Source organism: Eurytemora carolleeae, unplaced genomic scaffold (assembly GCF_000591075.1).
Source record: "Eurytemora carolleeae unplaced genomic scaffold, Eaff_2.0 scaffold643, whole genome shotgun sequence".
In the NCBI taxonomy this organism is placed as follows: domain Eukaryota; kingdom Metazoa; phylum Arthropoda; class Copepoda; order Calanoida; family Temoridae; genus Eurytemora; species Eurytemora carolleeae.
Window position 1 is genome coordinate 1 of NW_019396547.1, and position 102,855 is coordinate 102,855.

At 32.9% G+C, this 102,855-nt stretch overlaps 2 protein-coding genes and 1 long non-coding RNA gene across 3 annotated transcripts; all 3 read right to left on the bottom strand.

Annotated features, from left to right (window-relative positions):
- Positions 1–5,793: 5,793 nt before the first annotated feature.
- Positions 5,794–65,481, bottom strand: LOC111705289 (long-chain fatty acid transport protein 4). The gene is made up of 26 exons (XM_023477783.1): positions 65,317–65,481; positions 60,227–60,260; positions 55,646–55,707; positions 52,343–52,399; positions 51,340–51,404; positions 50,781–50,830; positions 46,267–46,346; positions 44,949–45,036; positions 43,486–43,559; positions 42,927–43,056; positions 41,494–41,580; positions 41,292–41,331; positions 40,220–40,326; positions 18,135–18,189; positions 17,040–17,119; positions 16,802–16,855; positions 14,141–14,220; positions 14,019–14,073; positions 13,438–13,521; positions 12,064–12,135; positions 11,473–11,539; positions 11,025–11,101; positions 10,136–10,236; positions 8,703–8,796; positions 8,065–8,097; positions 5,794–7,170 (listed from the first exon to the last, which is right to left on the bottom strand). Exons 1-26 carry the CDS (start codon positions 65,366–65,368, stop codon positions 7,140–7,142), a joined length of 1,809 nt encoding a protein of 602 aa, XP_023333551.1. The 5' UTR covers positions 65,369–65,481; the 3' UTR covers positions 5,794–7,139.
- LOC111705288 (uncharacterized) lies at positions 19,098–21,860 on the bottom strand. Its single transcript, XR_002765977.1, has 2 exons — positions 21,311–21,860; positions 19,098–19,886 (listed from the first exon to the last, which is right to left on the bottom strand). It is a non-coding gene; the product is annotated as an uncharacterized LOC111705288 (long non-coding RNA).
- Positions 65,482–74,724: 9,243 nt separating the features above from the next.
- LOC111705290 (uncharacterized) lies at positions 74,725–91,789 on the bottom strand. Its single transcript, XM_023477784.1, has 15 exons — positions 91,595–91,789; positions 90,483–90,627; positions 89,202–89,240; positions 87,412–87,465; positions 86,783–86,865; positions 85,880–85,955; positions 85,449–85,552; positions 84,715–84,828; positions 83,432–83,470; positions 80,987–81,087; positions 80,676–80,691; positions 79,199–79,265; positions 78,318–78,406; positions 77,683–78,111; positions 74,725–75,661 (listed from the first exon to the last, which is right to left on the bottom strand). The coding sequence occupies exons 1-15, from the start codon at positions 91,636–91,638 to the stop codon at positions 75,613–75,615; spliced, it is 1,449 nt and encodes a 482-aa protein (XP_023333552.1). The 5' UTR covers positions 91,639–91,789; the 3' UTR covers positions 74,725–75,612.
- Between the last annotated feature and the right edge of the window lie 11,066 nt (positions 91,790–102,855).

Here is a 102,855-nt window from a genome sequence, read left to right on the forward strand (position 1 = left end):
TATATAGAGAGCAGTCCCTAGCCTTAAGTGAGAGAATATTGGATGATAGTTTACATATTTATATTTTGTCTATAACGCGTTAGTTTTACGAGCGAATTCTACCACTGAACCAAACTTAAATCTGAACCAAATTACGCAAATTTAATAGGAATATAATCGGGTTAGAAGAAGACGATCTTTTAGATTTATTTTCCTTTAATAAGTAAGCATATACGACAATGTTTCAATTTTCACAAACGCTGATGATCTAGATCCGGAATACGGATTTATATTTAATAGAAATAATCCAGGAATCAGATTGAAATGGGAGGTAATGTTACATCGTCTATACGCAACATCCCCCCTACTGAACTTCCGACCTAATGCATTAACGGACCTACACCAGCTGTTTATTTTTGTATTATTTGAGGGTTAGGTTAAGACAATTTCTGGGCAGAGTGCTGCGGCTAGGACAGGCTAGGGGGCCGAGCGCCGCGGCTAGGACAGGCTAGGGGGCCAATTTGTTCATCAGAAAAGAGATGCCATATATCTTGGATAAAGGGTTTTATTAGATAATCAAATAAAAAAAAATGTTAAACAAATTAATTTTTGAGTCCGAAGGACAGAGGGAGGAGGAGGTGATTGCAGTTGCATAATTCATTGACGATTAGTTAAACATACTTACATACTCAGTAACGTCCGTTGTAATCCCCTTCCAGTAATAGAAGGTAGAAATTTTGGTCCGAGTACTTTTTAAGCCAGAATGTCCTCCTACCATCGAATTTGAATGATAAAGCCAAAGAACCGCTTTTGCCTCGCTCAGGGTGAAAATAACTTTCCGTTTTAAAGATTTGTCTTTAAAATGGAGGACATCATCTAAAAATAAATACAAACTGAAGTAATCAAATAGTTAAAGTTAATTTAAGCATTTATCAATTTGGAATATAAAGTAATTCTGTAAATTCTCAAATTTTATTCTGGGGTAATTATTTTGACAAATACACCCCCCCCCCCTTCGCACGAAGTTTGAATAAAAAAAAAATTGGAAATAACAAAAAGCAACTGTTCATCCAACAAATTTTTATTTTGCCATTTCTGCACTAAAAAATATCAAAATTCTTTGTTTAAAGTGAAGTGGGATAGATTTTTCAAGAAATGATGTACCCCTTGTTTCATTTTAAATCTTAATCAATAACCTGCGTCTACATAAAACCTCTTCGCCTGCTTTCTTAACGTTCTCTTCTCAACTTCTGAGAACTCTTTAGGATAGGTTTTCTTCATTATGTATTTCTGAACTCCTCCAGCTTCAGTTTTTCTTTTTCAAATCGAAGGATTCTCTCCTCATTCAAAGACCAAGAGCTGAAATAATTAAAGTATGATTTTTGATTTGATTAAAAGTTGGAATTGGGGTTTCCAGCAAAATATAAAAATTGTATCACTGAATTTTTCACATTTCTTCACGTAACGAATCACTAAGATATTTTGCAAAAAAACAACAAAAAATTTGCTCAAAATTGTTTCCTTTCGCAAAATTCGTTTTTGCGAAAAGATGCAAAATTTCGCAAAAAATTTGCAGTTCACAAAATTTGTCATTTTGAGCGAAAAATGAACAAGGGAAAGACAGTCACGAAAGATTGCCAAGAAACAAGGGGAGGGGTCTAATTAGCGTTCACTTTACAGAGGGGTTTATATTTAATTACCTGTTTATCATAGAGGATGTGGACTGACAATCGTCTCCATCTTCTCCATGGTCACCACAGTCTTCAACATTTTCTCCACCTCCCCCTTCCACCTTTCTCAGCATTTCCCCTTACTCATTCAAAAACCGAAGACTAAAATAATTTTAGTATGATTTCTGATTTTATTGAAAGATAGCATGCAACATTAGCCCTACAATATTCATTTTTTTATTATTACTCTACACCCATAGACAACATATATAAGTGTCAACCCTATTTTGACTGACGTCTGGTTTACCCAAAATAGACTGGAGGGGGGGGGGGCAGGTCCCCCACCCTCTATTTCCTTATTGTGATACAAATCTTGAGCCCTTGAGCCAGCAAATTAAAATATGCAAAACATGCAAAAACAGCATTTTCCTTTCCTCATTCAAAAAACCTAAGACTGAAATAATTTAAGTTTGATTTTTGATTTTACTGAAAGATAGCTTGCAACATTGATCTTATTTAATTACCTGCTTTTCTGAGAGGTTGAATCCAGGCAATCGTCTCTAGCTCCACCATCTCCTCCATAGTCTTCAACATTTTCTCCACCTCCCCCTTCCTCCTTTCTCAGCATTTCCCCTTTCAAGTCCACAATACCAAGAGTTAAAATATCTTTCCATTTTTTACTCCCCTTGACAATTCCACAAATACTTCTGCCCTTTCGATTCTTTCCAACTTCTGCTTTTCTTCCTCCACCCCAAGGAACAGGCCAACCTCCGGGTTCAGAATTCATCATGTTATCGATTTTTGTGTTCTAAATATGTAATATATGATAAATGAGAAATGGGGACAAAGGCCCCCTAGCCTGTCCTAGCCGCAGCGCTCGGCCCAGAAAGTGTCTTAACTAACCTAACCCGTGGCCGCAGCGCTCGGCCCCCTAGCCCATCCTAGCCGCAGCGCTCGGCCCAGAAATTGTCTTAACCTAACCTAACCCTAAATAACAAAAAAATAAATAATAATAAATTTAAATCGTTCACTAGGACAGACCCTTGTTTTTGTAATCGTTACAATTTTTTGTTTGGTAGGCCATAAAATTTAAAAATTAGAAGCACACACATTGTGTACATTACTTAGGCATGTTTTTTGCAGACTAAAATTTTAAATGTGTTTGTTCACTAATGCCGTTGATAGTTTTATATTCTAGATCGTCTTTGTTTTACACACGGGCCAATTATAAGGCAGATCCCGGCATTTTAGTTCAAATTTTCAACACTAGGTTTCTCTTTAACCAGATTAGTTTCTAAAGAAATTTTGTAAACAATTTTTCAATTTTACATTTATTTAAAATTTTCGGAAAAATTCCTATTTTCAAATAGGAAACTTTTAAGATTGAAAATTAATTGTCAGTAAATGTTAAAAAAAGATATCTTGTGAAAATACATGAATTATAAGTTTGATCAAAATTTTCTTCACTTTCAATGTTGATATTCTGTCGTCGCACCTCAGTCAGTCTATCTATGTGAGAGGTTTAAGCCTACATTAACCTGAACACGATTTTCTCTGATTTATATGTTGGAATGGATGGAGGTTGTGTTACGCGAGCCATGCTGCGTGTATGAAGTCTATGTGGTGCCCCTGTGAATTCCTGAGTTCTACCTGCGGATCTGTACAGAACAGTATACAGTATTGTGAAAAACTAGTTTTAGAAGCTGTTTACAGACTGACTACGCAGGCGCAAGTTTTCTCGCGTGGAAGCGGGCAGTTTCTATCTTAGTATATATTTATTTGTCTTACAAGTTCGTCTATTATTGACCGTGCTAAGAATTCTAGGATCACTGCAGTAAATATTCCTTATATATATGTATGCATATCGTTTGTTTATGTTATGGTTGATATTTATAAATGTGTTGTTGGTTCCTTGCCACAGTTTTTTAATGCCTGAGTTGATTTTTTTTTTTTTTTGTTTTGTTTTTTCCTTCAAAGCTTTTTCTGTGGGTTTATTAAACTTATTTAGATTGAAGTCTCAGAGAAATAAACGTTCGGAACCTTATTATTATCCTTTGTTATGGAGAGCGTTGAGAAGAGGAAGGCTTACAATCCTATCTTGAGAAATACCGCACGGTATATATATTAGGTCTTTAGGGAAATCGCTAAGTAGCGAAACAGGTTGACAGTAGTGTGGTAGAGCAACTACGCCAATATTTTTTAGCTTATTAAGCGCAGGGGTGGTCTACAGTTTATATATTTCAGTATATATAATTAAAGCTTTACAATTACATTACTTATCATGACTGGTCCTTGCAATATAACTCCCCTTGTTGCAGGAGGGTGGGGGGGATATGAAAATAGCAAAGTAAGATAAAAATTGGGCCTCCTTCCCCAACTGAGGTCTGAGCGTGGGGGGGGGGGTAAATTTTTTGATTTTGTTTACCCCCCCCTAGAAAAATATCATGATGTATATCAAATAATTGGTTTTAATTGGGTTTGATTTGCATTTTCCACTCATTTCTGGCATTTACAAACTCCATCAAAGAAAGGCTTCATTTCATACCTTTCAGCTTTCACCTTGTTTAATTTTAATATCCAAGTCATTGTAGTCAATTCATGTTACATTAACTACATAGATCTGTAAAAACTGAATTTATTTTAAGTAAGATATAAAATAATAGTTTTACTCTAAGAGGAAAAAGATGTTACTTTTTTTAATCTTTAGAAAAGCTACTCTGCAAAACTTTGAAAAAATATTGTCTTCGTTTATATTCTTATTTCTAATTTCTAAAATTTTCTTATCGTCAATGTAGTATGTTAAGATCTTAAATAAATCGAATAGAAATGACATTATTTAGAAGTAAAAATGTTATATTTTTCATTGCCCATACCCTTTTTTTCTATTAAAAAAAACATCTAATTGTAATAACATTGACTAAATTTAGAATATGTTGACTTAATATCCGAAATATCTGAAGTATGTGCACATTTTCGTGCAAATTGAAAAGATATTCAATTTTAAAATCAAGTTTTTATATCTGGGGGAGTAATTACCCCCAGGATTCTAGGGGGGGGGGTAAATAACCCCAATAACCCCCCTTATTCACGTTACTGGTATTCAAGTACGTCTTATTTACCCTCTTAGTTCGATCCTCATCAATTAACATAGTCGCATTCAAATTGTAGTTTGTAAAAATATGAAAATAAAAATAACAAATTCGTTTAAAATTTTAGAGCCATTGACTCGTAAGATAACACTTATTTAAATCGATCGAAATATCTGTTGAAAACTTGAAATCTCTTGTTGAATTTAAAAATGATGATGGAGCATACAACTTTGTCTTCAGTAGATCAAAATGTTTTGGTCCTGGAGGCAGGGGCGGATACTGTTGTATTCCGGATTGTTTGGTATATGAGTGAACAGTCCCTTGAATCCAACAGGAAGCCAGATGAGTCAGTACATCCCGGACCTGGAGTTTTGGTCCTGGAGGCAGGGGCGGATACAGGATTTAAGTGAGGGGGGGGGCAAGATTTTTTATGAACCAAAAAAAAATGAATAATTAGGAACCAAAAATCGTGCCGCAGGCGAAAATTTTTTTGACTTAAAAGACTCAAAAAGAGTCAAAATTAATGACTAAAGAATAAAAAAACCAGATTTTTAAATTTTAGGAACAAAATTAAAGAATTAGAACAGCAATTTAGGACAATTAAAAGCTTTTTCAGGAATTAGGAAAAAAATTAAAGGATTCGTACAGGGATTTAAGAACAATAAAAAGATTGTTCAGGAATTAGGAACAAAAATATAGGATTAGAACAAGGATTTAAGGTGGTTCGGACACAGTATTAGGAACAGGAACAATTATAGGAACATTAGCGATTTAAGAACAGAAAGAAATTACTAGTTATACTTAAATGCATGAAAATTAGGAACAATATTACAATTTTGATAAATGAGTATTGATTAAGGAACATTACTAGATGAACAATATTATAACTTAAGTCTACTTTCTTACAAATTTCTAATTCTAAATTTATCGTTAACAATAACATTTATCAAATTGGGAACATTTTTTGCCTCGAAATCTCAGGGGGGCGAATGTCCCCCCGCCCCCCCTGTATCCGCCCCTGCCTGGAGGTCTCTGAACTTCCAAATCTACTAAACTAAACCACAATGTTAATTTTATTTAAAACATGAGAAATATAGATTATAACAATCGTTTAACTGTATTGTATAACATGCAGTTATTAAATTATAACTTACCCCTTTTATACCCACACTGGTTGGGTAATTGTCATATAAGGCAATAGTAAAGGGACAATCAACAAAATTTCAATTTAATTAAAAAAATATGCTCGATTTACAACCGTATACTCGTTACATCTTTTTCCGGCAAAAAGCTTATTTTTTTTTCTTAGCTTCAAAACCTGACTTAACTTAAACTTACTTAATTTTTATCGCCTTTCGAATCAGAATACCTTATAAAGCACTGCAGGCATTTGCAGGGTGGCGTGTTCGATTTACACCGGTGTTTTTTAAAGCTTTACTTCAGCAGTAATGATTGAAAAATCCCCCGTTTCTGTCTCAAAATTAATCATTTTTACTTACAAGTATCTTCACAGGTAATTATAAGGATTTGTTAATCAAAGCCAAGGAAGAAAACTGACTAAATCTATCCAATAAAACAAACATGATCTTTCTCATTCATAGAACTCGGAAGGTATAAAGATAGATATGTAAACAAGGCCTGCAAGGCAACTCTTAAAATGGAGATTATACCTTGGAATTACGTTAACAGTCCCTTTCATCGACAATTTTAGGTATTTTCCCATTAACATTAACAATATACTGACATTGTATTTCATAATTCCACTGTATAGGCGTAAATTAATTCCCACCTAATTTAATATTTTTAGAGAAAATTACCAGTTAACTAATTTACGAGTGTAAGTTTAATGACTGCAAAGTTGTCCCATAGGAGCATGGATGGATTGTAATATAACGATTAAAATCACAGTTAATCATATACAATGATATACATACAGTGGTAACCAAAACACAGTAATATAGTTGTGTGTTCGATAAATTAACTAAAAACATGACGCTGAGGAACTCGTAACTTGTATTTATAAACATTTTTTAAACAAAAGAAAGAAAGACGACTATAATCAATCACCAATTTTTTGGATACCACTGTAAGAATGAATTAATAAATAATGTGTGTTACGTACAAAAATAATAATAATGTGTGTCCACGACCCGCGAGCACAGCGAGACCGAAAAACTATGAAATAGGAAAACGACATTTTTTGTAATCTTTTGTTTCATAATCAATTAGTTTTGCCAGTAGCTTGAAAAAGTCCATTATTAAGTGACATGGGACTGTGTCAGTGTGTGCACTGTAAAATTGGTGAATGTCATGCGTTTTTTAATTATTCCACAGTTGTATGGGTCTCACGTTGTATAAAGTGCGCACTGCGCATTGTGCACCGTGCTTTTCTCATCAATGTTTACATCTTTAGTTCTCCAAGCTCTAATGATCTGAAACAAAAAGAAAATTATTTGCAAATTAGTGTTTCAAAAAATCTTTATTTCTGTTCCTTTCAATTGATTATTTAAGATACAAGTGCTCCGAGCCCGCGATTTAAAAACTTCGGGACGTCCCGTAATTCCTTAGACCCGACTTTAAGACCCAATCCTCGACTCAACTCTGACGACAGCTTGTGTTACGTGATTGACAGCTGCAAGATCTTCGGCTCGACTTGAGTCGAGTTAGGCCCAATAAAAATAAAACCGACCTTTATTGGTTTTAATGGAGAATAAGGCTCAATGGTGAGTAGTGTTCTCATAAAAACCCGGAATGCACCAATTCCTACCATGGAAATTCGCCAAATAGAATAATAAACCGGTTTTTAAAACTCAACTCTGTGGAAAATAAGATGCAGCTTGAATCAGAAAGCTGAAGTCGTAAAAAAGGCCCAACGTCAGATATGACTCGTAACATATTTCCCCGAATTTTTTTATCGCGGGCTCAGAAGACATGGGTAACTTAAAAACCGTTTAAAGAGACTGGAGGCATGATTTGCCAGTGCCAATAGGAGAATCTATAATCTATATACTTTGCTTGTCTGTCTGTCTAGTATCCAATGAACGACCAAACGGCTGAACCGATCGGGCCCAAATTTTGTGAGGGACCTCTCAAGGCCCCAAGTGAAGGTTTATGAATGATCAAAATGTCAAAACTTGGCCTCCAACAACATATGGTTGTCATTAAAATTCTAAATTTTTGTAATAAAATCCGCGAACTTATTTGTTTGTTTTTGTTTTACAATTTAAAAATATACAAAGAGAAAATGTTCACAATTCAAATAGAAATGTAAAAAATAAACAATTTTAGATACTAATGATATTTTGTTTCCCATTCGCATACTTTACCTGTACACTTCTGAAGTTAGCTCCACGTAATTTCTACAACAATTTCAACTCATGGTTAATTTAAAGTAAAGAGAGATCTTGAATATCGTCTTTGATCATAGATCTTAGTCGAGATCAAAATAAAATTGTTCATATTTCGGGTAATTTTGAAAGCACGAAAAAGACAGACCACATTTTGGAATTGCAAGGCTAGGGCAATTTTGTGATTATTAATTTAAGAATTCTAATTCTAAAATTGGTTTATAAATGAGATTAAAGACGACCTTAAAGTCATCTCCTAACTGTCATTCGTGGGACACCCTGTAGTTTAATTTGATTTCGAGTGCTGCAAAAATTGGTATAATTTAGTTGATAATGAATTTTATTCTAAACAAATCGTTTTTCTTTTTCTATAAAGTAAAGCTCTTCGATCATGTACATGTATATATTTGTATGGATATTCATACAAATATAAGTTGTAGCAGACAAAACGGCTGGATCGAATTGGCTGATTTTTTTGGGAACTCATAGGTAACATAGACAAAAGAAAATTTCAATAGGACAACTTTTTCTCCTTTCTTTTAATTTCACGGGCAACGTCGGGCACTTCAGCTGATAAATATTTCCAAACTCTGGTTCTCATGAGTTAAAATTTGTTCCTTGTGGAAGCCTGGAATATATAAAGAGGATCCTTGATAGTTCCTGGGTTTAATCCTTCTCTCTGTAGATCACGCTTCTTCAGCTTAAAGGTTGCTAAACAGACAGATTTAATAAATAGTAGTTAAACCTAGTATTGTTAGTTCAACTGCCTCTCAAGTGCACTTTTTAGACACCTCAACGTTGCTGGACACTAACAGACAGATTTAATAAATAGTAGTTAACCCAAGTATTACTGGTTCAACTACCTCTAGTCAGCTAAAACGTTGCTAAACAGCCAGCTTTAAGGAATAGTGTAAGTTGAACTAAGTATTACTGGTTCAACTACCTCTCTAGTGCACTCTAGAGAGGAAGTTAAACGTTGCTTCACAGACAGCACAGATTTAATGAATAGTACAGTTACACCCTAAATAAGCCATACATCGAAAGAATTCATCAAATGTCGTATTCGTCGTATTCTTCACTTTCTGATAATGGAATATTGCAGATATTTAGTTTTTTCATTAAATGATTATAGAGCTCTTTAAACTGTTCCCGCATATTCATGGCTATTTATTTATTTTCGCAAATACTTAAATTTACGTAAAATAGTATAAAACCCATTGAAAATTTGCCAAGACGACATTTGATAAATTAATTCGATGCTTGGCTCATTTAGGGTTTAACTGCAAGTTGAACCTAATATTGCTTTTCACACTACCTATCTAGTATTAAAAAAGATTAAAAAGAAAAGAAAAAACGAAGACGACAATCATTTCTTTTTTATTTTCCTTTCAGAAAATAATATACTTGATTTCTTATGTTTCAAAATCGTCTTTGTAAAGACGACATTTATATTAGTTTTAAATCCGAAATGTTAATCATTGAGCACGTTCTAAGATAAAACAGAGGTCCATATAATTCCATCCAATAGAATGTCAAATGTTAAACAATTGATATAAAAGGTAGAAATTAACTTTGTTTTATATTTCAAACAACAAGAAAAATTCCCCACTGCCGAATGTATACTGCAAGAGTGTTCATAATTTATCCCTTATATTGATAAATAGTATTTACGTCTTTTAACACCCTAATGTAGTACACATTGTACACGTAAACAAAAACTTGCTGTGGCGCACTCTACAGGATCAAATATGTAAGAAAAACTAGGATTCAATCCATAACAGAAATAGTTGGAATTTTTATTTTATTATAAATGCACCAGTTCAAAAAGAAAAACCCGCCAAAAATTGAAATAATTTAAAATAGCCGACTTTCAGTGCAGTTAAAGCTAAAATTATTTACAGAAAATGGGCGCGCAGCGGCGCCCTAAAAACCTTTTTAGTAAAAAAAAACAATTAGGACGTATTTTAGTTAACATTTTCGGTAATAATTATTTTGACACTTAGTTAAACAACTTCTAAAAGATTTAAAAAGAGAATTTAAAAATGCTAACCTGTAACATCTAATTTATCAACTAGTCGGATAAAGAGGGGTCGAGCATAGCTAGGAAGACGACCTTCAAGTTCGTCATACAGCGTTTTTAAATCAACGAGCCTAGATTGAAAATAATCCTAAAAACTATTAATAAATTACTCTATGTTCAAAAGTTAAAATGGGAGGAAAAACGCTAATTTTTAACAGGGTGTCCCAATTTTATATATAATTTTCTAAGAAAACTGTATTTTGCAGAATATTTGGTCTGCTACAAGTTTAAATTTGTTTGATTCTTTTTGATTGCATACGGTTGAACTAAGTAAAATGAGAAAATTACAAAAATTATTTAAAATTAATTAATAAAATTCTAATGTTTCTTTAGAAAGAAATCTAAATGATATATTTTATGATAAACATTAAAAAATCAAAGCTTGCTATTAATATAAAGTCAATGATGATTAAATCTTCATGGAGTAAATATTTGATTTGATTTGATGATTTGAAAAAGTATGGATATATTTTAGAATAGTTCAGATATTTGATAAATAATGTACTATTTATAACACTATTACTTTGGCTATTGAGATGCAGTGAATGATAAAGTACACAATCGTTTTATAATTTCAATCTTTATTTCATTTAAAATTATAAAAACAAATATTCTAGAAATATGCTAAATTTTTTTTGAGAAAATACGGTAACCAATCAATTTTTACATTGTAGCACGATCATTATATTATTGCACGGTGCTAATTTATCTTTATAGCCAGATATGTACTTTATAGTATGATGATTATTTTATAGCACGGTGCTATGATATACAGCTAATTTAATTTTATAGCTGGATGATTACTTAATAGCACAATGAAATGAGTATGAATGATTAAGTAAATAGTTTCCTAAAATACCTTTCTGGATCCGGGATTGCCAGCATTCCTGCTCTTCCTTCACATCCGGGCACCTCTACACCGTACACTACACACTCCTAAATTAGAACTTTCAAGGGACTGTTTACGTAACCTCAAGTGACCCTCCATTAAAGGATAAGATCCTAGATTCTAAACGCTACTCTTTGAATTTTTTTCTGAGGATCAATCACAGCGGACTAGGGTTAATTTTAATTTGAACCGGAACGAACCGCTCCTATCCTATGTCGGCCCGGGTTTACAGTGCGGCCTGAATTTTTAACAGTACCTGGCCTATCACTGACATATTTTACCAACCCCACTAGCTTTGTTTAGAGTAATCATAGGGGGGTGGGGGTGGAGAACTTCCCCCCCCCATCCAAAAACAGAACTGCCGGGACAAGGTTAATATAATCATTATTATTATCAAAATAATTTTTACGTTTTCTACCTGTAATCCGATTACACTGCTACATATCCCCTCCACCTCAGCTGTAGATACATTTTCTCCTTTCCACCTAATCATTGATCAATTTATAAACTTATTATTCTTTCAATCCAATCATTGATCAATTTATAAACTTATTTATTCTTTCCACCTAATCATTGATTACTTTAAAAACTTACTATTCTTTCCACCTAATCATTGATCATTTAAAAACTTATTATTCTTTCCAACTAATCATTGATCAATTTATAAACTTATTTATTCTTTCCAACTTATTATTCTTTCTAACTGATCAATTGATATAATACACTAAATTATTCATCCTTTCCTCCTTATCATTTCATTTATTTAAATATTCATTCTTTCCAATTGATTAATTCATCTAATCAATCATCTTTTCAATCTGACCAATTCAATCAATTCATGAAATATTGAAATACCCCGCCCCGCACGCTCACAGACCCATTTTATTAAATAAATGAATTTTTAAGCTGCTGGTATAATTATTTGCTTTATAACATTATCTAATGCATATATAGCTGCTGAGAGGTCGTCTTCCTTTCACGGGTCTTTCTGAATGTATACAATTTCCACCTGAAAGTGTCTCCTGATCTGTCCTTGAAATAGAGCCACCCTAGCTCATCCATCTCCAGTATGTCTCCAGACCTAGATAATGTATAAATATATCTCCAATATATCTCCTGACCTAGATATTGTATAAATATATCTCCAGTATATCTCCAGACCTAGATAATGTATAAATATATCTCCAATATATCTCCTGACCTAGATATTGTATAAATATATCTCCAGTATATCTCCTGACCTAGATATTGTGTAAATATATCTCCAGTATATCTCCTGACCTAGCTATTGTATAAATATATCTCCAGTATATCTCCTGACCTAGATATTGTGTAAATATATCTCCAGTATATCTCCTGACCTAGATATTGTATAAATATATCTCCAGTATATCTCCTGACCTAGATATTGTTTAAATATATCTCCAGTATATCTAATGACCTAGACATCATATAAATATGTCTGCAGTATCATTTATCTCAATATCAAATAAAAAAATTATTAAATAACATTTTTGTTTGGAAAAAAAACTTTAGAAAAAAATATGACATCAATACGTTCTAGGAATTCTAGTTATATAACTGAATAGTCAAAGTACAGAGGTGGAGGGGGTGAGGGAGGCTGTGGAAGAAAGGGGGAGGAGGGGGGTTTTCTCTCATCTGGATATTTACTCAAACTCCAAAAGTATGTTCTCCTACTCCGGGAGTATGTACACTTACTCCAGGAGTATGTAACTCCTGAAGTATGTACCCCTACTCCAGGAGTATGTACCCCTACTCCAGAAGTATGTACCCCTACTCCAGGAAAATGTACTCTTACTTCATTAGTATGTACTCCTACTCCAGGAGTATGTACTCTTAGTCAGAAGTAAGTACTCTTACTCTCGGAGTATGTTCCCCTACCACAGGAGTATGTACTCCTATTCCAAGAGAATTTACTCCTACTCCAGGAGTAAGAACTCCTACTCCAGGGGTATGTACCCCTACTTCAGGAGTATATACCCCCTACTGCTGGAGTATGTGCTCCTAATTCAGGATGTGCCTTTACTCCATGAGAATGAGCTTCTACTCAAGAAAAAGGTGCTTCTACTCCAGGAGTATGTGCTCTTACTCCATCAGTATGCACTCTTACTCAGGAGCATGCACTCTTACTCAGGAGCATGTACTCTTAATCAGGAGTATGTGCTCTTACTCAGGAGCATGTACTCTTAATCAGGAGTATGTGCTCTTACTCAGGAGCATGTACTCTTACTAGTCCTGGAGTAAGTACCCCTACTCCAGGAGCATGTACTCCTACTCCAGGAGCATGTACTCCTACTCCAGAAACGTACTTTCACTCCATGAGCATATACTCCTACTCCAAGAATATTTCTTGAAATCTTACCTAAAGCACGAATCTCCTTTTTTCCAAACGTCTCGAAGAATTTTTTTCCCAGTCTCCGCCTTATCTGCGTACCCATGAAAATCCCTTAGAAATAAATATCTTTGAAAAACTTGCTTTAATTAAACAAAACAATACCATCAGAGCTGGGAACATTATAATGGTGGATATCGAGATTAATGCTTGATCCTCTCTATTTCTTAATCTCGCGACTAACCTAATCTTGTACTTGTATCCTGGAAAGTGTATAAAATTCAACCAATCAGAGTCGCGTATCATAAGCCGGGAAAGTTGAAATTTTGCCCGCCATTTAATAAGAGGTCTCTCATTTAATTAAGAGACGGGAGGATATTTCCAATTTTGAAAAACCTGTTTATAATTTTTTTGTACTATATCCAAAAAAGAGTGGATTAAGAAATTAAAAGCATCCACATTGGATATTCCGATTGTGCAATCTGGATGAAAGGTATCCCGTTCAATAGTTCCCAGCTCAGTTAAATTAACAATTGGTCCTCTTAAAAAAGGAAACAATATTGAATATTTATTATGGAACTGTACTGTACTGTCGTCGAATTGTACTATACCTGACAGGATGTCCTTTATCTATCCTTCCAACCAGTTCTCCTGTACATACGATATATTCAAACGAAAATTTAGTGTTTCATGTTATTATGTATTAATAGTATGTATGTAATCGTAGAATTGCTGGCAAGAAGAATATGATTGGCATTCATTAGCATGAGTATTGATGAGTAAAGATGAGTATATTTAAGAGGTATATTAAACCTAAACATAGAATAGAATTCAGTCACTAGAGATATATATTTCATTTAGAGTTATTATGTTAAACCTTAACAAGTTTTATAATGAGGGATAATAAACCCTAATAACAATAAGATAAGAGAGATAATAAATCTTAATAAACCTAAAACAGGGGGATATTAAATCTAGAATTTGGGCAATATTAACCCTAAAATACAGGAGAAGAAAGTTCCAACCCGTGATTTGACCCAGACCTAACACTGGGTGTCAGGTTTGAGCTAGGGTTTCCAGCGAACAAAAAGTTTCGGGAAAAAATGCGAAAATTTTCGTTCGTATTTCGAAAACTTTTTCGCGAAATTTTGCATTTTTCGAAAAATAAATTAAGCTAAAAATGCGAAAACGATGCGAAATTTCGCTGAATATGTGTCTTGTATTCTTAAAATTTTGTCTTTTATCATGAATTTTTGCAAAAAAATTTCATTTTTTTTAATTTCAGTATTTTTTTGCGAAATTTTCGCACCATTTTTTCGCAAAATTTTCACAATTCTTATTTCGCGAAAATTTCATATTTTTTGCGAATCAGAGTGCAGCGAAATTTTGCGAAAAAAGGGAGAATTTCCGTTTTCGCTGAAAACCCTAATGTACAAAGTGATCTTATTTGAATTGTTAATATTGTTTAAAATGAAGTCGAGGATTAAGAAACCGTCTTCATACCTTAATTTAGAATAGGTAAGGCTATATTTAGATACATTGCTGTAGCATATGCAAAGTTTGTGTCTGATATTTTAAAATACCATGTAAAATGTAAAATGGAAAATTCTAATTTTAATATTTCATTGTTCTCTATACAATTAAATTAAACAGAAAAATGAGGGAACATTTTTGATAAAAATGAAGAAAACTTGAAACCTCTTTATTCTCCTCAAGTATAATGTAGATACAAAGGTTAGAATAAAAAAGTATTTTTAGTAATTCTTGCTATTCTGTAAATCTGCAAAAGTGCGTTTTGTTCTGAATTGTTGAATATTTTCAAATTATGGATTGTTAGGAAAGTTGGTTTAAGTTCCAAAACACGTCCAAGATTCGAATTGTAAAAATGTAAAACCTTAAATTGTTTCGAAAATTATATGGGGTTTTGTTTAAAATGCACGCTCCCTCATAGTTTCAATTTTAGAAAATAAATAAATTGTGTTTTTTAAAGTTATCGTAGTGCTTAATAATACGTTAAAAATAGTTTTTTTTATTTGCACTCGGCACATGAAGAAGAGTTACTAAAAGGTTCTTCATAATATGTGTGCCCAAACCTGACAGTCAGTGTCAGGTTTGAACATAATCACGGTTCGGAACTTTATTCCCCTGAAATAAGGGGGATAATTAAATCTAAAATTTGGACAATATTAACCCTAAAATAAGTGGAAAAATTTATTCAAAAATCCCACTTAAGTTTAACTTGATCCAATTTTTCATGTTCTGGAAAAATTTTAGAATCTTTTAAAGATTTTTTGAATTTTCATAATTTTTTTTAAATCTTAATTTTTTATTAATATGTTTGGAGCACTCTAGTTTATAATCAAAGTGTTTTCTTGATAAGGATTAAGTTAAGTATACGTTTCATAAAAAATGAGAAACCTTAGTTTTAATTAATGTTGTTTACGTACAGAACTAAGAAATGGAAACCTTTTAAGAGTATAAACCTTTTAATGAAAGGAATGAGTGTAACCTGTTCCAAACGAGAAAAAAGTCATATTTAAGAAATTGAGCCCCAATACATTCTTTTTGGTAAATCATTTGGAGGTGGTTGGAAATATTTACAATATTTTCAAAACTATTCATGACTCCTAATTCGAAGTTTTCTTTGTATTTCTCATTAAAAAGTTTCCACGTCACAATTAATTAATTTTGTAGTGTTTTTCAGTTTGCTGCACCGTTTCTCAGTCGTATTGTCTCACCCAACGCAGGTAAAAAGCAATTGAGTTGTCACCACAAACTCTGTTTTTCTAGTCCCTATATCTTTCCAACCCAATGGCGTAGACCTTAGATGTTTCAAACTATGCATTAAGTATTAAAGGTTCACACCATCTGGTTGCAAAGATGATTAGAAAATTTGAAATTGTGGCAAAGAATTAGCGCTCAGCAGTCCACATATTCCGAACTAAATCTAAGAAACGGTTTTTTCAAAAAATCTAAAAGAAATTCAAAACATCAATATTTCCCCAAAAAGCTTACAAATCGATTAATGCGATGGTTACTGTGAGAACTCAGTAATAATATCTCTTCTTTTGTCTAATCTTGTTTATTCTACAATTTATGTGTTCAATCTAGGGTTTCCAGCGAACGAAAACTTTTGCGAAGAATTGTGAAATTTCGAGAAAAATTTTTTCAGTTCGCAATATTTCACACTTTTCGCGATAAGGAATTCAGCAAAAGGAAACAAAATCGACAAAATATGCGACAATTTCTTAATTTAGCATTAATCTATTTTGTAAAAAAGCGACATTTTCGGCTTAAAAAAATGTTCGCGAAAAATGCGATATTTTCGTGAAACAATTTTCCCATTTGGCTGGAAACACTAATTCAATATTGTTGATGGAGGAAATGAACTGACCTTGCTTTAAACTTATCCCAGATTTCAGGGCGTAATCCGTTCCCAACAATCATTCTGAAATTTAAAAAAAAATAGATTTTTCATTTATTTTAATATTTGTTGGTTGGTTTGTTAAACATTTATATTGTTCTGATCTGAACAAATTCTTCAGCATAGATCTTTGACAAAAAATGGAAAAGTTTCCCTTCAGAATCAATGTTCAAAAGTAACATGTAAATGAAATATTTAAAATACTTACCTAATTTTGTGCTTTTTATCAAATGGTGATTCTGGAGTAGAATATAGATATCTTGCTACTTCACCAATATACTGAGCAATCTATACACAATATATCTTCATTTGTTTAGTAAACTTAGATGCTGAGCCATCTATACACAATATATCTTCATTTGTTTAGTATACTTAGATGCTGAGCAATCTATACACAATATACCCTCATTAGTTTAGTATACTTAGATACTGAGCAATCTACGCACAATAAATCCTCGTTAGTTTAGTATACTTAGATACTGAGCAATCTATACACAATATACCCTCGTTAGTTTAGTATACTTAGATACTGAGCAATCTATACACAATATACCCTGGTTAGTTTAGTATACATAGATACTAAGCAATCTATGCACAATATATCCTTCTTAGTTTAGTATTCTTAGATACTGAAAAATTTAAACACAATATACCCTCGTAAGTTTAGTATACTTAGATACTGAGCAATCTATACACAATATACCCTCGTTAGTAGAGTATGCATAGATACTGAGCAAACCATACACAATATATTCTCATTAGTTTAGTATACTTAGATACTAAGCAATCCATGACAATATATCCTCGTTAGTTTAGTATACTTAGATACTGAGCCATCTATACACAATATACCCTGGCTAGTTTAGTATAATTAGATACTGAGCCATCTATGCACAATATACCCTGGTTAGTTTAGTATACTTAGATACTGAGCCATCTATGCACAATATATCCTCGTTATTTAGTATACTTAGATACTAAGCAATCAATACACAATATACCATGGTTAGTTTAGTATACTTAGATACTGAGCAATCTATACACAATATATCTTCGTTAGTTTAGTATACTTAGATACTAAGCAATGTATGCACAATATACCCTGGTTAGTTTAGTATACTTAGATACTGAGCAATCTATACACAATATACCCTGGTTAGTTTAGTATACTTAGATACTGAGCAATCTATACACAATATATCTTCGTTAGTTTAGTATACTTAGATACTAAGCAATGTATACACAATATATACTGAAAAATTCAACGAAAATACATAATTCTAAAGAAAATTGAGACTCTTACTGTTGCATTGTTTCTACAACAATCGGACCAAAAGTTGCGAGCAGAGAACTTCTTTCTAAATTAAAAGAAAACATAATTAGAAACATTAGAAAAAAGGTAAACATTGAAACATTAGAAAAAAGATAAACATAGAAACATTAGAAAAAAGATAAACAAAGAAACATTAGAAAAAGTTTCGAGAGCCTTTATCTAAATATATATATAGAGTTGTAATCTCTGTTTGTCTGTCTGTTTGTTTGTCCGATCATAACTCAGGAACCCCTGGACCGATTTGCCTCAAAATTTTGAACTCGGGAGACCCGCAGGAATGTTCTTAGCTTGGTTTTCAGATTCTAAGTTGAGTGGGTCGACTTTAATAGCGAAAATCTAGTTTCCTGTTAAAATAGTTTAAGTGGGGGTAAACTGCGGGAGTAACTTTTAAAAACCTGTGGCAGGGCTGGGTTCCCAAACTAGTTTATCTATAATTTTGGTTCGGGCTTACATTTGACATTAATAACAATTAAATAATTTTTTTAAATAACACGCTTATAAATTTTTTTTTTATATATAAGATTTTTAAGATTTTTTTTTTCTGAGTTTAAACATTGAAGGGTTAAATATCAGTGAAGTTGGGGAAGAGGGACCAGGGGAAGGAGGGGAAGAGAACGTAAGCTCACGAACTTGTGCTAATTACACGGCACAAGTTTACTTTACTTGATCCCAAGTATTGTTAAACAAACAAGGTTGATAAGAAAATTTAATAAGTTATTAAATAAGCTTATTTCACTGTAATCATACTTTGAATTTAAGGTTTAGTGATTCTTGGAAAAAAATATGTAGTTTTTTAAACTTCTTTCCTTCAGTTTTTAATGATTTTTATTTCTTAAAAGTTTGTCGCTTAAAGGTTAGATATTCATAAGTAATTGCAGTTAATGATGATTGATTAATTGTTAATTTTAAAATAAGATTCGATTACTATATTACCAGTTTTTTTAACCCAGCATACCCAGACATATCATTTTTTGAACATTGTGAATATATACTACATGTAGAACTTGTGGATCATGAGGAGCTATCTAACGTCACAGTTATGCTCCCTCGTCTAGATTTAAACGAGCCCAAGCAGTTACACCTCAAGATTAATCTGTAGTCTAACCCTCCTCTTCACTGTCTCCTGGAAAAGATTGATCTCGTTGAAATCCCCACTTCAGACGAAGTAAAGTGGGAATATTGTTTGCTCAATGCAGGAAAAAATTCATCTATTCTAGATTCATCCTCTGCTGTTAAATCACATTTAGATGAGCTGTTAGGGTTAGTTGAAGTTCCGATCTCTGGTAGGGTTGAGTCCTTCTATACGTACCCTATGAACAGGGTAGGCAACCCAGGGATAGATGCGGTACCTGACAATCTCTGCTCCAACAACATTGAGAAATCTTAAGAGGAGATTATAGGAGGGGAAATTCTGAACATCAGCGAGTTTCACTTTTCAATGATGAAAAACTCTAGTTTGTGTTGTGTTTGAAATCCTTGCCCTTCTAAATAATTATAACAGATAAGAAAAACAATCATGGTTATTACTAATGCTTGGAATTGTTTTGTGCAAATAAAATCTAACTGTAATGTTTCAATTGAAAAAAAACAATTATGCCAAGGACTGACTAGGATAGTCACCTTGAAGTGCAGCTTAGGTAGTTGCAGAGCACTCTCTCGGGAAAACAGAGTGTCACTACCATATGTGGGCCTCCCCAGGAGGATTAGATGTTCCAAAAATACCTACAGCAGATGTCAAAGCATGGCCAAAGTATCATAAGCATCACATGTGAAGACATACCATAAAGCTCTAGTAGGGCACTTTCCATCAATGAAGCATTAATGGGTGTAAAAAACAATTAAGCCAGATTTGTCAAATCCATTTTAAACAGACTTTCCAAATCAGTTAAGGAACCTTTTGACATTTTAATAAAGGAAAATGTCACTTTTACTTATTTAATTCTGTAAGCCAGAAACGTATGGACTTAAGTTGTATCATTGAGTGCGTATACCTAAAATTTTATTTTATTAATCGTCTTTGTATTTTTGTGTTTGAAGGATATTACATTTGTCAATTAGATCCACCAAGCTTGATTGCCTTTTTATTTATCATTGATAAAAGTAAATTGCATTTATTTTCCAGATTAAACTAGCTTCGTGATCGCATTATTTTACATAGAATTGAGTACATAAACCCCAAAAGTCAAAAAACTAAAAAACTAAAAAAAATAATTAATAAACCTGTTTAACCCTATTCCTGCTGGGGGGGGGGGGCAATTTGACCCCCCCTGTAGTTTTTTTTACATAACTCAAAAAGTATTTGTCAGAGGCTGTTGAAATTTTCTGACTTTTCCTACATACCCAAAGCCCTTTCTTTAGGCCTAAAACCGGGCTTTAATACTAACTGCCTGAGTCGTCAGGCACACTGCCTGAATGACTGCTTTTTTCTGTATAAACTAAATCTTTGTTTTGACCCACTTACACTTGTCTGATTTTGATAAAATTTAGCTTTTTGGAAAGCCTTTAACATAAGGAAACAAATTGCACAAGTTTTACAAGAAAAAATTGCAAATTTTTTGCAAACAACCTGTCGAAGGAAATTTGCACATTTTTAGTTTTTCTTGATGAAAAATCAGGTTTTATGAAAATTTGGAAAATTTTTTTTCATATTTGAAATGGCATGGCCAAGGGCTTTTCAAAAATGTATAATTTTTTATTTTTTGGACAAGTTTGTTTTTACAAACATTTATACTATAAAACTGGATTTTCCGATAAAAAATTTAATTTTTGTAAATTTGCAAATTTTTTTTGCAGATTCTAAATGTAGACTGTAGAGCACAAGAGCTTTCCAATGATGTATCATTTGTCATATTTGGACATCAAACATGGGATTTAGAGGGGGGGTCAAATTTGCCTGCCCCCCAGCGTATCCTGGTTTTCAAGTACCCCAGCAGAGATTGGGTTAATGTAAAATGTGCTCTTTAAAGAAGGGGCACTGGACCCTTCTTCAATACATGGGTCCAGTGCCCCTTTGACACTGGATCCATGCTGGGTCTTGCTTTTTAAATTCTTTTTTTAAAAAAACTCAATGTATATATGCAGACGAATTGGCCTATCCCATTCTGCCTGCGCAACAGGTATTAAAACTGTTATGTTAAAAAAATTACCATGATTGTTAATTTTCCGTCCTAGAGTCCTTTACATCTCTCCTCATTTTGCATTTTTCTTGAAAAAAAAACCTATTTGTTTATGTAGCTCTTTCAAAGTTGAGTTGTTTTCTCAGTTTCCTAATCGTGAACACAAACTGTTCTATTTTTTCCCAGGGACTTCTGCTGGTAGGTAGTGTTTGTTTTTACCTAAAACTGAGTTTTTGACAACATTTTTTAAGAAAATATGTCTTTTGCTTAATTTATTATACTCGGCTAGTCCTGTAAATCTTTTCTTTTCTGTTCCTTGATTCTCTGCCTTCTGTTTTGATTTTATGTCTTGAATAAATGTGGTAGGAAAACTCTGCTTTGCTAATAAATTTTGGTTTAGTAATTCTTCTTTACTAGACGTGTGTCCAGTTCAAAAATAGCACGACCCTGCCATCTTTTTATATTTATTACTTACATTTGAATTAAATGGAATAACATCGTATTTTGAATTTGGTTTTCTTAGTGTGAATGGGTTGTTCCCTCCAGGAAAAATTGAATATTTATGTTTAAAATTTCTACTTTANCCCCACGATCCTGTCAATTTAGTACTAGGTGTAGGGTATATTACATGGATACTAATTTTGACTTATTTTAATTCACAAATTGTCTCCAAATTATTTAATCATGTCTCATATTCAATTTTCATTAGAGATTATTCTACTCCCTTCACTTGAGGGGAGGAAAAATCTTTCTTGTTCTGCTTGCTGGACCCAAATCACAAACCCCTATCCAGTTAATTATTTCATGCGAGTAGTATATATTTAATGGATGCTATTTTGCTTTTTCACAATCTTTAAATACTTTACTTTTGAACTAATTCTGGACCCCCCCCCCATCTCCTGTAATACTTTCGCTGGGGTTTAGTATGCAACAAAATGGATCATGTTTTCCACAGATCCCCCCCCCACTGGCTACCCTCATTCCCAGTCAATTTAGTGCATGGGGGTAGTATGGAATACATGGATACTAATTTGCCTATTCACAATCTTAGTTAACTTAATTTGCTTTTGGATATTAAATTCTTTAATTAATGGGAAAATGTCTAATTATAAAACTGCAATATAAAAGAATTTCTTTTTGTGCAGTATGGTGCTTGATGAAACAGACAGCAATCCTGAGGTAACAGTCCAGGTTCCTCTGGTAGATGTGGCATCTCAAATATCTCTTACTGTATCGGAGTCCTTTCACTTTAACTTGCAGGATTGGTTTCCAACAGAAAACCTTGAGAATCGAATCATAGAGCTGGCCAAGACTGTTGAGCACACAAGGCACAAGCATTGACGAACCTACGCTAATAACAGAATTTCTTCTATTATTAACAGGAAAACTAGAAAGTAGCAATGAACTGGATTTTCCAAAAGGTTGAAGATTTTCTAAACTTATTTCATTCAACACTTTCTTCTTCCTAGCTGATGAAATATAAGACTGAGGATCCTTATTTTCTTGAGCAAAACCATTTCCAGGATTCAGGGTTGGTTCCATCAAAGACCTGGTTATTGTTTCATATTTATTTGCTTGAAACTCTTGGTTTATAGTGCTTGTAAAATTACAATAATTCTGTGTGCTAGTATTCTGGATTAATGACTCTGAGTCTTTCGGTATTTTTACTAGGTTTTTAATGAATTTTAAAGGAAAACCTTTTTCTTTTAGAATTGATGTAATTATTTGATTTTGTCGACTTAGTTCTTCTTCAGATGTTGTATGTGTCCTGTTTGTTTTGAAATGACACAATCCTGCCATTTTCTTGTATTTTGGGTTTACAGTGGAGTTAAAAGGAATGACATCATATTTAGAGTTATATTTTCTTAATACTGTTGTTACTGGTTTTGTAGTTGCTGGATTGTAGAAAATTTTAATGTTTAGAAGCTTCCCATATATAATCTTAGTTTTGACGTTGAATCGTATTGCTTCTGGGTAACCTATTGTTATGATTTTTACTATTTTTAACATTGTTTCTGTATTTCCTGTAACGTGTAATGATACATCATCACGAAATCTCAAATATCTGTTCACATTCTTATGCAGTTTGTGATCTTGTAGTTTATTAAATATCGTTAACTCAAAAATTCTGAGGATTATTTTGCTACCTCTCGCAGCAAAGTTGTCCCCCACTGAGAAGCCTTTTAATGTTTTATTAATTTCGTTTGGTTCTTTAAAATATGAATGGTTCATTGACAACGACATTAAGTTTACGATAAAATCTATTGATTCATTTGATAGTTTAGCTAATTTGCAGCTATCTTTTAAACATTTTTCTAATAACTCTTTAATGCAATTTGAATCAGTGTTGCCAACTCCAAAAGTACGGTCTAGGCCAGAAATAGATTAGAATTAGGCCCAAGATAAAAGAATTCGGCCATTTTACTAGTTAGGGGGGCGAAGCCCCCCAAAAATTTTTTTTGGGCCTAAAAGCAAAATTTTTGGCCTAATTCTTAAATTTTTAACCTAAATAGTTGATTTATTGCTTCTTTTGTACCCTCAGCATTAGTATCTGAAAAAAAATTAGACAATAGATATATATATGTACAATTAAACAATTATACATATTTGTACATGTTAGTTGTTACAGATCACAGGTATATTAATTTTCCTTCTAACAAAGAAGACCAAAATGCACCCCCTCTTAAAGAAAGAGAAAGAAAAAAGTATGAAAAAACAACAGTGTAAAGAAAAAAATGAACCATTGCTCTTTACATAGAACAAAACTCAGTAGAAGTAGGGAGAAGTTCAACGACCTGGTTGAACTCCTGATCTTCTGGGTCAGGGAGCAGGGCCTGTGACCAGATTTAATGAAAAGGGAGCATGACATGTAGTTCAACCTCATAGACAAAGTTGAACCACTTCACTTCAGTTCAAGCTGACAAGAAGTGGTTCAACCTAGTCTACAGGGTTCAACTATGCCTTGATTTTTATTAAATCTGGTCCCTGGTTTTTAGTAGATTTGTACATTTGTACATTTAACAGCTCAAGCATTTCTTTGTTAACATTCATTGTTACACAGCACTTCCAGCATACAGATAGCTCCTCACTCTAAGGATGGATTCAAGCATTTCAGTTTTAAGAAGGTTTCTCTGTTTGTTCTTAACCACACTCACAATGCTGAAAATGTGCTCAACTGCTGCAGTTGAATGAGCTAGAGTAAAACGCCCAAGAACGAATAGTGCCAGGTTCTGGAATGGTTTGAGAGGTTCCAGATCATCAGGATCTGAATTGTCATCATCTTCTTTGTCTCCAACAAAAGGATGTGTGTATTCCAAAACTTTACTCCAAAAGGATACAGAATCCTTTGGTAAACCACCCTCAAGTTCTTTAATAGGACCTGTGTTTTTCCAGTCCACCTGCTTAAACTGACGGAACTCTTCTTCAAGGTCATCAAGGTTCTCCAGAGGGATACAACCCATAAATGGCATGTCGGCAAAGTTTTTCAAGAAGATGGATGAAGGTCGGAAAAAGTTTAAATGCTTAAAAACTTCCAGGTTGGCAGGTAGTCTCTTCTCCACCTCCTCCACTAATCTTAGCAAGAATGCCCAAGCTCTGTTCTTTGCATCCTTTATCTTAGCTTGAATCTCCTCACTCCCTCTACTGTATTTACTACACTCAATGGTAAATAATGCACCTAGATCCACCTGCTCCGATCTCTTTTTCTGAGTATTTGGACCAGAAGTAAATACACATTCTTTTATACTTTTAGCATAAGATGTAAGAGCATTGTATGCACTTTCAGCTTCTCCGGATCCCTGGGTCTGATAAACAAGATTATTCAATAATTGAGCATGAATGTATAATTATTAAAATTTGGATGGAGATTTTTCGATTAATAATTTGTGTTTACCTGGAATAGTTTGTTAATCTTCTCAAATTGCTTGACAATCGGGAGGAGGAACATGAGAAGACAGTACTTAGAACGATCCAGAAATATTTCACATAGCTTGGCAACTTTGAATCTCTGCTCCTGAGGAACTTGATTTTTAATCGACTGGAAGTATGCACAGAGAGTATCCCAGTTAGCATGGATAGTTTCAATAACTCTTCCCCTTGCCAACCTTCTAGTTTCCACGTACCGGTTAAAAGGTGTACCGTCCCCTGTACAACCCAGAGCTTGCTGAATTTCTAAGAATTCTTCCCTTCTCAAGGTAGATCTGGCAAAGTGGGCAGGCACCTCATGGAGTAGGAAAGCTATACTATCAGGCATGTGAGCCTCAAATGAGTGTTTGACTACTAATGCAAGTGAATGGCAAATGCATTTGATCTGGACACATTTGTTGTTTTTAGATCGGAATCTACTCCACACTGAGTTGTTTACACGAGCTACATTACTAAAATCAATTTGAATTTAAAAAATAGAAAATAAACGTTGTATTAATATGTTTAAAAAATATAATATAGACAAGGGCGTATACAGAAATAAATGTAGGGGGGGGCAAGATTTGCGCGAAGCGCAAAATTTTTTTTTGCCCCCCCCCTGGAGCTCCTAGGGGGGGGCAAAATTCGAACTGTAAATTCATAACACTTGGCTTCTTGGATATCAGGCATAAGTATAAGATACTTAAAAGGCACACATACAGTCCAAATAATTACCTTCTAAGATTCAAGTGTACAGTGTACACNAATTTCTACAATTCAACAAAAAAAATTCAGGAAAAATTTACCCCTGTATTTTAAATCTGTAAAATTTTAAAATTTAAAATTCAAGTAGCAATACAATTCGAGATGATTTAGTAATCATTTCTAAATTAAAATAACGTTGCTTTCCTTAGTTCGATGCAGCTTAATCTTCTCCATTATCCCACCCCTAGCACTGTTGCTAATAATTTCTGTTAGATGATCAACAGTTCTGTGAAAATGTTATTTGATCATTTAATATTTCAATTTATAATATTTCAAATGTATGAATAAATAACTAATGTAATTGATAAAAAAAACTTTAATGGACTAAATTTAAATGAAATGTAAAAAATATTAGAAAACAATCTTGTAGATTTAACTTAACTTTAGGATCAAACAATTTCCTTATGCTTGTATGACAGATAGCCATTGTGGCTAGTTTAATTTCCAAACTTTTCAGCTCATCAGGCACAGTTTGGGCTACAGAAAACGGAATTTTACTTTGATTCTTATTTAGTGCTCTGATGAGGAACCTAAAACAAACTCAAATTAAGGTGAAAATCTCACAATGTAGATTGAAGTAATACTTTCAAATGGTCATTTTATAGAGCGCTTTTTTGCCCCCCCCCCCCCTGATAAAATGGCGGCTTGAAAATTGACAGTTAACAACTGAAATGGTTACTAGAAAAGGGCCTGAAGCGCCATAAATGCCCATTATATAAAAAATACTTACATATGACCTAGTCCTAGGCTGTGTGTCCTTATAACGTCTAATTTGGCATGCATTTCAGATTTGCAATGAAGACATTTTGCCCGATTTTTCGACACACCCTGTCTGATCCAAGGAAACTTAATTTCCCATCCCTTGTTATAATTTCTCTGTCCTCTAGGTTTAGCCATTATTGCTTGATTCATTACAACAATCTGAAATAAAAATTTATATTTAACACTAACACTAACATATAGAAAATATAAAAGAATTGAACGGAAGATAAAAACGAGATAATATTGGAAAGTTAAACAATAATTCTACAATCTACTTTTTCAATTCAAAATATCTGCCGGCCACCCATATGGTGCCGTCAGCGTACAAGTGTATGATGCTGGTTTCTAATTCTATCTATTAATAATATACTGTCTTCACTGTGTACACTGTAACACTGTACACACTACACTCGACTCGAAGTCGACTACTATCCAATAATATGAATAATCCTAAATCCACAGAAACCTGCCCTTGACTTGGGCGTCTTTACAGATTAAGATCAACAATTTCCATTTCGGCCCAAAATTAGGCCCACAATTTCCTTAGGCCCACAGCAATTTCATTCGGGCTGTTTTCTCGTTTTGGGCCTAAGGATTCGGGCGGTTGGCAACACTGATTTGAATATAAATCCCCGAAATCACCTTCTAGTTCTATTGATTCTCCCCAGTTACCTGTGTGTGTTTTCCTAATTCTCTCTATGGCCTCATCAATTCCTGTTACTGAGGGTGATAAGACGTCCATGCAGTCTTTAAAACTCGTTTTCTATAAAATATAGTGACTGTATATCTTGTCTAATGCTTTTTGCACCATTTTGAGGGGATCACGCATTGAGCTTTTAATGCCACTGCGATTTAGGTTTTCCACGTTTTCTTTTGCTAAAACTTTTAATTTCAGTATTTTAGGCATTAATCCTAACATGCCAATTTTGGATTTTTGTTCTGTCCAATCTGTGCTCGATACTATATTTGCTAATTCATCCAGGATGTTTTCAGAGGCTAGTTGCAGATATTCCATTATGTGTCTCAAGTACCAGTCCTCAGTTAATTAAGTTTTACCAAAATGTTGTTTCTCATTTATTTTATCATATTGTGCTAGAAGATCAGATTTATCCATACAAACATAACCCACATTTTTGTCTGCTGCTACCAATATTTGGTCAGAATTTGGTTTAAACACTTCTTCAATTTGATGTTGTGTCTCAAAATTATCGTAGTTTTTGTTTCTTAACTGCCTTTTAAATAGGACTCTTTCTTTTTAATAACTTTTTAACTGAACCTGACAAAAATATTTTTGGTCTGAATATATTGAGATTCTTTCCACACAAGCTGATTTACAATCTTGGCGACCTCTTGCTCAAATAATTCTAATTCGTGTTTCACATTGACTTTACAATATGGGGTAAATTTTTTACCCAACTTAATGTATTCAGCCAATAATTTTTTCATAGTACCACTTGAAAGATTGAAGAAACTTTCACCTTTTAAGTCTTTAATGATACTTTCCATTTCTTTTGAAGCCAGCTTGCCCATTATACATTTAATACTGTCCCTTATATGATATTCAATTTTCTTTGCAATCCTGTCAATATTTTGATTACAGTTGTTCTTTAGTGACAGACTTGGGATAGTCTTTATAAGTTTCAAAGTTTGCCATTTAATATTCAAGTTACTCAATTCATTTCTGACCTTTGTTTTAAAAGTTTTCCAATTTGTGTGAAAATCAGATCCAGAAGATATGGTATAAGTTCTATTTCCAACCAATAATTCTTTAACATAAAGTTTTATAGAATTACAAACCAAAACCAGTTTTTGTCCCAGATTTCTTACCACCATCCCGGTGTTGTTGTTTATATGCTGGAATGTTGACATTATGGCCCATAAAATGGTGATTATTGGGTTCATGGTTCTGAAAGAATAAACTGTGAAAAATTGAAACTAAAAATTACTTTTTATTTATTGAAATAATTTAATTTAACAAATAAGAATCTTTGGAATGATTAATCAAATTCAAATTTGAATTTTGGAATGATTACTTAATTTTAAAATGAGCATTGGTTTACCTTTGTTTAAATTTTGACGAATGTAAAGAAACAACATGAATTTAGACTGTCTTGGTCTATATACTCCAGACCTATATAAACATTTTACATACATTAGATTTTAAACCATAATTTAACAAAATAAACTATTTTAAAAAACAATTTTTGAAAACAATACATTCAAACCAGTTACAAAACCAATTTCCATTTAAATTTTTGTTTTCCTTTTTCTAGATTTTTTTGTATTTAAGTTTTTTTGGTATTTTCTGTTTTATTTTTATTTTTAAAAAACCCATAACCGTACTAATATTAATTAGCAACTATATTATCGAGACAAAGACAAACGAAGATAAACTCCCAATTATAATTGACTAGGTATAAACTAGACATAGTTTTCTTAGAGTTTACATAATCCGAACTGAGCTTTCCTTATCTCTTTTCCCATCTTCACTATCACTCTTGTTTGGTAGTTTATTAGTTTTGTCACTGTTCTAGTTCTTTGAGCTCACAGTTTCCGTTGAGCTGGATGAACTGTCTTATTACGCCGAAATCTGTTATCTTTCGCTGTGATGAATCTGAGAGTTTCTTCTTTGCTGACGAATGTTCTTTCATTTTCTTTGCTTGGCTTCCTTTCCTACTAGCAGGTTTGAATCGGTCTGCGAATCTCTCTCTTTCTTCGGAGATTGAGTCTTTGGACTCCAGATATTTTCTCAATTTTTTTGCTACGTCAAATTTATTGCACTTCCCTTGCAAATAGATTGCCCAGTCAGAGTTAGATTTGAATTTAGAAGTGTACTTCTCTCTTACGTGATAATCTCCCCAAGAAAACGTAGTATTCTTCTGTCATAATTCTTTTTTCAATTGACTTCACTTCCAAAAAATGGATGGGTTTCGTGCTCCATGAACACCAGACCCATGCAAGGGTGCCGATCAACCCTTTCATCATTCTATCTCATTTAAAAATATTAAAACAGAATTTAAAAAGTAAAAAAATAAAAATCAGTCAAACTTAAACAGTTGTTAATTTTATTGCCCTAAAGATTGTGAAAATGATTGTTCAAAAAGTTTAATAAGGTAAACTTTTTTCTGATGGTGAGATGAATTGTTCCAATTTTTTCCTCAGAAACTTTACTGGAAAATAACATTTCTGAGAGTCTTTTTTTGAGTGTTTTAATACACTTTAATGAAGACATATTGCTTCCAGATTTTGTAGAAAAATTATATTCCTTTGTTGTACTTTGTTCCCTGATAGTATTGAAATTTGTAATCCAGCTTTCTTTTCAATTTTTTAAAATCTCATAATTGGACTTTGGTTTTCTGAGAACAGATATTTATCCATTTTAATATAAATATCTCTGCGTCATCTGTTACTTTTTCATAACCTTATTTCGAGTATATTTTGGATGAATTTTCTCCTTATTTTATGTGCAATTCTGTTCATTTCCATTATTTTTTATGGTGACCTAGTTTGGTTTTGTTTTATCCTGAAACTAAAATTTAATGTTCATAAATTTATACTTGGAGTAAGCTTTTAAACGAATTGAAATAATTAATTTTGAATTTAAATGTTCATACTGAAATATAAAAATTTATAGCATTAAAATTGAAAATCTAAAAATTAAAATCAATAATTGTAAACAAACTAAAATAAAACTAAAGAATTTAAAAAACCCAGAACCATTACATTTGTTCTTCAAGAGTTAATCCTTGTTCTGTTTTGTTTTTAAAATCTTCTTGATTGGTTCCTTGTATAGTTCCTTCTGTTTTGTTTCTTAATATTATATTTAATTTAATAAATTATTGAATTTATTTCTGATCACTTTTTCTTTTTCTCCTTTTCACTTTTTTGTTTATTTTTATGAAAGTTAATTTTTTGTTTGGATTTAGGAGTAGTTTACTTTATTTTGCGCATCAAAACATATTTTTATTTTTTGGTATTGAATTGACTGCTATTCTTGTTTTCAGTACATTTGACCTTCAGATTTCTTCCTTTTCCCCCCTTGATTTTCTATCCATCTCTGGTTCAATTCAGTTTGATTTGAAATTTTGTTCTTTTTCCATTATTTATAAAGTTTGTTTAATCTGTTAATCTGATTACATTTCTTTATTTGAAGTTATTTTTTGTTAAATTTCTCCATAAGATTCCTTTTCCTATTGTTTTCTCCTTTACTGAAAAATTTACATGACAAGATAGTTATTTGGTAAAAATTCACGAGTTACATTATTTTTTCTTTGTATCTTAAAGAAGACATAATTTAAGGTTAAAAAATTCCACGTTGGTGAATTGTGCAATTTGAAAAATACCACACAAGTGTAAAAGATTAAAATATATTTTAGTTTTTTGTTCCTAAATTCAGCGTCCCATGATTTCAGAGAGATATTGCAACTATTGCACTTTGTCATTGAATAATTGACAAAGGATTAATCAAGAAATAACAATGAGCAATAAAGGAGTTTACTAAGAAATTACAGACTATATAATTTTCTCTGTTTTCGCAAGCTAATAGGTAATGATGTTGTAAAATAACAAGAAACGTTCAATGAACTGGTAGTTGGCAGAAGAATGTGGGATATAGCAAAGTTAGATTGTCACATTTTCTCCATTGATAAGCTTTTATATTCAGTTTTTAATTAAACCAAATTCAATGTCCCATTTGTACTCGTTTACTGTGTTTGGCAATAAACACTTCCTTTTCATAACTTTGACACTGATATCAAGTGTATATCCTTCTCTCCTGGCATCCTTGATTTCCATATCAAAAGGAGTACACTCTCCACTCATAGACCTAGAGAACTCTTTTCCTTTATTGGAGAACTTGAGATTGTAGCTGAATGTTTCCTTCCCCTCCTCTCCACTATAATGCTTTATATAGAACACCAGTTTATCTTTCAAAACATAAGCACAGTGTAAAAACCAATTCTCAGAGGATTCAAGCTTGTATACAAATGGTTGAAAGGATATTATCCAGGTTTTCAAAGTAAATTGTTCAGTTTGCGTATTATCCAATTTTATATCTATAATTTCAAAATATAGCTGAGGACAATTTTTGAAGTGATCAGGAATTTTACGTGCTTGAATCTTCTTTCCACAACCTGGACAGTTCTGGGCATTAGTCAAGAGATCAGAGAGGAAAAAAGGCAGTCTATCAGCAATCAAGGATGAACATGGGAATCTTCTTACTAACAAGGAATTAGTAGAAAGAATAGTCCTTGAGCAACTAGCTCTCATCTTCTCAGGGAAGATATCGTCTGTATTCACACATAGGAATGAGCAGTTAATTAAAGAGGCTCAGGCCAAGTCTAATAATTCATGGCAAGACTGGATAACTCCAGAAAATGATGAGACTATGTATGAGCCAGAGATATGTGTGCCAGTGAATGAATCTCTTGGACTAGAACATCTTGACAACCTCCAAAATAACCATGCCCCAGGAGTAGACAACATCACAACCTCCATGCTCAAACGCGCAGGAGCAGAGGCCCTCACATGCTTGACTTCATTGGTTAACAATAATCTTCATGAAAATCAGGCTGCAGAGGTCCTCAACACAGGTAAAATGACTTTAATTGATAAAAAGCTGGTTACTTTTAACAGGTGTTTTCCTGAGACTAGTAGGGACGGTCAGCTTAATCCTGAACCTAGTCACCAAGATAATTCATTCTTTCATGGACAAAATTTGTGAGACAGAAGGGCTCTACGGGTCAACTCAGTTTGGTTTCAGGAAATGAAGGTCAACCTTGGATTTATTCTTCTGGCTGCAATAAGGCGTGCAAAGAAGCGAAACCATACTGTATCCCTAGCTTTTTGCGACATCATGACATATGATTCAGTAAATCGTGAACCACTCTACCTAAAACTTGACTCCCTGAGGTTTGGAGGGAAGGTAAAGCAGATTAAACAGTCAATGTATTTCAATGATAATGTTAGAGCCAGATTATGCGGAGGATTGTCAAATCCACTATGGTTAACAAGAGGAGTAAAGGGAGGGTGTGTTTTGTCTCCGTTGTTATTTTCTCTCTATGTTTCAGGTCTAGGTAAAGTTTTACACTCTATGAAAGAGGGTGTTCAATTTAATGGCATGACTATTTCTGCACTCTTTTTTGCTGATGATCTTGTTCTTATCTCAAGGACCAAAAGAAGAGGAATGAATAGACTCCTTAGAGCTGTACAAAAATTTTATACTGAAATGGACATGAAGCTTGCAGTGGAGAAAACTGTGATTCTCTCTTATGGTACAAACCAGAATAGTTGGAGGGTCAGTGACTCAAACCTTGATTTATAGGCTACAATGGTGGCAAAATATCATGGTGTTGATATTAGTGTCCAAGGACAAAATCTAATCAAACCCAGTGTCAAAAATGATTGGGTCCGCCCATGGACTAAATGAATGAAGTCCTTACAAACAGTTAGGCATCTCCAACCTAACCCAGGTCTCTAGAGCAAATCTGAAAAGACGGGTTCTGTCTAACCAGATTGTGAAGCTCCATCTCTGAAATGGTTATCAGAACCAAGTAAGTGGTTCAAGCCAAATACTAAAATAAATGACTCCAAAGAGTGTGGAGCCCTAAACCACATCATAGCAGGAGACGCCAGACTAGAGAACAGACCTCCTGACCACCTGGGTCACTTGTACAAGCAGTGCCCTTTGTGCTCTACCCAGGGTGTCCTTACTAAACTTGATGAACAGCATGTACTGTAACTACTGTTAAGACTGCCCAAGTACAAGTTTTGCCAGGTTCTCCACAGGCGTACAATCATTCCAGGATGCCATATCACCTATGATGTCAAAGGAGCGTGTAATGAAGGAGTACCTGGGAGGTGACGGATCCAGTGTAAATGTCATGACAGAGAGAGGAAGTTGGATTATTTCCATACTTAAGGACTGGAGACGGGTAACAGAACAACTCTAACAGGTGAAAAAAAAAACAGTTTTCCATGATGGTTAAAAGGCAGATGCTAATGGGTGTATTAAGTGATGGGCTGTTGCAGGGTACGCATTGTGACTCTGATCACGCTATACCTCCAGGTTGTACCCCTACAAGGAAATGAAGACCATGCTGGATCAGTACTATTCTCACCTGTAGGGTCAGATACTTCTGTAAGCGGTCTGGGTTGCTCAACATGAGGCTTCTTGCAGATCTCATTCTCAAACTGATTCTCATAAAAGTTTCGATCTGATGGTGCAAGTGAAAATATTCACAAGTTTTGGAAATTTTTTTTTTTGCGAAGCAAACAATTTTTAAAAAACAAACCATTTTTTGGACGCATCTTAGAAAGAATTGTAAAACCTCAAGTTTTAATTCTAACTATGTTTCTCTGTATAATTAATAATTGATGATAAAGATATAATTGGCCTTGAATCTGGGAACTATCTAGCCTGTATACCCATCATCAATTATCGAGATTAAAGGTTAAACAACCCTGGGTAACAGATCGTAGAAACATCTAAAACTTCTAGAACCAGCTAGAAGAAAAGATGCACGCAAAGAATACGTGAGTCAGAGAACTTTTTTCTCAAGAAAGTTCTAGAATAAATTATCAAGCAGCGCCAAAAAACAAGCACAACAGCTTCGAGAATGTTCTAGAACAATCTATCATGGTTTACTATAAAAAGCCAGGACAGACTTTGACTCGGGTTAGTTAGTTGGATTTGAATCCTAGATCTTTGCTCTCAGATCTGTATTTATTGTAAAATGACCCAGTGATTTTGACGTGTTTCTTTGAAGAAACAAATTGGAAAATCTAGGTAATAAATCATTTTATTTGTAAATATTTGTTTTGTCCATATCCGTAATTCGCATTTATCTATTCACCCTAAACTGATTCATAGAGGTTGAAATCCAATAGTATTAAGTAAAGATAGATATATGTATATTTTGTAAAATCAGATTGTTTATACTTTTATTCTAATATTGTTATATATTAAGTTCTATATTCGTAATTATATTTTCGTTTTAACTAATCATTTATATGATTAATATTGTCAACATTTTTCCCTTGGACTGAAATACATAGCTAAATGAAAACCTCAGTGTTAATAATATATATATAAGTAGTTAAGAAGGATTGGAATACTCTTAAAACGGAGAGGAACAATCTCTGAGTAGGATTAAAGTTAACATTGAAAAGTTCAAACCTGACGGATTAAACATTTGAATAGTATATATGAGAGAACAAAAAGAGAAATCTGGAAATTTAGTTCATAACAAAGAAATATTAAAACTTATTCAGAAATACTTTGTCCATTTAATGTGGGGCTTATTGATTAAACTATTAAACAGAAATTCGAATATCTTAAGGCCTAAAAACTGTTAGAGGTTTAACCTTTGAATCCTGCATTGTTTGTTTTTGGGCGAGCCAAAGCTACTGGAATCTTCTTTGTAAAAACTTTTATTCAAAACTCATCAGAAACTATATGATTAATTGTCTTCCTTCGTTTATTTATCTTAAACTTTAAAAAATAGTCACATTGCGATTTATATCAGCAATTTTATAAAAGGTTGCTTATCATAAGAATAGGTATCACTTTTACAGAATTGGTTAGCGCCATGAGATCATAGACACTAGGCAGATATTAGTAACGTAAAAAAAATGAAAACTGCTTTATTTGTGCCATTAGACATTTTACTATTATTGTTTTGAATGTCTAAACAGTTGTCCAGAATTGAGGCAATTGCTGCAACTACTGTTTTCTTTAGACAATTTTAAACTTGTATACCATATTTGGTGATCTTTTACTGCATTTCATGTTCTGTGAAGAACACTGTATCATTAATATAGTACAGATTTCTTAGGCCATATTGCTTAGTAGACATTCATTTAATTACTATTTTTGGGTAAAAAATTAACTTATTTATACATTTATGTCAGCAGTATTCATCCTTGCAATGTGAGAATTAATAGCTATCACTTCAAGTTTAGTACACTGAAGTATGCAAACACTGTTTATTATTCACCACAGTGTATAATGTACACCACAGGGTACAATGTAAACCTCAGTGTAAAATGTAAATTACAGTGCATAATGTACACCACAGTGTATAATGTACACCACATTGTATAATGGACACCACGCGGTACCATGTATAACACAGTATATAATGTACACCACAGTGTAAAATATACACCACAGTGAATTATGTATACCAAAGTGTATAATGTACACCACAGTGTATAATGTACACCACATTGTAAAATGTAAACCACACGGTACAATGTATAACAGTGTAGAATGTACACCACATTGTATAATGTACACAACATGGTACAAAGTATAACTGAGTGTATAATGTATGCCACAGTGTATAATGTACACCATCGTGTTAAAAGTATACCACAGTGTATGATGTATACAATAGTGTATAATGTATACCACAGTGTATAATATACACCACAGGGTACAATGTATACCACAGTGTATAGTGTACACCACAGTGTATAATATACACCACAGGGTACAATGTATATCGCAAGGTACAATGAATACCACAATGTATAGTGTACACCACAATGTATAGTGTACACCTCAGTGTATAATATACACCACAGTGTATAATGAATATACTATAATGTTGTCTTTACAAAGCAATTAAAATCAAATTAGAGTTTTCTTGTTATCATGCTGCATATGAATTAAGTTTAAATTTAATTTTCTCAGCATTTGAGACTGAAATGTTAGTAAAGTTCAGTTTATTGAAAACAACTACCAAAATTCAAATTGATTTTTTTTGTTGAACAGAATTGCGCAATAAATAATTGCATTTATTGCGTGCCATAAGGTTTAAATTGAATATTATCAAAAAATTAAAACACAAACAAAAGAAAGTTTGACGGAATTGTGCGCTATAGCGAACAATTGCGCGCAATTTCTTTGCGTTTATTGCGCGCAAGTAAAGTCCACTTGCATTGGAAATCCTAGTTGTAAGCATTATGAGTTATACATTGTGTCAGACACAAATAAATACTTTTTAGAGTATGAGTATGAGTATGAGAATGAGATCTGTAAGAAGCCCCATTTTGAGCAACCCAGACCACCAACAGTGGTATCTGACCCTGCAGGTGAGAATAGTACTGATCCAGCCCGGCCTCCATTCCATGGAGGGGTACAACCTGGAGGTATAGCGTGAGTCACAAGGCGTACCCTGCCACAGCCCATCAATTGATACACCCATTGTTACCTGCATTAGTTTAACCATCATGGAGAACTGTATTATCACCTGTTAAAGTAGATATGTTATCCGTTTCCATTCCTTGAGTATGGAAATAATTCAAACTCCTCGTTCTGTCATGACATTTACATCGGATCTGTCGCCCCAAGGAATTCCTTCATTATCCGCTCCTTTGATATCAAAGGTGATCTTGCGTCTCGAAATGATTGCGCGCCTGTGGTGAACCTGGCGAAGCTTGTGCTTGGGCAGTCCAATAGTACATGCTGGTCATCAAGTTTAGCAAAGACTTCCAGGGTATGACACCAAGGGCACTGCTTGCACGACTGACCCACATGATTAGGACGCCTGTTCCCTAGCCCAGCATCTCCTGCTTTGAACTGGTTTAAGGCAGCACACGCTTTGGAGTCATTTAATTGAGGATTAGGCTTGAACCAATTACTTGGTTCTGATAACCATTTCAGTGATGTGTGTGACTGCTTAGTCAACTGGAGCTTGATAATTTGGTTAGACATAATCCGTTTTTTTCAGGAAAGCCTTAGAGATCTGGGTTGGATCTGGGATATCCAGCTCAATTAGTAAGGACTTAATACATTTAGTCCATTGGTCGGTCACATCTGACAGTGTAGCCTGTGCTACTGTCTTTAGAAGGATGTCATTTTCCTTTGTTATGAGACGGCGTGCAAACAGTAGAGCTCTTTCGTCCAGACGCATCTGGATGGATTTCAGCCCCCCCTCCAACCATCCCATAACCTGTGATGAGGATTGGGGAAGCTTTAGGATGAAGGAAGCTACTGAGTGTTGGATTTTCTCCAATTCCCTAACTGTAGACTTGGAAATGACCATGGCTTCTGTTCCATACAGGAACTGGGGAATTGCACAACACTCCCACAGTTTATATGCAGTGAGGGACCTATCCAGGCCCCAACGGGTGCATCCCATGATAGTATGATCGTAAGCATGGGCAGACCCAATCATATTGGACTCTAGGTTTAATTAGATTCCGTCCTTGGACACTAATATCAACACCAAGGTATTTTGCTACCAGAGCAGCCTCTAGGTCTGGGCCTGAGTCACTGACCCTCCAACTATTCTGGTTTGTACCATAAGAGAGAATCACAGTTTTCTCCACTGCAAGCTTCATGTCCATTTCAGTATAAAATTTTTGTACAGCTCTAAGGAGTCTATTCATTCCTCTTCTTTTGGTCCTTGAGATAAGAACAAGATCATCAGCAAAAAAGAGTGCAGAAATAGTCATGCCATTAAATTGAACACCCTCTTTCATAGAGTGTAAAACTTTACCTAGACCTGAAACATAGAGAGAAAATAACAACGGAGACAAAACACACCCTTGCTTAACACCTCTTGTGAACCATAGAGGATTTGACAAACCTCCGCATAATCTGACTCTCACATTGTCATTGTAATACATTGACTGTATAATCTGCTTTACCTTTCCCTCAAACCCCAGGGAATCAAGTTTTAGGTAAAGAAGTTCACGATTTACAGAGTCGTACGCTTTAGCTATGTCACAAAAAGCTAGGGAAACAGTGTGGTTTCGCTTTTTTGCACGCCTGATTCCAGCCAGGAGAATGAAAACACAGTCTGAGGTTGACCTTCCCTTCCTGAACCCAAATTGAGTAGTCCCGTAAAATCCTTCCGTTTCACAAATTTTGTCCATGCGGGAATGAATTATTTTGGTGACTAGGTTCAAAATCACGCTGGACACCGTTAACGGTCATTTTCGTGAGACTAGTAAGGAAGGTTTCTTTTTATCAATTAAGGTCATTTTTCCTGTGTTAAGGACCTCTGGAAGCTGACCTTCATGAAAAATATTGTTAATCGAAATACACAATATCTTGCAATGTTTAAAATGAGCTTTTATAGCTTTAAATAAGATTACTTTTGTATAATTAGCTCGGTAACGAACAATGATTTTTGAGAAGGAACAAAATTGTTCATGGAAAAGGGTGGATCATTCAAATAATAAACGCACAATTTAAAATTGCTGAATATGAAAAAAATAGCGTTTTTTTCTGAGGACATATGATTTTACATTTTGAATTTTTTTTTGCATTCTTGTACTTAGATATAACCGTTATACATATGAAAAAAACCTGAATGAAATGATGTATGACATCAAGGGCCACCCTACACCCTACCTACATGTACTCCTTATTAGGGTGGCTAATTAACTATTTAGATGCTTGTTATTCATGGTTTTGATTATTGACAATCTTTTGAGCGCACTTTTGATCATTAATAGATCTCTTATGTTCACTGAGCTGGGAACTTTAGAATGGGATACCTTTAATCCCGACTGCTTAATCAAAACATCCAATTTGGACACTTTTAATTTCTTGCTTAATCCAATCTTTTTTTAATAAAACAGAGAAAAATCAAAAACCGGTTTTTCCAAACCAGACTGAGTCCCTCCCGTTTCTGTATGGCGCGCAGAATTTCAAATTTTCCGGCTTCTTATACGGGACTCTGATTGGTTGAATTTTATATACTTTTCAAGTTACAAGTACAAGATTAGGTTAGTCTCGAGATTAAGAAACAGAGAGGATAAAGCATTGGTCTCGATATCCACCACTATAAAGTTCCCAGCTCTGTTCATACCAATAATATATATAAAAACATATATTATTTCTATTAATTCAAAATTCAAATCTTGTGTTGAATACTTATTTTTAATATTTTTTCTTTTGAAGATATATCCAATTTATCAATTTTAAGAATCAATATTTACCCGGAGGTAGGTAATTGATAAAACCATATAATTGATATATTTTCCTGGTTCAAACTAAATATGCTGCAGATACTAATTTTAACAATTGACAATACCCCATTTAATATATAAATGCATAGAATATTTCTTCCATTATCTAAAATGTAGTTTTACTTTAAAGCTTTAATTCTAAATAAGGAAAGTTTAAAGTAAGACTAGTTTTATGATCATTATCTAAGGTGCTGCGATTCTAATTACAAGTGACCCTCCATTTAGAAAAAGTGGCATGCAAAATTCACAAGGCACCCATTTCAATGAGGTTGAAAAGAATCTAATTCGGACAATTTCCTTCATTGTTTCTGCAACAGGATTCCACAAGTCACTAAGATAGAGGAACCACAATGAAAGATAATCAATTTTAATAGAGAACCCCATAGATATCTAATTCATACGCGATCAGAAAAATCTTTTAAGTGTTCCGTTGTGAATTGTACTGATTGAACAAGAAACTCTGTATATTAATGGTCACATAAAATTACAGCTTCAGTTGCGATAAAACTGGAAATTTCTAACCTAGAAATGGTAGAAACCCCTTCAAGAATTGCATTTCCTGTCACCATAGCTCCAGCAGATGTATGGTACATAGGCAGAGGGGAGTATATGACGTCATCCTCGTACACCTGCAAAATGTACTGTCAGGTCGTTTTCAGTAGTTGTGTACAGTCACGTCGAGCTCAGTCATAGTGTACAGTCACGTCGACCTCAGTAATAGTGTACAGTCACGTCGAGCTCAGTAATAGTGTATAGTCACGTCGAGCTCAGTAATAGTGTACAGTCACGTCAAGCACAGTAATAGTGTACAGTCACGTCGAGCTCAGTAATAGTGTACAATCACTTCGAGCTCAGTAATAGTATACAGTCACGTCGAGCTCAGTAATAGTGTACAGTCAACTCGAGCTCAGTAATAGTGTACAGTCAACTCGAGCTCAGTAATAGTGTACAGTCACAATGTGGTACATATACTGTACACTGTACAGTCACGTCATGGCATGTATACTGTACATATATTAAGAACATTGCATTGAGAAACCCTACACCGGTGTGATGCCCGGAGAGAACTCGTACCTGCAGCGAACTCTGGTTATGTTACGCGGCAAAGCGCAAGATTCTTTAAACATAAACAAACACTGGAATGGAAGGGATTTGTTTCAGTTCTAATATCGGGATTTTCGACCCCTCCCCCTGCCCTATTATGCTTGCACACGCAATTTCAACTTTTAAATTTTAATAAATTAATATTTATTTTTTATTATTTCAGGGTTAGACTACAAGGTTTCCGAAAAAAGTGTGTTTAGGCTTTTTAGTCTACTAAAATTCATTTTTTTGTAGTAAAAAGTTCTTCTAGAGGTTAAAACCCATAGATGAAGGGGGGGGGGGTCGTAAATGAAACATTTCTCTAGTTCTAGGACAGACCCTATGCGTTAAAACGACGGATCAATTACGGAAAATTTGCCGTAAATTCAAATAAATCGAATTTTTCTTGTTTGTTTACATTTCCAGAAACTTGCGCTTTGCCGCGTGCATAACCAGAGTCCGCTGCAGGTACGAGTTCTCTGCAGGCATGACACCGGGCCCCCTCTCTTACCTTTGCCATGCAGAACAAAGCGTATACTGTAAACATGTATCTAAACGCAAAATATTGAATAAATGTATTTATAAGAATATTATTGCGTTCAACACAATAATTTTTTGACCTACAGATTTTACATGAATTAAGTTTACGAAAAATAAACAGCATTTTTAGTTCAATTTAACATTATTTCTTTATCAATAATTGTTTACGCTTCCTTGAGCTTTTTATAATTGCAGCTTTAGGTAGGCCTGTTGTTCCACTCGTGTAGATATAAAAGAGATCATCATTGTACCCTGTATGTCTAAATTTAAAAAAAATTAGATTAAAAAATATAATAATTATAAAATCTTAATGTGAAAAGCTGAGTGTTGAAAAAGTATAATTATCTTAAATATAATACCATTTTTAGAGCATAATTTTTAATTTTTTTATTTTTTAACCTTTTTTCTTCAGAATCACAGTTTTTTTTTTGTTTAAATTAAATAGTACAAACTAATTCCTTCAACAGAAATGAATTCTCAAAAACGCTGAATCATTGGATTATATAATACACTTCACAATTATTAAATAAAATTGGATTTCATAAAGAATAGAAATAATAATTCTCCTTCAGGATTTACACAAAAGAAAATATTTCTGAGAATATTTTTATTGAAATGTTGGAAATTTCTCGATAAATCATCCGAACATTAAACAGATTAATTACAGTATGCTGACGAAAGGAGATATTTGAAACAAATAATGAACTACACTTAACAGAAGTGAAATTTTTTCAAGTTTTAAGAAAATCCGTTTAATTATATTTATCATAAGCTCTACATACGTTTTTTAAATACAATATTTATTTCTAACTTGAAAAGAAGGAGTAGATAATCATATGAACATATGAATGAGATAATTAGGGGTAAATTCGGCTAGAAACCCTTACTTTGGTAGGGTATTTCTCTCCTTCCCCCCCCCCCCCTTCCTGTATAGCCCTTGATAACAACGGGTGTCCAAAAAAAATCTGAAAAACGCTCTGTAAACGTAATTTCAAGTGACCGTTAATGAAAATGTCAGATTTACAAGGGTACCCTTAAACATTAATCTGCTCAAAACATGGAAGTTTAAAGTCGGCACTCTGACTTTGAAAAGTGTTTATTTCTGATAATTTTCCATTAAATTTTGTTAAGCAAGAAATGTCCATGTGACGATAGAAAACCGATACATCTATATATAAATTTAGCTTGTCTGTCTGGGTGTTTGTTTGTTTATATCCAATAAACGTCAAAACGGCTGAACCGATCAGGCTCAAATTTTGTGTGGGATCTCACGTGGACTCAGGGAAAGTTAATGAATGTACAAAATTTCAAATATTTTTCTCCATAAAAATTCGATTTTCATTAAATTTTTGAACATTTTGAAAATCCAGGAATTTTTTTGTTAAAAATCCGCAAACTTTTTTGTTTTGTTTTACGATGTACACAAAAAGAGCATGTTCACAATTTAAAAAAAAAGATGGGCGTGAATCGCCCTAAAAGTCATACATGAACAACCAAAGCTTTTCAGGGCGTTGTTGTACAAATTGCTATCTTAACATAGAGGGTCACTTAAAATTACGCTTACTGTCCATTTGGCCGTTAAAGAAAATTAATTTAAAGATCTTACTTGAGATCAATCTGAGTATTGAGTTGGTCCTTGAGTAGGCTACGGAGATCTAAACCTCGATCATCAGCTCGTTCATCAACACAAAACAGCTCAGTATCATCAGATAGTTCACCAGATATATCAGAGATCGCTGAACAATCAAATAGTTATTTTAAAAAAAAATTAAATCCAGTTGAATTTTTCGGTTTTTTGTTTCCACATCATCCTTCTTCTCAAATAGTTAATTAAAAACTAAGTTTCCACATCATGATATGCAGCTGCTTTATCCGCGCGCCATTATTAATACGCCTTATACTTCACAGCTGATTTTTCCGCATTAAAGTTAAGCTGATTTTCCCGCATTAATGATCAGCAGATTTTTCCGCCAAAAAACAAAAGCACCCGTAGATTGTCACAATATACTGCCGCTTTTCTTGCAATACAATTTCGCGCTATAAATAAATGCGTAGCCCACTATCAATTGAGTGTCGAATCAGGACAAGGCCACAAAAAATTGTGTTCAAAACTTCAACAACATTAAACATTTTCGTGGTTATTAAGATCAATCAAGAAAGTTTACCTTGCTCTAATTCTGCGGAGTATATCACAGCTTTGCTTTTAACAATTGTAATTGTGTGAAGTAAACCCTCCTTCCTAGAAATAAATATTTTAAATAAAAATACAAAAACTGCAGCAAACTGAAGTTTTCTAATCCCTATATCTTTGCAACCTGATAACCTCGACAACATATGTATAATTTCCTATTAAACTACAACCAAAAACGTGCTTTATAGCATTTTTTAAAAGACATTCTTAAAATGGTTGTGCTTGATAATCTCAACATAATCTAATTTTACTATTTGAATATCTTTGGACATCATCAGGTTGTAAAGATATAAATTAAATATTTTTTACGCTGCATGTTCTAAAGGGGTAAAGTCTCAATTTTATATCCCCACTATCCAACCACCCATAGCAACCCTTCCCCGCAAAAATGTTAAATCCTTTATCATTAAATATTAATAATGTTTTTCATTTGCAAATAATCCCACAGAGATAAACTTTACTCAAAGTATTTTATCCTTTTTTATTTATAGAGCAAATATTTTTTTTGTATTTTTTTTAGATAATATATTGTTTATATGAATGAAGGATGGTAAAATATTGAGATTATAGAAAATAAAAGTACTTTACATTAAAATAAACATTTCAAGAGAGAGAGTACAGAGGATAATACAACTATACAAAGTACAATACAGAGATAACAGAGTACAATAAGAAGTACAGAGTATAATGCATAGAGTACAGAGTACAATACAGAGAGTACAGAGAACAATACAGAGAGCACTCAGTACATGGCACAATACAAAGGTTACAAATTAGAAAATAGAGAGTTCATATTACAATATAGAAAGTACAGAGTACCAGTGAGTATAAAGTACAATTTAGAAAACATAGAGTACAATAGAGTATTCAATATAAAGTAATTTGCACAAAGAGAGTAAAAAGTACAATTTACAGTGTACAGTACATAATAATTCTTGAACTTTTAATGAATAGTTAGAAAAGAGTTCAGATTTTAGTACTCCAGGTTTGAACTTAATTACCTGATATTTGAACTATAGTAGCTGAGAGTTGAACTATGGTACCTGAGGTTTGAACTATAGTACCTGAAATTTGAACTGCAGTGCCTGAGGTTTAAACTATATTACCTGAGGTTTGAACTATAGTAACAACTGATATATGAACTATAGTGCCCGAGATTTAAAATGCCTGAGATTTGAACTATGATACCTGAGATTTGAACTACAGTACCTGAGATTTGAACAATAGTACCTGAGGCTTGAACTTTAGTGCCTGAGGTTTGAACTATAGTACCTGAGGTTTGAACTATAATACCTGATGTTTGAACTACAGTACCTGAGATTTGAACTATAGTACCTGAGGTTTGAACTATAGTACCTGAGATTTGAACTATAGTACCTGGGGTTTGAACTATAGTACCTGTTTGAACTATAGTACCTGGGGTTTGAACTATAGTACCTAAGGTTTGAGTTGATGAGAGCGGGAACAACACCTAGCATAGACAACCCTAACCAGTAACAGCAGTACTCTATCCTGTTCTCCATAACTAAATAAATTAGGATTCATGGAGAACATTAAGACAAGTTTAAAAGAATAAACTCTACAGTTAGTCAAGAAACAATATATCCTATTCTCATAGGTTTGCGATTCTAATAGTTTTGCGGAATTTTCTGTTAACTTTGATAGATTTCTAAAATTCTAACACTGGACATTTTTACAGGCAAATTTTTCTCTGTTAACTGGCTATAAACCATCCTAGGGGTCATGTGGGTTGCCATAATAATATGGGCCAATTGGGTTTAGCCGTTTTGACGTTTATAAAGCGAGCTTGGATTTGATCACCTTCAAGTAAAAAGCAACTTTAAACCCAACCTATTTAAGATACAATTCCGTTCTATGTCGGAAATGTATAGGATCCGTTTTCAGGGATATGAATATTTGTTAAAATCCATTTCTCCCATGTTTGGAATGTTTATTGAAGAGAAAGCGGGAAACAATTTTAAATTTATGAAAAATTTCAATTTTTCATCCCCCTTCCCCCCCCCCAAAAAAAAAATAAAATAATAAAAATCTTAGTACGTACATAGATGGGATCTAAATGAATCTAAACGAAAAATTTATGATCATCTTCAAAAATTATATAAAATTATAAATTTTAATAAAATCACCCTGTACACTTAACAGCCTACTTTTTTTAAATAAAGGGCAATTAAATTTTTTGAAATTTTGATGCAATTTCTAGAAAACCGTATCTTAAAAAACTGAAAAGAGTTTCATGTGATTTTTTTAATATTTGATGCTAAGGATTGTAAATTCTAAAAGTGTAAAAATATCCTGAAAACCTGAAGCTTCTTAAAATTCTATTTAAAGATATTTTATTCAGTTTTTACAATCTAATCTTTATATTCCTCTTAAATAAAGGTTATCTTTATCCTCCAGGGCTGTTTAGAAAAATTCATCTTTATTCATATTTTTTAATATTTAGAAAATATATGTGCATGAGAAATAATGATAAAAATATTTGGAGAAGATTGACCCATTTTTTTGGTTATGAGAGTGAGTGAATGACGAGAAGAACTTGATTCTTTCATTCAAAATAAAAAAATAGTTTTTTTTCAAGAATTTACTTCAGCTTGGAAAAATAACAAACANATTTTATAAAGATTTTCCTGAAATAGCACTTTTTTTCTGAAAGCTTATTCGTCGAAAACAAAGACAAAGAAATTGAAAAAATCTCCCCTCGTAACATTTCCCCCTTCTCCTAGTATCAACTTACCTAGAGCTACCACGTCTCCCTTCTTGTATCCTCTTTGTTGAAAGCATCTTGCAACCTGACAGGATTTCTCTTGTGCTTCCCTGATCCAAAACAATAATTCTTCATTTTTAAAATCTCAAAAATCTACAATTTAAATAACTCACAAAAATTAGCTGCCAGACTAGAATATCCCTAAATGATTATTCTTAGTTTAATCTTAAAAAAGGTTTCTACTTCGTCGATTCTAACTTTGAACGTCAAAAGTTAAAAGTGAGGGACTAGACCCCCAGACAAAGGACGTAAACTCGAGACTTCAACGCGGGCTCATGGATCTTAAGATGGGCAGGAAAATATAACTTTAATAATATACCAAAAGTATTACGACCAAAAATATAACCAACTAAAACATAACTAACCAGAAATATAACTAACAAATATATAACCATTTTTTAAACATAAAATATAACCATTTCTTAACCAAAATATAACCATTTTTTTAACCAAAAATATAAACATTATAAATAATTTGACCAAAACTATAAACATTTTTATCAAAAATATAACTGATATTAACCAAAAATATAATCATTTTTATCAAAAATATAACCCTTTTTAGCCAAAAATATAACCATTGCTTAACTTAAAAACATTTTTTAACCAAGAATATAACAATTTTTATCTAAAAATATAAACTTTTTATAGCCATAAATATAACCATTTTTCATCCAAAAATACAGTTATGCTTAAACCAAAAATATATCCATTTTTAACAAAAAATACATTTTTTATCCCAAAAAAAACATTTCTCAACTAAAAGTATCATTTTTTTTGACAAAAATATTAAATTTTTTGACTAGAAATTTAACCATTGAGCGCTTTTCTGATGATGAGAATCAATTATCATTAATGCGTAAATGGGATTCGTCTGAATTTTATCAAATAAAAAACATAAAGTGCTCTATCAATAAACAGAAAATGTTCTAGTTAATATAAGAAACTTCGCAAATTACGAAGAATCAGTGTCAAGTATCCATCTCCAGGAGCAGGATATACACATTCCTTTACTATCAGCAAGGGGGGGGGGACACTTTAGTGGACAAGAGTGGTTGAAAAATGGTTATATTTTTAATGAAAATGGTTATATTTTCACTGAAAATGGTTATATTTTCACTGAAAATGGTTATATTTTTGGTCAAAAAGTTATATTTTTGGTCAACAAGTTAAATTTTTAGTCAAAAAGTTAGAATTTTGGCTAAAAATAATTATATTTTTGATAGAACAAAGTTATTATATTTTTGACTAAAAAAGTTACATTTTTGGATTAATTTTTTTTTCTTTTGGTCAAAATAGTGGTATTTTTGGTGAAATAAATGGTTATATTTTTAATCAAAAATGGTCATACTTCTAGCCAAAAAAATTATATTTTTGGTCGAAAATGGTATTATTTTTGGTTGGTTATATTATTGATCTGTTATATTTTTGTCAGTTATATTATTGTCAGCTATATTATTGTCAGTTATATTATTGTCAGTTATATTATTGTCAGTTATATTTTTGGTCTGTTATATTGTTAGCGTTATATTTTCCCCGCCCATCGATCTTAAAAGTTTAACCTTCTCGGAGTGTAAGAAATAAAAACTAGCTTTTAATTTAGATTTTTTATTCCTTATATTTTTGCAACCAGTGGGGTATTTATTTACTTGATATTTAAAACTTCAACTATTTGATCTTGCAAAATTTTTAGTTCTGAGCTTAGCTCTGAATATTATGAAAAATTGTCCAATGCCCATGAAAAAAAATTGCTTTTGTAAGCCCCTTGGGTACTCAAGGGTTCCCTCAAAAAATGTCAGCCCATTCGGTTCAGCTTTTTGGCCTCCAGCTATAGCGAACATACAAACAAATATACATATATATATATATATATATATATATGAGCGAAGAGCTTTATTATATAGAAACGGGTGTAATATCCCAGGTTTATTATGCAGAAACTAGGGACGAGAGTGAAATTTTCAGTTGTAAAGAGGCAATATCATTTTAAAAGGACTGTACGTAATTTCAAAGTTAAATAGTACAGTCTGATAATAACAACAAAAACAACGATTTTGAAGTGTTAAATTCTGACATGTAAGATTGACTCAATGTGTCATTTTTTCATTTGAATTTGTGCGTTTAATTGAATATGTGTCTCAGACTCTTAATAGCTTAATAGCTTAATAACTTAATAGCTCAGCACTTGAATATTAGTATTATGTAAAGGAATTGAGTCTTTGCTACAAACTCTGATTTTCTAATTCCTATAGATTTGCAACTCAAAGTCGTAGACCTTTGATATTTCAAACTATTAATATAGTTATATATATAATCTAACTTTGAAATATAAAAGGTGTGCACCATAAGTTGCAAAGATATGGAGATTAGAAAAATTCGGATTTGTGGCCAAGACTCAATTCCTTTATAGACAAATGAGACACAAGGCAATATTTTTGTGTCTAGTCAGGTTCAAAAGTTCCTAATTGGTCTAGAATCTCAGATATGATGTGTTAAAAAATCTAATCAACAATAATTGAGATGTTGTTTCTAATGGAAACCTACAAACTAGACGAAGGTCAAATATATGCGATACTTTGTGACCTCGTAGCTCTTCTGGCTTTGATTTTTCGCACAAGTGTGAAAAAGCAAACTTATCAGAGCTGAAAACTTAAGAATGAGATATCCTTAATCCCGATTACTTAATCTGAGTATCCAATGGAAACACTTTTGATTTTCTTCTTAAAGGGACTGTAAAGGAAAAATGAAAGGGGGTATAGGCTGAAAGCTAATCACTTTAGCTCTCGATCGCGACCCATGAAAGTTATATCTGATGTGCCTACCTCGAGTTACTGATTTACAACTTTGTCAAATTTATACGAAAATTAATATATATACAATTTTGTATAAAAGTAGTGGGTTTAAAAAGATCAAATTCAGCAAATATGCAACCAATCTGAAAACGATGATATCCAGAGAAAGCTAATTGTAACTTAGGTTTACTCCAATTCTAATTTTATATTTGTTATTTCTATTTTTTATAGATTTAATTCATAATATTTTTTATACGTCCGTCTTGCTAGACCATAAATTCCACCAATGGCAGTGCAGTGGTCACGTGATACAGGCGGAGACATGTGACCAGTATACTGCTCTGCCATTGGTGACAGTTCTAGTCACGTGATTTAAGTTTAAGATTTTCTCAATTTTACATATATGAACTTTCGTATAGTTTTAACACAGTTTTATATCAATTTCTCGAGACAGGAACATCAGATAAAACTTTCATGGGTCGCTATCAAGAGCTAAAGTGATTAGCTTTCAGCCTATACCCCCTTTCATTTTTCCTTTACAGTCCCTTTAAACCGTTCTTTCTTGGATAAAGTAGAGAAAAATCAAAAACCAGTTTAAAAAAAAAGAGAGTTCCTCCCATTTCTGTATATTAATATTAAATGGCGCGCAAACTTCCAAATTTATCGGCTTCATATATGCGACTCTGATTGGTTGAATTTTATACACTTTTCAGGATACAAGTACAAGATTAGGTTAGTCTTGATATTAAGAAAAAGAGAGGATCAAGCATTAATCTCGATATCCACCATTCTAAAGTTTTCAGCTCTGGTTGCAAAACAAAATTGTACAACAGTATTGTTCTTCTTAATTAGTTCTTCAATAGTTCTGCAGATTTACTGTTATATAAAGAGACAATATAATTTTTAGCACGATTGAACTAATTTTGAATGACCTTTGCATTTAAAGAGTGGAATGTCAGATGAACAACAGTAAAAACGTTGTTAGAAATTATAAATTTTGACAATAATAATTGTGTCTTACTGAGTCACTGTCTCATTTTCGAATTGAATTTGTGTTAAATAATCTACTTGAAAAGATGTGTCTCAGTGTCTAATCATCTCAGCACTTGATTATTTAGTTATGCTACTTGAGACAGAAGACCAGGGGTGTATATTTTCCATAACCTTTTTTTTTGGCTGAACGAGGGAAAAATAAAAATAATTGAATGTTTGGGTAACAAGTATCAATAAAGGAAAAAAAACTTGTCTTTTGTTGTCCAATTTCTTTACCCCCCCCCCCTTAAACATCAAAAATCTGAAAAATATTCACCCTTGCACAGGTTCACAAATTTTTAATTTAACTTTAAACTTTTATATCGTTTACCCCGGTTTAAAGGGACAAGCGACTTAGTTTTTAGCGACTCCATTTATAAAAGCTGAATGATCGATTCACAATGGTATCCTTTAAACCCTAATCTGAGCAGAAAGGTTAAAGCTTTTTTGGTTTTCTTTTTGAAATTGGTAATTTTTAACTGTGGCTTATCTACTTGCTTATCTACGGATATATATGCAACAGAGAAGAAGAAATTATCAGAATTCAACTCTTTTAAAAAAACCATTTTAAATATTTTTCAGAAGAATTTAAATGGGTAAAATTGTCATTAAGTTGACAACGTCCCTCAAAAGTTTAAAATTATTTCTAAATCATTGTCCCTAAAGGTCAAATGTGTGTCTCCATTCTCACCACAGAAAGTCAGCAATTTCTAAAAATAAAGAATACTAGCTGAAGGGCCCGGCGTTGCCCGTGGAACATTTTTTTGAAATAGGCAACGTATATATATATATAACTATCTCTGATAGTGGTGTACTGTATATATTCTAACTAGGACTGTGCAAGTTCCAACTTTTTCTAGCCGTTTCGTTAACGGTTACTTAAACAACGTTTTTTAAAGTTGCCGTTAGTTAAGGATCTCAATTTTATTAATGGTGTTTTTATTCAATTAACGTTCAGAAATATAAATTAAGGGTGGGGGCTGAAGACGACATTTAAAAACATCAAAATGCATGAAAGTTTCATGCAATATTAGAAGAATAAAGAACAAAAGTTGCCATTTTCATAAACACACACCCTTTTCATTTTCGTTTTCATCCTTAATTTTTTTAACGATTTAAAAATGACCGGTTTTTGCCGTTCGGTAACAGATTCTTTTGTTAATTTTCAAAAACCTCCGTTTCGTTAACGGCAATTTGCCCAGCTCTAATTCTAACAAACCTTATCTGGAAGTCTAGCAGCAGTAATCAGAAATTTCTGTGTTACACTCATATTCTTGTACTTTGCTGAAAATAGATTCATTCTTTAAAACAACAAAGGAATTGAGTCTATGCAACAAAAAACTCAAATTTTTTCTGTCTTTGATGGTGTAAACCTTTGCTATTTCAAACTTAGATTATTTGATCTATCAAAATCCATAGTTTGAAACATGTAAGATCTGTGGCATTGGGTTCCAAAGATAAAGGAATTAGAAAATCAGAGTTTGTGGCAAAAACTCGATTCAATTTACATTTACTTTATTCGTAACTTCCCCCCCCCCTCCCTCCAACAACTAATAACATTTTTAATAAGCAAAATAATTTTTTGAAGAGTAAATTGGAATTCCATTTTTATGACAATCCAATATCGTGTTTGAATCATACCAATTTCTTTTCAATGCATTTTTTTATAAATGTTCCCAACAGGGGCGGATACAGGGGGGGGGCGGGGGACATTCGCCCTCTCTGACAGATTCAGGGAGGGGCGTAGCCCTCCCCCTGAATTTGGATTTTTTTGTTCCCATTTTCAGAATAGCTTCTCAATAGCATGCTTCAGGGAAAGAAACCCTAGTGCAAAACAGAAAAAATATCTGTCTTAATAAACTATAATGTGTGAAAAGTTAAAAATCTAGTTTTTTAGTCATTAATTTTGACTCTTTTTGTTCCTAAAAAATCTTGCCCCCCCCCCCCCTCTCACTTAAATCCTGTATCCGCCCCTGGTTCCTAAGGGACTGTTGGTGCATATTTTAACGACCCAACAGAACCCTTTAAACCTTTATCAGAGTAACAAAAAATTTCCATACATTTCTCGGCAGCATATATCTGCAGTACACTGCATGTGAAAAATATCTTTATTTTTTGTTCAGAGAAAAATATCAGGGTACCATGGTGAATCTGGCATGTACCATTGTAACAAGGATGGTGAGTTTGAACAAAGCCTAAATTTTAATTTTCTGATTATTTACCTGACAATGTTTTATAAAGAACACCGATAAATCTCCAGATTGTCAACAAATCTCGATCTAAAATATCAAATATAAAAACATTAAATCAATAAAATAGATTTAATCAAATTTATTAAAGGAATAGGTTGTCTTTGCCACAAACTCAAATTGTCAAATCCCTATATCTTTGCAACTTGATCATGTAAATCTAAATATTTCAAACTTAGATTACTTGATCTAACAGAACTCATAGTTCGAATTATCAAAGGGATTTTGGAAAAAAATAAATTCCTCCAAGCAAATTAAAAAAAAACGCATAATTTTAACTCCTTTTTGAATGAGCTGTTGAGATGAACAAAACAAATATGCAACTAAAAATATTTCCTTTCTCATAAACGGACATAATATATAAACTAGAGGTGTTACGAGGCCACAAAGTCGTGCCAGTAGTGTCGAATAAAGGAATTAAGCCTTTGCCACAAACTAGTGTTTTTTTTATATCCTGTATCTTTGAAACACATCTCGTAGACCTTATAATTCAAAAAATAAATTCTTTTAGAAAATATAATCTCAGTTTGAAATATCAAAGGTTTACAGCATTAGATTAAAAAAATATTGAGATTAGAAAACTTAAGTTTGTGGCAAATAATCAATTTCTTTGACCATTATCTTGATTCTATAGATCGGAGTGAGATATCCTTCTGCTATTATAGAAAATTAGAAATTTGATTCATTCGCAAAATCATAAAATAGTTTCTGAAAGGAGAGACTGTAGATTAGGAAGACGATTGACTCAAGTTATGATTTGAGATAGTTCAAAGACCATTAAAACACAATAATTTAGCAATGTACACGAGAGAGGGAACCCCCGGACGCCATAAGCCTCCGCTATGTAGACACGAGCCTCCCAAAATTGCCAGGCAGACCGAGCCTCCGCCATGCAGTATGAGCCTCCGTTTTACAGTAAACGAGCCTCGTCTATACAACACAGCTTCCTTATAACTCTAGATTTTAACATGGAATATAGAATTATTTCATTTTTTTAAAGCATAGTGGCACAAGAATTTTATTACAGATTAATGTTGTTTTTTGATTGTCATGATTTGTGACTTATATTGACTCATAAAGTGGTTTATAAGATTCATGTTTTACAATAAAACATTTCTTACGCAGTTAGGAAACTATTTGGAAATTTATTTCTGGGAAATTTTTTTATATTCTGATTATTTGTCAATATGAAGTATCTTGTTCTGATATAAATTACAAAAAAATGTATAGACAAAATCAAAACTTTAAAAATATCAAATAAAATCAAAACTTTTTCTCTAAATGTTTTCTCTAAATGTTTTCTCTAAATGTTTTCTCTAAATGTTTTCCTTTTTGCGTCAGAAATGTTTCAAGTTTTATAAACCACTGTACTAGTCATGAGTAGTCGCTATTTATAAACCACTGTACTAGTCATGAGTAGTCGCTATTTATAAACCACTGTACTAGTCATGAGTAGTCGCTATTTACTAGTCATGAGTAGTCGCTATTTATAAACCACTGTACTAGTCATGAGTAGTCGCTATTTATAATAATTGATTAATACTTCTGATACTTGATAAACTTTTTATGCCACTATTTTGTAAAAAGTACAAAAAAGTAAACTATATAAACTATTCTGTATAGCGGAGGCTCTTACTGCATGGTGGAGGCTCATGGCGTCCAGGGGTTCCCTTCCTCTGTACACTGACCCATTTCAGCTTATCAGTTGATTTTTAAGTTCCTAGAGAAACTATTTGAAACTATTTGTTTCACGACAACATACAATTCACATAAAATGGGTTAAATGTCGTCTTCCTTTTTCACAGTTATAAGGGACATTACCAACATCTAACAATAAAAGTTCTTATTAGACGATTATGTATAATTAAACCTTGCCAATGACTAAGTGTTCAAAATTTAGAATTTGATTCCCAATTTTTGCTGAAGGCCAAAATATCAAAAAATTATCCTTTGTAAAAACTACATAAAAAGAAATTTCCATTTTAACTTAAAGTTTAAATCTCTTAAATCCCTAAGTAAATTAATAATAAAAATCTAATCTTACAAAATTATTCACTTTTAAACTTAATGAAAAAATATTTAAAAAAACTAGACAATTGATTTGAAAGAATGATTATATTTTTTCAATATTTTTTTTATGTTTACTTTTGAGATAAACTGGAAATTTCCATTTTAACTTAAAGTTTAAATCTCTTAAATCCCTAAGTAAATTAATAATGAAAATCTAATCTTACAAAATTATTTACTTTTAAACTTAATGAAAAGATATAAAAAAAATCTAGAGAATTGAAAGAATGATTAGATTCTTTCAATATTTTAATGTATAAAGTATGAAAGTATGAAGCGTGGACGAATGAATGTGCTGCCAGATTATAGCACCTAGCAGATCATTACAAAGCCCATACAACACCAAAATTTCGAGAATCGATCACAACAACCCGATCATGTCCTGGGGACAAAAACATCCCTTTAAAAAAATAAGAATTGTCAATAGATGGACATTTCATAGATAGGACATTTCAAAGAAAAAGAAATTCACAGATAGGACATTTCATAGATAGAAAGACCATTTCATAGATAGGACTTTCCATCGACAGGAAATTTTATAGACAGAGTAGATTTTTCTTAGACAGGCATTTTCATGGACAGAGAAGAATTTACAGAGATATGTAATTTCAAAGAAGACATAAAAGCATTTTTTTTCTTAAAATGTGTAAAATGTAAAAAATGTGTCACAATTTTGGAAAATGTGATCAGTTTGAAGCTAACAAGAAATCAATAAATTACGCTGTCAGTTTAAAGCAAAAAAAAATGAATAATATGTGATGTGATAATCAGAGAGATCGTGGAGGGGTGTGATTTATTAGATAAGATTATTTAAAAAAAATTCTCTGTCTATGAATTGCCCTGTCTATAAAATATTCTGTATATGAAATGTTATGTCTATAAAATGTCTTCTATGAAATGTCCTACTTATGAAATATCCTACCTATGAAATGTCCTATCTACATAATGTCTTTCTATGAAATGACCCAACACCCCCTACAACTTTGCAATCTGAAGGTTTAAAACCCAGGACTGTGAAGATTACAAGAGGATGACAAAAATATTTCTCAATTTTTAAGTCTTCCATCAGTATTTTTCAAAACATTTTAATATTCGAAACAAAATTCAGTCGTAATATTGACTTAATTGTTTTCCAAGATCCAAGAATAAGAAAATAATATTAATTTCCAAAATGATGAACACTCCCTTGAGAACCCCTAATAAGCCTACCTAGAGTTTGTGTCGCCAGGTAGATCCATTCATGACCGGCAGCTAGGATCCAGGCCGGTAAACTGGGGACCAACATCTTCAAACTTTTCTTTAAAATCAAGCTTTTCTTTAAAATCATACTTTTCTTTAAAATCATACTTTTCTTTAAAATCAAACTTTTCTATATAGTCAAACTTTTCTTTAAAATAAAACTTTTCTTTAAAATCAAACTTTTCTTTAAATCGTACTTTTCTTTAAATCGTACTTTTCTTTAAAATCGTACTTTTCTTTAAAATCGTACTTTTCTTTAAAATCCTACTTTTCTTTAAAATCCTACGTTTCTTTGAAATCCTACTTTTCTTAAAAATCAAATTTTTCCTTAAAATCATATTTTTCCTTAAAATCATACTTTTCTTTAAAGTCATACTTTTCTTTCAAATAATATTTTTCCTTAAAATCATAATATTCTTTAAAATCATACTTTTCTTCAAAATTATATTTTTTATAAAATCATACTTTTCTTTAAACTCATACTTTTCTTTAAAATCAAACTTCTCTAAATAATCAAAATTATAAGATTATAAACACTACTATCAAAAACCACTATTTTTATTATTATTATAATGTCGAAATTTCTTATTATTCTGATGAGACAAAATTAATTTAAAAAAATGTTCTTCTTCATTTGAGAAATATAAGGTTTCTTGATTAAAAATAATCTTATGTAACACATTTAATTTTCTTCATAATTAAGTTTAAAATCAACTTTTCTTAAATACAAAATATTTAAGCAAACTTTTCATAGAATTTTAGATTAGTTTGTAACTAAATCTTTTTCACATTAATCATAAAATTCAAAACAAAATCTTCTTTTAAAAATTCATATATTTAGTTAAGAAATTAACCTCCCCACAAATCGAATTTACATAGCATTTTTATTTATTCAGTGCATTTAAACTTGGCCAACTTAAAAATTCACTTAAATGTTTTGTAACCCTGATTTGGAATAGTTAAAAACTTCTAACCGCTTATGTCAGTCTAGCTTCAGTTTTGAATGAGAATCATAATGAATATCGTGCACATATTTTCATTTACAAAAATAAAAAGTGTCAATAGTTTAGAAGCTTAAATGGATTGCCATCGTAATTTTGATTTTGTTTTTGAAAATTGTTTTGTTTTCTCTGCAAAAGTGGCTTCCGCAATTATTGCTCTAGGAATAAGGAAAATTTTTCAGGATTAAACAAATATCAAGCCAGAAAAAATATGTTATTTTCCAGATTTCAATCGAAAATTAAGACCCAAAAGGTATCATTGTGAACCAGACATGCCCCACTTTAAGTGGAGGTTGTGATTTAAACTTAATACAACAATGAATTTAAGCCTCGTCTCAAATCCCCAAAAACAGGTTTCAATTAACGCAGGCTTAAATCTTGAAAATTGGAATACAATCTAAAGTGGAACCAACCATATATGAGCCGCGGCTTAAATTTAAGCCGTGGCTCAAATTCTTTAAATTCGGCCTCAGTATCTTTAAATCTATCTATCTATCCACAGGCTCTGATAAGTAAGTTAGGGAAAATAAATATTAATTTTTTGATAAACATTCATAGCTAATCAAAACTTATCAATATAGTTTTTCTTACAAATATTAATAATACAAAAATAGATGAAAGTTTATCTTATAGATCTAATTATTTATCATTACTTTTCAACTATCAGCAAAATAATGTTAATTTACAGTTTTTAAATTATTATGTAGCTTTAATTCTAGATTTTCTATTCGTTAAAACCTTGCTCGGTTTGAACGGACATTGTCCAGTGTACAAGATGTTTGTACAGTTCGGTAAAACAGAAAATCCGGTTCTTGTTCCAAACCAAGTTTTCAGTTTCAAAACTCATTAAGTTTTAAAACCGATTTTCCAGTTCGTTTAAAAAACAAACAGATTTTCCAGTTCGTTTAAAAAAAACAGATTTTCCAGTTCGTTTCAAACCCGGTTTTCCAGATGGTTTCAAACAAGGTTTCTGTTAGTTACTAAACTAGTTTTCCAGATTGTTTCAAATACAGTTTTCCAGTTAAAACAAACACCGGGTTTTCCAGTTCGTTTCAAACCCGGTTGGCGGTTTGTCAGGTACATGTACTTTATTGGTAACAAGACTGGTTCATGTACTGTTCGTTAAAAAACCGGTTTGTTCATAACAACGCCGCGGTGTTAACAAAAATTGTACAAGTATTCCAGTGTACAGTATAAACCTGTCCTAATATTCCAGTGCACAGTTTACACCTGTCCTAGTATTCCAGTATACAGTTTACACCTGTCCTAGTATTCCAGTGTACAGTTTACACCTGTCCTAGTATTCCAGTGTACAGTTTAAACCTGTCCTAGTATTCCAGTATACAGTTTACACCTGCCCTAGTATTCCAGTGTACAGTTAACACCTGTCCTAGTATTCCATTGTACGGTTTACATCTGTCCTAGTATTCCAGTATACAGTTTAAACCTGTCCTAGTATTCCAGTGTACAGTTTAAACGTGTCCTAGTATTCCAGTGTACAGTTTACACCTGTCCAAGTATTCCAGTGTACAGTTTAAACCTGTCCTAGTATTCCAGTGTACAGTTTACACCTGTCCTAGTATTCCAGTGTACAGTTTAAACGTGTTTAAGTATTCAAGTGTAAAGTTTAAACCTGTTCAAGTATTCCAGTGTGCAGTCAACACCTGTCCTAGTATTCCAGTGTACAGTCAACACCTTCCTAATATTCCAGTGTACAGTTTAAACCTGTTTAGGTATTCCAGTGTACAGTTTAAACCTGTTTAAGCCTGCAGTTTTAACTGGATTAAAGGAAAGTATTGTATAATCGATCCGGGAATACTTTGCAGTTAAACATAGTGTCCTCCTCCCCCTTACCTCTGTCACCCCCCCCCCATTTTATCAATTTTGATCTACCTTTCCCCTTTTCCTTTCATCTCCCCCATGTCAATTATTTCCATTTGCTGTAAGTTATGTTGTTAATTCTTTTCAATGTGTTTGGACATTATTGTCTTCTTGTCGTCTTGTCCTCTTGTCCTCTTGTCTTCTTGTCCTCTTGTCGTCTTGTCCTCTTGTCGTCTTGTCTTCTTGTCGTCTTGTCCTCTTGTCGTCTTGTCCTCTTGTCGTCTTGTCGTCTTGTCGTCTTGTCCTCTTGTCGTCTTGTCTTCAATATAATTTACTAATGTAGCTGCAATTTTAATCCCATTTCAGTCTGAAGTTTTAAAAGAGTTTATCTTAAATCCAACCCTCAGAGCCCCTTTTCCCATCACATTCAATTTAAACAAGGATTCCGACAGATTTCAGTCAAATAGTTCAAAATAATTTTCAAGTATTGAAATTAAACAACTTTATGGAATCATATTGAATTAAACAGATATTAAGATTACAAATAATGAAGTACACGCCCAATGTGTATACTGTGTATACTGTAGATACCGTAAAGCTTATGATTTTCACCTTTCTATCATCTACCCTTCGTAACGTTTGCCTTCGTTCTATCCGCCCCCTCTTCCTTTATACACACCTTTACTTTATTCTCCCCCTTCCTTCACCCACCCCTCCTTTGCTACCCTACCTCCTTCATCCGCCCCTCGTTCTTTATTTACCCCCTTTTCCTTTCTCCGCCCCTCTTTCTTTATCCATCCCCTCTTCCTTTATCCGCCTCCTCTTCTTTCATACTCTCCTCTTCCTTTATCCGCCCTCTTCCTTTATCCGCCCCTTCGTCTTTCATACTTCCCCTTCCTTTAACCGCCCCTCTTCCTTTAACCGACCCTCTTCCTTTATCCTCCCCCTTCTCTTTTATACACTCCTCTTCCTTTCTCCGCCCCTCTTCCTTTATCCGCCCTCTCTTCCTTTATCCGCCCTCTCTTCCTTTATCCGCCCTCTCTTCCTTTATCCGCTCTCTTCCTTCATCCGCCCTCTTCCTTTATCCGCCCCCTCCTCTTTTATACACTCCTCTTCCTTTCTCCGCCCCTCTTCCTTTATCCGCCCTCTCTTCCTTTATCCGCCCTCTGTTCGCCCTCTGTTCCTTTATTCGCCTTCTTCCTTTATCCACCCTCTTCCTTTCTCAGCCCCTCTTCCTTTATCCACCCTCTTCCTTTATCCGCCCTCTCTTCTTTTATCCGCCCCCTGTTCCTGTATATTTTAAGCACTCGCAAATGTAGTTCAATGATAAGGATCTGACTTGCGCAAATTTTATTTTTGGCAAATCCTTTGATGAAAGCAGATTTTCTCAAGTCGTGAATTCAAGTAAATTTTAAAAACCTTTCATTACTTTACTTTCTACATCTGTAATATATTCATAGAAATAAAAAATACCTATTGTTTAAAGTAAATGACAGCAAAACTATGGTTCATTTTGTTTTATAAATTTTTGCAAATAGTTTTTTATTTTTTTGCAAGGATAGATTTATAAAAATTAAATGCAAATTACGTCAGTGCTGCATTAAAACTATTATAATTTTAAAATTAAACCTTTTTTAAAATTTTCTCCAAATGATATTTTTTCTTTTAATTTTCATGCTTGACAATGAAAATTTAAAATTTAAATAAAGACTATTGAAGATATTTTAACCTGACAGCTAAGGCCACCCATACTGAGAAATTAACTGAAAAAAAATAAATTATTAAGCAACAAACACAATGAAAATTAAGTAAAATGACAACCCGCGTTGTGAAGTTCAACAAAAATTCGCCATTTTTATCTCAAAATGAACACAATAAATGTTACACAATACAGGTTACACATAAAAAATTACACAATGTATGTTACACAATCAATGTTCCAAAATGAATGTTACACAATGAGTGTTACACAACACACAATGAATGTTCCACAAAGAATGTTACACAATGAGTGTTACACAATGAATGTTCCACAATGAATATTCCACAATGAATGATACAAAATGAATATTACACAATGAATATTTCACAATGAACATTACACAAGGAATATTACACAATGAATGTTATACAATGAAAGTTGCACAATGAATGTTACATAATGAATGTTACACAATGAACACAATGAATGTTACACAATGAATGTTACTCAATAAACACAATGAATGTTACACAATGAAAGTGAAACATACTCATAGAAAGTAAGAAATGGATGTTTCACAATGAAAGTTACACAACTAACAAAATGAATGTCACACAATGAATGTTACACAATGAATGTCACACAATGAATGTCACACAATGAATGTTACACAATGAATGTTACACAATGAAAGTGAAACATTCACAAAGAAGGTAAGAAAAGGATGTTTCACAATGAAAGTTACACAATTAACACAATGAATATTAAACAATGAATATTACACAATGAATATTGCACAATGAATGTTACACAATAAATGTTGCACAATGAATGTTACACAGTGAAAGTTACATAATTAAAACAATGAATGTTATACAATGAAAGTTACACAATTAAAACAATGAATGTTACCCAATGAAAGTTAAACATTCACAAAGAAAGTAAGAAATGGATGCTATGCATGTAGCAAATAATGAGACCCATTGTAAAATTACGTACAATGTTTATATAGTAGTTCCGCAAATCCTATATTCGATTAACCCATTCCATGTACGTATATTTTTATATATATGTATAACTCCGTCATAACAATATTGTGATTGTTAACTACGTCATCTATAACAGCGCATAATTACGCTGTTATTAACCCAATTCTAAGCTGAACTAAAGAAATAAACCTCAGTTTATAGAGTAACTCCGTACTCATTACTGCAAGAGAGTAATCTGAAATCCTGCTTAATAAAACCGGTGGAATCTTCCCCATTATTTGGGATCGATATATTTAGCTTATTGATAGCTAGGCTTGTGTCCTTGTGTGGCATTTAGAGTGGATCATCCCCCTCATTTGGGATCGATATATAGCTTATTAAAAAGCTAGGCTTGTGTCCCTGATTGACATTTAGAGCACTGAATTGATAGCTTATTGGATAGCTACGCTTGTGTCCCTGTGTAGCATTCAGAGCCAGATGGGTTGTGTCCTGGTTGACTTTGATAGCGGACGGGTTGGGCCTGGATAGATACGTTTCGAGAATATTGTTATGGAGTAGGAGTTTACTACAGACATACAGTATATATTAAACAAAAAATGTTATAAAAAATAAGGAATAAATTGGGGGAAAATATTTATATAACACAAATAAAATTTTGTAATGAAATTATAAAATAAAAGGTTAATGAGATTCAAGCTTTTAACTTTGTGAAACCATAAAAAATGAAATACTTAACACTGAAAAAATATATTCTTTCCCTTTTTGCGAACTTGATTTATATTCAATTGGTTTAAATACTGTAAGAGAATAACAAAACTTTATAAATTCTAGTTTCTATATTCAAAAATAAAACTGCTCAATTATCCTTCTTTTTTATTTATTGACTATTGTGTGATTCTTTATTTGGTTGGAGTAAATTGAAGTTCAAAGTTCTGGTCTCAAATAAACAAGTTGAAAACATAGATGATATTTTATTAATCTTGAACCTGACACAAAATAATTGCGTGGCATGAGCTCTGATTGGCTGAGGGGTTCAAAAAGAAGGGGAGAAATTTCACCATGGAGTAATTATATGTCGTTCAGTGGGGGAAAAGCGGAAGTTTTATAATTAGAAAAGAAGGGGACGTATCTCACCCCTCAGTAATTATGAACAATTAAATTCATTCAGGAATTTGCTAGAACATGGATAGTGAATACATACAATACTATCCAAAATGATTTTTTCGGGAAAACCCTTTTGATAATTTATGAGGAGGTAAACTTTAAAAAAAATAGACCCAGGGTTAATTAATAAAAAATTAAGTTAAAAAGTAAAATGAAAGGAAAAGAAAAGAAAAGAAATGAAAGGAAAGGAAAGGAAAAGAAAAGAAATGAGAGAAAGGGAAAATGAAAGAAAAGAAATGAAAGAAAGGGAAAGTAAAAATAAGAAATGAAAGGAAAGGAAAGAAAAAGAAAAGAAATGAAAGGAAGGGAAAGAAAAAGAAAAGAAAAGAAATGAAAGGAAGGAAAAGAAAAGAAATGATAGAAAGGGAAAATAAAAGAAAAGAAATGAAAGGAAGGGAAAGTGAAAGAAAACAAAAGAAAGGAACGGAAAGTAAAAGAAAAGAAATGAAAGGAAGGGAAGATAAATGAAAATAAATGAAAGGAAGGGAAGGGAAAGAACAAGAAAAGAAATGAAAGGAAGGGAAAGTAAAAGAAAAGAAATGAAAGAAAGGAAAAGGAAAAGAAATGAAAGGAAGGGAAAGGAAAATAAATGAAAGGAAGGGAAAGTGAAAGAAAAGAAATGAAAGGAAGGGAAAGGAAAATAAATGAAAGGAAGGGAAAGAAAAAGAATAAAAGGAAGGGAAAGGAAAGGAAAAGAAATGAAAGGAAGGGAAAGTAAAAGAAAAGAAATAAAAGGAAGGGAAAGGAAAAAAAATGAAAGGAATGGAAAGTAAAAGAAAAGAAATGAAAGGAAGGGAAAGGAAAGGAAAAGAAATGAAAGGAAGGGAAAGGAAAAGAAATGAAAGGAAGGGAAAGTAAAAGAAAAGAAATGAAAGGAAGGGAAAGTAAAAGAAAAGAAATGAAAGGAAGGGAAAGGAAAAGAACAGATAGTAGAGCGAAAAAAAGTTCAGAAAAGGGAAGGAGAGAAAGGAAACGAAAGATAACTGATACTGAAGGAAGAATCGAAAGTAAAGAAGGACACATAAATGATGGAAAGGGAAAAGAGAAGAGAGGAAAGTTTAAGAAGAAGATTTAGAGGAAAAACTGGTATCAGAAGAGAGTATAAGAAAGAAAAAATTTGGTAAAAATTAAAGGATATCTTTAAAACTTTATCTCTATCAAAGATTTAAAGGGCACAGTAGTGAAAAAGGTAAATTTTTAAAAAGAGGACAAACGGTCCCTTTAAAATATTCAAATTTTTGGATCTAAAACCTGAAAATCGAACCAGCTTTATTAAACCTTGATGCAACACCTATCAATGAAAGACAGGTTCAATGTTACGAGTCATCGAGGAATAATTACGTTGGTTCAGGGCGCGTCACAAAAAATGTTTTTCGTTTTTTAACAAAAATTCTAAACTTTCCCTTTAAACCAAACAAATAAAACAAAAATAGGGATAAAGTATACAGTTTACACCCATACAACCTAACTGTCTGATGAAGAAAGAATAATAAATAAATGCATGTTTTTCTCTTTAAAAATTGATTAGTTTTCATTGTTGTTTTCCTTCTAGGATTTCATTGAAAACTCATAACATATTCCAACTTTTTTAATCCTAGGACCAGAGCTAAGCAAACCCGGGTTATTTAACAAAATTCGTCTTTAAAAGTAGTATTTTTCATTGTGTTCATCCTGTCTCTCGAATTTTGATGAGTTGCTATGTGTCATGCGTCCACAACCTTTGATTTCTCGTCAATTCTTATCAAAACTATTAAATATAGTTTAGATAGTTTAGCAAACAATAAATTCAAGATAGTAAACTTTGTCTGTTCAATGTGCATGCTAGTCTGAGCTGTACATTTGAGCATATCTTGATAAATTACGCTGTACAATGTCTATAAACCTTAATGCGTTTATCATGAAAGGCAAAACTTGAAATACGATTAGGCTAGCTACGTATTGTAATCAGCTTAACTACCATGATATATATATGTGCGAATCCTGTAAATACGTATATTAACTAAACATATATTTGTAAATATGTAGTAAATGACTACTCCAGTTTCTGGTAACGTAATGTAATGAGTATTGACTATCAATCTCAACACACAGATACAATCTCGTAAGTCGTAATTATCGATGCCAGGGGCGTGCGAGAGACGTACGCCCCTGATCTATGGCAAATCAAAAGGGGAGGATCCTCAACCTGTTTATCAAAACAGGGAACCACACAAATCCGTGCAGATCTATCAAGGCCACTAGTTCCGATTTCTTAAAATAAAATCTACGCAAACGTATATAGACCCCTAACAGGAAACTCGAGAGTTTCGTTCAACGATATTCTCTTAAATTTTGTACTCAGGCATTGCAGTACAGTTAGATTTAAATGTATGCAAAAAACCCCATAATATTTGTTTACATATTTAGTGCATCAGAAACTACATTTCATCATTTCAGGCCTTTTTATAAGAAAATTTATGGAATTTCAAATAATTTGTTCTTGCTTTCATTTCACAATTATAAAATTAAAAAAAGGTTTTTTAATATTTTTAGCACTGGGATGAATACTAACTGATAAGACACAATACGGATTGTCCACCATTACTTCAAATAATGGGGTGGCAGTCCTTAAATAATGGGGGATTGGCCCCCCCCCCCCCGCTCTAGATCCATATCTGTTAAACCCCTGAGTAGAGTTTAAAGGGAAAAGGAAGGATCGATGAAGCACCGATGAAAGCAACCGATTTATAAACATTCATAATATATCGAGTAAAAGTGTATAGGAAGTAACCCCCCCCCCACCCCCGGGGCCGGCGTCACCCAACATAGCAGCTGTAATGTGGGTAGGATGTATAATAAGCAAACACATATGGAAAGTCAGCTGACATTTATTATCTATCTATCCGACAAAACTCCCCCGCCCCCCCACAAGCCCCCGCGGCATGACAAAGTGTTAATATAAACTGTATATTATTAGATATATACCTGTGTAAAAAGTTCCAAGAATAAAAACTACCAGAGTTAAACCTTTTAACATTTTAACTACTTCACTGATGTCTGCAGTTTTAACTTTCTCAACTCACACACACTTCCATTCACAGACACACTAGCACTACTACAGCGCTTTCACGTTCTATTCAAACTGCAAACGATAAATAGTTGAGGGCCATCCATTTATAGTTTATTACAATTAAAACAGGGCTATTCACACAACAGCAATTAAAATTGTAAGTCATAATATTAGCCTTAACCCGTAAATTGACTAAGTTTCAATAAAATTAATATAATGTAAGGCTCATGATAAAAAATATTAAATTCCATTTACAGAAATGCCAATAAATTAATAATAATGATGCTAATGCATTATAACAATAATACGAATAAACCTCTCTCCAATGGATTCTCGTAAAGCTACGTTTATGTTTTTATTTTGTCAGTGTAAACACACCTTTTGAATGACATTGCACCATTGTATAAGAAATCATTGTATGGTATCATCATGGTACCACCATCTCAGGGATTTATACAGTCTGGTCTGATAATCCAATAATGATAATCTGGTCTGATAATCCAACAAAGCTTTGATTTCACCTTTTAAACAAAGCTATTTCGCATTTACTTTTTATCTCTATAGCATAAATCTTTTGCCTTTTTTATACTTTTTTGTTGGCAAAACGCGATTGAATTCAAATATAAGAAACCGAACTCATCTCGCCCTGAGCTAGTCCAGGGTGACATAGATCCCATCATGTTATGGCGTGATAAAGTAATTGGCATCAAGATTGGAGAAATGGTCGAAAAATAAATTAGTGTAAGTTGTTATGTAGCAAATATTGTGAAAAAATGATATTCTGTAAACCTGCAGTACATTGTACATTATTAACAATTTATGTTGTAGACCTATACATAATGGCATTATTCATGGAAACTCCGTTTCAATTGAATACATAGCATCATTAGATTAAATCATGTGATATACTTAAATTACGCTATAAACATGTGTGGAGATAGCTTAACTACGTTATAACTATTCTCTGATTTCTGAGAATTTCTCAGGAGTTCCCCCAAAAATCTATAAAATAGTCCTGATATTTTTTTGAGAATTTTCGGAGAAATATTCCTCAGAATTTCTCGAGACTATGTCTCTTATGCAGTTACCCAAAAAAATCCGCAAAATTAGTGACCAAGTCCTGAGAATTTCTCAGGAATTTCCAGGGAAATATTCTTAGGAATTTCTTGGAAATTTATTTTAACAAAATCTTGTTCTCAGTTCCCCCAACAATTTTCAGGAATTTCTCACAACTATGAACTCCAAAAAATCTCTATAATTGTGGACAAATTTTAGGGAATTTCTCGAGAATTTCCGAGGAATCTTTCACAAGAACTTTTTCTCGAGAAATTCCGCAGAAATTCTTCAAAGCAAGTTATTAAAACAGGAAAACTCGGGGAAACTCCTCACTTTTGTTACCTGAGTACATTTATATACATTCATTGTATTTGTAAGTTGTAATTGTACAATTACATTTACATACATGCATTGTATTTGTAAGTTGTTTATTGCATGAATTGTATATTTCATTTTGTGTATATTGTAATTTGTTCAATGACAATTACAGGCTTGGTAAATTGATTACATATTAATTAATAAAAAATAATATATATTGCAAATTATATAAATACAACATTGTACAATTTTGTACTTATGTAAGTTGTCAATTGCGAATTTATTGCATTTATATTTTGTTATTTATAATGTATAGAATGTAAAATAACAAAATAAAAGGTTAATTATAAACATTACGTAATTTTTTAAGAAAACCATTGCAGCCCCCCCCCTCCATCTCATTACTAAATATAAAAGATGAAAGTTTTGTAAATAATGAAACAGGTTTTTCGAACAGTATAATTTTTTGTAATTCCCCTAAAACCAATAAATCCGGCTCACTGTGCGCTATTTAGATAGAATTGGAGAATTGAGAATTTTAATAATATGAGTTTTTATTTCCATGCAAAAAATCTTTACTAAAATTTTAATGTTAGCTTATTTAGTCACATTTTTCACATTTAAAAATTAGATTTCCTTCGAAGTATGTTTCATTCAATTGGCAAATGAAATTTAAAACCTCATTGTCTCAGGCTGTATCATAAAAAAAATTCTGAAAAATCATAGGAACTGAGTTTTGTCACAAACTCTGATTTTCTAATCTCTATATCTTTGCAACCCAATGCCGTAGACCTTAGATATTTCAAACCATGCATTCTGTTAGATGAAAGAATGTAAGTTTGAAATATCAAAGGTTTCAGCCAGATCAGGTGGAAAATATATAGTTTCTAGAAAATCAGAGTTTGTTACAAAGACTCAAAAGTTTGAAATGAAAAAAAGGCCCGGTTGTAAATCCAACTATATATCAAAGGTTTAAACCATCAGACTTTGTTACAAAAACTCAATTTCTTTGTCTTTCCTTCATCATGGTCATCAAAAGTTTGAAATGAAAAAAAATCGAAATTTTGTTTTTAAAAAGTCCTGTCGTAAAACTCTATTTGTAAAAGATATTTTTGAGTAAATCTTAGTTTGAAATATCAAAGGTTTCAGCCAGATCAGGTGGAAAATATATAGTTTCTAGAAAATCAGAGTTTGTTACAAAGACTCAAAAGTTTGAAATGAAAAAAAGGCCCGCCGTAAATCCAAATTGAAAAAAATATTTTTGAATAAAATTCGGGCAACAGATTCCTTAAACTTTTCTGCAGATGATGTCCATGGTTTGAAAGTCAAAATAGTGCTACTTAGTGTCCTAAAAGAAATTGTTACAAAGACTCAGTAATTCTTTATGCGACAGCACTGGTACGACTTTGGAACCTCGTAGCTCCTCTAGAGTTGATTTTATGAACAAGTGCTAGACCAGCAAGTTTACCTGGTTCTATTAGAAAGAAATTGAGTTTTCTCCATAAACTTAAATTTGCAAATTCCTATATCTTTGCAACCTGATGGTGCAGGTTTGTAAAATCTCAAACTTAGATTATTTGGTTTAACAGAATTGACAGTTTGAAATATCTAATGTCTAAATTGGGTTGCAAAGAGAAAGTAACTTTAGAAAATCATAGTTTTTGGAAAAGACTCAATTCCTTTGAAACATATTTCTTCTCCATTGCTCTTCAATAATAGGAATTACTTGATTAAAAAAATGTAAGATTTCAATCAATTTAGTTTAATGTGAATAAATCATCAAAAAACACAATTTCTCTTTACAGGTTGGGGATTCTACAAGAGGACCTATTCTGACCTAACTAATAGCAATTTTACTTATTTTTTATTTTGTTTCAAAACAATCTTTAGAATTCAACTTCAATGTTTTTCAACTTTTTTTTAGGAAAAACATCTGAAGAGAAATATAGTCTCTGTTTCAAATAAGAAACTAATATAAAACATCTTGAAAACTAGGGCAGTGTTTTTTGGACAAAAAAAAAATATATAAAAAAAACACTTTTATTTCTTAAAAAAGGATTTTTCAAATGAAGTTTTTGAATACTGTAATTTGGGTAAAATACTTAATATTTCCGTAAAATTTTCATTTATGAATAAGCATTCCTTATTTGGTATATGACTTACTCCCAATTTACTAGGGATTTTTGGGCAAATTATTTCAAAAATATCTAAATTCAATTTATATCTTGAGAAAAAAAATACCAAAAAGTCGTCATCAAGACGTTTTTATGTTAACTTTTTATGAGATGCACGCCATTTTTACTGACAAATGGAAAACTTTTATGTTTTTCCAATTATGAAAATAAAATCTAATTTTTGTATATATTTTCATTTCTTTATCACAGCTAAAAATGTAGATAAACTAAATTATATTGGCGTTATCTTTAGCTTTAAATAGATAAGTGAAAATAAATATTTTTTATTTTTATTCATTTTAATTACATCTATACTGAGCTGGGAACTTTAGAATAGGATACCTTTGATCCCGACTGCTTAATCCTAATATCCAATGTGGACACTTTTAATTTCTTGCTTAATCCACTCTTTTTTGAATATAGAACAGAAAAATCAAAAACCGGTTTTTCAAAATTATAGAGCTCCTCCCGTTTTTGTATACGGGACTCTGATTGGTTGAATTTTATACAGTTTTCAGGAAACAAGTACAAGATTAGGTTAGTCTCGAGATTAAGAAAAAGAGAGGATCAAGCATCGATCTCGATATCCACCATTCAAAAGTTCCCAGCTCTGTACTCTTAACCCCAAGGCCCATAAAAGACGAAACAGAAAAATATCAGGACTGTTGCGCATTTTGCGTTTTGGGTTCGTCTTTCCTGAAAAAATCGTACAGCTGGTCGTCTCAAAGTCCTATTCTTTCCCTATGTCTGAAAATAATTTAAATCTTAATCGACATTATTTCAAAAGTATGTTATAAAGCAAAATTTGTTGGTTTTTGTAAATTGTTTTCTCGAACTCATCTTTACTTTTAAAATGCTCTTCAATCTCATCGTCTAAAATGTCGAATTTATTTTGTGTAGAGTTCACAATTCGAGAGTTTGGACTTACTCCTGTACTTAGTGATTCTGGAGAAATTCTGATAAACCTGGGCTGCAAGAAAATTAATCAAACCCTTTAAATTTTTCGCGGAATTCCGCGGTAATCTGTTCCGCATAAAAATTCGGAATTTACGCGGAAACTTTTAAAAAACTGCGAAATATTTTTGTTTAAATTATTTTTTTTGCACGCAAATTTGCACATTTTTCTTAAAATTTGTTTCTGCTGGAAACGTTATTGCTAACTGTTTTCTCAAGTTTGGAAAACTAACTACTTCGTTGTAAGTTTAATGTTTTTATTTCACTTTACTATTTGAGTAGTCATTAGAATCATATCCTGTTTATTATATTTTATATTTGTCCACAGAAAATATGAAATGTTTGAAGAAAAAAATTTATATTTTATTTTTAATTTTACTGTGCGTATCTTTAAATATATTTGTAGATTGGATCAAACCATTGAGACTTTTGAATGAATGTTTGATAAATATCTTTAGTCCTGGATTAAGAAATTTTTAGGAAAAGAAAATATTTGAAAAATGTAATAAAAAATATATGGATTTTGAATACAATCTATACATATACTTTGCCTGTCTGTCTGTTTTTTTGTATCCAAAAAATGTCAAAACGACTGAACCGATCGGGCACTATTTTGTACGGAACCTTCACATGACCCAAGGAAGGTTAATGGATGATCAAAATTTGAAAAATTCAACAAAATTCGATAGCCATTAAATTTTGAAAATCCGCAATCTTTTTTTGGTTTAGTTTTACAATGTATACAATGAGAAATAGAAAGTGAAAAAAATAATTTTTTTCATCAATATTTTTTTAATCGAAAAATTCATATTTTTAAACAAATATAAGTGTTGTAATGTGTATTTATATAGACCGTAATCCCTAAATTGCGACTTTTGAATAAATGTTTGATAAAAACTAATAAATTTACAATTTAGATTTTCTCCGTGAATTTCATCATATACAAAAAAATAATGATTTGAAAAAAGTATTAACAAGTCAGTTTATCCAAATTAACAAGTCAGTTTATCCAAATTTCCAAACTTCCGAAACAAATTTTTCTTCAATTAACTTCAAGAAATCATTAAAGCGCATACGACCGGAAACTCAAATTTTGACGCATAAATGTATAGTTTGTTTTTCTTATCTTTCTGTGAAATTATTTTCTTGTATTTTGTTTAGTTTTCATAAAACAACCAACAAAATCGAAATAATATGAAGTATAATCGTTGTACTTACCAAACAAATAATACTATTTATCTACCTAATTATGTCTTTTTAGAGTCAACTGCGTTGTACAAGATTTTTTACCCCCTCCCACCCCCCTATACCATGAACAACCCCATTGAGGATGTATATCTAATATGGGTTTTTGGGTTTAATAACAATTTCCCAATCATTTCTGGGATTACCAAACTCTATCAAATAAAAGACTTCTATTACTTCTTTTTAGCTTTCACCTTTCTTAAATTCCTAAAGGTTGTCCACTATAAATTTAGACTTTTTAAACAGCTTCCAAAATAGCAAATCCACCAATATGAAAAATCAGCCACCTGTGCCCTGGGAACAAAGTAGTTGAAGTGTTTTGAAGAAGAAGATTAAGGAAATGAAAGATAGAGGAGTGGATGAAAATGCGTTTTCCTAGGTTCTACATCAAAAACTACCATGCCAATTATAATTCAAATTTTCCCATGAAAGTTAAAGGCCTTACTGGAAAAAATAATTTATATACAAGAATATTGCACAGAGACTGCCTTTGTAGTTTGCGTTTCTCATTGGTCATAAGTCAAAATTCAATCAGCCAGCGTAAATTTTAAACTGATGAGTAAGAGCGTTTTTTCTAAAGTCTCTTTTTATAGTGGACACGTTTAAAATACCTTCACTAATTACATTGAATATATTTATTCTGTAAAACAACTGGATTTATTTCAATCATTGAATTTTATTCCCCCCCCCCCGGAAGAGTTTTACACCTAATTTGACAGAAAGTGCAAGTACGTTACTCCATTCAAAAAATCGATAATTGGTCAATTTATCTGTTTTCCTTTGTTTAAGTTGGTTGAGTAAAGATATCTGCGCGAAGCGCCGACAAATCAAAATCATGGAGATGGAGAATGGAGATCAAGATTCTATACGGGGATATTTATGTTCGGGGGGGGGGGGGGGCTTACCACCAATAACCCCCCTAGTTACGCTCCTACTCCCACGGTTCGGATGTAGATATTTATATATTTTCATTTTCTGGGTGTTTGTTTGTAGCAAAAAATAGAAGCTCATAGTAAATTACGTCGTACATTGCTTATATTGCTAAATGTGTCACCAGTAAATACATAAATCCTGTATTGCGATTAACCCATTCAATGTACCTAGATCTATATATAACTTCGTTATACCCATATTGTGATAGTTTAACTACGGGATCGATTTATAGCTTGTTTGATAGCTAGGCTTGTGTCCCTGTATGACATTTAGAGCATCGGATCATACCAATCATTTAGGATCAATATATAGCTTGTTTGATAGCTAGGCTTGTGTCCCTGTGTGCCATTTAGAGCACTGGATCATCCCCATCATTTGGGATCGATATATAGCTTGTTTGATAGCAGGCTTGTGTCCCTGTGTGGCATTTAGAGCACTGGATAAATAGTTTGTTTGATAGCTATGCTTGTGTCTCTGTGTGGCATTTAGAACCTGGATTAATAGCTTGGTGGGATAGCTACCGAGATCGCGCCCAGTGGTAGTGGCATTGATAGTTCGCGGGATTGTAGCCATGTGGAATAACTGTGGATTGTGTCCTGGATGACTTTGATAACAGAATGGTTGTACCTGGATAGATACGTTTTGAGCACTTGTTATGGAGTAGGGCCTTACTTCATGTTTAAAACAGATAAACAGATCGTCCCAAATCATTTTAAGCAACTTACATAACTCCATTTAAATTCATCATTTTGAAAATGCCCCAATATAAACAGAAATTAGATATGAATAAACAAACAAACGTAGACAATAGTCAAATATAATTTTATTTGTAACTTTAAATAACATAACCCTAGAAGTGGTTTAGGGCTACCTCAGGATTTAAAGATATATATCAGCAAATTTCCCATTTTTCTAAAAATTGAAAGTTGGCCAATAAAATCTGGAAAATGTTCGACATTTATTGTTGTTTATATAATACACAATGGAAAATGAAGCTTAAACCCCTCTAAAAGGTTTTATACAAAGTGTTCAGATTAAAAAAGAAACACGAAGGTAAAAAATTAAGACTAAAGGAATAGAGTTTTTGCCATAAACTTTGATTTTCTAATTTTAATATTGTTGAAATCCAATGTCGTAGACCTTTAATATTTCAAACTATGAATGCTATTAGATCAAATAATGTAAATTTGAAATATCAAAGATTTACATCATAAGGCTGCAAAGACTCAATTCCTTTATAACATTTTTCAAATATTTCTATTTTTTTAAAACTTCAATTTAGGTGTTGTTTCTTATTGAATATACTGATAAAGTTTTGCACTATTTACAATTTCGGATTGTTCCTGAAAAAAATGCACTTTGAAAATTCATATTTTTGGGAATTGCCAAATATTGAAATAGTTTCTCTCAAACTCCAGGTTTCAGTTAATTATCCATTTTTTCGTTGTTGTGGGCATTTTATTCCAAAGTTGAAGATGATAAAAAAACAAGATCTTGTTACATTTTTATTATATTTGTAAACAACTAAAAATATTTTGAATATGATCAAATTCATTGAGTTGTTGTCACTATAAAAGACATTTTTTAACATATAATTGATTTAAACAGTTATATTAATTTAAATGTTCAGACACATTAAGTTCACTTTCAGTTTTTCCATGTTTAAAAAAGAAAATATTTTTATTATTTGATTTACTAATGTTTATCTTTTGTACAATGTACGTACATTTTAAATACATTTTTTGGATGAAGACAATTTTCTGACTTAAAGATACAGATAAAGGTTTTAAAGGGATATGGGCATACTCATTGCCTATTGCCCCGCCCCTTCTAAACGAAAGTTCACTGCAAATAACAAGAACAGTCCCTTTATGAATTTTTCTAATTAAATTGTTTTGAATAAAATAAAATGTTCTATTCCTTTAGAGTTTTTTTTTGAAAAATAATCAGAGTTTTGTGGTATTTTAGGATATGTGTAGGGGAAGGAGGAATGGGGAAGGTAAGGATGGGAGCTGGAAAGGGTAAAGATTAGAAAAAACAAAGTAAGGAAAGCGCATCAATTCATTCAGTCTATATTTTGTGTACTGAACATGCTGGGTCCACAGTACATGTGGTACAATATACTGGCCGGTTCCAGTCAATGCATAATGTACGGGTACACTAGACCTGCTGTTACTAGTGTAAATGCATAAAGTTCGGGTACACTAGCCTGGATGATACCAGTAAATGCATGAAGTACGGGTACACTATTATTGGCTGGTACCTGTCAATGCATAAAGTAGAGGTACACTAGACTGGCCGTTACCAGTAAAGGCATAAAGTACAGGTACACTAGACTGGCCGGTACCAGTCAATGCATAAAGTACAGGTACACTAGACTGGCCGGTACCAGTCAATGCATAAAGTACAGGTACACTAGACTGGCCGGTACCAGTCCATGCATAAACTACGGGCACACTAGACTGGCCACATAGATTCAGCCTCCTTATAAACAGTCTCATCAATTTTTAAGACAGGGCTGACTTTGAAGTGTCGCAACGCCCTAAGTTTAAATTTTACCGCTCTAACTCACTTATGCTTTTCTGTAGCCCTTTACATGTACATTTTAGCACTGTAAAGCACTTGTTGTTAGATGTGGTTTTTTAGAAGTTATTGGCAAAATTCTCAACGATTTTTGCTTGAGAGCGTGAGACCATTAAATCGCAGTGTGGCCGGTACCAGTCAATGCATGAAGTACAGGTACACTAGACTGGCCGGTACCAGTCAATGCATAAACTACGGGCACACTAGACTGGCCAGTACCAGTAAATGCATAAAGTATAAGTTCACTAGACCTGCCCAGTAAATGCGTAAAGTTTGGGTACACTATTCTGGCTGGTACTAATAAATGAAAAAAAACAAGGGTAAACTAGACCTGCAGGTACCAGTAAATGCGTAAAGTGCGGGTACACTAGACTGGCTGGTACCATTTAATGCATAAATTACGGGTACAATTGACTGGCTGGTACCAGTAAAGAATAAATCACGGGTACACTAGACCTGCCGGTATCAGTAAATGCATAAAGCACGGGCCCTGGGTAAGGGAAAATGGAAGGGGTTCAAGGATGGAAATGGAGAAAAGAAAATGGGTAGGGGAGAATAGCAAGGATTAAATCAATGTGGGTGGGGACTGGGGAGGCAACAAGTGATGGGAGGAGGGACAAGGTTTCATGGTTATGGGAAGAGAATTTTTTTCTCACTACAATAGTGGATTAAATCCCTTTAATAATTGATCAATTATGGGAAATAAAATAAGATTTTATCCGGTTTTTTCAAACCAAGGTGAAAACCACAGAGTTGAACTACAGGATAAGAGATAGACATTGAAGACACTTTTATTAATTATAGATTTTTTATCTTGATAACTTGGCACATTCATAAATACATTCACCGTACTGAAAGATAAAAGATCAAGGATCAAAGATCAAGGATCAAAGATCAAGGATCAAAGATCAAGAATCAAAGATCAAGGATCAAAGACCTGGGGTTCTATTATCTGGTACTGTTGGAGCGAAATGATGACAGCAAACTTAGTTTCTTTCTAAAATAAAAAATATTAAAATAAAGATAATTATGAACTTTAGACTTGAGTTTAATGACCATTATTCAGTTAAGTTTGATATCTGCCTTACAATTTACAAGACAAATAAGGAAATTGACAGAATTGATCAAAAGGCATACTTTTTAACCTTGATGTTTACAGTCCCTTTACAGTGAAATATATTACTTTTAACCTTGATGTTTACAGTCCCTTTAGAGTGAAATAGATTACCTTTTAACCTTGATGATTACAGTCTTTTTACAGTGAAATAGATTACCTTTTAACCTTGATGTTTTCGGTCTCTTTACAGTGAAATAGATTACTTTTTAACCTTGATGTTTACAGTCCCTTTACAGTGAAATATATTACTTTTAACCTTTATGTTTACAGTCTCTTTGCAGTTAAATAGATTACCTTTTAACCTTGATGTTTACAGTCCCTTTACAGTGAAATAGATTACTTTTTAACCTTGATGTTTACAGTCCCTTTACAGTGAAATAGATTACTTTTTAACCTTGATGATTACAGTCTTTTTACGGTGAAATAGATTACCTTTTAACCTTGATGATTACAATCTTTTTACGGTGAAATAGATCACCTCTTAACCTTGATGTTTACAGTCTTTTTAAAGTGAAATAGATTACTTTTTAACCTTGATGTTTACAGCCCCTTTACAGTGAAATAAATTACCTTTTAAAATTGATGTTCAGTCTCTTTACAGTGAAATAGATTACCTTTTAACCTTGATGTTTACAGTCCCTTTACAGTGAAATAGATTACCTTTTAACTCTTGATGTTAACAGTCCCTGTACAGTGAAATAGATTACCTTTTAACCTTCAAGTTTACAGTCTCTGTTTACAGTGAAATAGATTACCTTTTAACCTTGATGTTTACAGTCCCTTTACAGTGAAACAGATTACCTTTTAACCTTGATGTTTACAGTCTCTTTACAGTGAAATAGATTACCTTTTAACCTTGATGTTCACAGTCTCTTTAAAGTGAAATAGATTACCTTTGAACCTTGATGTTCACAGTCTCTTTACAGTGAAATTGATTACCTTTTAACCTTGATGTTTACAGTCCCTTTACAGTGAAATAGATTACCTTTTAACCTTGATGTTCACAGCCCCTTTACAGTGATATAGATTACCTTTTAACCTTGATGTTTACAGTCCATTTACAGTGAAATATATTACCTTTTAACCTTAATGTTCACAGTCTCTTTACAGTGAAATAAATTACTTTTAACCTTGATGTTCACAGTCTCTTTACAGTGAAATAGATTACTTTTTAACCTTGATGTTTACAGTCCCTGTACAGTGAAATAGATTACTTTTTAATCTTGATGTTAACAGTCCCTGTACAGTGAAATAGATTACCTTTTAACCTTCAAGTTTACAGTCTCTGTACAGTGAAATAGATTACCTTTTAACCTTGATGTTTACAGTCCCTGTACAGTGAAATAGATTACCTTTAAACCTTGATGTACACAGTCCCTTTAGAGTGAAATAGATTACCTTTTAACCTTGATGTTTACAGTCTCTTTACAGTGAAATAGATTACTTTTTAACCTTGATGTTTACAGTCCATGTACAGTGAAATAGATTACCTTTTAACCTTCATGTTTACAGTCTCTGTACAGTGAAATAGATTACCTTTTAACCTTGATGTTCACAGTCCCTGTACAGTGAAATAGATTACTTTTAACCTTGATGTTTACAGTCTCTTTTCAGTGAAATAGATTACCTTTTAACCTTGATGGTTACAGTCCCTTTACAGTGAATTAGATTACCTTTTAACCTTGATGTTTACAGTCCCTTTACAATGAAATAGATTACCTTTTAACCTTGATGTTTACAGTCCCTGTACAGTGAAATAGATTACTTTTAACCTTGATGTTTACAGTCTCTTTACAGTGAAATAGATTACCTTTTAACCTTGATGTTTAAGTCTCTTTACAGTGAAATAAATTACCTTTTAACCTTGATGTTTACAGTCCCTTTACAGTGAAATAGATTACCTTTTAACTTTGATGTCCGGAGATCTGTTGGGAGATGACCGTGCTGAAGGTAAGGGTGTAGTTGGGGCGCTTCGTGCCTCAACCTCAACAGCTTCAGAAACTAAACTTAACCCTCCGCAAGACTGAATAGGACTACTGCTTCTAGGTGAAGCATCTGCCTTGCCGGAGGTATGGGGCGGAGAGGAAATCAAGGTGGAGCTCCTACCTAGAGCTGAACCCTGGTTGGATCCACGTTTAGGAGAGAAGGGAACCTGGAGAGTTAGATGAGAGTTCGTTGAACTTCGTGGTTTAGGAGAGGAAGGAGTAGAGGGGGGTCTGGGGGAGGTTGGTACAGACATTGTAGAGGAACCAGAGGAAGAGGATCTTGTATCCTTGGGAGTAGAGGAACTAAGGGAGGAGTCAGGTTCACAAGCCGTATCTCCTCGTATCCTAAGTATCATCATCATCATCATCATCATCATCATCATCATCATCATCGTCATCATCATCATCATCATCAAATTTTTATTAGTAGTAATTCATTATTTTTCTTCAACTTTGAAGAAAAAAAATTCAAGTTTTTCTTAAATTCCGCGGGCAACGCCAGGCCCACCAACAAGTTATTATTATGATGGCTAATATTAATAAAGAGCTACCTATCGGGTTGAGTTTGAACCGAACTCCTGGTCCCCTGATGACTAGTTAATGATCCCCAGGAGCTGTACAGGGTACCCTTATCTCCTTCCTGGATAAAAAAAAATAATATTTGAACAACCTGTACGACTGTGTAATCTGGGACACCCTGCACTAATTGAAGTCTATATTTAAGACAACTTGGACAAATATAATGAATCACCCTGTAACTGGGTTGTAAGCACACTGCAATACTCTATGGTACCTAGGTTGGGAGTATACTGCAATACCCTGTACCTAGGTTGGGAGTATTCTTAATCACCATGTACCTGAGAAGGTTGGGAGAATACTGAATAACCCTGTACCTAGGTTGGGAGTATACTGCAATACCCTGTATTAAGGTTGGGAGTATTCTGAATCACCCTGTACCTAGGTTGGGAGTATAATGAATCACACTGTACCTGAGAAGGTTTGGAGTATACTGCATCAACATGTACCTGAGAAGTTTTGGAGAATACTGAATAACCCTTTACCTAGGTTGGGAGTATTCTTCATCACCCTTTACCTAGGTTGGGAGTATTTTGCATCACCCTGTACTGAGAAGGTTGGGAGTATACTGCATCACCCTCTACCTGAGAAGGTTGGTAGTATACTGCATCACCCTTTACCTAGGTTGGGAGTATACTGCATCACCCTGTACCTGAGAAGGTTGGGAGTATACTGCATCACCCTGTACCTAGGTTGGGAGTATACTGCATCACCCTTTACCTAGGTTGGGAGTATACTGCATCACCCTGTAATTGAGAAGGTTGTGAGTATACTGCATCCCCCTGTACCTAGGTTGGGAGTATACTGCATCACCCGGTACCTGAGAAGGTTGGGAGTATACTGCATCACCCTGTACCTGAGAAGGTTGGGAAGTTAGAGAAGTTTGTGAAGAGAAAACTGATTTAAAACCTCGTGACGAACTCCTGAAAGAAATAGAGGGGGATACATTTTCATTAAATATCATTATTTCCCCCTTTTTAAGAATACTTGTTTTCCCCCCTGATATTGAGTTTTCAATTTTAAATTTTAATTCAACAAAATAAATTCTAAGAAGTTTAGGTGTAATACAGTAGTCGGCATTAATATCAATATAATGAAGTCAAATTTTAATTTAAATTTTTTATTTCTTACAGGATACTTTCAAATTACAAGATTACAGGATATTTTCAAATTACAAGATTACAGGATATTTTCAAATTACAAGATTACAGGATATTTTCAAATTACAAGTTTACAGGATATTTTCAAATAACAAGATTACAGGATATTTTCAAATTACAAGATTACAAGTAAACAAAGAGAAGCTTCTCCCTTTTTCCAAGTTTATGTGTATTCATCGAAAGTCGTCTTCATTGTATTACTTAATACGAGACGACTGTACCTAATAAAAAATTTAGGCTTTGTAATGCTGATAATGATAATCCTTTTCTAATTCATTTTAATCAAAATCTCGGGTTGTTGGGCTCCGAAGCGAAGAAAAAAATCACACCTATTGATTTATTTTTAAATTTCATTTTTACTGATTGATGAGATGGATAAGAATTTTACTTTTTCAAAGACGAAAAAGCACAATTTATTAATCATAAAAGCTCAAATAAAGATTTCAAAGGTACTGTTTAGAGGTGATGTAAGTTTATTTGAAATATATAAAAAATATATACTTTGCTTGTCTGTCTATTAGTTTGTTTGTTTGTATCTAATAAACGTCAAAACGGCTAAACTTTGTTATCTAAGACTTTTTTCTGGTTCCAGTATGATTTTATACAATAAATATCTCCGGAAAAAAATCCTATTTTAGTAGAACATGCATGGGAATAAAAGAAGGTTTACAACCGTGCAAAAATGTCCCCGGAAAAAATCCTATTTTAGTAGAACATGCATGGGAATAAAAGAAGGTTTACAACCGTGCAAAATGTCCCCGGAAAAAATCCTACTTTAGTAGAAAATGCATGGGAATAAAGGATGTTTACAATCATGCAGAAAAAAGGGGCAATTGATATAAAAACACCCCTGGATATATTTAATATGGAAATGCTTAGAAAAAAGTCCTATTTATAAAAAAACTTTTCAGACTTTCACAAGACTAAGAACTTTTTTCTTCAGGACTTTAATTCCTGTGGTCTTATTTCCTAAGATTTTATTGGCAGCCCCCATACTATTTTAGAAAAAAACAAGTACCAGGAATATAAAACTCGGGACTTTATTTCCAGTGACATTTTGTCCTAGGACTTCTGCAAATTGGGACTTTTTTTACAAAAGTTTTTATTTCCAGGTTTTTTTTCCAGTAACTTTTTTTCCTTTTACTTTCTTACATAGATTGGATTTGAACATACCAGATTATACCCCAAACTTCCATACCAAAACATAGAGAAATAACAATCGAAAGAGGGCAATTGTTCAAATCCTTCAGAGGGCAATTGTTCAAATCCTTCAGAGGGCAATTGTTCAAATCCTTCAGAGGGCAATTGTTCAAATCCTTCCTAGAGGGCAATTGTTCAAATCCTTCCTAGTGACTGAGGTAAAAAAAGTTTCTTCTGACAGTTTTTATTAATGTTTACAAAATTAGCCATTATAGTGGTATTTGAGAATTCACTTTTAATTTTTGAGGTTAGAAATATAAAAAATATAAAATAATAATAATTGCATAAAATAAATGATTTAATCTGGTTCCTTGAGTTGGTACAGCGCCCCTCTCTAAAGCTAGATCTTGAACTAGCTGAACTAGACTCGTACAGTCGAGCATACCTAGACAGTCAGACCCATAAAACAATTGAATAAAATGACGAACCGGTGTTTCAATGTAAGAAAGAATTCCGATTCGTTTTTGCGGCTAAATTACATGTTGATCTCTTATTTAATTAGAAGTTTTAAATAAATACAGTGATAACCAGAAAACTCTGGAATAGGAAGAAGACTTTTAGAATTAATTTATGACTTTAAATAGTAAAATGAACATAAAACCCCCAAATGTGCGATGTAAACAGTATCAATTCACTTAACAAGTAAAAAGTTACTAATAAAACTGTTTGCTTTGTAATCAATTACAATTAATTTTTTTAATGTCGTCTTCCTATTTTACAGTTTTCTGAAGATAGATAGAAATATCAAGTCGTTGCAATCTCTATTGGTTCTGAATACTCGCAAAGTGCTTTAATGGGCTCAAAGGAATTGAGTCTTTGGAACAAAATCAAATATTTAAACCACAATATCTTTAGAACTCGATGATGTAAACCTTTGATATTTCAAACTCTTGATTACTTGATCTAACAGAATTCATAGTTTGAAATATCTAAGGTTTGCAAAGATATAGTGATTAAAAAATCAGAGTTTGTGGCAAAGACTCAATTCCTTTGATTAGGCTCTACAGGAAAAATGAATTAACTTACTACATCTATATAAATGATTTAGTAATCTTTGTTTGTATGTCCTTTCATAAACCATCTATCATATAAGAGTAAAAAAAAGATATAAATATATTTCATCCTCAAAATAATGATTAAAATAAAGATAAGGTTTCTTTATCTTTGTCTCTTTTTTTATTGCCGTAAAATTGAACCATATTTTGTAAGATATATATTTCTATAATAAGGATATTAAAACTTATAATTCACTTCAAGTTCAGTTACAGCTTACTCGGTTACAGAATACTCGGTTACAGAATACTCGGTTACAGCTTACTCGGTTACAGCTTACTCAGTTACAGAATACTCGGTTACAGCTTACTCGGTTACAGCTTACTTGGTTACAGAATATTTGGTTACAGCTTACTCCGTTACAGCTTACTTGGTTACAGCTTACTCGGTTACAGAATACTCGGTTACAGAATACTCGGTTACAGAATACTCGGTTACAGAAAACTTGGTTACAGCTTACTGGGTTACAGCTTACTCGGTTACATAATACTCGGTTACAGCTTACTCGGTTACAGCTTACTCGGTCAAAGCTTACTTGGTTACAGAATACTCAGTTACAGAATACTCGGTTACAGAATACTCAGTTACAGAATACTCAGTTACAGAATACTCGGTTACAGAATACTCGGTTACAGAATACTCGGTTACAGCTTACTAGGTTACAGCTTACTCGGTTACAGCTTACTTGGTTACAGAATACTCGGTTACAGAATACTCGATTACAGCTTACTTGGTTACAGCTTACTCGGTTACAGCATACTCGGTTACAGAATACTCGGTTACAGAATACTTGGTTACAGAATACTCGGTTACAGAATACTCGGTTACAGAATACTCGGTTACAGAATACTCGGTTACAGCTTACTCGGTTACAGAATACTCTGTTACAGCTTACTCGGTTACAGCTTACTCGGTTACAGAATACTCGGTTACAGAATAATTGGTTACAGAATACTCGGTTACAGAATACTCGGTTACAGCTTACTCGGTTACAGAATTCTCAGTTACAGAATACTCGGTTACAGAATACTCAGTTACAGAATACTCAGTTACAGAATACTCGGTTACAGAATACTCAGTTACAGCTTACTCGGTTACAGAATTCTTGGTTACAGAATACTTGGTTACAGAATACTCGGTTACAGAATACTTGGTTACAGAATACTCGGTTACAGAATAGATATTCAATATGTTTTTGTTCTTCTGAATAGGTTTTCAATAAGAGGAGCTATGAGTAGAAAACCTTCAGTGGACTAGGGTCAATTTGAATTCGAACCGGACCGACTCCTGATTCAAGCCTTGGTAACGCGCGGTACACTATAGTTTGAGTAGAAGTAAATATTTCCATTTACTGATAGCGCTGATTGAAGGATTCATATCTCTAATTAGATAATGAGATAGATAGAAAGATAGTTGTTACCCCCATACTATTTCTTTTGGTTCAGAAAAGACTCAAAACACGACTGAATCCTGATTGGATCAGGCGCAAATGGACTCGGCATACAGGAGTGGGTAAGTACCGACCCGACCCTGTCCAATATGCCTGCTCGGTTTCAACTTTATTAGCGCGGCCAGACTTTTCACGGTACAGCTGGTCTATCATAGGTCTATTTGTTCCCATTAGCTCAGTTTAGTGTGATCTAACGTGAAATCTACTTTAGTTTGAATATACTAACCTATGTTTATCACCGGGTAGAGATCCAGACTGAGAATTCCTGTGACAAGAACAAACCTTCAAGGAAAAGGATCAAAGAAGAAATAAACTGTTATTAAGAATAAGAAACCTTGGGACCAGATTTTATAAAGAAATTGAGTCACAAATTCAAATTTTCTAATCCATAAATCTTTGCAGCCTTTATGGTGTAAACACTTTTCAAACTATGAATTATTATATCTAACAGAATTCAGGCTTAAAAATATCTAAGGTCTACGACATTGAGTTTCATAGATATGGATTTCATTGTTTCTTGCAGAGACTCAATTCCTATCTAGTGAGGCGTAGTTGAACTCTGGAGATTGAATTGAACCACATCTCATCAAGTTGAACCGGCATACACAAGAAATGGTTTACTATGCCTAAATACAGTGATGTTCTAAATAACTATGAATAATGTTGTTGACGGAAAACAGCAACACGCTAGACAAATCAGGATAATAGGCCGGTTAGGATTCTGGTGGGGGATGTTTATTATCCCCAGACAATTCTTTCCCGATAGGCCGCACAAATACACACACAACAGAGTAACCCCGTCTCAGAAATTCGATAACAAAATCTTTATTTCCTAAAAAATAACATAAATTATAGGTCATGGTTACTTGTACAATGTTATAATGAATGTTAATAGTAGAAAAAATCTTACGAATTATTTAAGGATGGTCGGGGGTGACTTATTTGTTGATCAGTATTGAAATACGTTTTTTAACTTCTGAAAAATTACAGTTGAATATTTAACGAAATTCACTAATTCTTCTTATGAAAATATTTTGCTTAACTTTAATGATTTCACAACAACGAAAATATTTTAAGCTCCGTCGGAGGAGGACAAAGGGAATTGCGGGCTGAAAATTTGGTTTGGCTGTCTCCGACAGGAGATTCAAGTTGAAGACGACATTTTATAGAGGTTTTAAATTAATGGTTAACAAATGTGAATTGATTGATAATTTCAAAGTCGTCTGTGATCTTATAAATAGTTTGCGGCATTCAATATTGTACCTTGATTTTAGCAATATTTTTCTATTAAGCAATAATCACAAAATACCCATAATCCCGCCATTTCTAAAATGTGGACTGCCATCTTTTTGCTTTCAATAATATCAGATAAATTAAGAGTTTGGTATAAATCTCAATTTATTGGATAAATCCATGAAATGTCTCATTCTAAACTAGTCACCAGGCAAAGCTTGGTTTCCAAGCAAGTGAAATTATAAAATTGTCAAAAATGTTGAAGTTGTGTTCTGCCTTGAATCTATGCTTGAATTCGAGTTCTGAGGTTGAAGGAAGAGCCTGCCAATATCCGGGATAGGTTGGGGAGTCTGGGCTCCAGAGTCAGGGAGGAGAGAGTAGGATGCAAAACTAGCGGAGTAATATTTCTTTTTTTTCTGTTACATACATACCTTGCTGCTTCAATGGAATTGTATACAAATAAGACGAAGAAAAAGAAAAAATATTTCCTTTTATTTAAAATTTTAGCAAAAAGTTTATGTTGACATTAAACTCTCTAAATGTCTAGATAAATTGCTAGGGTTTCCGGGTCAATTTGGATCCGTAAAGCTTACGGATCTCTTTCTGAAGCTGTTAAGAATGATAAACCATTAAAAACTTTTGTAAATTAAGGACGAAATATTTCTTAACCAAATAAAGAATACTTACATCTACGCTCTAGAGCTATACAGAGCTGTTTGTGACTTGCTGAAAAAGTTTACGGAGTTCAGATCTATTTCATATGGAAAAATCGTCCACTGAACTTTTTTCAAAAGGATTAAACCTAGCTCTGTGCACCATTTAGGGGGTGTATTTAATTGAAATATTTTTTAAGAAAGGTTATTAAGTTTTTAATGGTTTGACATTTTTCACAGTTTCAGGAAAGGTTTCATTAGGCCTGGAGGGATCCTAATTGATTTGGAAGAAATTGGAAAGGCTTGTAATGCCCTGTCTATAAGTTGCTCAAGTTTCAAGCGAAAAAGAAACTATTCCTTGAGTTTGAATAGCTGCTGGCTAAAGAGTTCTGTTGACTGAGAGCTTGAGGATCACGACTAAACACTCGGGAGAAAAAACCAGGACTGCCAGATTTAGGCACCTAAATTCATGGGCGTATACAGGACGTAATATAGGTAACGGGCATGCTCTGCCTCTGTCTTGAAATTCAACGAGTCATGCGCGTAACTCCTGAGGGCTTTTGCCTCAGGCTTATTGTAAATGAAAACCCCCTAAATATTAAAAAGACGACATCTAGTGTTCTATCTGTATTGTTATTAATCTATGGAAGAAGTTCTCAGAAGTAAGCACTTCAAGAGTAAGAAAATGACGATCAAGGTGTTCAGGGTACCGTTGTAAATCGGGCATTGCAATCATTCCATGGAGGGTCACTAAAGATTACGGTTAAGGCCCCTGTAATCAAACTTACCGTTAAATTGAGGGGAGCCATTCTTTGTCTGGAGCCGAGATTTCCAGTTTGCCATCCTCCATTATCATTGCTGTAACTATTATAGTAATTATTATCTCCATTCTCACTGCAGTAACTATTATTGTATTTATTATCTCTATTCTCACTGCAGTAACAAATTGTAATTGTTATCAACAATATTTTTAATTTTAATAAATCATTCATTACAATAAGCAGTATTGTAATTTAAAAACGTTATTACAGGCACAATTAAGAAAATTTAAGTACTATATGCAAAAAGATCATCATAAACCAAGAAAGATAACAAATTATACCGTTTCTATATAACAAAATGAATTTTTATCAGTACAGGAGTGTCCAAAAACCCGATTGATCAAAATTATATGTTGTTCAGGATTATGGTTTGAATTCTGATATAAGTAAGCATATTAAATAGATATAATTTTGGAAACTAATTATTTTCAATTGTGGTTTCTGTAAAAAAAGTAACTTGCGCAATTCTACTGCAGGAAAACATGTTGCAATGATCAGAATTCAACACTTTTAAGCCTAGAAAACGACAATGTCCTCCTCAATCCTTTGTTACCATGGGCACCAGGTACCAGGCATTTCTTTTTGCATGGAGGGTCACTTGAAATTTTGCTTACAGCCCTTTTAAAGGGACAGACCGGCTAGGTAAGGTAGTTAAACTGAGTATGCAGTGTTGTGGACAATTTTCTTTAGGATTCATTTGAGACACGTTTCACGTTTCAACGATGTATAATTACTGAGTTTGAGTGCATTATCGACGTTCAAAATCATGAATTAGGGTTGGTACGTTGTACACAACACAGAATACTCAGTTCAGTTACCTTACATAGCCGGTCTGTCCCTTTAATACGAAATGTGATTTATAAAGATAACCTTTCTGCGTCCTGGTCAAAACTACTCCCAGATACCAGAATATTAGGAGCCAGATATCGAGGACTACTGGAGTCTATAGAACCCTAGAATTCAGAATTATAAACCTTTTTGTGTGATTAAGCTAATATACAACGCTTGATTTCGATATTTACATAAAAATCAAAAGTTTTGTTGTAAACGTCGAAAAAAAGAATTGAGTCTTTGCCACAAACTCAGATTTTGAACCAAATGTTGCATACCTTAGATATTTCAAACTATGAAGTCTGTTAGATTAAATAATCTGAGTTTGAAATATCAAAGGTTTACAACATAGAGTCTAAAGATATTGAGGTTTAAATATTGGATTTTGTTCCAAAGACTCAATTCCTTTGGCAGAAACTTTTTTAAAAATGCTAATCTTTCTACAAGCCATTCGGACAATTTGTCATTTCGCAGATTTTCCTGTTTTCACATGAAGGATTAACTAAATGATAAAAAATAATCATCTTGATTTTTATTCTGACAGCTACGACACTCTTTTGTAAGTTACCACAAAAAAATTGGGCCTAGTACCGTCGGTTCAGCTGTTTTGATATCTCGAACACAAACCAACAAACAAGTTAAAAATGGATGAAAAAACGTAAACTAACCGTGGATTGATGTTGTCTCTGATCCTCACCACCTGATCCAGGTATAGGGGAGACCTGGAAAAGAACTATTACAGTGGTCACCAGTTTAAAACATGATAAGAAGGTTGTCAATATAGTTACTATTACAGTGGTCACCAGTATAAAATATGATAAGAAGGTTGTCAATATAGTTACTTTTACAGTGGTCACCAGTTCAAAACATCATAAGAAGGTTGTCAATATAGTTACTATAACAGTGGTCACCAGTTTAAAACATGATAAGAAGGTTTTCAATATAGTTACTATTACAGTGGTCACCAGTATAAAACATGATAAGAAGGTTGTCAATATAGTTACTATTACAGTGGTCACCAGTATAAAACATGATAAGAAGGTTGCCAATATAGTTACTTTTTCAAAGGCAGATTCCTGAATAAGCAATNTATAAAACATGATAAGAAGGTTGTCAATATAGTTACTATTACAGTGGTCACCAGTATAAAACATGATAAGAAGGTTGCCAATATAGTTACTTTTTCAAAGGCAGATTCCTGAATAAGCAATTCGAACCTAACTTTCCAAATAACGGATTTCTTATTTCTCAACCAACTAAATTCTAAATAACGGATCTCATATTTCTCAACCAACTAAATTCTAAATAACGCATCTCATATTTCTCAACCAACTAAATTCTAAATAACTGATTTCATATTTCTCAACCAACTAAATTCTAAATAACTGATCTCATATTTCTCAACCAACTAAATCCTAAATAACTGATCTCATATTTGCCAACTAACTTATTTACAAACAACTGATTTATACAGGATTATATCACTACAATGAAGACGACTTTTTTATTTCAGATTTGATTGTTAACAAGCTTTTTATCGAATTACAAGTTTACAAGTAATCAAAGAAAAGGTTTTTTAATCGTCATTTGAAAGTCATTAAAAGTCATTTGAAATGCTGTTATATTTGATTTAAGGTTTAAAGTAAATTATTTTACTTTTAACCAAAAATGTATAAGGATTAAAGTAAATGTTTTTACTTTTCACAAAATAATACCAATTGCATGAATACACGCTAATTCGTCTAATTGAAGATTAAGAGACATGAAAAGAAAATTGTCAAAACCACGTAATGTTTTGTGGAAAATAATAAAGTTTACATTTTCTCCAGGAAAATTAAGTTTTTGTTTTCGGAAATATCATAACTTTGTCTTAACTTTATTCCAGTATGTTTCAGATTGATAGTATTATTAAATTTAGTTTTACTAGTCAATGGCCGATTCATTTAGCTAGGACCAACTAATTAAATTTTCAATTTTTAATTTAGAAAAAAAAGACCGAGCACATAAAATTAGGTCTAGAAGCTCAAGTTCAAAATTATCTAACCATTACACTATCCATGGAGACAGCTAGGAGTCTTTGCCACAAACTCAACTTTTCTAATCCCTATATCTTTGCAACCTGATAGTGTAAACTTTTGATATTTCAAACTTGGATAATTTGATCATTACAATTTACTGTTTGAAATATCTAAAGTTGCAAACTTGCAAAGATATAGGGATTATAAATTAAGACTTAATTTCTTTAGTTCCCATAAATCAAGGGCCCACAAATTATTTTTTTTGGCGAGGATCCCTAAATTTAGATTTTACAATATATAAGGGCCAAAAATATAGCTTTTATTTGGTAGACGGGGCCCGTAAATACATTTTAAATTGTTTAGAAATCGTAATTTTGATTTTAACGATGTTTCATTATCTTAGTTTTGACTTGTCCCAAGGCCCATGCATTAATTGATACCTGGTCCAGGGCCCCTAGATCCTCCATGCTGGGAAACTCCTGTGTAAAGTGTATAGAAATTAAAAAATAAATGTTTAGAAGGTGTGTTTCCAAAATATTTATACAAAATATAACAAGTACACAATACACATACAAGTACATATATATATATTTCATCATGTTATTGATGAAAAATATAATTTATAATTAATGTTAATAAGAGAATATTAATTAATAAGAGAATATTAACAGTATTTGGATTTAAGTCTCTAACTGTCCGTTCTCAATTTGTCCCTATTTTGTTGTGCAAAGGAGTCTTTGGCCACAAACTCCGATTTTTTAATCCAATGTCGTAAACCTTTAATCTAAGTTTAAAATAACAGAGATTTACACCATCAGGTTGCAAAAATATAAGCTTATTCATTTTGAGTATGTGGCAAAGTCTTAATTCCTTTAAATTGATTTAAATCTCAATGGGGGGGGGGGCCAGCCCTCCCCTTGGAGAAACAATCTAGTTGCGCCCTTGAACAAAAGTTTGCTCTGTCATCCAAATAATTTTATAATATGTATAATAAAGCATGAAATTCATCTCTATTCTCTGTTTGAAACAAAGTGCATAATTATTCATATTCATATTTTCAAGAATATAATTCTACAGGAATAGAGTACAGGGGAATATTAATAATTAACAATGAAATCAAGAATATTAAATATAAAAATCTATTTTGGTAAAATTGATCAAAAGAAATTTGTAAAATAATTAACAATAGTCCTGAAAACCTTTTAAGAATATTATAATTATTGTTTAGAAATTCTAAAAATATTAATAAAAATACACATGTAGTATGGAAACATTGTTTGTATGTACGCGGTTACCCATAAAGAATTAAAAGGAATCTGAAGTCACAAGTGTCAACTCAGTTTTTATGTCCAACAACATTATTATGAATAGAATAATTTGAAGATTAATTTAATTTAGAATAAAGAGCTTAATTATCTTACAGTAAAATAAGTTTAATTTGTTGTGTTCTTTATTTCTGTTTTGACTCTTTTTTTAATCTTGGAAAGCATGTCAACTAATGTGAGAAAACATCGTTTTCCTTGTTATATTGGACACTTGTGGCGTCGTGAATAATTTGCCCATTTCTCTGTTGCCACCTATTGTACTTGATTGATAATCTATTTGAATCCCATTAGCTTTGTTTCAAGTGGTTGACAGAATTTGCGATGACATCTAATTGAAGTTACTTTACGGTACATCTTGTTAAATTATTAAAAGGGTACTGTTGTGTATCTGTTTACCTGTAGGGTTGGATCTGCTTGATGTGCGAGAGCTCTAATCATTGTATAATTCGGAACAATCTTCAGGGGATAAACATCTTTCACCAGGACATCACAGGGTATATACTTAAACTGTATATAGTCAAGGAAACTTCTCATTTTCTTCCTAGATAATCAGGATATATACTTAAACTGTATATATAGTCAAGGAAACTACTCATTTTCTTCCTAGATAATAAGGATATATACTTAAACTGTATATATAGTCAAGGAAACTTCTCATTTTCTTCCTAGATAATCAGGATATATACTTAAACTGTATATATAGTCAAGGAAACTTCTCATTTTCTTCCTAGATAATCAGGATATATATTTTAACCATATATAACTTGCTTAATTTTTTTTATTGGGAACTTGATAGAACCACTGAAATGGCTTGGGTGGTTAAAAGATATAAATTGAGTAGGGGATTAGGGGATAATTTAGTTTTCAGACAAAGCTGGGTTCCAAAACTAGTTTTATTTTAAAGACTTAGCGTCAAAAAGAATTAATTTGACCCCAGGTTATCATTTGTGAGATAGCTTAGTCTGTTTTATTTTCTCTACAGGATGACTATTTTAAGACAAACAGAAGAGCTAAATATATCACGTACATCTTGTCTGCATATTGGAATATTTAGAGTCATATTTTGATATTTTATTTTAAAATTTGTCAAAAATCATGCACGCACGGTGGATTAGGGTCAATTTGAAATTGAACGGGACTTACCCCCTGTACCGGCCTTAGTGACCCGCGAGAAGTACCGGCCCCACACTATCCCATGCCAGCCCAGTTTCAACTTTGATGGCGCGGTCAGACTTTTTACAGTAGCTGGCCTATTTTACCGACTGAACTATATTTTGGTGTATGTAAGAGACAATTAGAAATACTTAAATATTTAAGAAAAAGAGACCAACAAAAAGTATAATATAGTAAAAACTAAAAATTTACAATTAATGGGTAAAAATAAGGTTTTCTTTTAACCAGGACCTCTTCTTCTCCGTGTTATAAACTTATGTATCTATATAATAAAGGTCTTCGCTCATATATATTTATTAATTACCTAATCTGAATCATAAGTTTGAACCTCTAACCTGAATTTAACGGTGTTTTTGTCCGAGTTGTTCTTGCACCACATCAAAGCACATTCAAACTTTATAAATTCATCCGCATTTAGACTCGACCTAGGCAGTAAACAGGCTTTAATTCATTTATATTATCATTATGCATACTTGACTTTTATAAAGTCACTACTAGTGAGTCTCCTTTTGACGATTGACTCATGTTTGAATAATTTTTTTATAAAAATTGCCTTTAATGCTAATACAAATATTTTTATGGTTAATTATCGAAAAACTAGTCTTTGAGAGTATGTACATCTATGGCCACACATGCGGTTTTAGAGCAATGATGCGTAAAATGCGTTTATTCTTTTGATATCCATAATAACGGAGACACTGGAAAATAGTTTTTTGTCCTAACAATACAATATCTTGTTGTGGTATGGAAAAAGATGAATTTTAAATTTGTACTGATAAGTTTACCATCTACAGAGCAGGTTTTGTGCTTTATCGAGTTATTACGCAATTGCACATTGGCATTGCACATTGGCCTTCTACCTCTACAAAAGCTCTACTAAATTCGTACTAGTCCGATACAATCCTCATACTGTAATAAAATTGCAAATATTAAACTAGTATTCAATAAAATAGACTTAGTTGCTCCTATGCAGTTAAAGCTCCAGATATATATTTTTCACCAGACGATATTTTGAGCTCAGCAGCAAATAATGGACATATTGCGCATATTTCTTAAGAGCCGAGGTCAATTTACAGTGATAAAATTCAAAGGCCTGAGATTACGGAATTTTATAGACAATGAACCTTGCTGAATGGAAGTGAAAATTATCTGAATTATTGGACTTCCTTATCAAGTCCTGAACCATGGAAGCCCGCAGTTTAGATAGGGCTTTAGATGATAAATCTTTAAACCTTAAAGAAAAAGCCCTAAGTCGATTTTATATAAATCAGTTCAGACCAAAAGGAAAAGAGAATAGAATATATATTAGAGGGGTATTTGAGGAATCTCTCAGTATGAATTTTTTCAGTCCCTTTCAGCCTGAAAGGGAGTTCAATGTGTACAAATCATGTAAATGTTCACAAATTATATGCAGTAGAGAACATTAATACAATATGTTCCCTAGACTATCCATTTCAATTTCGAATTTTTTAAAGCTGTTAAATAAACTTTATAATGAATTAGGTGAATAAATGAAATCATTTGATTTATATTTAAATCAAAGTCATCATTTGTAAAGTGGAAGGCATAAAGTCTATGTGAAATGATCATTGGTCAATTATGAAACCAGCCTATTTCATAATTTGGTCCACTTTACACTTTTTTTCTAGTAAATTCCCCTCTAACACATATTCTCTTCTCTTTTTCAAAAGCTTTATAATGTTTAAAAGACACTGAAAAATGTTTAATAACATTGTTAAAGATTCTCGAACCTTGCTCAATATCGAAGTGCAAATTATCTGAATTTTTAGACTTGCTTAATGCTTATCAAATCAAATCCTGTACTTTGTGAGAGCCCATAGTTTAGAAAAGCTTTAAATGCATTAAATTCTAAAGAACAAAGCCGAATATGCAGAAAACAGTTCAGACATAAATTTTGTTGCAGAGTATGATATTAATATGATTCTACCTTTGATTTAATTACACTGAAAAATCTTTAACAAAATTGTTAAAAATTCTCCCTTTAAGTTAGTTTAGAGTGCAGACATTAAATGTTTTATATTTGTACACCGGATTTTTTAGATAAAAATACCTTTTCTGGATTCACATAAAGCTTTCTAAGATTCAAAAGAAAGTTAAAGTCTATTAACATGTTAGATATAAGAGACATCTAGTGGTTTCTAACTAAACTAGACATGAACTTGCAAACATGCATTATAAGTCCGATGATTCGATTCGACCAATAACATTGAATGTGTTTAGATGTCTGTCCAATAAGCGTAACTCTAGGATTGCCTGGGGTTAAACAAGCCCATTAAGCATGACTGCAGTGAATGGCCTGGGGCTTGACCTGGATACCAGTCAATTAAACCAAATGCAGGAAAAGTACCTGGAGGAAGGGGGGGTGGGTGCAATTCTCCAAAACCTTGAATAATATATGTTTAAAGAAAATTGTTTTCTTCAAATGTTTAAAGAAAATGGAGAAGGGGGGGGTCATGAATGACATATCATAATCTATCTAAGTCATCAAAGTATCATATTTTGTGAATAACCCATGTATTAATAAAAAAATAAATCACCAACCATCCCATACATTCCAGAGTCGGAAACTTAAGAGAGTTTAGATGAACGCGAAACCTGTTGACCCAATAATCCAACAGGATATGTACTATTATTTTACAATAAAACAGAAAAATACATAAAACCTTGTCTTACATCTGTAATTGAAACCCAGTTTCGTTTTGCAAAACCCTTTTTTAAGTTTACACATGCTAATCCCTCCCTTCCTCTTAATACTCCGTCTACCAATAAAAACAATATTATTTTATAAAACAAGTCGTTACGTTAACAACGAACCTTTGTTAGCGACGACCCTTCATTAACGATCGCTAACAAAGAGAGAAATCCTACCTTAAGGGCATCTGTACTTATCATTGAGTAGATTTTAAAAATATATCAAGAAGTTTTAGCTCCCCCACAACTATTCCACTTCATGTAAGACGACATTCAATATAGTTGCATGTATTTTTTTTTCTAAAAAACGATCGTTTTTAAAGAGTTTCTTTAACCCTCGTTCACGACAACCCTTTGTTAACGATCGTTAACGAGGACCCTTTTCAAAAACAATAGTTTTATTAAAAGTGACTGTTTTTAAAAAAAACTGTCGCAAAACGTTATTGTAAAAATGATCATTTTCAAAAACGATCATTATTTGTTTTCTAAAAGTTCATTGTTTAGAATGATCATTTTTTCCAAAAATGAAACAATTGTTTTTAACAACGATTGAAAAACGAAACAAAAAACGATCGTTTTCAAAAACAATCAACAACCCTACCTACAGGCCTAAACGACACTTTTTCGGGATCTTGTTAAATACGATTTCCAGGTTTGTACACAGAAAGGGTAGGGAGGATTTAATCTAATATTTTATTGTGAAGTCATTTAGCAAGAAGTGTGCAACATGTTTTTTTGCGAGATATGACAAATTATACATTTTTGAAAAGCCCTTGACACAGCAAATTCAAATGTGCAAAAGTGTTTGCAAATTTTTATAACCTAAATGTGTATTCAAGGAAGACTAAAATTGGGCGAAAACTGGAGAAATTCCTCACTTTTGTTACCCGGGGAGCGATTCATCCCAGACAAGCTAAAGGAATAAAGGAAATAAATAGTGAAACTATATGAGTTCATCAATTCCAGAGAAGTCGGAAAGACTATAAATCGAGGAACAAGTAGACTTCCTAACCCTTTCCAAACTTCCAACTTCTCCAAATTAACCATACCTTAACGTCAAAAGAGTTAGTTAAGGCCAACCAAGAAATAAGGAGGATGACAAGGTACAAAATTATTGCATGCTAATAGGCCTAGATTTGAGATTTAGCTTAGTAAACAATTGCAAAAACCTTCTCCCACCTGGGCCCTTACCATTCCAATCTGATTTAAAAACAGTTTGATCAGCTGTATAGAATCAGCATTCCTGATAACTGCAATAACAAAAGCAAAATAAAAAAACCATGACATGCCTAGTCTGGAAAATAAAACATATAGACACTGCATTTCAAGTGTAGAGTGTAGAAGCAAGGTGTCCACAACAAAATTCCAGAACCAAAAACATATTGGTGGTTATATAGACGTCCAAAAAAACTTCTCTTTACAATTTTTCCAAGAACAGGATGGAAAATTGAAGCAAGGAAAAAAACATTGGAAAATTAGAACTGTGACAGGGTGTGTGCAGACATCTAACCATAGTTTAAGTAGACGTAAATATTTCCATTTACTGATAGCTCATATCTCTAATTGGATAATAAGATAGATAGAAAGATAGATGTTACCGCCATACTATTTGTATTGGTTCAGAATAGACAACAAACACATAACTGAACCCTGATTGGATCAGGCGCTAATGGACTCGGCATACAGGAGTGGTGTGAGGACCCTGTTTAATTGATTTGACCAGCATCTATTTAATTAATACATATTGTTAAAAAAAATTTTTTTTTTAAATATTAAAAATGTGATAATTTCTTATCCTGGATATATACCATCATATTAAGCTACGCGGTAACTCATAATAGATGAGACTTCAGGTTAAAGATTTCCTTTCATTTGATAATCTGTGCAACTGGAAACTTGTTTCTATCTTAAAAAAATCAATAAACATTAAAAGGCTTCATTAATAACAGAAGACTAAGTTTTACTTGAAATCATCATATTGCATGAGTTTCAGGTAGTCTATACAGTCTCATTCTTTCTGGGAAACATTGGCAATATGTCTTCAGAAACGCACTTGACTAACTAATGTTAATTAATTTTAAATACTTGCACGCACAATTTCTATTTGAGATTAATGAACTAGGTTACAAAAAACTTATGAGATAAATGTTTGACTTTACAGTCTAATACATACATATTATGTACATATTGAAAGTTTATAGATATTTTAAATAAATACATTTCATAAAATTTGATACTTTTGGTCCCGCTGAAAGGACCGGACACACTTTTAGTTTAAAAGATGGACTGAGAAGTGAATAAAAAATATATCTGGTAAATGTAAGAGTAGATTCATAAAATAAATTATAATGCATAAGAGATTTCTTATACATATACGTCACAATATATACTAGCACATACAGGATACAGGATACAGGATATAGGATATAGGATATATGATACAGGATACAGGATACAGGATACAGGATACAGGATACAGAATACAGAATACAGAATACAGGATTCAGGATACATATAGGCTAAATCAAGAAATATATAGAACAGGAACGGCCATATCTGATGCGTCAAATCTATGTACTGCAATGGGAGGAGATCAAAACAAAGAATTCAGGGGCAAAACATCAATTATGTGGGAGGGGGGCTACTTAGGGTACATTTAAATGTGAATTTTAAGTGATAAATATGGTGTTTTCCCAAAGGCATTTTCCCAAGTGATAATTTCTCGAGTGGAAACTTCCCAAAGGAATTGAGTCTTTGTAACAATTCAGGATATGACAATTATATGCATTATTTTTACTTTGAAATTTAGGACATCATACCCATAATAGTTTTGACTATTTTATTGACCAAGTATCATCCAAAAAAATCTGCTTTAAGGGGGGTTTTAGGGCGGGATTTTAACCAATTTTTTTTTTTTTTTTTCATTTCAAACTTTTATTAACCATGATGCATTAAAGCCATTTTTTTATTCTCAATCAGCAACTTTCCAAAGGTTAGATTTGACCTTCTGAGGTGACGCAGGCTGCCAGAGGGACCTAGCTCTGTGGATATAACAGACTAGGGTTCGAGTGCTGCGGATAGAATAGACTAGAGTTCGAGTGCTGCGGCTAGAACAGGCTAGGGTTTGAGTGCTACGGATAGAACAGACTAGGGTTCGTGTGCTGCGGATAGAACAGGCCAGGGTTCGAGTGCTGCGAATAGAATAGACTAGGGTTCGAGTGCTGCGGCTAGAACAGGCTAGGGTTCTAGTGATGCTGCCGCTAGAACAGGCTAGGGTTAGAGTGCTGCGGATAGAACAGGCTAGGGTTAGAGTGCTTAGGATAGAACAGACTAGGGTTCAAGTGCTGCGGATTGAACAGGCTAAGGTTAGAGTGCTGAGGATAGAAAAGGCTAGGGTTAGAGTGCTTAGGATAGAACAGACTAGGGTTCAAGTGCTGAGGATAGAACAGGCTAAGGTTAGAGTGCTGAGGATAGAACAGGCTAGGGTTAGAGTGCTGAGGATAGAACAGGCTAGGGTTAGAGTGCTNACAGGGGTTCTCTAGTAAAGGATAGCATAGACTAGGGTTCGAGTGCTGCAGCTAGAACAGGTTAGGGTTCGAGTGCTGAAGCCAGAATAGACTAGGGTTTGAGTGCTGCGGATAGAACAGACTAGGGTTCGAGAACAGACTGGGGTTCGAGTGCTGCGGATAGAACAGACTAGGGTTCGAGTGCTGCAGATATAACAGACTAGGGTTTGAATGCTGCGGCTAGAACAGGCTAACGTTCAAGTGCTGCGGATAGAACAGTCTAGGGTTCAAGCTCTGCGGCTAGGACATGCTTGGGAAAATTTCTTTTTTGAAAGTACCTAATATCTTAATAGAAATGAAATAATGAATTTAAGAATTCCGATAATAAATTACAAATTATGCATTACACAATAATTTACTAGAGTATATTATAAACAGTGAATGTAAATACACTATATGACCCTTACTTACTTCATTCTCATTCTTACAGACTGTAATTTACAATTTAATTCTGAGTAATTATAGATTAAAATATATATTTACAATGTACAGTGTACATACAGTGAACTAACGGTATAGCCTAGTTTGATAATATATTCTTGATTAATATATATTTCAGATTTTTTTTGCTAAAAATCTAATTTCTTGGTTCAGCACATTTACATAATATGCCAAGGCTCAAGCTAAGTAAATAAGAAGGTAAGACAATTATTCAGAAGTCTAACTTTATATTTTCTTTAGTTTAACTTGTCAATGGTAAAGTATTAATAATAAACTTAACTTAAAAATGATAAATTGAATTTCTTAATTTAAAAACTACAATGAGGATTCCAACGCAAGTGGATTTTTACTAGCTCTCAATTGCGAGCCCTGTATATCCGCGCGATGTAGGACAATTCCGCACAATTCCACTCAATTTGAGAAAACTTTCGCGCAATTGCGCACAATTCCATGCAATGTCGCGCAACAGAATTCCGATTAAAACCTTTATTTTAAATTCAGTGTAATGAACTTAATTTTAAATGAAATACAACCAGTCGTAAAATACAAAAATTCGACATTAACAAACTTTTTTATCAAGCAATAACGCAGTCGCTGAGTATTTTGCAAAGATTATAACATTTGTTGCCACATATATAAGAAAAACCCCTGACGGCAATCAATTCTTTATTTTTTGGTTACTGCGGTAGATCCTGGGCAACACACATTTTCAAAATAGTTTTTCCTATATCTTTGCAACCAAAAAACGTAGACCTTTGATTTTTCAAGCTATGAATTCTGCTAGATGAAATAACAAAGATTAAAATATGAAAGGGTTAAACCATAAGGATGCAAAAAAATAGAAATTTTGAAATTTGAGTTTATGGCAAAGACTCAATTCCATTATAAGACATATATTTTTTAAATACATTATTTCCTGTTTATTTGATATTTAAACTAATAATTTATCGAAAGTTTATTTCTTTTTTTACCGTTTTTATAATTCCCTGCAGGCACCCGAAAGTTAGCGGTCTAAACAGGTAAAAAAACACTATTCCTTATTTTTAACATTTTCCGACCCAAAGGAACTGAGTTTTTGTCACAAACTAAACTGTGTAATCCCAATATCTTTACAATCTGATTATGCAAACCTTTGATATTTCAAATTTAGATTATTGGGTCAAACAGAGTTCATAGTTTAAAATATAAAAGGTCTACGATACTGGGTAGCAAAGATAAAGAGATTAGAAAAGTAGAGTTTGTGACAAAAACTCAGTTCCTTTAACCATTTTTTAAAACCTCCCTAGCACTCGAACTATAACATTTAGTTGTTTAATTTTATTCAAAACGAAGGACTTAAAAATTGGGCATTCCTCTACTTCAAAGTATAAACCCCATACATAAATTTAGAACCCCCCGCCTGTATAGGGTTAAGAAAAACGTTAGTTTTATTTCGTAATATTTTTTTCAAAATAAAATTTACTAAGTTAAAACAAAATTCTTATTTTTTACCTAGTTAAATTTTGTTTAAAAAGCTAATATGGCTCAAGACGTGTACTGTTTCTTTTTCAGACTCATTGTATTATGTAGTTGAGAATTCCTTTAACGAGCCCATTACCTCGTCATGCTACGGTTTAGCTTCTTAATAATTCTCAGCTTTAACACAGAAAACAAATGCAATTAAAGTTTTAATCAACGTTTTCTAATCCCTTCTCTGTGTTTTTATAGGATTAGTTTTCAAACTAATTAAAAATCTTGAGTTTTAAGCCAGGAGAGATATTCCCATATACCCACATAAAATATATTCTTTCGTAGATAAACGTTTTCTATGAATTGCTTAATAATTAAGTTTAAATGTTAACGGGTTCTTTATCTATATTTATACTTTGCATGTCTGTGTGTTTGTTTGTCAGTTTGTATCCAATAAACGTCAAAACGGCTGAAGCAATCGGGCCCAATTTTTGTATTGAATCTGACATGAACCAAGGGAAGGTTTATGTAAGCTCAAAATTACAAAGATTTGTGTCCAAAATTTGTTTGATTTTTGTAAAATTTGAAGATGCACAAAAAATATTATAAAAGCAGCAATATATTTTGTTATTGTTTTATATTGTACGACAAGGTTATGATGTAAATGAGGTGAACGCATCTTTTGTACTTCAGTGTTCTGTCTCTGGGCGGTTATGTAAACACAAGACGGATGTCGAAGTCTGACATGGGATCCATCTTTCCCAAAAAAATCAATGAGATATTATGGTCTAAGGAAACTATCATGTGAAATATCAAAATTTATTGCTTTTCACCTCCTCGGATACTAAACGAACACTGATGCATTTTTTCTTGTTTACAAATTCCGCCCAGAGAGAACTGGTTTCAATATGTACGCAAAGTATACGCAACTGCAATTAACTTTCTTTGCATTATAACCTTTCTCACAGATAGAGCCACAGCTTAAAGTTGAAATAGAATATTGGTCGCGAAGCACCCTGAGAGCCTAGTAATGGTAAATCTATAATACTAGGCTTTTAGGACGCTTCGAGCCCATCTTCTATTTCAATTGTTCATGAAATGTTCTCTTTGTATACATTGTAAAGCAAAACAAAATATAACATAGTCCTTAAGATTTAGTACAGTTCTATCCCCAGCTTAAGTTGAACCCATTTAGAAACACTGAATACATAACCGACCAAAATTAATGAATTTGAGCTACATCGCTGTATCATTTACTCTACGAAATAAGAACCACTGGAAAATTAAACGCCGTGCTGCGCCGTCGGGATTCAAAACTTTACGATTAAATCAATTGAAAAACAGTGGTTTGAACATGAACCTTCATAAATAAGATTTTGAATTAGCAGGATTAAATAAAGTTGTTGCACAACCAGCTTCTTATAAAGGAATGAAAAACGAAATAATAAATGTATTGCATGTTTCGCTAATATGCATTTTTAATGTCCTAGTTTTAATTGGATGTAATGCTCAATAACCCTTCTATTGGCATTTAAAGGATTAGTTGAATAACCCACGCTTAAAATGTTCAATACAAGGGTTGACAGTTTACTACCTTATTCACTGCTTGTTAGTTCAGTTAGTATTGTGCGAATATATAACAGTGACAATGTATTTTCAGGCTTTCTTAGTTGGTTATTTATATTTTTATTATAATTATTGAGTTCGTAACTGTAAACTTTAATTGGAAAGGTTTTACTTTTCTCTGATATCCTATTAATATGTTTCTGGTCTCTGATATCCTATTAATATGTTTCTGGTCTCGGATATCCTATTAATATGTTTCTGGTCTCCGATATCCTATTAATATGTTTCTGGTCTCTGATATCCTATTAATTTGTTTCTGGTCTCTGATATCCTATTAATATGTTTCTGGTCTCTGATATCCTATAAATATGTTTCTGGTCTCTGCTATCCTATTAATATGTTTCTGGTCTCTGATATCCTATTAATATGTTTCTGGTCGCTGATATCCTATTAATATGTTTCTGGTCTCTGATATCTAATTAACATGTTTCTGTTCGCTGATATCCTAATAATATGTTTCTGGTCTCTGATATCCTATTAATATGTTTCTGGTCTCTGATATCCTATTTATGTTTCTAGTCTCTGATATCATATTAATATGTTTCTGGTCTCTGATATCCTATTAATATGTTTCTGGTCTCTGATATCCTATTTTATGTTTCTAGTCTCTGATATCATATTAATATGTTTCTGGTCTCTAATATCCTATTAATATATTTCTGGTCTCTGAACTCCTATGTATATGTTTCTGGTCTCTGATATCTTATTGATATGTTTATGGTCTCTGATATCCTATTAATATGTTTCTGGTCGCTGATATCCTATTAATATGTTTCTGGTCTCTGATATCTTATTAATATGTTTCTGGTCGCTGATATCCTAATAATATGTTTCTGGTCTCTGATATCATATTAATATGTTTCTGGTCTCTGATATCTACTGATTTAACAAAGTTTGGGAGTTTGCGGCAGAGGAACGGATTATGTAGGATTTTCCCGTCCACTGTAAATACAAGGGTTCTCTAGTAAATACAGGGGTTCTCTAGTGAATACAGGGGTTCTCTAGTAAATACAGGGGTTCTCTAGTGAATACAGGGGTTCTCTAGTAAATACATGGGTTTTCTAGTAAATAAAGGGGTTCTCTAGTGAATACAGGGGTACTTTAGTAAATACAGGGGTTCTCTAGTAAATACAAGGGTTCTCTAGTAAATACAAGGGTTCTATAGTTAACACAGGGGTTCTCTAGTAAATACAGGGGTTCTATAGTTAATACAGGGGTTCTCTAGTGAATACAGGGGTTTCTAGTGAATACAGGGGTCTCTTGTGAATACAAGGGTTCTCTAGTAAATAAAGGGGGTCTCTAGTAAATACAGGGGTTCTATCGTAACTACCTACAGGGGTTCTCTAGTGAATACAAGGGTTCTCTAGTGAATACTGGGGTTCTCTAGTAAATACAGGGGTTCTCTAGTGAATTCAGGGGTTCTCTACTAAATAAAGGGGTTCTCTAGTGAATTCAGGGGTTCTCTACTAAATAAAGGGGTTCTCTAGTAAATAAAGGGGTCCTCTAGTAAATTCAGGGGTCTCTAGTAAATACAGGGGTTCTATAGTAAATACAGGGGTTCTCTAGTAAATACAGGGGTTCTCTATCAAATACAGGGGTTCTCCAGTAAATACAGGGGTTCTATAGTAAATACAGGGGTTCTATAGTAAATACAGGGGTTCTCTAGTAAATACAGGGGTTCTCTAGTAAATACAGGGGTTCTATAGTAAATATAGGGGTTCTATAGTAAATACAGGGGTTCTATAGTAAATACAGGGGTTCTCTAGTAAATACAGGGGTTCTCTAGTAAATACAGGGGTTCT

Bases quoted from the DNA above. Each gene is read 5' to 3' on its own strand.
- LOC111705289 (XM_023477783.1), bottom strand. From the start codon at position 65,368: ATGTTAAAAGGTTTAACTCTGGTAGTTTTTATTCTTGGAACTTTTTAC. The intron at 46,347-50,780 runs GGACAATGATTT...GTTTTGGATCAG, and splicing joins GACACACATTTGACCTTTAG to GGAAGCACAAGAGAAATCCT. The intron at 41,581-42,926 runs GTAAGATCTTTA...TTTTAAATTTAG, and splicing joins AATACTCAGATTGATCTCAA to ACATACAGGGTACAATGATG.
- LOC111705290 (XM_023477784.1), bottom strand. From the start codon at position 91,638: ATGTGGTGCAAGAACAACTCGGACAAAAACACCGTTAAATTCAG. The intron at 85,553-85,879 runs GTAAGTTTGATT...CCATGAATTTAG, and splicing joins TGGCTCCCCTCAATTTAACG to GTGCCTAAATCTGGCAGTCC. The intron at 78,407-79,198 runs GTACAGGGTGAT...TTTTTTATCCAG, and splicing joins TAACTTCCCAACCTTCTCAG to GAAGGAGATAAGGGTACCCT.